The sequence below is a fragment of the Bos grunniens genome, chromosome 2 (assembly GCF_055505025.1).
Source record: "Bos grunniens cultivar Pamir isolate PY7600 chromosome 2, Bosgru_T2T1.0, whole genome shotgun sequence".
Lineage (NCBI taxonomy): Eukaryota > Metazoa > Chordata > Mammalia > Artiodactyla > Bovidae > Bos > Bos grunniens.
This window is the reverse complement of record NC_141166.1, coordinates 18,330,258-18,445,006: the sequence shown is the minus strand read 5'-3', so window position 1 is coordinate 18,445,006 and position 114,749 is coordinate 18,330,258. Positions and strand designations below refer to the sequence as shown.

Sequence of the window (114,749 nt, the reverse complement as noted above, 5' to 3'; positions counted from 1 at the left end):
GCCTGGACAGAATGCAGCTCTCTAGGAAGACAGGGGCTGCAAGGGAATGGGAAGGACAAAGTCTCAGGGCTTCCCTCACCATTTAAGCCAAGACTTCCCTGTCCAGACCATAAATGTGTTTGTGTGCTCATGAACTGTCAAATATCAAACATATCTCAGGACCCAGTCCTTAAGTCAGTTCACCTTTATTTGGAAGGAAATAATGGTGTTTCTACTACTAATTTCAAGGGATTTAGACAGTTACAATTTGAGATGAGATTTTCTGCTTCAGTTTCTCTGCTGGTGTGTTTCAGTCGCTCAGTCGTGTCCAACTCTTTGCGACCCCAATTACTGAAGCATCCCAGTCTTTCCTGTCCTTTACCATCTCCCAGAGTTTGCTCAAACTCATGTCCATTGAGTCGGTGATGCCATCCAACCATCTCATCCTCTGTCGTCCCCTTCTCCTCCTGCCCTCAATCTTTCCTAGCATCAAGGGATTTTCCAGTGAGTCAGTTCTTGGCATCAGGTGACCAAAGGACTGGAGCTTCAGCTTCAGCATCAGTCCTTCTAAGGAATATTCAGAGCTGATTTCCTTTAGGATTGGCTGGTTGATCTCCTTGCAGTCCAAGGGACTCTCAAGAGTCTTCTCCAACACCACAGTTCAAACGCATCAATTCTTCAGCACTCAGCTTTCTTCACAGTCCAACTCTCACATCCACACATGACTACCAGAAAAACCATAGTTTTGACTCTACAGACCTTTGTTGGCAAAGGAATGTCTCTGCTTTTTAATACGCTGTCCAGGTTTGTCATAGTTTTCTTCATAGAGCAAGTGTCTTTTAATTTCAGGGCTGCAGTTTCTCTGAATAGGCAACAAAACTGTTCCAAGGAGATTGTAATACCAGGCAAGACCACTAGGTGGGGAGTGCAGCCAGCTAGAGCCAAGTCAGGAAGGAAAAGGGTACCCAGCCCCAGGGGATGCAGACCCTGCGTGCTGAAATGAGAAAGGTGAAGGCAGTGACAGGCTCCTTCCTTGCTTTGTGTTCACATGGTGTGTCTGGAGCTGGGTGGTCATAGCAGAGAAGTATGAGGTGGGTTCAGTGGGTTGCAGAGAGTGTAGCGCTGCTCACATGTAACCAGGGTACAGGGGAAAGCGGTCTTTGTTGAGCTGTTGATGCCACATCAACTACCTCCCTGGAGCTCAGGCCCAGGACTCCAGCTGAAGGGCTGTGGGTGATGTTGCCAACTGCAACTGTGGACAGGACCGCGCCCTGGGCCAGCCTCTTCCTTGCTAGGAATGCACAAGGACTGTGGGTTTCCTCGGGGGTGTTTCTCACAGATGGCCCCCAGACCTTTTGAAAGAGGCCCAGATGGATTTCCAGTGGTGCCCAGTGGTCCCCTTCTCTTCCTCACTCCCCACCACCCTCAGCCTTAAGTCTTTTCTTCTGCTTAGATGCCTCTGCCCATCCCACTTTCCAAGGATTCGCTGTCTTCCCTGTAGAAAGGATCACATCTCCAGCCCAACAGTTCCTCTGGCTTCTGAAAAACTTTGCAGCCTCACAAGTCCACAGCTCCACCCCTTAGCATAGTCACTGAGAGAAGGGGGCTGCACCTCACCCCAGTTTCTAAAAACTGAAATAACGCCACCAAATGGCCACGGAGCCCTCTCAGGGATAACTGTGTCATGACCACAACTGCAAGGGGGCATCGCTCCTGGCTTCTCCACTCATCGAGGGCACACATGAACAGAAACCCAAGGAGGGAGACATATACCCACGTGCTGGACCCAGTTTAAGATGAGAGTAGAGACCCCAAAAGGGCATCCCTTTTTCTCACCTGAGTTCCAAACCTGCAGACAGGCAAAAAAGTGAGGAATTCAAAATACCGTCTTTCTTTATGATAAAAGCTGGACTGGGCTTAGAGTTGTGGTGTGTGTGTGTGTGTGTGTGTGTGTTCAGTTCAGTTCAGTCGCTCAGTCGTGTGTAAGCTCAGTCGTATCCAATTGACCCCAAAGACCCCATGTACTGTAGCCTGCCAGGCTCCTCTCTCCATGGAATTCTCAGGCAAGAATACTGGAGTGGGTTGCCATTTCCTTCTCCAGGGGATCTTCCTGATCCAGGGATCGAATATGCATCTCCTATGTCTCTTGCATTGGCAGGCAGATTCTTTACCACTGAGATACCTGAGAAGCCCAGTCCTGTGGCTTAGTGTGTGGCAGAAAAAGAGATCCCTGAACTGAACCTCAGAATCGGGCTCATCCATACAACATCACACAGCTCCAAGCACTCACACCCCACCCCCACCTCACTCCTCCAGCCCCTGGCCAAGTGCACTTGAGCTTGGAGGGGCTGACAGAGCCCTGGCCTCTGCAGGCAGGATGAGCCTAGGGAGACCCAGCAAGGAGCAGACTCACCCCTTCCACCCACTCCCAACCAGAGTCTCCCAGGAGTGGGGAGGAGCAGAGAGTCCAGGCGAGCCCTGCTGACTGAGGGGCTGCCCTGGAAGGGGACCCTGGAGCCAGCCTGAGTGTAGCCATGGGTCCCAGGCGCCCACCCCTCTTCACTTCAGCTCTCATGGAGGAGCTGGGGGTCTTGATCCTCTGGCCCCAGGGACCACGGTGGCTGCTGATTCCTCCTGTGCTGCAGGTTCAAATCCCAGATCCCACTGTCTCGTCTCAGGGACAGGCCTCGGGTCCCCACTGGGCTCTCCCAGTGTGGAGACCACCCCCACTACTCAAGTCTGAACGGAAGCTGCTCCTGGTGAAGCTTGCGAAGCTTGTTGCCCTGGCAGATCCTGTGCCCCGTGGTCGCTCCTCAACAACGGCCTCTCCTGCTCTGTGGGCTTCCAGATCTGATAACTGGGCTCCTCCTGTGATAGCAGAAAGGCTCCCGCTTCAGTGCTCCTCACAGCCACAGAACATGCCCCAGGCGTCTCCTTATTTCCTTCAATCACTCCAGTAGAGTCTGTAGGAGTTCAACATCCTTCTTTTTTTTTTTTTTTAAATTGAAGTTATAGGTGATGTTGTGCTAATTTCTACCTTACAGCAAAGTGATACAATTGTACACGTATATCAAAGTGTGTTAGTCACTCAGATGTATCCGACTCTGTGTGACCCCATGGACTGTAGCCGACCAGGCTGCTCTGTCCATGGGATTCTCCAGGCAAGAATAATGGAGTGGGTTGTTATTGCCTTCTCCAAGGGATCCTCCCAACCCAGGGATCGAACCCAGGTCCCTACATTGCAGGCGGATTCTTTACCACCAGAGCCATTAGGGACGCCTGTTTATATATACATTCTCATATGTATATATTCTTTTCCATTATGGTTTGTCATAGAACCAACCAGCATCTTAAGTTGGTCCTTTCCTTTCCCAAACCTGAGTGAGTCTGATGTTATTTCCTGGACCAAAGAAACTGCTTTCTCCACAGAGGACTTGGGGAGGCTTCAGACCCCCACTGCTCTCATGGGTGTGGTGCGGGCCCAGCTTTCTCTGGCCCACAGGAAGGTCTCCTCCAGGGGCCAGGAGCAGCCCCAGCTCGGGAGTGTCTGTCCTGTGGATGGTCCAACCTCAGCTAAGCGGCTTCTGACTCCAGGTTCTCATCTTGGTGGCCCAAAGCGAGCCCACAGAAAAGCTGGCATGTTTATGTCAACATGCAGCACAGCGATGACCCGGCCATCAGCTGCCCAGGGACAGAGAGGAGAGAGAGGGGACCCTAGACAAGGCAGGTGTGGTCTGTGCCAGCCTTGTGTGGACACTGTGCCCCACGGAGTCAGGAGCGGAGGACAGTCCTGCCCAAACGAGGCTCAGCTCAGTGGTCCTGCAACCTGCTAGACTGAGGGGGACGAGAGAGGGGTCCACATGTGTGCAGGACCTGGTACCACTGAGACCCAGCCCACTGGTAAAGAAGTCCTCATTGGAGTCCTGGGGTCTGTGCTGACCACAGTGAAAAGAAAGAAGTGAGCAAAGAGTAGAAACCCTCCTCTTATCTTCACACATGATTTGGTTTCATGCTGACTCACGATCTGGTCACTTCTGATCCTTTGTGGAAGGATGACAGAATCTGCGTGAAAAATCTATGGACAGACACAACTCCAGGGCCAAGGGTCACCCCCTCAGCTGGGGTTACCTGCTCATTCATTTCTACATGATCTGGGTTCTAACCTCCACTTCCTTCTGGAGAGAAGCCTCTTGCCTCTGCATTCCCATGACAGTGTCCCAGGTTTCTGTCACCCCTGGCTACGCCGGTGAAGCAATCCTGTAGTCAGGGCACCTTAGACCCTTGCACTTAAGATGTCAACCCTCATCACCAACTGGGCTCCACTCTCTGGCCCCAGGGCCTTGGAGTTCTTCTCCTACCCCTGGCTGATTTCCAGGAACGCTAAAAATGTTCTCCCCACTTTATAAAGCCGAGCATTTGGGCTCACTCCTGCTGGGTGTCCAAATGCTGGGACCTGACTCGGTTGGTCCAGGCTCTCCCACAGGCTGGAGAGAGGATCTGAAGTCTCTGTCTTTCCCTCTTCCCCTGACAACCATCTCAGCAAAGGGGAAGGGGCACACCTGAGTTTGCCCTTGACCCCATACTAAACTCTGAGCCGCCCTGAGAAGGCAGAAGCCTGCAGACAGTTGGGGTCACACAGATATCATTGCTGTCTTTGCACATTCAGGTGGACCCCTGGGGGCTGACCCTGCCCCTCCCTCTGCCCTCCGGCCCCGCGTGTCACTCCTTGTCTTGCATCCCTGGGACCAAGTGTCTTGATGGCTGGAAACACCAGGGAGCTGCGGGTGGAGGGAGGGAGCCGGTGTCTGCCAAGCACAGCTCACTGGCAAGTACTTTCACTTCTCTTTTCCCCTCCATGGGCGGAGCCGCCAGCCCTGGATGAGACCCAGAGCTGACTTCCTGCTCGGGGCTCAGGGCTCTGGTGGCCTCTCCGGACCCAGGCTGGGGAGACTGGAAGAATCGGAGGCCAAGCTCAGGCCCAGGCCAGGCTGGGCGGGAAAATGGCTGGAGAGGGCAGCGAGCTCAGCACCAGGTCAGTCTTTCTCCCACTTCCTTCCGCCTTTCCCCGTGGCCACGCTGCTGTTCAGTGCTGTCTTTGGACTCTGCACTGAACCTTTGCTTTCCACCTGGTGTAGGGGAACCTTCACCTGCCGTATAAGGGTGGACAGGAATGTGTGACGAGATGGGATTTCAAACTGCAGCAGGGCGCCTGCTGGTTGAGTCCTGCTGCCACAACACACATGACTGCTTGTTTTGCAACTACTGCTCCCCTGGCCCGTCTGCCTGAAGGCACCTTTGTCCTGTATGACGCTTCATTTCCTCGTGACCCCAGATCAGTCTCTTTTCCCTCTTGCCAGTTCTACCTTTGCATAGATCATTTTGAAGAAGGTAGTTTAGAAAACATGAAATTCAGGGTAAACCCCTGACTTATTTTGAAACCCGGTAGTGTGGGCTCACATCTGTCCTGTGGATGACACCTCTGTCAGCTCCGGAACTAATCTCATTTCTCACTGGGGGTCCTGGGCTCCTCTTCCAGCCATCCTGAGCAAAGAAACAAAAGGAAGAGAAATGCCCCGAACTGCCCAGGGCTAGCGCAGGCTGAATAATTTTACGTTTGGTTTCATTTTCTGTTCTGGAACAGGTTACATCTCAACAAGGAAAAAAAGTAGTGTTTCTATCTTTCTCTAGTAATGGGTCAGAAATAACATTACTTAATAGTTTAAATTTTTTATTTTTTTAATACAAAAGAAATACATAAGCAGTCTGGCTCATAAAATCTCAGACAATACGGAAGTAGAGACAGGGAAGAAGTCCTGTTCACCACTCACCCCCTCGGAGCTTCCAATCCCGATCCTGTTAGAGTTGTAGGCGTAACCCTCCAGATTTGTTTCTATGCATTTATGCATATAACTTATTTTCCTAAATACATAATGTGAGCCCTGTTTTTTAAAACATGGAATTATATTGTAAATACCATTTTGCATTTTCACTTAGTTTAATAATGAAAATCATAGAGATCTTCTTAATAATCATAGGCTTGCCTTATTCCTTTTAACAGCCATACATAATACTGTTCTGTGGAATGGACACACCATAGTTTTATGTTGTTGTTGTTTGTTTATTTCTTTAACTGAAGCATAATAGTTTTACAATATTGTGTTAGTTTCAAGTGTACAGCAAAATAATTCAGTTGTACATATATGCGTATATATGGATATACACATATTCTTTTTCGTTCTTTTTCCATATATGTTATTACAGAATACTGAGTAAAGTTCTCTCTGCTACAAGTAGGTCTTTGTTATTTGTCTGTTTTATATAGTAGTGTGTATGTGTTACTCCAAAATTCCTAATTTATGCCCCCCTCCACGTGTCCCTTTTGGAAACTATAAGTTTGTTTTCTATGTCTGTGAGGCAGTTTCTGTTTTGTAAATAAGTTTATTTGTATCAGTTTTTTAGATGCCACATATAAATGATATATGATATTTGTCTTTCTCTGACTTACTTCATTTAATACGATAATCTCTAGGTTCATCCACGCTGCTGCAAATGGCATTGCATTTTTTTCTGACTGAGTAATATTCTGTTGTATGTATATACCACATCTTCTTTATCCGTTCTTCTGTTGATAGATATTTAGGTTGTCTCCATGTTCTGGCTACTGTAAATAATTCTGCAGTGAATATTGGGTTGCATGTATGTCTGTGAAGTATGGTTTTCTCTGTACACATGCTCAAGAGTGGGATTGCTGGATCATATGGTAGTTCTGTTTTTAGTTTTTGCCGTCTATGGGTTCACAGAGTCGGACACGACTGAAGCGACTTAGCAGCAGCAGCAGCATACTGTTCTTCATAGTGGCTGCCCCAATTTACATTCCCATCAGTAGTGTAGGATTCCCTTCTCTCCACACCCTCTTCAGCATTTATTTGTAGACTTTTTGATGATGGCCATTCTGACTTACACCATAGTTTTTAAACCACTCCACCACTCTACTGACAGACCTTCAGGTAATTTTCAATTGCTCGCTTTTGCCAACAAGCTATGATAACAAAGATAATTTATTTCTTTATATTTTTTGCACATATACAAGTGTTTGTGTTGTGTCAATAACCAAAAAAGTTATAGTGCTGAGGCAAAGGGTGCTCATATTTAATTGTTTATAGATTCTGCCAAACTGCTTAAGTAGCTGAACCAATATATCTTCCTACCAAAAGTTAGGCTTCCCTGGTGGCTCAGTGGTAAAGAATCCATCTGCTAATGCAGGATATGCAGGTTCAATCCTTGGGTCAGGAAGATCCCCTGGAGGAAGGAAATGGCAACCCACTCTAGTATTTTTGCCTGGAAAATCCCATGAACAGAGACGCCTTCAGGGTTACAGTCCATGGGGTAGAAAAAGAGTCAGACACGACTTAGCGACTAAAAAAACCCAAAATTAGACAAGCCATCTCCCCACACCCAAACTTTGCAAATGTGGTGGATAAAGAGTGGCATTTTGTTAACTTCATTTCAGTTTAGTCACTCAGTCCTGCCCAACTCTTTGCAACCCCATTACTGCAGCACACCAGGCATCCCTGTCCATCACCAGCTCCTGGAGCTTACTCAAACTCACGTCCATTGAGTCGGTGATGCCATCCAACCATCTTATCCTTTGGTGTCCCCTTCTCCTGCCTTCAATCTTTCCCAGACTCAGGGTCTTTTCAAAGGAGTCTGTTGTTTGCATCAGGTGGCCAAAGTATTGGAGTTTCCACCTCAGCATCAAGTCCTTCCAGTGAATATTCAGGACTGATTTCCTTTAGGATTGACTGGTTGGATATCCTTGCAGTCCAAGCTACTCTCAAGGGTCTTCTCCAACACCACAGTTCAAAAGCATCAATTCTTCGGCACTCAACTTTCTTTATAGTCTAACTCTCAGATCCATACATGACTACTGCAAAAACCATAGCCTTGACTAGACGGACCTTTGTTGGCAAAGTAATGTCTGCTTTTTAATATGCTGTCTAGGCTGGTCATAGCTTTTCTTCCAAGAAGCAAGCATCTTTTATTTATTTATATTTTTTTTATATTAGAGTTGGTTATGACTTTTTAATTTTTAAACTTTACATAGTTGTATTAGTTTTGCCAAATATCAAAATGAATCCACCACAGGTATACATGTGTTCCCCATCCTGAACCCTCCACCCTCCTCCCTCCCCATACCATCCCTCTGGGTCGTCCCAGTGCACTAGCCCCAAGCATCCAGTATCGTGCATCGAACCTGGACTGGCATCTCATTTCATACATGATATTTTACATGTTTCAATGCCATTCTCTCAAATCTTCCCACCCTCTCCCTCTCCCACAGAGTCCATAAGACTGTTCTATACATCACTGTCTCTTTTGCTGTCTCGTACACAGGGTTATTGTTACCATCTTTCTAAATTCCATATATATGCGTTAGTATACTGTATTGGTATTTTTCCTTCTGGCTTACTTCACTCTGTATAATAGGCTCCAGTTTCATCCACCTCATTAGAACTGATTCAAATGTATTCTTTTAATTTCATGTCAGCAGTCACCACCTGCAGTGATTTTGGAGCCCCCCAAAATAAAGTCTCTCACTGTTTCCATTGTTTCCCAATCTATTTGCCATGAAGTCATGGAGCTGGATGCCATGATCTTAGTTTTCTGAATGTTGAGTTTTAAACCAACTTTTTCACTCTCTTCTTAAACTTTCATCAAGAGGCTCTTTAGTTCCTCTTCGCTTTCTGCCATAACGGTGGTGTCATCTGCGTATATGTCATTATTGATATTTCTCCCAGCAATCTTGATTCCAGCTTGTGCTTCATCCAGCCTGGCATTTTGCATAATGATGTACTCTGCATATAAGTTAAATAGGCAGGATGACAATATACAGCCTTGATGTACTCCTTTCCCGACTTGGAACAAGTCTGTTGTTTCATTTCCAGTTCTAACTGTTGCTTCTTGACCTGCATACAGATTTCTTAGGAGGTAGGTATGGTGGTCTAGTATTCCCATCTCTTTAAGAATTTTCCATGGTTTGTTGTGATCCACACAGTCAAAGGCTTTGGCGTAGTCAGTAAAGAAGAAGCAGATATTTTTCTGGAACTCTCTTGCTTTTTTGATGATCCAACGGATGTTGGCAATTTGATCTCTGGTTCCTCTGCCTATTCCAAACCCAGCTTGAACGTCTGGAAGTTCACAATTCATGTATTGTTGAATCCTGTCTTGGAGTAATTTAAGCATTATTTTACTAGCACGTGAGATGAGTGCAATTGTGCATTAGTTTGAGCATTCTTTGGCATTGCCTTTCTTTGATTGGAAAGAAAACTGAACTTTTCCAGTCCTGTGGCCACTGCTGAGTTTTCCAAATTTGCTGTCATATTGAGTGCAGCACTTTCACAGCCTCATCTTTTAGGATTTGAAATAGCTCAACTGGAATGCCATCACCTCCACTAGCTTTGTTTGTAGTGATGCTTTCTAAGGCCCACTTGACTTCGCATTCCAGGATGTCTGGCTCTAGGTGAGTGATCACACCATTGTGGTTATCTGGGTCATAAGATCTTTTTTGTATATTCTTCTGTGTATTTTTGCCACCTCTTCTTAATATCTTCTGCTTCCATTAGGTCCATACCATTTCTGTCCTTTATTGTGCCCGTTTTTGCATGAAATGTTCCCTTGGTATCTCTAATTTTCTTGAAGAGAACTATTGTCTTTCCCATTCTATTGTTTTCCTCTATTTCTTTGCATTGATTGCTGAGGAAGGCTTTCTTATCTCTTCTTGCTGTTCTTTGGAACTCTGTATTCAAATGGGTATATCTCCTTTTCTCCTTTGCCTTTAGCTTCTCTTCTTTTCATAGCTATTTGTGAGGCTTCCTGAGACAATCATTTTGCCTTTCCTTTTCTTGGGAATAGTCTTGTTCACTGCCTCCTGTAGAATGTCATGAACCTCCCTCCATAGTTCTTCAGGCATTCTGTCTATCAGATCTAATCCCTTGAATCTGTTTGTCACTTCCACTGTATAATCATAAGGGAACTGATTTAGGTCATACCTGAATGGTCTAGTGGTTTTCCCTACTTTCTTAAATTTAAGTCTGAATTTGGCAATGAGGAGTTCATGATCTGAGCCACAGTCGGCTCCCAGTCTTGTTTTTGCTGACTGTATGGAGCTTCTCCATCTTTGGCTACAAAGAATATAATCAATCTGATTTTGGTATTGACCATCTGGTGATGTCCATGTGTAAAGTCTTCTCTCGTGTTGTTGGAAGAGGGTGTTTGCTATGACCAGTGTGTTCTCTTGGCAAACTCTGTTAGTCTTTGCCCTGCTTCATTTTGTACTCCAAGACCAAATTTGCCTGTTACTCCAGGTATCTCTATCTCTTATTAACTTGATTCTCCTAATGACACGAAAGATTGAAAATTTTTTGTGTTTTCTATGAATTACTGGTAATTTTTTGCCAATGTGAGTTCAGGTGATCGTTCTTTATTTAACAATAAGAATTCGCTAAATATTCTGAAAGTTATGATTATACATTTCTTGCCTTTTAACTTTGCTCATGGGGACTTTTTTTTAATATAAATTTATTTATTTTAATTGGAGGCTAATTACTTTACAATATTGTATTGGTTTTGCCATACATCAACATGAATCCACCACAGGTGTACACGTGTTCCCCATCCTGAACCCCCCTTCCACGTCCCTCCCCATACCATCTCTAGGGGTCATCCCAGTGCACCAGCCCCGAGCATCCGGTATCGTGCATCGAGCCTGGACTAGCGATTCGTTTCACATTTGATATTATACATGTTTCAATGCCATTCTCCCAAATCATCCCACCTTCGCCCTCTCCCACAGAGTCCAAGAGACTGTTCTATACATCTGTGTCTCTTTTGCTGTCTCGCATACAGGGTTATTGTTACCATCTTTCTAAATTCCATACATATGCGTTAGTACACTATATTGGTGTTTTTCTTTCTGGCTTACTTCACTCTGTATAATAGGCTCCAATTTCATCCACCTCATTAGAACTGATTCAAATGTATTCTTTTTAATGGCTGAGTAATACTCCATTGTGTATATGTACCACTGCTTTCTTATCCATTCATCTGCTGATGGACATCTAGGTTGCTTCCATGTCCTGGCTATTATAAACAGTGCTGCGATGAACATTGGGGTACACGTGTCTCTTTCCCTTCTGGTTTCCTCAGTGTGTATGCCCAGCAGTGGGATTGCTGGGTCATAAGGCAGTTCTATTTCCAGTTTTTTAAGGAATCTCCACACTGTTCTCCATAGTGGCTGTACTAGTTTGCATTCCCACCAACAGTGTAAGAGGGTTCCCTTTTCTCCACACCCTCTCCAGCATTTATTGCTTGTAGACTTTTGGATCGCAGCCATTCTGACTGGCGTGACATGGTACCTCATTGTGGTTTTGATCTGCATTTCTCTGATAATGAGTGGTGTTGAGCATCTTTTCGTGTGTTTGTTAGCCATCTGTGTGTCTTCTTTGGAGAAATGTCTGTTTAGGTCGTTGGCCCATTTTTTGATTGGGTCGTTTATTTTTCTGGAATTGAGCTGTAGGAATTGCTTGTATAGTTTTTAGATTAGTTCTTTGTCAGTTGCTTCATTTGCTATTATTTTCTCCCACTCTGAAGGCTGTCTTTTCACCTTGCTTATAGTTTCCTTTGTTGTGCAGAAGCTTTTAATTTTAATTAGGTCCCATTTGTTTATTTTTGCTTTTATTTCCAATATTCTGGGAGGGTCATAGAGGATCCTGCTGTGATTTATGATGGAGAGTGTTTTGCCTATGTTCTCCTCTAGGAGTTTTATAGTTTCTGGTCTTGTGTTTAGATCTTTAATCCATTTTGAGTTTATTTTTGTGTATGGTGTTAGAAAATGTTCTAGTTTCAATCTTTTACAAGTGGTTGACCAGTTTTCCCAACACCACTTGTTAAAGAGATTGTCTTTTCTCCATTGCATATTCTTGCCTCCTTTGTCAAAGATAAGGTGTCCATAGGTGCATGGATTTATCTCTGGGCTTTCTATTTTGTTCCATGGATCTGTATTTCTGTCTTTGTGCCAGTACCATACTGTCTTGATGACTGTGGCTTTGTAGTAAAGCTTGAAGTCAGGCAGGTTGATTCCTCCAGTTACATTCTTCTTTCTCAAGATTGCTTTGGCTATTTGAGCTTTTTTGTATTTCCATACAAATTGTGAAATTATTTGTTCTAGCTCTGTGAAAAATACTGTTGGTAGCTTGATAGGGATTGCATTGAATCGATAGACTTTTTTCTTATTAAAGCTTAAACTTCAAGTATAGACTTCTTATTCTATTGATTTTATAAAATAGATTCACCCTTGTTATTTGGAATAAATAAAGCCATTCAGAAAGTTCCTGATGAATTCCATATGCACTATCTTTAGCCATAGCCCTTGTGTTCTTAATGTGATAAATTCAATTCTACCTTTATGGTAAGGTTCTCTTCTGGTATATCCAAAATTATTTTCTTTTTCAATTTTTGGATAAAACTATTCTTTCATTGTAGCAGTTTTAGCCTTCGTAGTGTTTATCTGTCTTTCAACTTTTATATCTTTAGCATTTTGCTTTCTGCTCATACTGGTTATCTCAAACTTTTCTTCATGAGAATTATTTAATATTTAGTGGTTTCTGGTTTCTTGTTTTTTTTTTTTTTTTTTTAAGTTGACTGTGTTTATTTGGGGGATCTTAATTTGTTTCTACAGCTCTCCTCACTTGAAACATTTTATTGTTTTATCACCTCATCTCGTGCTCTTGCTTTATTGTTTAGGTCTTTGTGTGATGTTCAGGGCTTTGAGGATGTTTTCTTCATCGTCTGGGTTATCTTTCCAGATTGATTCTGTTTGCAGTTTGGTTTCACGCGTTGTTTAACTTTCTTGTCCATGTGCCTGCCATGGATTTACAGCCCATTTCACTCCGACTTGACGTGGACAGCTCGCTCGTCACCCACAGTCTCAAGTTGAGTAAATGTTTTTTGTTTTTTTACCCATATTTTCTTTAGATATCTGAGAACAAATTACTTTCTGTCTGATAAAGTGTCTACTTTAATTCTTGTCAATTTCAGTCTGAGAATCCTTTGATCGGTTGAACCATCCCTTTCCCCACTAATCTGCTGTGCTCCACTTCTCACTAGCCAGGTGGCCATATATGCAGGGTGTTGCTTATGTGCTCTCTCTTCTCTGCCATTGACCTATGGCAGGCTTTCCTTATATGTCTCCATACTGTCATAGTAACAAAAGCTTCACATGAACTCTTGAAAATGGTAGAGTATATCTTCCCATGTTCATTTCTTTTTCCAAAGTGTTTTGGTTTTAGCATCTCCAAATCAGCTTGTCAAAATCTTGCTGAGGTTTTGTTTAGGATTGTTTTGAATATGTAGGTCAATATTGTCTTCTATGTCATTACATGGCATTTGTATGTTATTAATTTAAAAATATTTTCTAATACAATTTTCTTCCCAGAAGTCTTACACTTCTTCTGCTAGATTTATTCATAGATACGTGACATCTTTCTGCAATAATATCTGTGTAATTTCAAAATCAACTTTCTAACTGCTTGTTACTAAGATATAAAAATAAATGGAAACTTTGCCAAAAATTTCTAATTCTAATAACTTGTATGGAGATACATACTTTTGTATGGATGTAAACTTATAAAACATACACACAATGATGGTTTTGTTACTTCTAATCTAATCCTTATTCTTCCTACTTCTTTTTCTAGCCTTACTGTGTGGGCTAGGACTTTGGATATGGTGAATACAAGTAGTAGCAGTAATCATCTCTGTTTTGATTCTAGTCCCAAAGGGAAGGCCTTTATCATTGTACAATTATGAATGATGTTTGATGTAGGTTTTCTTTTTTAATAAAAACGCTTACACAGGTTAAAGAAGTTTTATACTTGACATCTGACACTTTCCATATATGAAGTGTTTGTGGCCCTGTTTTCTCTTGTTTCTGCCAGTTCTCACTCACAAATTTCAGTTTTTAAGTAAACTTCTTATTTTAGAATAACTCTATATTTACAAAAAAGTTACAAAGGTAGTACAGAAGTTTCTAAACACTGCACACCCAGTTTCATATCCTGTGATGTTCCCCTCTCATATTACTGTGGTACACCTATCAAAACTAAAAACCCCACACTGATAGGTTATTCAGTTCAGTTCAGTTCAGTTGCTCAGTTGTGTCTGACTCTTTGCGACCCCATGAATCACAGCACGCCAGGCCTCCCTGTTCATCACCAACTCCCAGAGTTCACTCAGACTCACGTCCATGGAGTCAGTGATGCCATCCATCCATCTCATCCTCTGTCGTCCCCTTTTCCTCCTGCCCCCAATCCCTCCCAGCATCAGGGTCTTTTCCAATGAGTCAACTCTTCGCATGAGGTGGCCAAAGTGTTGAAGTTTCAGCTTCAACATCAGTCCTTCCAATGAACACCTAGGATTGATCTCCTTTAGGATGTACTGGTTGGATCTCCTTGCAGTCCAAGGGACTCTCAAGAGTCTTCTCCAACACCACAGTTCAAAAGCATCAATTCTTCGGTGCTCAGCTTTCTTCACAATCCATAGCTTTGACTAGACGGACCTTTGTGCAAAGTAGTCTCTGCTTTTCAATATGCTATCTAGTTGGTCATAACTTTCCTTCCAAGGAGTAAGCATCTTTTAATTTCATGGCTGCAGTCACCATCTGCAGTGATTTTGGAGCCCAAAAAAATACAGTCTGCCACTGTTTCCACTGTTTCCCCATGTATTTCCCATGAAGTGATGGGACCAGATGCCATGATCTTCGTTTTCTGAATGTTGAGCTTTAAGCCAACTTTTTCACTCTCCTCTTTCACTTTCACCAAGAGGCTTTTTAGTGCCTCTTCACTTTCTGCCATAAGGGTGGTGTCATCTGCATATCTGAGGTGATTGATATTTCTCCTGGCAATCTTGATTCCAGATTAGGTTATTAGGTTACTATAAACTAAACATGGTGGCTCAGACGAGAAAGAATCTGCATGCAGTACAGGGGACCCAGGTTTGATTACTGGGTCTGGAAGATCCCCTGGAGAAGAAAACGGCAACCCATTCCAGTATTCTTGCCTGGAGAATTCCACTGATAGAGGAGCCTGGAGAGCTACAGCCCATGGGGTCGCAAAGGGTCAGACATGACTGAGTGACCGTCAACACTAAATATACCTAACTAAAGCCCAGACTTTTTTCCAGTTTCACCAGTTTTTCCACCAGTGTTCACATTCTGCTGCAGGACTGAATCCAGGGCACCACAATGCATTGAACTGTCCCATCCCCTGTTCTCTTCTCGTCTATGACAGTTTCTCAGTCTTTTCTTGTCTTTCATGGCCTTGACAGTTTGAAGAGCACTGAGTAGGCATGTTGTAGAATGTCTTTCAAGTTGGGTTGGTCTTGATGTCTTCCTCAGAAGTAGGCTGGGGTTACAGGTTTTATGAAAGAAAACCACAGAGATGAAATGCCCTTTTCATCACATCCCATCAGGGAACATGTCAACTGACTTATCACCAGGGGTGTTGACACTGATCATTCGAATTAGGTGGTGTTTGCCAGGCTTCTCCACCTATCAAGTTACTAATTTTTTTCCTTTTTATGCTCTATTCACAGGATTTTTTGCTTATATAGCTGGTTATCTTGGACTATATACTAGCAGTATATTTGGAAAATTATTTATAGGTAAAATTTGGGGCCGCAGTGAAGGTACTAGGCTTTGGAAAAGATTTCTGTTTGTTAAATCCAGGTGCCTCAAGGCACCCCTCCGGGATCTCTTAGGTACAAGCTCAGAGACTGAGAGAACCTGGAGGAATCCAGGTGATTTCACTGAGAATGCAATTCAGTAAATCCAGAGCTGTTCCTTCTTCACTTTATTCTCTCTATGAAGATATCAAGGTCAGGAACTGGACTCCCATTGGACTCTGCACCCTGTGTGGACTCTAGACTTTATTTCTGTCCATCTCACCCCTTAAGGCTCTCAAACCTGAGGTTCTGATTTTCTGGGATCAGCAAATACCCTCAAATCAAAAGTGTCTCTGTGCTTTGCTTAACTCTCTGCTTTGTCCCTCCCTCTTTGCTTTTGCTTGCAAATCCTTACTGCAGTTTCATCTCTTTAGTGATTGATAACATTTTAAAATGCTCTTTCCAACTCCTAAGTTTTTTCAACAGAACACTGCACTGCTTGTGGGAGCTGCTAACTGCTAAGTCACTTCAAGTGTGTCTGACTCTGTGCAACCCCATGGATGGCAGCACACCAGGCTCCCCTGTCCCTGGGATTCTCCAGGCAAGAACACTGGAGTGGGTTGCCATTTCCTTCTCCAATGCATGAAAGTGAAAAGTGAAAGTGATGTCGCTCAGTCGTATCCGACTCTTAGCGATCCCATGGACTGCAGCCCACCAGGCTCCTCCGTCCATGGGATTTTCCAGGCAAGAGTACTGGAGTGGGGTGCCATTGCCTTCTCCGTGTGGGAGCTGGTGGGAGACAGATGTTTCGAATCCTGCTCCACCACACCAGAAACTTGCTGTCATTGATTGAAGGATTGATTAATTGGTTAACTGCCAGTTTTCAAAGTTTATGGCTTGAGGTTGGATTGTGGCTTATGAAGTTTCCTCTGATTGCTTCTAAGATTTTTCTCTTAGCATTTAAACAGCAGTGAGCCTAAATTTGTTTGCATTTTGTTTTTGTTTTGCATTTATCCTATTGGCGTTTTCACAGTCACTTTAATTTGTGACTTGATGTCTGCTTTAATTTGTGACTGATCGCTTTTGGAAAACCTTAGCCATTATCTCTTCAAATATTTCTTCTGCCCTCCCCCCAGCTTCCTCCCCCCTCTTTCCAGGACTAAAAAGATTATGCTAGACCTTTTGACAGTTTCTCACATATTTCTTTCATGTTTTTCTGCACTTTCCTACTTTTTAAATGTCTGTACCTTGATTGCATATCTTTTATTTAGTTGTCTGACTTGTAGTAAGCCAGTTCACAAATTTTGCCTTTTTAATTCAGTCTTCTGCTAAATCCTGCTATTGAGTTTTTAATTTTTTTAAATTGAAGTTCAGTTGATTTACACTATAATATTAGTTTCATGTGTGTAACAGAGTGATTCAATATTTTTATAGATTATACTCCATTTCAAGTTATTATAAAATAATGGTTATATTTCCCTGTGCTGTATAATATATCCCTGTTGCTTATTTATTTTACACACGGTAGTTTGTGTCTCTTAATCTCATATCCCTATCTTGTCTTTCCCTACTTCCCTCTTCTCCCTGGTAACCATTAGCTTGGTCTTTATATCAATGAGTCTGTTACTGTTTTGTTATATACATCCGTTTGTTTTATTTTTTAGATTCCAGGTATAAGGGATAACACAGAGTTTATGTCTTTTTCTGACTTATTTCACTGAGCGTAATACTCTCTAGGTCCATTCACAGTGTTGCAAATGGCAAAATTTTTAATGACTAATATTCTGATTAGTGTGTGTGTGTATTTCATCCTATTTCATCTGCTAATGGGCACTTAAGTTGACTCCATGTCTTGGCAACTGTAAATAATGCTGCTATGAACCTTAAGGTGTGTGTATCCATGTCCATATACTCATGTCTACCAAAGTTATCCTCCTTGTGTCTTGTTTAAAAATGCCTTTCATATACTGGGCTTCCCTGGTGGCTCAGACAGTAAAGACTCTCCTGCAATGCAGGAGACCCAGATTTGATCCCTGGGTCAGAAATATCCCCTGGAGAAGGGAATGGCAACCCATTCCAGTATTCTTGCCTGGAGAATCCCCATGGACAGAGGGAGCCTGACAGGCTACAGTCCATGGGGTCACAAAAAGTCGGACACAACTGAGCAACTAAAACTTACTTACTTCATATACTCAGAATTCTAGCCACATTCTCCTATATATTACACTAATACTTGATTCATTCATCCACAAATATTTCCTGACACCCTATTCCCAGCACTTAATACAGTTCAGTTCAGTTCAGTCACTCAGTCGTGTCCTACTCTTTGCGACCCCATGAATCGAAGCATGCCAGGCCTCCCTGTCCATCACCAACTCCTGGAGTTCACTCAAACTCACATCCATCGAGTCGGTGATGCCATCCAGCCATCTCATCCTCTGTCGTCCCCTTCTCCTCCTGCCCCCAATTCCTCCCAGCATCAGAGTCTTTTCCAATGAGTCAACTCTTCCCATCAGATGGCCGAAGTACTGGAGCTTTAGCATCCAGCTTTAGCATCATTCCTTCCAAAGAACACCCAGGGCTGATCTCCTTTAGAATGGACTGGTTGGATCTCCTTGCAGTCCAAGGGACTCTCAAGAGTCTTCTCCAACACCACAATTCAAAAGCATCAATTCTTCGGCACTCAGCTTTCTGCACAGTCCAACTCTCACATCTGTACATGACCACTGGAAAAACCATAGCCTTGACTAGACGAACCTTTGTTGGCAAAATAATGTCTCTGCTTTTTAATATGCTGTCTAGGTTGGTCATAATTTACCTTCTAAGGAGTAAGTATCTTTTAATTTCATGGCTGCAATCACCATCTGCAGTGATTTTGGAGCCCCCAAAAATAAAAGTCTGACCCTGTTTCCACTGTTTCCCCATCTATTTGCCCACATGAGGTATATGCTCTTATCATTCCATTTTACAGATGAAGAAACAAGTGTACAGAGATGTTAAGAGATATCTGCAAGGCCACATAACTACTAAAGAACAGAATGAGGCTTTGGACCAGAGTCTAGACCCTTTAATCATTACATAATATTGCCATCTAGGTAAATGACAACTCTATCCTTTAGTTTCTTTGGCTAGAACCTTTGCAGTCTTCTATGACACTTCTCTTCCTCCCATACCTGCTTATTAAACTTATATGCTGAGCACATCATGAGAAACACTGGACTGGAAGAAACACAAGCTGGATTCAAGATTGCCAGGAGAAATATCAATAACCTCAGATATGCAGATGACACCATCCTTATGGCAGAAAGTGAAGAGGAACTAAAAAGCCTCTTGATGAAAGTGAAAGTGGAGAGTGAAAAAGTTGGCTTAAAGTTCAACATTCAGAAAACGAAGATCATGGCATCCTGTCCCATCACTTCATGGGAAATAGATTTTCAGACTATCTTCTTTTACTTAATAATGTGTATTTTCTTTTGGCCTGAATAGTATTCTCTTCTCTAAATGTACCACAGTTTATTTATCCATTCACTTCCTGGGGGACATTTTGGTTGCTTTCAAATTTTGGCAATTATTTATAGATTTTTAAAATTTATATATAATTGGCATATAACATTATATTAATTTCAGGGGTATATCATAGCAATTTGATATTTGTATATATTATGAAATGATCACCACAATAAGTCCACAAATGTTTTTCTTGTGATGAAAACTTGAAAATATACTTTCTTAGTATTTTTAAGTATACAGTACAGTATTATTATCAATAGTCCCCATGCTCTATGTTGCAATAGTTTCAGGTCTTACAGTTAAGTCTTTAATCAATTTTGACTTAATTTTTGTATATGGTAAGAGAAGTCCAATTAGGTTTCTTATCCGTTCACTCCATGAAACTGGCTACCACTTGGGCTTCCCCAGTGACTCAGTGGTAAAAGAATCTGCCTGAAATTCAGGAGATGTTGAGAAGACCAGGGTTCAGTTCCTAGATTGGGAAGATCCCCTGGGGAAGGAAATGACAACCCACTCCAGTATTCTTGCTGAAAAATCTCATGGACAGAGGAGCCTAGCAGGCTACAGTTCATGGGGTTTCAAAGAGTTGGACACGACTGAGTGACTAAACAACAACAATATACATTCACCCCTCATCTTCAGAACTGTCTGCTTAACATGTGTTCAGTGTCCTTCCTTCCTTCTGTTCTCTCGTCCTTGCTTTCTGCCATGTCACTTTCTGACAGATGATTTCATGTCAGAAGGACATAATGCAGGTATGTTCAATCTGCCAGGTTTAACCAAAAGCATAGAAAGATTTTCTAACGTGTTCTGTCCTAGAATTCCTGAGATGATTCTTATGTGGTCATATCACACTATTTTTCCATCTACCCTTGGACTGAACTCACTAATATCTTATGAGGGGATTTAATATTACATGTTTATAAGCAACATTAACCTATAGTTATCACTTATCTTGTGTTTATCTGGATTTGATAGCAGAAATGTAGCAGCCTCATGATGATTTGTGGTGATTTAAAATTTTTAACTTATCTTAATGATTTAAGACAAATATGTTCTGATCTTTGAAGGATGACTGGAAATTTCTCATTAAACTCTTTGAAACCGATTTCTGAGAGGGAAATGGGGAGAGGGCAGGTTTAGGACAGGTCTGGAAGGATATTATACATTTCTCCTATTCGTTTTAGTTCTATTTATTTCTCAAGTTTTCTCAGTTTTGATCATTTCTATTTTTTTAAAAAGTAACAATTTTTCCTAGATTGTCAATTTATTGGTAGGAAATTATATAAGAATTTCTTTTATAAAATTTTAATCTTGTTGGTTATCTTTAACTAAAGACATATCCCTTTGCTTATTCCTAGCATTGTTCATTTATGACTTTTCTTTCATTCTCTTGATCAAATGTTCCATTTTGCTGTTCTTATCCAAGAACCTTTTGATTCTTTTAGTTTCATTACTCTTATTTTTTGTTTGAGATTTAATTAAATACTGTTTTTAAAAATAATATTTATAAAAAATTATATTTATATATTTTTCTCTTCTTTATTCTAGTCTTCAGCTTTCTTGGGGGATTATCTTGATTTCTTATTCTAATACCTTGATTTAAAGTTTAATTTACTTTTCAATAGAGGAGAAATATCGTATGACATCCCTTGTATGTGGAATCTAAAAAAGAAGTTATACAAATGAACTACTTACAAGACAGAAAAAAACTGACAGACTTATGAACTTATGGTTGCCGGGGAAAGGATTGGGGGAAAGGATAGTTAGGGAGTTTGGGATGGACATGTAAACACCGCTGTATTTAAAATGGATAACCAACAAGGACCTACTGCATAGCATAGGGAGCTCTGCTCAATTTTATGCGGCAGCCTGGATGGGAATGGGGTTTGGGGGAGAATGCATATGTGTATATGTATGGCTAAGTCCCTTCGCTGTTCATCTAAAACCATCACAACATTAATTAATTAATATTAATTGGCTATCAGTTCAGTTCAGTTGTTCAGTTCAGTAATTGGCTATACCCCAATACAAAATAAAAATTTCAAAAAAATCAAGTTTAACTTAGTATGCAGTGTTTCCTATTTTTTAATAAATGCATTTTAGGTCATGAATGTTCACCTTTGTGCCACTTTGAGTATGTTTGTGGTTTTGTATATATTGTTTTCATCAGCGTTTATTGCTCAATCATGTGTAACTTATATATTTTTAAAATTTCATTTCATTTTGTTTATTTACTTTTGGCTGCACTAAGTCATCATTGCTGCATGTGGGCTTTCTGTAGTTGCAACGTGCGGACTTCTCATTGCAGTGACTTCTCTCCCTGCAGAACATGGGCTCCGGGCACTCAGTAGTCATGGGGCACCGACTTATTGCCCCTTAGCATTTGGGATATTCCCATGACCCTTGCATTGGTAGGCAGATTCTTTAGCACTGGACGACGGAAATCCCTGTAATTTATATTTTTATTTTCTTTTTAACTTTTTTTAAAAAATTGGAATATGGTTGTTTTACAATGATTTGTTAGTTTCTGCTGTACAGTGAAGTGAATCAGCTATATGTACACATATATCCCCTTCTTGGACCTCCTTCCCACCCTCCCCACATCCTACCCATCTAAATCATCACAGAGCAAAAGCTGAGCTCCCAGCTAAGGACTGTTGAGGAGGAGCTTTGACAATTTCTCAGAGGATGGATTAGGAGAGGTCTTTCTTTGTCTAGTTACTTATTCTGATCTTTTCACGTACGATTAAGATTTTTTCACTTAATAGTCTTTTGTTATTTCTTTTGTAGTCTAATGCTCATCATCTTTGAGGCCTCTCAGTGTTTGAAAGACAGTATTGCATAATGATTAATAGTGTAGTATCTAATGCCAGATAGAAGGAAGGGTAGAAGGTGAAGGGATAGGTACAAGGTGGGGAGGGATGTTTTGAACCCCAGGTCTGCCATTGTGGAGGTAGGGCAGCCTGAGTTTCCTACCTGTAAAATGTTGCAGTTCAAAAAAAGTACCCATTGCATAGAAGAGTTAAAGTGTGTTAAACCACATACCAAGCACTTAGAAGAGTGTTAATAGTGAGCATTCAAAAATATCAAATGGTTATTTACAAAACAGAAACAAAGATACAGAAAACAAACTTTTGGTTACCAAAGGGAAAGAGGGGAAGGGATAAAATAGGGAGACTGGGATTGACATATAAACACTACTATACATAAAATAGACAACTAATGAGAACCTACTGTATAGCACAGGGAACTCTACTCAATACTCAAAGCTCCTTAGCTTTGTAATTGTTTGGTATATCTATTCCAGTCCCTTGGGCTTGAATCGCATTGAGTGGTTTCATTTTCACATGTCCCTTAAAAATAGAATATAACTGGATTTTGTTTTCTCCTCTGCATACATATTTCTATATTTTATGTCAGTTTTTACATTAAAATTTATTTTGACCACCAGTGTGTTTGTATTTATTCTTGCTGTTATTAGTGCTTTATGTGCATAAGGTACTCGAGAAAAATTGAAGGACAAAGCAGACAAAATTCCTATGCTTGTGGCATATGTATTTTGGGAGAAGACAGTCAGAGAATAAGATAATAAGCACTAGTTAAAATAAATAAGTAATTAAGTATGTTAGGGAGTGATAAGGACATGGACAATAAAAATAGAGCCAGATTAAGAGGTTGTGAGTATGTAGTTTGGGTGGGAGGGCTGTGGTTGTGGTTTTGAGTAGGTTGATCAAAATGGTCCTAATTGAAGTGACACAGAATAAGGATTTTAGAAAGATGAGAGAGTCATTCATTATATAGATGTCTGGACAAAGAACATATCACATAGAAGAAAGAGCCAGCATCTCATTCCTAGAACTGTAGTATGCCTGGTATAGTCAAGAAATAATAAAGAGGACAGTGAGGTACCCCAGAGAGAAGTGAGATAGAGGAGAGGAGAGAAGGGCTGGATCATTTTAGGTCCTCTAACACTGTAAGGACTTGGCTTTTACTCTGGGGGAAGTAGGGAGCCATTGAAAGTTGTGGAGCTTTTAATATGCATAATGGTGCTTTTATTTACACAGGATAGGTTCCAACAGTATGAGGGACTTCTGGGTCAGTCTATGTGTCTTAAAATTTACTGCTGCTGCTGCTAAGTCACTTCAGTCGTGTCCGACTCTGTGCGACCTCATAGACGGCAGCCCACCAGGCTCCCCCGTCCCTGGGATTCTCCAGGCAAGAGTACTGGAGCAGAGAGCCATTGCCTTCTCCTAGATATTGCTAAATCTTTTCTGAAAAGGCTATAGCAATTCTTGCTCATTCCAGCAATGCATGTATGTTTCTTTGAATCTTTTCCCACATTGCAATGTCATTTAAGAAGTTATTTTTGCCAATCTAAGGGGTAAAAAATGGTTTCTCATTACCATTTTAGTTTGTATGTATTCATATGTTTATTGGAGGTTTTTACTGTCTCTTCTCTAAGCTGTCCAAGTCCATTTTCTTTGGAATTATTTGTCATTTTATCAATAGGCTGGAGCCTTTGTATATCATATATATTAAGCCTTTGTCATATTGGTTGAAAATATATTTATACATTGTATTTTAATGTCTATATTGTTTTTTACATTTAAATGTATTAAATCTTTTTCTACTTTCTTTTTTTAAATTAATTGTTATTGGGATAGAGTTGATTTACAATGTTGTTAGTTTCTGCTGTATAGCAAAGGGAATCAGTTATACATATTCACATACCCACTCTTTGTTAAATTATTTTCCCATATATTAATAGGTCATTACAGAGAACTGAGTAGAGTTCCCTGTGCTACACAGTAGGTCCTTCTTAGTTATCTAGGCTTCCTACGTGGCCCAGTGATAAAGAATCCGCCTGCCAGTACAGGAGATGCAAGAGAAGTGGGTTTGATCCCTGGGTTGGGAAGGTCCCTTGGAGTAGAAAATGACAACCCACGCCAGTATTCTTGCCTGGAAAATTCCATGAACAGAGGAACCTGCTGGGATACAGTCCAGGGTGTCAGAAAGAGTCAGATACGGACTGAGTGTTCAAGCATACACAAAAACACACATTCGTTTTCTACTGTATATACAGTCATTTGTATATGTTAATCTCAATCTCCCACTTTATTCCTCCCCTCTTTCCCTGCATCATGTTTATTTTCTACGTCTGTGACTCTGTTTCAGTTTTGTAAATAAGTTCATTTGTACCATTTTCTTAGATTTCACATATAATTGATATCATATAGTAGGTATCTTTGTCTGACTTTACTTCACTCAATATAGCAATCTTTGTCCTTTTTAATGGATGGGTAATATTCCATTGTGTATATGCACATATATGTACATATAAATGTGTGTGTGTGTGTGTATATATATATATATATATATATATACTGCATTTTCTTTATCCATTCCTCTGTTGATCAATGTTTAAGTTGCTTCCATGTCCTGGTTATTGTAAATAGTGCTGCAATGTATGTTTTCAAATTATGGTTTTCTCTGAATATATGCCCAGGGGTGGAATCACTAGATTATATGGTAGCTCCATTTTTAGTTTTTTCAAGAAACCTCTGTACTGTTCTCCATAGAGGCTGTACAAATTTATATTTCCACCAAGAGTTGCATTCTCCACACCCTCTCCAGCATTTATTATTTGGAGATTTTTGATGATGGACATTCTGACCAGTGTCAGGTGATACCTCAAGGTAGTTTTGATTTGCATTTCTCTAATAGTGATGATGAGCATCTTTTCCTGTACCTTTTGGCCATCTGTATGTCTTCTTAGGAGAAGTGTCTACTTAAATCACATACAATTTCAATGGGATTACAAGTTGCAAGTGTACCACACTTTTACAATAATTTTGGAAGGATTGACATTTTAAAATTACTATGCTTTCCTGATTGGAAGCAAGTTATATTATCTCTATATATTTAGGTCTTGTTTTAATACCTTCAATAAGATTTTATATAAATCTTATAATATTTTATATAAATCAATAATAAGATTTTATAGTTTTTCTTCATATTTTCAAGTGTTTATACACACATATATATTTGCTATTACATTTGAAATGTTACTTGATTTCTTTTCAATTTATGGTGTTCCAAATAACATCTATAAATTTTATTCATGCACATTGGCAAATTCTTTTTCTAGTTCTTACAGACTTTAGTTAGAACTCTGGGGTTTCTATGTATGTATGTTTTTAATATTTATACCAATCACTTCATCTTCTTATCAAAACTTCTAAACATATGTATATATATAATATACATATAACAATGATGGTAGTGGTAGGCATCCCTGTCTTTTTTTCTATTAAAATTATTTCATCATTTCAATGTCTACTGCAATATTTGTTATTTTTGTAGACTTCATATTGTGTTCAGTATCTGTATATTTCATGTAGTTTTCACAAAATGGCTGTTAGGTCTTAAAAAATTCTCTTTTAAAATTATTATGGATATATTTATATACTTTTTCTCCTTTTGTTTGTTGAGGTAATAAATTGCATAAAGAGATTTCCTGATGCTAAACTATTTTTACTTATTCTCAGTGTACTATTTTCCATTTTCTTCCACTTTTTAAAAAAATAACCTCTAAACCACAAAACATCGCCTTTGACCCAACACAGTAATTTTTGTTTTGTTTCATAAACCTCTGGGTGGTTTATTTTCCTTACTATGCAGTCTATTTAGCTTCTACTGCTTATAACTTTTTGTGACATCATTTATGTTCAAGACTGTGATCTGTATTGATCTGCATTTAAAGGACATTGGAGGGAAATGTTCTGTTTTCAGGTTATAAGATTAAATAATAAAACATTTCTGCTAATTTATCCAGAGCTTATATATTTTGATCATTTTTGAATATGTGAAGAGTCAAAAGCTAGAAGCGAACTGTTTCTCAATATTCATGAAACCTTTGCCCCATTATTTGTCTTTTGAATTTTGCTTTGAATTGGATATTAATACCCTTATTTTTTGTTTTGTTTATATTTGAATACCATAATTTGCCTATCTTTGATTTTAACAAATTTTGTGTCACTTTTTCTGTCTCTTGTTGGATTCTATTTTTGATCCTGTGCCTTTCATTATAATTTTTCATTTACATCTAGTGTTCTTAATGATATATTTTTCATGCTTTTTTCTTAGTTTGTAGAATTCTATTGTTTTTGTTTTGTCTTCTCTAAAAATGCAAACAATATTTCCATTTTATGTTATTTTTTAGTGCTTCACAAGGCTCTGTAAGAGTCTGATTTCACTCAACCAGTGGTTACTTTAAGCTTTTCAAAATAATTTTAATCTATATTTCTATATTTTTTAGTGTTGAATTTGAAATCATATATTCAAATTTTTCACATTTAAAAGAAATAATACAAATTTTCCTTTACCAGTAAGGTCAACACTGTTTGTTTATATAACTCAAAATTTTACATCAAACCAGTTACAGTTATGTTATTATGCCAAGTTTAATTTGTCTCCTTCTAGAATAATTTTGTTTATTTCGATTCTGTATATATTTTGTTAGATTAATACCTAAATATTTTAAATTTCAATTAAATTAATTTTAAAAATACTTAGGTATAAACCTGATAAAATACATAGAGAATTGCTCCTTGGAAGGAAAGCTATGACAAATCTAGACAGCATATTTATAGGCAGAGACATCACTTTGCTGACAAAGGTCCATCTAGTCAAAGCTGTAGTTTTTCCAGTAGTTGTGTGTGGATGTGAGAGTTGGATCATAAAGAAGGCTGAGCATTGAAGAATTAATGCTTTTGAAGTGTGGTGTTGGAGAAGACTCTTGAGAGTCTCTTGGACTGTAAGGAGATCAAACCAGTCAATCTTGAAGGAAATCAACTCTCAACATTGATTGGAAAAACTTCTGTATCAGCTTGGGATGCCGAAGCTGAAGCTCCAATACTTCGGCCACCTGATGTGAAGAGCTGACTCATTGGAAAAGACCCTGATAATGAGAAAGACTGAAGGCAGGAGGAGAAGCGGCGACAGAGGATGAGATGGTTGGATGGCATCACCTACTTAATGGATGTCAGTTTGAGCAAACTTAGGGAGATGGTGAAGGACAGGGAAGCCTAGCATGCTGCCGTCCATGGGATCACAAAGAGCTGGACACGACTTAATGACTGAACAACAGCAAATACCTAAATATTTTATATTTTTGGTGCTATTGTAAATGGTGTTGTCTTCAGTTCAGTTCAGTCGCTCAGTCGTGCCTGACTCTTTGCGACCCCATGAATCGAAGCACGCCAGGCCTCCCTGTCCATCACCAACTCCTGGAGTTCACTCAAACTCAATCCATTGAGTCGGTGATGCCATCCAGCCATCTCATCCTCTGTTGTCCCCTTCTCCTCCTGCCCCCAATCCCTCCCAGCATCACAGTCTTTTCCAATGAGTCAACTCTTCTCATGAGGTGGCCAAAGTACTGGAGTTTCAACTTTAGCATCATTCCTTCCAAAGAACACCCAGGGCTGATCTCCTTTAGAATGGACTGGTTGGATCTCCTTGCAGTCCAAGGGGCTCTCAGGAGTCTTCTCCAACACCACAGGTTCAGAAGCATCAATTCTTTGGTGCTCAGCTTTCTTCACAGTCCAACTCTCACATCCATACGTGACCACTGGAAAAACCATAGCCTTGACTAGACGGACCTTTGTTGGCAAAGTAATATCTGTTTTTCAATATGCTGTCTAGGTGTTGTCTTACTGCATTTCAAATTCCGAATTTTCAATGCTGGTATATACAAAAGCAATTGATCTTTGTCCAGCAACCTTGCTATACTTAACTATTAGTTTCAGATTTTGTGTGCATGTGAATTTTTGGGGATTTTATACATAGACAATCATCTTATCTGGAAACAAAGTTAGTTTTATTCCTTCCCTAACTCTGTACCTTGAATTTCCTTTTTTTTTTTTTATTCTTCTTCTTCTTTTTTTTTTTTTTTGGTGTTAGCTGTGCGTTCCAGCACAGTATTGAATAAGAATAGTGAAAGAGGGGATCTCTCCCTTGTTTCTGATCCTAGGAGGAAAGTGTGCAGGTTTTCAGGAGTAAGTATGATACTAGCAACAGAGTTTTTATTAGATTTGCTTCCTCATTTTGAAGATGTTCCTATCTCTAGTGTTCTAGGGAATTCTACGTGAAAAAGTGATAGAATTTGTCAAATGACTTTACTGCGTCAATTAATAAGATCATCCAGATTTTTTTCTTTTACCTTGATTAATATCAAATATTACATTGATTGATATCAAATATTGAACCAGCCATGCATATCTGGAATAAGTTACACTTGGTCATGCTGTAATTTACTAATACTTTCTTGAAAATTTTTACATCTATGTTCATGAGAGATATTGACCTGTAGCTTGTCTTTATCTGCTTTGGTTATTGCAGTAGTTCTGAGCTCATAGAAGAAATTAAGTGTTCCTTCTGCTTCTGTTTTCTGCACAAGAATATGGAAAATTGGTATCATTTCTTCCTTAAATGTTTGGTAGGATTAACCAGTGAAATTCTCTGGGCCTAGTACTTCGTTTTTTCAAAGTTCTTGATAACTAATTCAATTTTGTAATGAATATAGGCCTATTTAAATTACCCATTTCTCCTTGTGTGAGTTTTGGTAGTTTGTGTCTTTCTAGGGTTTGGTCAGTTTTATTTACCAAATTAGTGGGAATAGATTTGTTCATACTAATCCTTTGTTATCCTCTTAATATTCATAAATCAGTTGTGAAAATCCTACTGTCATTTCTAATATTGGTAACTTGTGATTTCTTTCTCTTCTTTTCCTTAGTTAGCCTGGGTAGAAGTTTATCAATTTTACTGATCTTTTCCAAGAACAAGCTTTAGGTTTTGTGGAATTTTCTCTTTTGTTTCCTATTTCCAATTTATTGATTCTTGCTCCTTTATTTCATTTCTTCTACTGTTTTAGGCTTAAGCTTTCTTCCCCCACATTCCAGTTGGAGAAACATATTACTGATTTCACAACTGTCTTCTTTTCTAATATATACATAATAACATATATTCAATGGAATATGTTTCTTTGTAGTCACTGCTTTTTCAGCATCCCACAAATATTGATAAGTTGTAGGTTTATTTTCATTCAGTTCAAAATATTTTAAAATTTCTCTTAAGACTTTTCCTTTGACTTATGTGTTACCTGGATGTATTTTTAACTCTCCAAGTATTTGGGGGAATCTGTTATTTATTTGTAGTTTAATTTCTTTTTGTCTAAGAATGTACTTTTATGATTTCTATTCTTTTACATTTAAGATGTATTTTACAGCCCAGAGTGGATTCTCTCTTGGTAAGGGTGATTATTCCATGTGATCTTTTTTAAAATTTATTTAGTTTTTTAATTGAAGGATCATTGCTTTACTGATTTTTGCTGTTTTCTGCCAAACCCCAACATGAATCAGCCAGAGGAGTATGTATATTCTGCTATGGTTGCATGGAGTATTCTAAAAGTATCAAATAGATCAAGTTGATTGGTAATGGATGTTCAGGTCAGCTATATTCTGACGGCTTCTCTACCTGCTTGATCTATAAATTACTTAAAAAAAGAAGGGGGGGTGCTGTTTGTGTATCGAACTGAAATAGTGGATTTGTCTGTTTCTGTCACTGTTCTGTCCATTTTTACCGTACACAATTTGATGCTATGTGTTTACCATGTGTAAATAACATATTAAGGGTTGTTACATCTTCTTGTAATGCTCCCTTTCTCTTAATTAGTATTTTTTCTTGTCCTAAAGCCTTTTTTCCCTGGAAATAATATAGCTACTCTTTCTTTTGATTAGTGTTGACTTGGTATCTCCTTCTCCATTCTTTTTTTAAGATTTTTTTTTAATGTGGACTGTTTTTAAAGTCTTTATTGAATTTGCTGCAACACTGTTTCTGTTTTGTGTTTCAATTTTTTGGCCATGAGACATATGGGATTTTAGCTCCCTGATCAGGAATTTAACCCCGACCCTCTACTTGGAAGGTGAAGTCTTAACCACTGGACCACCAGGGAGGTCCCTCCTTCTCCATTCTTAGCATGTGTCTTTATATTTATGGGTTTTTTCTTATTGACAATATAAGATAAAGTCAGTCTCATTTTCTCAGTCATTTTGACAATCTCTTTTTTTATTGAAATATAACTGCTTTACAATGATGTGTTCATTTCTGTGATACAATGAAGTTAATCAGCCATATGTATACATATGTCCCCTCCCTCTGGACCTTCTTCCCACCACCTTCCCCTTCCCACCCATGTAGGTCATCACAGAGCACCGAGCTGAGCTTCCTGTGCTTTACAGACTATCTCGGCTTTTAATTGGAATATTTAGGCCATTCACACTGAAAGTAATTATTGATATACTGGATTACATTACCATGTTTTAACTCTTCTTTATTTATTGTATTTGTTTGTTTTGTGTCTCTTTTTTCCCCACTCTTTTTTCTGCCTTCTCTAATTTTAATTAACATTTTATATGATTCTATCTTAGTATTCTATTAGCATATTAATTATACTTCTTTTAAAATGTTTTTGATGGTTGTCTAGAGATTATAATACACATTTTATAGCACTTCCTCTGTAGCACACGTACCTTATAGCAGAGTATATGCAATTCCCTTCTCCCTTCGCTTATGACATTTTGTCATTCATGGCCCTTATCTGTATTGGCTTCCCCAGGGGCACAGTGGTGTGAATGGAAAGGAAAATAATGATTGCATAAAAATTTTAGAGCATGTGTAAATTGTGTTTTTTAAACCTTAACTCTATATATTGACATAAGCATAAAGGAAATAAAGAAAATTTTAGGAACAACGCTCAAAATGGATGTTTGTAGAGTGAAATTTCTCAGCCCTGCATGTCTGGAGTTGTCCTGATTCACTCTGCATTTTGAAGGCCTAGATTTGTTACTGATGAGATGTCTCAAGTTATTCTTGCCATCATCCTCAATAAGTGACCAATTTCTTAATTCCTTCTGGAATATTTTAAGTTCTTCTCTGTTTTTTTAGGTGTTGGCATTTCATCATTATGTGCCTTGGTTTGGTTCTCTTTCTTAAAATTTTATTTATTTATTTATTTTCGACTGTGTTGGGTCTTCTCTGTGGCGTGTGGGCTTCTTGGTAGCTTCTGGTTTGGTTCTTTTAAAATTCATTTTTCTAACTCCTTTAAAGAAATCCATGTTATTCTACTCTATAGAGATCATATCTCCTTAAATAATTCTGGTATGGTCCTCCTCTGCATTTTCTTGAGTATCTTTCTTGACTCTAATAAGGTTGCTGTTAGGCCTCTAAAGTAATCTTGGACTCCTATGTGCTGTGCTGTGCCTTTTTGTAACTCCATGGACTATAGCTTTCCACCCTCCTCTGTCCATGGGGATATTCCAGGCAAGAACACTGGAATAGGTAGACCATCCCTTCTCCAGTGGATATTCCTGACCCAGGAATCAAACCTAGGGTCTCCTGCATTGTAGGTGGATTCTTTAAAAGCTGAGTTACACTGGGAGCCCTAGACTCCGGTATTGTCTCTCAAATTTGCTCTTTTGTGTTCTTTTAATCTCTTTTTTTTTGGAATTTTTTTTTTTCTTTTAATCGCTTTATTTTGAACTTCCCTGCTGGCTCAGTGGTAAAGAATCTGCCTACAGTGTAGTTTGGTCAGGAAGATCCCCTGGAAAAGGAAATGGCAACCAACTCCAGTATTCTTGCCTGGGAAATCCCTTGGAGAGAGGAGCCTGATGGTCTGCAATACATGGGGTCACAAAAGGGTCAGACATGACTTAGCAACTAAACAAGAACAACAATCTATTTAATTTTCTGGGGAATTCCCCCAACTTTATTTTACAACCATTTTAGTAAATCTTAGTAAATTTCTAAAAATCAATTTTTTTAAAACATCTAATACCACTATCTCTTTCTCTGTTATTTCCTTTTTCTTTGTAAACAAGGGTACAATGTGTGTTCTCAAATCTCTATAAAAATTTTAGAGGTTTTGAAAGTTTCTCCTACAATATCTCTGTTTCTCCTGGGGTAACCTTTTTCTCTTTTTAGTGTTATTCTTTCTTCCTAAAGTTGGAGAATTTCCTCAAAAGTCTGCTGAACTGTGGTTATCTGTTTCTACTTAAGAGGCGGCTCTGGAAATCAATGCATCTGACTCACCAAATTAAAGAATAAAGAAGGAAAACTGTTGGAGGAAGGGGGACCCCTTCCAGGGCCCGAAACTGGGCTCTTTTCTAACACTCAGAAATGCATTGTCTGAAGAGACACATGTGCTGACAACGCAAGAGATTTTATTGGGAAAGGGCACCCCGGGTGGAGAGCAGTAGGGTAAGGGAACCCAGGAGAACTGCTCTGGCTCGCAGTCTCGGATTTTATGGTGATGGGATTAGTTTCCGGGTTGTCTTTAGCCAATCATTCTGACTCAGAGTCCTTCCTGGTGGTGCAGGCCTTGTTGAGCCAAGATGGATGCCAGAGAGGATTCTGGGAGGTGGTCGGACCTGTGGTGTCTCCTTTTGACCTTTCCCAAACTCTTATGGTTGATGGAGGCTTATTAGTTCCGTGTTCCTTACCAGGACCTCCTGTCGTAAAACAGCTTATGTAAATAGTTACTACGGTGCCTGGCCAAGGTGGAAGGTTTCAATCAGTGTGCTTCCCCTAACAAAACCATATGAACACCTCAATAGGTCCATTTCATAATAATCAACATCTGACCATGATAAAACTCTCAGTAAACTAGTAACAAACAGAAACTTCCTCTGTCACGTGTGCGTATCTGTGTGTGTATGACATCATACTTGATGCATACATTAAATGCATTTTCTCTAAGGCTAGAAACAATGTAAGGAAGAAAGAAAAAAGAAACAATTTTTGGAAAGGAAGAAGCAGAAGAGTTTTATTTTCTGATGCCATGGTTATTTTTTCTATAAAATCCAAAAGTAGTCTACAAATACATTACTAGAATACATGAATTTAGAAAGGTCATGAATACATGGTTACTGTTTCTTAAAAATCAATTCTATGTTCATACAATTGTTAGAAATAATTTAAAAAGCAGAATCACTTAAAGTAGCCCCACAAAGAATAAAATAGCTAAGAATAAGTTTAAGGAAAGAAGTGTATGACTCCTGTGCATGTGTGTGTGTTCAGTCATGTTTGACTCTTTGAGACCCTATGGACTGTAGCCCGCCAGGCTCCTCTATCCATGGAATTTCCCAGGCAAGAATACTGGAGTGGATTGACATTTCTTACTCCAGGAGATCTTCCTCACCCAGGGATCAAGCCCACATCTCTTGCATCTCCTGCTTTGGCAAGCAGATCCTTTACCACTGCATCACCTGATACTGAAAGCTAAAAACTCTTCTGGCAAGATTAAGGAAAATTAAATAAATGGGTTGAACTCAGTGTTGTTAAGATGTCACTTTACACCAAATGAATCTAAAAGTTCTATGCAAACCCTATAAAACTCAAAAAGGCTTTTCTTGTAAAAATTGACAAATCAATTTTAAAAGATATGTGGAAAACCAAAAGACGTAGAAAATCCAAGGTAATATTTTCCTGATTGGCTTCAAGTCTTTCTATACGCTGTCGATTCAGATCAGTATACTGTTGGCACAAGGGTAGGCAAACAGACAACTGGCACAGAGTAGAAAATCTAGAAGTTGAACCAGGTTTACACTTTAAATTAATTTTTGAATATTTTAATTAGCTTGGGGGAGACAAAGATTTCTCAGCACCCTAAAGTTGTTAGCCACAGAAGAAAAAAAATAATAGCTTTGGCTTTGTCAAAATTAAAAATTTCTCCTCATCAAAATACATGGTTAAGAAAATAAAGGCAAACCACAAAATGGGTGAAAATGTTCACAACACATTTCTGTTGCTGTTCAGTTGCTCGGTCGTGTCCGACTCTTTGTGACCCCATGGACTGTAGCATGCCAGGATTCCCTCTCCTTCACTGTCTCCTGGAATTTGCTCAAACTCATGTCGGTTGAGTCAATGATGCCATCCAACCATCTCATCCTCTGTCGCCCCCTTCTCCTCCTGCCCTCAATCTTTCCCAGCATCAGGGTCTTTTCCAATCAGTTGGCTCTTCAAATCAGGTGGCCTAATATTCAGAGTTGATTTCCTTTAAGATTGACTGATTTGATCTCCTTGCAGTCCAAGGGACTCTCAAGAGTCTTCTCCAGCACCACAGTTCAAAGCATCAGTTCTTTGATGCTCAGCCTTCTTTATGGTCCAACTCTCACCTCCATACATGACTACTGGAAAAACCGTAGTTTTGACTATACAGACTTTTGTTGGTAAAGTCATATCTCTGCTTTTTTAATACACTGTCTAGGTTTGTCATAGATTTTCTTCCAAGGAGCAAACGTCTTTTAATTTTGTGGCTGCTGTCATTGTCTGCAGTGATTTTGGAGCCCAAGAAAATAAAGTCTGTCACTGTTTCCACTGTTTCCCTCTCTATTTGCCATGAAGTTATAGGACTGGGTGCCATGATCTTAGTTTTTGAATGTTGAGTTTTAAGCCAGCTTTTTCACTCACAGTACGTATATTAAACAAAACATTTATTTTATAATATATACAAACTCCTACACATCAATAAATAATAAAAGACAACCCAGTAGTATAAATGGGCCAAAGGCTTGAAAAGGCACTTCAAAAAAGAAGATTATGAATGGCCAATGAGCATATGGAAGTGTGCTCAATATTATCAGTCATTAAAAAAATACAGGTTAAAACTGTATGAAATACCATATTATATATTATAGACTAAAATGGCTAAAACTAGAAAGCTTATTTCTAACAGATTTTGGAATAGTTTGACAGATTCTAAAACTATTAAACATACTCCTACACAATGACCCAACAATTCCACTCCGAGTTATTTGCCGAAGGGAAATTAAAACATCTTGTCACCAAAAAACGTACAAAAACCACAGCTTTATTCAAACTAGTCCCAAACCAGAATACACCCAAATGTCCATAAACAGGAAAATGAATAAGTAGATTGTGGTAGGTCCACACAATGGAATATCTTGAACAATAACAGAACCAAATTTCTGTTCATCTAACATGGATGATGAGCAAAAGAAGTCAGGCACAAAGCATACGTGATGTAGTTTTTTCATGTATACAGTGTTAAAGTGTTAGTCACCCAGTCATGTCCAACTCTGCAAACCCACGGACTGTGGCCCTCCAGGTTCCTCTGTCATGGAATTTCCTAGCCAAGAATACTGAAGTGGGCAGCCATTCCATTCTCCAGGGGATCTTCCCAACCCAGGTCTCCTGCATTGCAGTCACATTCTTTACCATCTGAGCCACCAGGGAATATGAAGTCCAATCATGCCTGCATACTCAGTTATGTCTGACTCTTTGCAACCCTATGGATGATAGCCCACCAGGCTCCTCTGTCAATGGAATTTTCCAGGCAGGAATATTGGAGTGTGTTGCCATGCCCTTCTCCAGGGGATCTTCCCAACCCAGGGATTGAACACACACCTCTTGCATCTCCTGCACTGGCGGACAGGTTCTTTACCACTACTGCCACCTGGGAAGACCGTGTGAAGTTCAGTAACAAGTAAAATTAACATATGGTTACAAAAAGGATAGCGCTGTTTCCCTCTGAGCGGCTGTCTGGGTGCAAGTGGTCAGGATGCAAACTGAGGGTGGAAGGTATGATGTTCTGTTCTTAATTTTTCAAATAACACATCAGTTTTCCACAACATGTCTCCCCTGTGATCTCCACTGGGTCTCCAGGGTTCTGCAGGACTCACTGGTTGCTTTCCTGACCTCTGGGAGTATTTTCCACCTACAATAGTGGTTAGCGATCCTCTGATCACTCATTGGAAAAGACTCTGATGCTGGGAGGGATTGGGGGCAGGAGGAGAAGGGGACGACAGAGGATGAGATGGCTGGATGGCATCACTGACTCGATGGACATGAGTCTCAGTGAACTCCAGGAGTTGGTGATGGACAGGGAGGCCTGGCGTGCTGCGATTCACAGGGTCGCAAAGAGTCAGACACGACTGAGCGACTGATCTGATCTGATCTGATCTGATCACTTTTTGTCTCATAAATTTTGGTAGAACTCTCTTATCTGCTCATTGCCCCCTGCCATTCTCCTTGTCATTGTGAATCCAATCCCTTTATTAGCACTTTTAGTGGAAAGTGGTGGCAATAATAAAAAGAAGATAAATGATTCTCTTTAATCGGCAGTATTTAACCAGAAACATTTTTTACAGGATGTTGATACAATAAAGTGATTATTCCCCAATGCATTTTGGGTACTGAAAAGTACCCAAATATATCAGACAAAGGCGGATATCTTTATAATGGTTTTGATTGGGACAGACTGGAACGGACTTCTTTAGTCCTGTACTTTAGTCTTTCTTAACTTCCACACTTTTCTTCAACTATATCATTGTTTGTTGTTTCCATTGCTTTTATTTCTGTACTGAAACCACTTATTTTATATATGTTGGTTCTTCACAATCTATTCTTTATACATAAAATGTTACAGCCTTCATAAGCATCTCGGAATCTTGATGACCATTTTCACATGATATTCTTCTTCCTTAGGATGTCCACAGAAAATCAGAACACGGAAGACAGGCTTGTCTTTGAGACTATATTCAGGCACTTCAAAAGACATAAAGTGGAGATTTCAACTGCAATTAAAAAGACATTTCCTTTCTTTGAGGGCCTTCGTGACCGCGAACTCATCACCAATAAAATGTATGAAGTAAGTGAGGTTTCTTATGTCACCATTTGGTAAACCAACCCCAAACTAAGTTATGTTTTTATATCCTGAGCACAGCTAGCTAACTGAGGAGTGTCCTATGAATAGAAGACTTCTTAACTATTGTTGCAAATGTTCAAGTATTGTGAGGTAGAAAGGGAGAAAGAGAGTGGAAACAGGCATCACTGGAGACAGTCCTTCCTCTGATAGAAGGGACGGTGCTCTTGGTGGCCACTGGAGTCAGGCAGGCTGGATCTAAAATAGTTGTGCTCCACAGATGTTTAATACACACAGTACAGCATAAACTAAGAATTAAAAGTAAGTGTAATAAATTCATGAATAATTTAAATGAGATGATTTAGTGAAATAATAATTGACACAGCATTCCTTTTTGAAGAACATCAATTTAAACAGTTGGGCTTCCCTCATAGCTCAGTGGGTAAAGAATCTGCCTGCAATGCAGGAGACCTGGGTTTGATCCCTGGGTTGGGAAGATCCCCTGGAGAAGGAAATGGCTACCCACTCCAGTATTCTTGCCTGGAGAATCCCATGGACAGAGGAGCCTAGTGGGCTACAGTCCATGGGGTCACAGGAGTTGGACATGACTTAGTGACTAAAGCAACCAATTTAGATCTGAGAACATTAAAACCCACATGAAACTGATGTCTTGTTAGGACAAATTTGGGAGTAGATGCTTGCTATTCTTTCTCTGACAGTTTTCTTTCTCCAACAGGGGTTTTTCTTTTTCCATTTATTTATTTCCTTATTTATGTATTTATTTGTGCTCTTTCTGGAGTCTTGGACTTTGAGTTAATTTTAGTAATAGGCATTGTTGGAGATACAGGGGTGCAGGTCTTCAGCTTGTCCTCTGAACATGCTTTCCCTGTGGCCAAGTTCACAAAATGAAGCACTGTCCCCTGGCTTCCTTGAGCTCTTCCAGGCCAAGTCAGGATTGGTGAAGGGGCAGGAGTTGTCCAGTCAACAGAATAGTGGCTCGTCACCTGCCAAGTCTATCCCTCAAAGAGTTGACCAGGCTCTTAGCTACATATTCATTAACTTTGAACTCTCTTTTAACCTTCAGAATTGTGCCTTCTTACATCTAATGTAAGTTAGGGTGAGGAGATCAGATTCACAAATGGATAGTTTTAAGAAGAGGGGATTTATTGTTTCACTTAGTAGTCATACAAATATACAGAAATGCTAAACCTCTACGTGAAAAGACACCTATGTATGGAAATTGGAATACATTAACTTGACATCTCTTTCTAGGGCTCTCTTGTAACCTGGAAGTCTGTATTTATACTTTTCTTCATTCATTGTTTTTAAGGACTGTCAAGATTCTTGTAGAAACCTGGTCCCTGTACCAAAAGTGGTGTACAATGTTCTCAGTGAGCTGGAAAAGACATTTAACCAGTCGCTTCTGGAAGCATTGTTCAGCGACGTCAACATGCAGGAATATCCTGATTTAAATCATGTTCGTAAAAGCTTTGAAAATGGTAATTAGCTTATTTTCTACCTTTTGATGTTCAAGGTCAATTCTGTTCAACAAGTATATATTGAACTCCCATCACGTGCCATAACTGGTGCTGAGCAGTGGGGATATAACAGCTAACAAAGCACACTTAAGTCTTCTCAAATCCAACCTAGGTCTTCTACATTTTCAGCAGATTCTTCACCATCTGAGCCACCAAGTTCTTCTCAAAGCTCATGTTATAAAGGTTATGGTACACCACCAACCTGGAGATCTGCTTAACCAGATACTTAGACTCACAGGAGGACCAGAGCCACAGTGGCATCTGATTTAGATGACAAATAACAGGCCAGCAGTGGTCTACACAGCAGTCCACTGAGTTGATTACTACCCATCTCAAGCTTAGCTGTGGGTATAGGATCCATCTTGGCTTAGAAACAACAGATCAACAGGGTCAGTATCTCAACAACTCCAGAATCATAGGCTTTCAGGGTCCCCTAGAGGGACAAGCCAGATTATAAGAATCACCACAACCCAAGAATGTGGTGATTCAAAGAAGACCCAAGAACAGTCCGTAGGTAGACTCTCCCAGTCCAGGTCATTTTAACCCCTCAAACCCAGGGTTGACCTGGTAACACAGAAGAAAGGCCACGTTCATCAGATTTCTAGAGTAATTAGCACAAAAGTTAACTTATATCAAATTTTCCCTTAACGGAAAAATGGTTTTAATCATATTTTCTCCTCAAATAATCACAAAGGCTATTCTCTTCCAGGGCTTGTTTTTGGTGCCACATATAACTAAATGTTGACTTTTTCCCGAGAAGGTATAATTTATCCTTTTTAAATGCTGGTGACTCACATCTACACTTGCTGCCAACCCCCTGCCCCTGGCAGAGGTCACTGCTGTCCACAAGAGCTTGGGTCAGTGACTAAACTCCAGAGGATGGGGACTGTGGTCCTATTTCTAGGACCTCTCCTGTTTCTAGGCTCCACCCTCATCCCTGTCTCGTGTGCTAAAGTCCTTCCGCCCTTAGGCCTCCTTCACCTTTTCTGGGCTTTGGGCCACTGTCCTCCTCATACCTGCCAGCTGACTTTGCTGGAACTTGACCCATGCTCTGGGGAAGACAAAGTAGTACCCGTGGCTCCCACAGTCCTGTTCATCTCACCCCTTACTGGGCATTTTCCCAGGAGGCGCTCCTGCCATCAGCTCTGAGGCAGCCTCCCACCATGTCTCCTTCCTAGACTCCTGGCAGTGATCTACCCACTAGGCTCCTTGGTTTATTTCCTTCCTCCTACATCTGCTAAGTTACTTACATGCAGGGTCTCTGGGCTGGTGTCCTGGCCTCCTCTTGTTGGCAGCCTCTTGGGTCCATGGTCCAGGAGTCGTGGGGATGCCCTGCAGTACCGCAATAGGCAATCCCTGTGTGCAGCTTCAGAGTTTCCTTTTTTGTGGGATCTGGACCACTCTGGGAGCTCCGACTAGCAACCCCACCACGCTCCCCACACCCTCTGGTTTGTCTCTTTGGAAGATGAGCATCCTCCCCAACACAATTAAGCCCAAACCTCCTCTTATCTAGAGCCTTCTTTAAAGCCTTTGGGCTTTCTCTTTTACACACACACACACACACACACCCCTCTCTAGGATCCTAGTCGTGCTTCAGAAGAAATTTGTTTCTTTCTTACATTTTGAACAATGCAGTTAACACATTTCACTTCCCTTATTTATTTTGACATGTGTTGTCCACATGGTGTGACGTTTATTGTACATGACTGACAGCCTCAGGATGTTCCCAGGACTCCTTTATCCTTATATTTGAGTGGCTCATTTCTATGCAGGGAACATAGCTGCTCCCTTGCTGGGGTTTCTCTTTTCTGTCCAAGGAAGATGGGGGAACTTTACCATGAAGGTTGGGATCCACTGAGCTCTGAGTGACCCGAGAGCTGGAAATACCTAAATGTGTAATTCTGAGATGATGTTCCTGGTCTCTGGTGGAGATCTTTAATTGTGTTTTCTCTTCAGCAATCCAAGAGAGACTTAGTTATGAAGAAACTGATGGAGAAGAGAGGGAGGAGAGGCCTGCCATCCAACTGAGCCTTGAGCAAGGTGATTGAGACCAAGAACAAACCAATTCTCCCTTGCTAAGAGGAAAAAGAGAAGGGGAGGCGGAGGCCCGAGTCCTGAGCAAAGATTGAGAATCAGGGAAGAAACGATGAAGGACCACGGAGAAGTTAGGCAGGGATATTTGTATGAACATCTAAGCAGAGGCTAAGTCCTGGAGGAGTGGCTATGACAAGAGGCTTTTGCCCCAAATACCAAGACAAAGGAAGAGGAACCCAAGGTGTCAGTAACCAGATTTAAAGAGAATGGCTGCCTGAAAGTCATTGTGATTTAGAAAGAATCCTATAGGAGAAGATCAATGTGAAGTTGTGATGGGCTAATCACTATGGGCTCAAGGTCAATGTCAAAGAGGAGGCCGTTGATGATGGCAGAAGAAAGGACTGATTTAAATGTGGGGGAGGTTGTTCAAGAGCAGGAATATTCAAGGAGAAAGGTGGTCATATGGATTCAGTGGTGAGGAATGGTAGAGATGCGGAGGAGAAGATGTGGGTATTTGAGAGAGAGGGGAGAGGAAAAAGAAGAAATGAAAGGAGAAAGAGGTCAGTTCAGTTCAGTTCAGTTCAGTTGCTCAGTTGTGTCCGACTCTTTGCAACCCCATGAATCTAAGCACGCCAGGCCTCCCTGTCCATCACCAACTCCCGGAGTTCACTCAGACTCACGTCCATCGAATCAGTGATGCCATCCAGCCATCTCATCCTCTGTCGTCCCCTTCTCCTCCTGCCCCCAATCCCTCCCAGCATCAGAGTCTTTTCCAATGAGTCAACTCTTCGCATGAGGTGGCCAAAGTACTGGAGTTTCAGCTTTAGCATCATTCCTTCCAAAGAAATCCCAGGGCTGACCTCCTTCAGAATGGACTGGTTGGATCTCCTTGCAGTCTAAGGACACAACAAAAACAAGCAAGTTAATAACAGCTCACTTGATTGAAAGTTTCTTCTGGCAGTTGTGGGTTTATTGCCATTGGACGGTATTATCACTCATGGGCCCATTTTGCAGATAAGGAAGCTGAAATCTAGAAAGACCTTGTATGTAGTTGGCCTGGGATCAAATGAGCAAGGATGGAACCAGGCACTCTGAACCCAGAGCCTGTGTGTTCAACCCTGGATACTCCCTGGTAGCCTAATGGGACAGACAAAACCCAGAAACAAAAGGAGGGAAATATACAAAGAGGGAAGTGAAGTGAAAGTCACTCTGTCATGTCCGACTCTTTTCGACTCCATGGTCTGTAGCCCACCAGGCTCCTCTATCCATGGGATTTCCCAAGCAAGAATACTGGAGAGGGTTGCCATTCTGGAGAAAGTGGAGGAGAATCAGACGTTGAATCCTCAGGGAGAGGCTAACAAGACAGATTAAACAGACCTGTACAGGGAGGGAGTAGATGAAGAGGGGGTGGGGACTTTGTAGGAAGTAAGGTAAGGTCACCAGTCAGGGCAACTCTAGGGACCAAGGCCGGTTCACCATGGCTGTGGAAGTCAAGATAAGCCATTGCTAGGTACTGAATGGCTGGTGGAGATCATGCAGTGAGATGGCCTGGCCAAAGCCCTCTCAGCCAGGAGTGCCCCTGACCTACCTTCCACTTGAGAATTTGGGGTCAGGCTGTAAGAGTTGGATGAGATCCATCAGGCTCAGATGGTCTTTGTATTGTTGTCTACTGGGGGTCTCAAGCTTCTTATTTATTAAAAAAAAAAAAAGAAAGAAAGAAAAGAAAGAAAAGGGGAATTAGGGGAGGGTGGCACAGTCCCTACTTCAATTTCTGAAATAAATTTTTAATTTTCCCTCCTAGGAACTTCTAGAGGCCTGACTTGGTCTGGTGGAGAATCCTCATCTTATGATGGTCTGTTGTTGACTCTGTTCTGTGATGCTTTGCTAAGCTTGTGTCCCCTTCTAGGCTGTGCGGGGCGCAGAGCGGCTGCTTCTTTGTGTCAGAAATTTGTCAGTCTTTGCATCTGCAGTTTCTCCAAGGGTCAGTGCTCTGAGTTGCTGGGAAGGTCGCTGCTTCTGGGCTCCTTAAATGCACTTGCTGCCAGTCCCCAAAGACTCTGGGCCTGATTGTTTTGCCCCAGCATCTGGCTTCACTGTTTTCTGTTCTGTTTTTTTGGTCAGGCAGTGATCTTGGTGCTTCGATGTCATGTCTGGCAGAGACCAGTGCTACAACCAGAGTGTTGGAAGAAGCAGGTGATGGGCATTCCTCAGGGTAGGGGGTGGGGGTCGGGGGGAGGGGAGTCCTCCCAGAACTTCAATTAACCCATAACATCCTTAATGATATTCTTAATTCTTAACATTCTTATTATTTAAATTTTATTGCTCAGCGTTCTCATTTGTAATATAGGGATATTACAGGCAGATTGTCATGAGGCTATGAAATGGAACAAGGATGGGAGTGCATTTAACAGTCACTAGGTATTCACTGGGCTTCCCTGGTGGCTCAGTAGCACTGCTGACAATAGCTAGGACATGGAAACAACCTAGATGTCCACCGGCAGATGAATGGATAAGGAAGTTGTGGTACAAATACACAATGAAATATTGCTCAGCTATAAAAAAAGAACACATCTGAGTCAGTTTTAATGAGTTGGATGAAACTGGAGCCTATTATACAGAGTGAAGAAAGCCAGAAAGAGAAACACCAATACAGTATATTAATGCATATATATGGAATTTAGAAAGAGGGTAACGATGACCTATATGCAAGACAGCAAAAGAGACACAGATGTAGAGAACAGACTTTTGGACCATGGAGGAGAAGGCAAGGGTGGGACAGTATGAGAGAATAGCATTGAAACATGTGTATTACCATATGTAAAACAGATGACCAGTGCAAGTTCAATGATGAAGCAGGGCACTCAAAGCTGGTGCTCTAAGACAACCCAGAGGGATGGGGTGGGGAGGAAGGTGGGAGGGGGGTTCAGGATCGTGGACACATGTACACCCATGGTTGATTCATGTCAATGTATGGCAAAAAAATCACAATATTGTAAAGTAATTAGCCTCCAATTAAAGTTAATAAATTAATTAAAAAAAAAAAAAAAAAAGAATCTGCCTGCAATTCCGGAGACCCAGGTTCAGTCCCTGGGTCAGGAAGATCCTCTGGAGAAGGGAATGACTACCCACTCCAGTGTTCTTGCCTGGTAAATCCCATGGACAGAGAAGCCTGGCAGGCTACAGTCAATGGGGTTGCAAATGAGTAGGACACACCTTAGCAACTAAACAACAACAAGGTACTCAGTACATGTTTGTTCCCTGAATAAAAAGTACTGGTACCAAAAATACACTGTTCATTGAAAACATTAGTCATAACGATTTGATTTTTTTGATCATGGTATCCTGGTGGCTCAGAGGGTAAAGCGTCTGCCTGCAATGAGGGAGACCCGTGTTCGATCCCTGGGTTGGGAAGATCCCCTGGAGAAGGAAATGGCAACCCACTCCAGTATTCTTCCCTGGAGAATCCCATGGACAGAGGAACCTGGTAGGCTACAGTTCATGGGGTCACCAAGAGTCAGACACGACTGAGCAACTTCACTTTCACTTTCACTTTCATCCCACATATTGATGCAGCCAGTAGTTTATTTAATCTTCCCCCAAACCTGAAAATGTGTGTATATTATCCCTGTTTTTCAGACAAAAAAGAATCAGCTTAGAGAATTCGGTTATTTGTACAAGTTCACCCAGCTGAAAATCAGGACTGAGCGCTGCTCTACGCAGTGTCACAGCAGGAATTCAGGGGCCCACAGCCTGGCCTCAGCTTCTACCTCAAGATCTTGGGGTAGTGACTAGCCCTCTTTGTTCCTCAGTTTCATCATCTGTAAAATGGACATGATAATAGCACCAATTTCAGAGGGTGATGGATTTTAAACAAGTTACATCATGTAAAGCGTTCACAGCCTTGTCTGGGGCTGTATCGGTGTTCCACGCATTTGTTGTTATTACTACCTTTAATCATCATCTTTATTTGCGTCTACTGCCAGAGTCCATGCTTCTAACTGTTACATTCGTAGTACAGTTTGAGATTTTTTTCTCTCATAGGTGTTCATTGGATTTACTGATTCCCCAGCTGGAAAAGCAGTGAGAATAGCAATGCCACCTTCTGGCCCAGGAAGATAAATTGAAGGTCATAGTTTTCCCTGCTTACAGCACACTACTCTATAACACATTTTAAGTCTTTATTCCATGACTCACCTTAGTAAGGAAGGAACATAGAGGAGTCTCGGGGAACTACCTACAACATGAAAGGCTCTTATATGTAGCTTCCCTTAGGGATGTATTATTTTAAAAAGAATGTTCTAAATTAGTAATATGCTTTTATCAAAGAAGAACTTTCAAAGTGATTTTTGAAAGCACAGTAATACTTTTTTGCTACTTTAGCTTTTTTTAATTGAAGGATATTTGCTTTACAGAATTTTGTGGTTTTCTGTCAAATACCAACAAGAATCAGCCATAGGTACACCCGTGTCCCCTCCCTCCCAAATCTCCCTCCCATCTCCCTCCCCATCCCACTCTTCTAGATTGTCACAGAACCCATTTGAGTTCCCTGAGTTATACAGCAAATTCCCATTGGCTATCTATTTTATATATGGTATTGTAAGTTTCCATTTTACTCTCTCTTTTATCTCATCCTTTCCCTCCTCCTCACTCCATGTCCATATGTCTGTTTCTCCCTTGCTGCCCTGAAAATTAATTGATCAGTACAATCTTTCTAGATTCCATATGTATGTGTCAGTATACAATATTTATATTTCTCTTTCTGACTTACTTCACTCTGTATAACAGGCCCTGGGTTCATCCACCTCATTAGAACTGACTCAAACGCATTTCCTTTTATGGCCAAGTAATATTCCACTGTATATATGTACCGCAGCTTCTTTCCATTCATCTGTAGATGGACATCTAGGTTGCTTCCATGTTCTAGCTATTGTGAAAAATGACACAATGAACATTGGGATACATGTGTCTTTTTCAATTTTGGTTTTCTCAGGGTATATGCCTAGGAATGGGATTGCTGGGTCTTATGATCGTTTCATTCCTAGCTTTTTCAGGAATCTCCATACCGTCTTCCATAGTGGCTGTATCAATTTACATTCCCACCAGCAATGGGAGAGGGTTCCCTTTTCTCCACACCCACTCCAGCATTTATTGTTTGTAGACTTTCTGATGTTGGCCATTCTGACTGGTGTAAGGTGGTATCTCATTGTAGTTTCAATGTGCATTTCTCTAATAATGAGCAATGTTGAGCATATTTTCATATGTTTGTTAGCCATTTGCATGTCTTCTTTGGAGAAGTGTCCGTTTCTGTCTTATTCCCATTTTTTGATTGGGTTTTTTTTTCTGGTATTGAGTTGTATACAAGTCCGCTTGTACATTTTGGAAATTAATTCTTTGTCAGTTGTTTCCTTTGAGATTATTTTCTCCCATTCTTGTTTATAGTTTCCTTTGCTGAAAAACACAGTAATACTTTTAACAAATCACATTTATTCAAAACGTTAAGAGTTAAAAATACATATGGATGAATATATATTAGCCATTCATCTGCTAGTACAGCTGATGGAAACAGGAAAGGATAAGCGGATGGAATTGTGACAAGCAATGAGCAGAAGAGAAAGGATTCAGTGTGTGGGGGGGGGGGGGCGGGGGGGTTATGGAGGGAGGAGGCAATGAAGTTCTCTGAAATTCACAGCGTGGTCTGGGAGCACCCTTACCAGAAAATGAAATCCCAGAGCATCTTGATGGTGGGGAGCAAGGAATATAAAGAGAGAAACTTCAACCTAGGACTCAAATGATACACAGCAAGTCACCAGTAAATGTGTTTGAGTGTCTGACCTGACAAGGTGGGCTGACGTGCCCAGGTGAGAGGAGCGCTGTGTCTCACACCCGGCCCCCACCCCAAGGGGAGGCTCCCAGTCCTGAGGAAGAGGCACAAAACAAGCCCAGGACCCACATTCCATACTAAAACTTTGGGAAATAATTTTAAATCATGCTTCATGTTAATTACTTTGTTCAGAAAAATAACACTAAGAGAGAAAAATCCAAACTGCAGTGAAAAATATGTCTATGTGTTCATACATTATTGAGGCTGGTGGGAACAGAGTGGGAGGGGTTGATGGAATCAGTGAGGACCAGAGATGGTTGCCATGGAGGAAGGGCGTGTGTGCTGGTCCTGGGTGGTTTGCCGGGGGATTCAGTCCTTCCCCTCCCCTGCTCTGCTCGGCCCTCTGTCTCTGGCCACTGGCCCCTGCAGACTTGTTTGTCAGCTCCCCTTGCTGCTGACTCCCTGCTGGGTTCCTAGCATGGAGACCCTGGCAGGAGAGTGGGAGTAAGGGAGGAGCCGGGTGTTTCTCCATCACTGCCTCCAGCCGCAATTCTGGCAGCAGCCACAGCTCAGCCTCGACTGCACCTTCCACAAAGCAGGCAAATCATGGCTTAGCCTCTGCCTGCCCAGCGACCTCAGCCCGTGATCTCATCCTCTATCCCTCCCGTAGCTTCCTGTTGACCCTTCTTTATGTTGTCACATTTTTCCACTTGATCTTCTGTGCTCTTCCATCAGCTGTGTAGCCAATCCCTGGATTAAATATCCTCTGCTCTAAAAACTTAGAGTGCTTTGTATTTTCCTGTTGGATTCTGCTGGATGTTGGAGGAAAATAAAATATTTATAAAATATTTATAAATCAAAATGTGGTTTAGGTACAGCCTCCCCTGAAAACAGACTCTCAGATCACCTCAGTGAAACAGAAGAGATAAATGCAAAGAGGAATGATACACCCAGCAACCAGAACGATGCACTGGAAAGCCAACAAGCAAATGAACAATGTGACCAAGAATCTGAACCAACAGGTAAGGCTGGCTGGCTGGCTTTGCCTGGGGAGTAGAGATGCTTACCACGGGGGAAGGGTACGTCCAGGACATGCTGGTCCTGAGTGGTTTGCCCAGGGATTCAGTCCTTACCCTCTTAAAGGGGTCAAGAGGGCCTGACTGGTGACAGAGAATGAATTCATGCACCACTCAAGGAAACATCTATTAACAAAGAAAGGGGAAATTACACAGACACTGAGGGCAGGAACTGAGCCTAATGTACTGATGGGAAAGACCTGGAGGAAGAAAGTGAAAAAAGAAAAACTAAGAGGGTGAAGTGTCCCAGACCCAGCGAGGAAGAGAAACAGAAACAAGAGTCAGGGAGAGATTGGCTCCAGAATCAGTGCAGCGCGGCACTTTCATGGGGTGAAGGCGGCAATAAGTGCAGACAGGCTGAAAGTAGACACATAAGAAGGGAAGAGAAGTCGGGGAAGAGGCGAGAAAATGGAAATAGGGCAAAGCAAAGCTCTGCTGTGTGTCAGCTGTGGTCTTTTTTATCTTCAGAGTTCTGTGAACCAGCACCTATTCAATCAAATAATTCAGATGACGGGGAGGAGACACCCGACCTGTTGCCTTCTAACAAAGACAGTAATTATTACTTACCTTACCTATTTTCTTTCTTTTTTTTAACTTTTATTTCATCCTTTTTTTTTTTAATGGCCATGTTACATGCATGTGAGATCTTAGTTTCCTGGACAAGGATTGAGCCCATGTCCCCTGCATTGGAAACGCAGTCTTAACCATTGAATTGCCAGGGAAGTGTCGTATCTTACCAATTTTCTAATTACATCTTTGTTTTCCTTTGCTAACCCATACTACCTCACCCCTTCAAGATCCTAACACCATCCAAGACAATGCAGCCTTACCCACAAACTCTAGCTGACTTAGCAGGTGTAAATTGCAATGGAGAAGGAAAGCTGAACTCTTTGGTGGACAGGGTGTCCCTGGGAAGAAGGTGCAAAAAGGAAGAATAGGAAAAGGTGGGCTGGGGAGCATCAAATAACAAAGTACAAGAATGAGATAGATTTTAGATACATTGACATGGAATCCAAATAATGCCATGTTGTGGAGTTGATGAAAAGAATTAAGTTGCAACTTCCTTTTCAGAGGTTATAGCAAAAACACGGAAATCACACAAGATGCTGCAGGTCAGATTTGCATGAAAGGAAGCTCAGATGAAGGGCTAGAAAGAAAGTGACAGGTAGAGGGATGTGGTGCGCTGAACACTGGCGAAACAGGGAGAACTTTGGTGATGATCTGAGAGCTTAAATGAGGAAAATATATAGAACGACAAAATTGACACAGAGGAGACATACAGAGGTCATATTAATATGACCTCTGAGAATAGGAGAATAGGAGAAAGTAGGGAACATAATAGAGAATGGATACATTGAAAAAGCAAGTAGAGGACAGCAGGGTCAGGCCAAGGGTGAGACCCTGGGGCACACCTAAGGACTGTCTTACTGTTGGCACCTTCGTGAGTCCTGGGCACCTCCTTTGCCTCATCCTAGACACTGCTAGGTCTTGGGGACAGTGATTTTTAAAATGCAGAGGAAAAGAGATGAATAGAGGAAGATATCAATGAAAAAGAATACCAAAAAACCAGAAAACTGGAGGTGGGAGAGGCACAAAGAGGATAACTTGATAACAAATGAAAAATTGGTAGAGAGTGGACCATACAGAGAGAGGAGACAAATCAAGACGCTATCCCATTAGAGGAGACTGTCATCAAAAAGGAGGCACAAAGAGTCTATAATGATCAAAATATCCCTGGAACCCCCCAGATAAAAACAGACGTCTCCCCAGTCATCTTCACCCTCCCCACGGTCTCCATAACACCCATGAGCTCTTGTTTCCTGGGCGTACATCTTCAGCCTACACTTGATCTCTAGACTCATTCCACCAAGTGCCTGGAGATCTTTATTCAAAGATCTGTTGGAAGGATTTCCCTATAGTCCAGTGGTTAGGGCTCTGTGCTTCCATTGCAGGGGGCGAAGGTTAGATCCCTGGTTGGGGAATTGAGATCCCACCTGCCACACAGCATGGCCAAAAAAAAAAAAAAGGTCTGTTGGACATCTCAATTCGGAGGCCATATCTGTAACTATCTATTGCTGTGTAACTAACAGTCACAAAACTGAGCGGATTAAACCAATCATGGTTTTCCTTCTCACTTCCATCAATTCTAACTTTAAAATCTTTCCAGCTTGTCCAATTGTTCTCCAGTCTTTGCTGTGCCCATGCTAAGTTGCTTCAGTCATGTCCGACTCTGTGCTACCCCATGGACTGTAGCCTGCCAGACTTCTCTGTCCCTGGGATTTCCCAGGCAAGAACACTGGAGTAGGTGGCCATGCCCTCCTCCAGGGGACCTTCCCAACGCAGGGATTGAATCAGTGTCTTTTATAAGTCTCCTGCATTGGCAGGCGAGTTCTTTACCACAAGGCTTGCTATAATCCACGTCCTGCCACTTCTCACTTCAAATAGAACAGTCTCCTGCTCATTTCTTCCCTCCTGTCTCACTTCCTTCAGATTCACTCTCTGCATTTTAGCTCAGTAGACCTTTCCAAAATGCAGACCAGTTCATAAGGTTTTCCTGTTTAAAGCCCAATACCATCCCTGGGTTGGGAAGATCTCCTGGGGGAAGGCATGGCAACCCACCCCAGTATTCTTGCCTGGGAAATCCCATGGACAGAGGATCCTGGGATTGCAAAGAGTCAGACATGACTTAGCATGCACGCACGCACCTTCTTGTGGCCCTCGGCATGAAGTCAAAGCTGCAGGTGTGGAGTACTGACACATACCTACCAGTTGTGTATTTCCCCATCATACTACATTCCCATCACACCAAACTCCTTTTAGTTACTTAAATTTGACAAGCTCTCTCAACCATCCCTGCCTTTTCATATGCCTTTGGAAAACAGTTTTGTATAATCTTCCAAAGTAGAAAATACAGGTAGCTTATAACTTAGCAATTACACTCTTCAACAAATCAATAGAAATGTATATTATCACCACACACACAAAAGATTGTTCACCATAGCATTATTTGTCATAGTCTAAAACTTGAGCCAGCACAAATGGAGATTTTTTAGTTTTATTTTTTAATGGATAATTTCTGTAATGAATGTTATACAGCAGTGAGAAAATATATATAACTGGATACAGATGACTATTGCACACATAATGTTGATAAAAGAAGCTAAATCCATATCCACCCTGCCCCCAAAAGAACAGACAGAACGAGAGTGAATGATTCCACTTAAGAGTGTTAGTCACTCAGTCATGTCGGACTCTGCAACCACCTGGACTGTAGCCCACCAGGTTCCTCTCTCCAAGGGACTTCCTAGGCAAGAATACTAGAGTGGGCTGTCATTCCCCTCTCCAGGGGACCTTCCTGACCCAAGGATCGAACCCAGACTCCTGCATTGCAGGCACATTCTTTATCATCTGAGCCACTAGGGAAGCTCTGATTCCACTTAGAGTTGAGAGGGGCATGAAGGAAGGGACAGAGTTGAGCAGCAAACGGGAAAAGGGTGGGGTGGAGCCTCCCTCTGCAGTAAGATGACAGGAAGAAGACTTCTTAATGCTAGTGAGCTCCTTTTTGGGGAGACAAATTAAAATTTTTCATTCATTAAAATTTGATCCAGGAGCAAAGCCATCCAACCATGGACTACAAATCAATTCCTGTTCTGTCCATCTAGTGGATATAAAGAAGGAAAAGCCATTTTTTAACTCAGAAGTTCAACTGCAAGCCCGAGCAAGGACTGGCTATAACCGCGTGTCTGACATAATAGGTAAGGTTGACAGAGATAAAGTGGAGCGGGGGTCACGGGAACCAGGCAAGAGGCTGGGGCATCAGGGTCCAGCCAGCCAGTTCAGGTGGCTTTGGGCAGAGGAAAGAAGGGCAGGGAACCAGCACCCTGTGTTTAGCAGAAGAGATTCCCCAGGGACCCGAAAAATATCAGAAGACAGATGATGGGTAATAAATATTGATGTCCAGGAGACTATTTCCAAAGTAAGAGAGGAAAGTATAAGAAAGAAAGAAAATGGGGGTAAAAATAGAGAGCCAAGATATTCAAGAGAGTAGATGGAAAAGAAACACATGAAGACAAAGTGAGGTATCAAGAGATACCGTCCCTGGAATGAGAGGCATAAGTAAGGAAAAGGGGCCAAGAGGAAAGTGAAGAAGTAAAATGAGAAAGAAAGAAAGAGGTGGAATGGAATAGAGGGTCAGAGGTAGATCTAGGGTGGGGGTGAGGGGTAGCAGGAGGGTGGGGGAGGGGAGTGCGGGCAGGATGGGCGGAGCCGCCCTCTGCGTGTGAGCGTCATCACCTTTCATGCAGGACCGGGAGCAACCTGCAGCTCACCCACATTCAAGCACAGACCACGTGCCTTGAATTAACTTAGCTTCTGGGTCTCCCCGGTGCTCTCATTCTGGGGTTTCCTGCTGCGTGGGCTCCACCCTGAGATCCTAAGGGGGAGTTGTTCCTCTGTGCAGTGATCAGCAGTGAGGACTCTGCAGAATCCAGTGATGGAGACGAGTTCCCAGAACCCTCCACGTCAACACCAGGAAGGATAACTGGTAAGGAAGTGGGAGAGCAAGGCCAGGGCTGCAGGAATCTGCACGAGAGCTACTGTTTCTGGAGCATCTTACTCGGAGCCCCTTATGAACCATGGACCCAATTTTTCTTGGAATCGTATCCTCTAAATTTTACTGTTATGGGAAATGCAGGATGATATGAAATCTCTATCTGAGGATGAGGTCTATTAACTGATGGTTGTTGCCATTTAGTTGCTCAGTCGTGTCCAACACTTTTGTGATTCCAAGGACTTTAGTCCATCAGGCTCTTCTGTCCATGGGATTTCCCAGCCAAGAATACTGGAATGGGTTGCTATTTCTTTCTCCACTATTAATTGATGGGTTCCATTAATTAATACATGTTTTCTATTTTATTATATAAAGAAATAAACTTTAAAAGTAATGAGTGTGTTTAAAACTACTAGTTGCTGTATCTATAAAATGTTAGATTTTTTTCAATGATTTTGTTTATTTACTTATTTATTCCTGGCTGTGCTGGGTCTTCATTGCTGCCTGATTTTTTTCGATAATTTTATTTATTTACTTATTTATTCCTGGCTGTGCCGGGTCTTCATTGCTGCCTTGGCTTTTCTCTAGTCGTAGCGAGCAGGGGCTACTCTCTAGTGATGGTCCTTAGGCTTCTCTCATTGCAGTGGCTTCTCTTGTTGGGGAGCACAGGCTCTAGGACACGTGGGCTTCAGTAATTGTGGCACAGGGGCTCAGTAGTTAAGGCTCCTCTAGAGCACGGGCTCAGCAACTGTAGCACGTGGACTCAGTTGCTCTGCTGCATTTGGGATCTTTCTGGATCAGGGACTGAACCCAAGTCTCCTGCTTGGCAGATGGATTCTTTACCACTGAGCCACCAGGGAAGCCCCAAAATGTTGGATTTATATGGTGATTTCTACCAAGAACAGAAAGTTTAATATGGTTGGCAGTGCACGGGTTAAGTGCACCAACTCTCAGTGCAGTTGAAAATCTCCTCACTTACACTCAGCCTCCACATACGCAGGTCCTCATCCACGTTGTTGTTGTTCAGTTACTCAGTCGTGTCCGACTCTTTGTGACCCCTTGGACTGCAGCACACCAGGCTTCCCTGTCCATCACCAACTCCCAGAGCTTGCTCAAACTCATGTCCATTGAATCAGTGGTGATGCCCTCCAACCATCTCATCCCCTGTCGTCCCCTTCTCCTCCTGCCTTCAATCTTTCCCAGCATCAGGGCCTTTTCTAATCAGTCAGCGCTTCACATCAGGTGGCCGAAGTACTCGAGTTTCAGTTTCTCAATCCATGAATTCCACCAACTGTGGATTGTCAAGTGATGTAGTAAACTAGTGTTTACTATGAAAAAAAAAATCTGAGTCTCATCTGGACCTGTGTTGCTCAAATCCATATCGTTCAAGTATGAACTGTATTCCTTTATTGGAAATTCATATTATTATCTGGAGAAGGAAATGGCAACCCACTCCAGTATTCTTGCCTAGAAAATCCCATGGACAGAGGAACCTGGTAGTCCATGGGGTCGCAAAGAGTCGGACATGACTGAGCGACTTCACTTTCACTTTCATGTTATTATCTGATCACAAACTTGATGAGTTACCGTGTCACAGATAACTCATCTAGCTATCTATTATTACCAGAAATAAAGACTTCAGATAAGGTATTCTGAAACCCAAAGTGTTTTTGACAATTCTTCAGCAAGTCATGGCATATACAGTGATTTTTCAAAGGACCTTTGCAAACAATCTTACAACTTTAAAGGGTGAGCAGGACAGACATTGCTATCGTTGTTTCTAGATGAGAAAACACAATCATATAAATGTTTCAAGGTCTCTAATAAGTCTCATGAGAGATGAAAGGGAATAACAAAGCTGGCATTCTGGATTCTACATTATTTCCTTTGTAAAACTGGAGCTCCAAATGATTATCTAAATGTTGTTTCCTCAGTCCTGGAGGCAGCCAGTGTTGCCATAAGATCTGTATCTCTGTAGTGTACAAATCGGTGATTTTTTTCCTCCCTTTCTACTTTCTAGACCCAGACAATATTAGAAACGTACCTATTTATAGAAACACACTAAGAAAAGTCCTAAAAAGAAGCAAAAATATTCCTTGATCTTGATGCTACAAAAGAGTAATATTTTAAATAAAACATTCAATCTATTTACTCACTAGATTTATCAAGTATATGTTCAGTTGCTCAGTTGTGTCCAACTCTGTGCAACTCCATGGACTGTAGCCTGCCAGGCTCCTCTGTCCATGGAATTCTCTAGGCAAGAATACTGGAGTGGGTTGCCATTCCCTTCTCCAGGGAATCTTCCCAACCCAGGGATCTCCCGCATTGCAGTTAGAGTCTTTACCATCTGAGCCACCAGGGAAGCCCAAGTGAAATATAAATTGACTTCAGTTTTTGGGGAGTCCACCTTCTACTTTCATCTTAGTTGAGTAGGTAAATGGCTCTAAAAGATAGTCCCAAAACATATCTGTGGTTCAAACACATGAGAAGATTATTTTCCAGGCTTGCAAATAGTTCAAGGACACCAGGTTGGCAGGGGGTGGGAGGAGGTGAGAAGAGGAGACTCAGTCTTGACCAGGGAAACAGCAGATGAGTGACGTGTGAAAAAGACAATAGAAGGGGTCAGAAGCAGAAGACAGAGAAGGGTAGGATGGTGAAGTTTCAAGCAGAGGGGAGTCTCCCCTTGCGTTTGAATCGTCTCTGCTGCGGGGATAGGGGATGGAGCAGCACTAACCTAAATGGCAGGTGACCTACATGAACACACCACACTTGCCTTGGCTTTTCAAGACTTTGTGAGTTTTCTTGTTAGGGAATTTCCTGCTCCGTGGGTTCCTTGGTCACACACCCAGACTCCTCAAGAAGTTCCTTTGTGCAGAGGCCAATAACCTTTAGTCTTTAGGATCCAGTGAGGGAGGAGAAGCCCAATAAGCCACTGTCTCTCCATCCCAGATGGCTCAAGTAGGAAGATCAGGATTGCAGCCCTGGACCACAAATATCCAGAGTCTAAATCAGAGTTCTGTTTTCCTGATGAATCTTATTCTGACCGTTCTCCATATGCCTTGATTTAATTACTTCTAGGATATCATTTTCCACATTTAACTTCTCTGGCTATGTTGGGAAGTGGAAAGAGGCAAGAAGGTATTATATATAAATTGTTGTTTAACTGGGTGAGCCCAATCAGTTGCTATATTGAAACTGTAGTAAAAATATGCTAGTAAAATGATATTTTTAGTACACACTATAACAGCTATTAATGCTAAACAGTGGAAATAGTATACTTGTTCTCCAGCATGCTTTTATTCTATAGAGCATACCAAGCACAGTATTCCTCTATTCGTTGTTACTATTATCTTTAGTCCCCAACTTAGAAAGTCTTCACAGAGTAATTTGTGCTTCTGTTAAATTATTGATGGAAAATGGTTTCAGACCAAATACTCTCAAACCCTAATTATAGTTAAACCATTGGCTAACAGTGATTTTTCATAGGGTTTTTGTAAATAAAGCTTCATTTTGTTTTTACAAAAACCTTAACAGAGAGTGAGGGTAACCAGGTTCTCCCAGGTTTATAGATGAGGCAACTGGAATTGGTAATGTTTGAGGGTCTTTTGATCTTTCCAGGTTTGAGGGTCTTTTGGTCTTCCCAGTTGGCCCTAGTGGTAAAGAACCCACGTGCTAATGGGGGAGATGTGAGAGACTCAGGTTCAGTCGCTGGGTCAGGAAAGATCTCCTGGAGGAGGGCATGGCAACCCACTCCAGCATTCTTGCCTGGAGAATGTCATGGACAGAGGAGCCTGGTGGGCTATGGTCCACAGGGTCACATAGAGTCAGACAAGACTGAAGTGACTTAGCACGCATGCAAGCATTCACGAGTTATTTTTTATGAATTCACATGGAGAGTACAAGGCCGGACTGGGCAGGACTCCGACATGACATACCTGCAACGTGACACTGACCTATAGTCATATTCAAAATATCTTCAGAAATGAAGTATCGTTTTATGTTCATAACAGCCTAAAATATCAGTCAGAAGACTGCTGTTCCCTCATTTCACAGATGAGAAAACTCCAGCACATAAACATTTAAGGGTCTTTTACACATATGGATAAAAGTGAAAGTGTTAGTTGCTCAGTCATGTCCAACTCTGTATGAACCCAACGACTGTAGCCCACCAGGCTCCTCACTCCATGGAATTCTCCAGGCAAGACTATTGGAGTGGGTGGCCATTCCCTTCTCCAGGGGATCTTCCCGACCTAGGGATCAGAGCCAGGTCTACCACATTGCAGGCAGATTCTTTATCATCCTGAGCCGCCGGGGAAGCCCCAAGAATACTGAAGTGGGTAGCCATTCGCTTCCCCAGGGGATCTTCTCAACCCAGGGATTGAATCCACATCTCCTCCTTGGCAGGTGGATTCTTTACCATCTGAGCCACCAGGGAAGCCCATTACACATCATACATGGAAACTTACAGAAACTTACCAGAAGGACAGAACTAACAATCTGGACTCTTAGGAAACATTTGTAACCCTTTATTCAAAATCTTTAACACAACGTTATAAAGCAACTATACCCCAATAAAAACTGATAAAAATTTTAAAGCCAGATGTAAAATAATAATGCTTCATTATTTTAGAAAGGCAGTGTGGTGTATATCCTATAGCTTACAAGACAACCCAATAAGTTTGGGACAGAATCTCATTCTCAAATAGACTGTGTTAGTGTTCCTGCAGCAAACTGTGTGAATTCACATCAACTGTGATAAATATTTTACTGAACTCGTGGCTGCCAAAGTCCAGGTTCGTTGCCAAATTAGTTAGCTGCAAGCCTATGAAAAAATACTGGTTTTCAAAACTTCTTTGACTTTGCAACTAAGATTGAAGGATTGGGGGTCTTCACTCCATTTGGTAGTGATCTTTTTCCCTTAGATGAGAAGAGACAGTAATGTTCATCATTGCATCTTTATAGCCTACATCCTGTCTGTAATGTGAGTATTCATAAGTTCATAACTCTTTTCGATATAGATTACTGGTTGTATTTTCCTTTGCTTACTAGATCCGTCAGCCATTGGAAGCACATCTATTTTCAGAACGAGCAGTAGGAAGAGACGTAAGAACAATTAAAACTCTTGCAGTAACAAATATCTTTCTTTTCTACAAAACCCCCCTTCAACTTTTTGGTTATATCATTGAAAATGAAGCGATAAATTTATAAGTATTTTAGACGATTCACATTTGTTTTGAATTAGGTGAGCTGGGCTAATTGATGTAACACAAAGACCTCAAGAAGTTGAGGGTTGCAGTGCAATACAAGTTTATTCTTCACTCATATAAAAGGATAAAGCAGTTCCCAGGTTGGAGGGGTGCTCACTGAGGGCCCAGCTGATGGAGGCTCTGATGTTGAAATTGTTGCTTCCACGGTCCCTCTGGATAAGAAACAGAGAGAAAGAAGGAATGTTAATATGTGCAGACAAGAGGAAAGGGTAAAAGCTAGTGACCAAAGGGAGTGCCTTCCTTAGCAAAGTCCTGGCCACTCCCAGCCTTGGGGGTGGTTCCTGGAGCAACCTTGACCACCAGATCAGATGGAGCCACGGGAGGTGCCTGGTGGGAGAATTATCCTTAACCCTCTTACACAAGCTTCCCTTTTCCAAATTTCCTTTTAAAGAATTCCATGCTGTATTGGTTGGTCCTAGGACACAGACTGAGATTGTAAAGGACTTTTATTTCTTTCTGCAGGGATGAGCGGTGGTGACTCTTCAGACTTGAGTAACGAAGGAGAGCCTCAGGCAACATCTAGTTCAGCCCTAATAAATGGGTCAGGTAAAGAAGATTAGGATGTCCAGCCTTGGCCTGCAGCATGTCAGGAGTCTGAATTTAAAGCTACTGCTTCCAGATGCATTTCATTCTGAGCTCCCTGACTACCTTGTATCCAGTTAATCCTGGAAACTACTTCTGGGATTTTTAGAAAATGGAAGGAGGCAGGGAATTATTATAAATTCACGCTTAACAAAATGAGTATAATAATATAATATAATAATGTGTGTGTGCTCAGTCATGTCCAACTCTGTGACCCCATGAACTGTAGCCTGCCACGTTCCTCTGTCCATGGGATTTCTCAGGCAAGAATACTGGACTGGTTTGCCATTTCCTACTCCAAGGGAACTTCCCGATTCAGGGATTGAACCCACATTTCCTGCACTGGCAGGTGGATTCTTTCCCACTGCACCACCTGGGAACCCCTAGTAACTAAATGTGTACTTTTATATTCCTAGTTTAGCAGAAACAATTACCACAATGATGGTATCTTTTTAAGCACTTACTGTCATGTCTACTAACACCAAGATCCTAGATTTCTATAGTGGTATACTGGTTGACACTAATGCCATTTGTAATTATAAACACATCAAAAGACAACTGGTCCTGCTGTGTAATTATAGACAGAAATAAAAGCTTAAGATCAACCATTCTAAAACTTTAGTATAGATTTTGTCAGATATTCAACATATTGTGTTTAGATTGTCTGATGGTATTTTAAATTCCCTTGGCAAATAAGATCTTACTCTGCCATCACAAAGTCTTTAAGACTTAGGCAGGCTAGCTATTGCTTCCCCATTTTGGGATGAGGAAATATTAATGGATGTACAAATGTTTAAGGATAAAAAGGAGTGACTATTTTATGTAACAGAAAGATAAGAGCTGTGTTGCATGATCAGAGTCCAAAGAGGAGATACAGGGATCTGGCATAGTCACAAGGGAATGTATCAGTGTCTGATGCAAGAAAGTATATTTAACAATAATAAATGCATATCTTCTAGTCCCATTACTTCATGGCAAATAGATGGAGAAACAATGGAGACAGTGAGAGACTTTATTTTCTTGGGCTCCAAAATCACTGCAGATGGTGACTGTGGCCATGAAATTAAATGACACTTGCTCCTTGGAAAAAAAGCTATGACAAACCTAGATAGCATATTAAAAAGCAGAGACATTACTTTGCCAGCAAAGGTCCATATAGTCAAAGCTGGATGGCATCACTGACTCGATGGACGTGAATCTGGGTGAACTCCGGGAGTTGGTGATGGACAGGGAGGCCTGGCGTGCTGCGATTCATGGGGTCGCAAAGAGTCGGACACGACTGAGCGACTGAACTGAACTGAACTGAACTGATGGTTTTTCCAGTAGTTATGTATGTATGTGAGAGTTGGACCATAAAGAAGGCTGAGCATGGAAGGACTGATGCTTTTGAACTGTGGTGTTGGAGAAGACTCTTTGGACTCTTCCTTTGGACTGCAAGGAGATCAAACCAGTCAATCCAAAAGGAATCAACCCTGAATGTTCATTGGAAGGACTGATGCTGGAGCTGAAGCTCTGATACTTAGGCCACCTGATGTGAAGATCTGGCTCATTAGAAAAGACTCCAATGCCAGGAAAGATTGAAGGCAGGAGGAGAAGGGGACGAAAGAGGATGAGATGGTTGGATGGCATCACTGACTCGATGGACAGGAGTTTGAGCAAACTCCGGGAGTTGCTGATGGACAGGGAAGCCTGGTGTGCTGCAGTCCATGGGGTTGCAGAGTCAGACATGACCGAGCAACTGAACAACAAATAAATGCATATGTATATATGTATGTGTGTATATGTCACATATACACACATATATGAATATATATGTATATATTGATGAATATATTTAACCACCACTATTAGTGTGAATATTGAAATATGTATATCCAGATTGAGAGGCAAAAAGCAAAAACCATAAACAAAGAGGGTGGGAATGGAACCAGCTATATGGCATACAAAACACCTAAAAAGATAAGACAAAAAAGGATGAACAGAGAAATTTTTTAAAAAAACAGATGTTAACAATATAACTGGACTTCCCTGGTGGTCCAGTGGTTAAGAGTCTGCCTTGCAATGCAGGAGACACAGGCTCGATCCCTGATCCGGGAAGATCCCACATGACGTGGAACAACCAAGTCTGCGTGCTGTAACTACTGAGCCCAGGCACTCTGGAGCCCATGTGCCACAGTTAACACCCAATGCAGCCAAATAAATAAACATTAAAAATACAGGACCTGCAATCAAATTTGAATTTCAAATAAACAATGAATAATTCTTTAAAAAAAGAGTATAACTGATGAAATGAGAGAAATCAACACAGAAGACAAGAGAAATCAGGGGCAGAGAAGCTCACAGAGTCAAAGTGATGGAGATAAATTTTCTAAGGAGACCATAAAGAGGAAGAGAAAGAGGAGGTGTGGCTAGGTAGAAAGAGAGCAAATCTCTGTTGGATATGAAGAGTGGTCATTGGAGCAGGTGTATTTCTCCTCAGCCCATCTGAGTTGTGGATGTTTGAGTATGTTTCAAGTTTCACAAGATCCAAATGTCACCAGATCGGGAAGTTTTATAGAGGAAGATGGGTAATTTTCAAGGTATCTCTAGGAACTTTACCATAAACATGATAATAAAGTCTGTGATTGATAGGCCTTTGATGTAGGAAACTCGTAGAGAACTGGCAGAAGTAATAATAATCAATAGAGTGGCCATTGTCAAAAAAGCAAGCAAATGGTGACAATGAAAGTGGTAAACTGCGAGATGAAGCTAAATGTCATTGAATAAAAAATAGATAAATGCAAAGACTGTAATATTTTAAAGCCAAAGATCAAGGTAAAATTGAAAGAAAAGAAAAATTAGAAAGGGATGTGCCAGATTAGAGGGGATCACTTCAATAATAACACTAGCTCCAGAGACAGAAGCATAGAAAACCAGATGGAATGAGATACATACAGGAAGTAACCAGTGGAGGGGATAAAGATGAGGCACAGAGAGATGGTTGGATGGCATCACTGACTCAATGGGCATGCGTTTGAGTAAGCTCCAGGAGTTGGTGATGGACAGGCAAGCCTGGCGTGCTGCAGTCCATGGGGTCGCAAAGAGTCAGACATGACTGAGCGACTGAACTGAACTGAACAGAGAGATAAACGGTTAAAAGATAAGGAAAAAAAAATGGTAGAGAGAGAAGCGGGACAGTGCAAAAGAGAGGAGAGAAATGGAGAAGTTGTGGATCTGAGAGGCTCATGAGACCAAAGCAACATTGTTCACAATGGCAGTGAGTTTTTAGGGTAAGTTATCCCCAGGTATCAAAATGGCTCCTGTAACTCACGCAGTTCGTAAGAGACTTCGCCAATGGAGTTTCACGTACTCTTAGAGCTTCAATTACCATCTACAATCAAATTGTTCCTCAACCCACATTTCCAGCCCAGCCTGACTCTGTCTTCTGTGCTTTCAAACTCAATTATCCAAGTATCAGAAAGACCTGGCCAAAGTCCTAAGGTTTTAGACTTCTCCACTTATCTCTCAAAGACCTTCAGACTCAACACTCAAAACTGAGCACATCATCTTTCCCCTGAAAACCAGTATCTGCTCCTCCAATGTTCTGTACCTCTAAAACACTTACTGACTCATTCTTTCAACTTGAACTTCTCAGTCATCCATGACAGAGACATCTCAATTGACATAACCCATCTAGTCACCTGAGCTTCCCTGGTGGCTCAGGGATAAAGAATTCGCCTGCCAAGACAGGAGATGCAGGTTTGATCTCTGGGTCGAGAAGATCCCCTGGAGAAAGAAATGGCAACCCACTCCAGTATTCTTGCCTGGGAAATCCCATGGACAGACGAGGCTGGTGGGCTACAGTTCATGGGGGTCACAAAACAATCAGACATGACTTAGCAACTAAACAACAACAGTCTGTCACCTAACTCTATCAGTTATTCCTTTTAAATGTCTCCAGCCTGTCCACTTGTTTCCATCTCCATGTCAGTACCCTTATCCATGTCTGTATCACTTCTCACTTGATCTAGTTCTACAGGCTCCTGTTTGTTCTCGTTCTTCCAACATTGTTCCCACCAAACACAGTCTAAGTGATTTAGCTAAGCTGATCTTTCAAAAAAGCGAATGTGTTCATGCTGCTGTCCTATGTAATAGCCGAATGTCCTTTAATTTTCCTTTGGAATAAATTAATTCTTCTTTGAGTGACTTCCAAACTCCCTGCCTGAGGCCCCTGCATCTTTCTCCATCCTCATCGTTGCCTCTCATTGTCTCACTCAGTGTTCAGACCCACTGAACTCTTCTTGGTGTCCTGCATTTGCTGAATCCAGACTTTTGTATGTGCGCTTCCATCCATTTGGGGCTTTTATCTTAGTCACCTTTCTCCCTAATCTGTTTACCTACTGCTTCCATGATTCTTCCACTAGAAAAGGTCCCTCATTTCAAACCAGGCTAGTTCTTCTTGCCTTCTGCATCCCCAAAGTAGACTGTATAATGTGTCTTAACAGTCTCTGTGTACCAGTGTGCATCCCTCTTTATGCATCAGTTCCCTGGTTGCTCATAAGATTGATAAGCACTGATGCTTCAGTAGTCTTCTGCCCTGCATCATCACCATCATTCACCTCAGCATCTGACATGTGAGAGATGCTCAGCAACCTTGTTGAGGGAATAGAAAAAAAAGTCTACCTTCTGGGTTTCAACATTTGGACATTTGTCTGGCAAAAATTCATTTATTACAGTATTTATATGAGAATACTAAAGTTACTTTAACAATTGAATATGTGTATAGAGGAACTAAAAAGCCTCTTGATGAAAGTGAAAGAGGAGAGTGAAAAAGTTGGCTTAAAGCTCAAGATTCAGAAAACGAAGATCATGGCATCTGGTCCCATTACTTCATGGGAAATAGATGGGGAAACAGTGGAAACAGTGGTAGACTTTATTTTGGGGGGCTCCAAAATCACTGCAGATGGTGATTGCAGTCATGAAATTAAAAGACACTTACTCCTTGGAAGGAAAGTTATGACCAACCTAGATAGCATATTAAAAAGCAGAGACATTTCTTTGCCAACAAAGGTCCATCTAGTCAAGGCTATGGTTTTTCCAGTGGTCATGTATGTATGTGAGAGTTGGACTGTGGAGAAAGCTGAGTGCCAAAGAATTGATGCTTTTGAACTGTGGTGTTGGAGAAGACTCTTGAGAGTCCCTTGGACTGCAAGGAGATCCAACCAGTCCATTCTGAAGGAGATCGGTCCTGGGTGTTCTTTGGAAGGACTGATGCTAAAGCTGAAACTCCAATACTTTGGCCACCTCAATGTGAAGAGTTGACTCATTGGAAAAGACTCTGATTGAGGGATTGCGGGCAGGAGAAGAAGGGGATGACAGAGGATGAGATGGCTGGATGGCATCACCGACTCGATGGATGTGAGTCTGAGTGAACTCCAGGAGTTGGTGATGGACAGGGAGGCCTGGTGTGCTGAGATTCATGGGGTCGCAAAGAGTCGGACACGACTGAGCAACTGAACTGAACTGAACTGAATACATATTAATGTAACAAACAGTATTTTTGGAAAAGAATAATGTCACATAAAAGTAAGTACAAATGTATGTAAAAATGTCATCAATGAGTGGATTGGAGAAGTATATAAAGAAAAAAATAGAAAAATAAAAATGCGTATTTTGGGTGAAGAGTAAAAACAGACTAAAAGGAAGGGACAAGGACAGTGAGGAGCAGCAACAAGAGAAAGAGATGTCAGAGGCAGAGTCACCCTGTGATGTAGGAGTCAGGGAAAGAGGAGGGGAGGAGGTGTAAGTGAAAATTTCTTTACAAGCCATAACTTACGAGCAGAGCTCCAAGGACTTAGAAGTGCTCCTGTGTCATGTATTCTTCAAAAAGTGTTCAAGAGGCCAAGAAGCAATGACTGAAAGTCACCAAGCATTGATAGGATGGGTAAGGCCACCCAAGGTCGGGATAGAGGTGGTTGAATAGATACCCCAGACCCAGGAGTAGCTGTGGAAGGTGATCAGTGTTCAAGGAGAACCTCAAGCAGCTCCCAACAAGGGGTGGACCAGTTACAGAAGGTGTAGGTCACAGGACCTTGGGCTGCAGGGTGTCAGGAGTCTGAAATCAGAGCTCCCACTCCTGATGCGCTCAAGTGTAAACACACTTTGACAGGGAGTGCACTCAGTCCACGTCACAACCCTATTCTTTGCACTTACCTGACCTGACCCTTCGGGGAACTGCAGGGAGGAAAGAATTCTATTTAACAGAATGGCCAACTGATTATACCTGGATGATGTAGTTGAAATCACTGGTGAAATTGACAATATCATGGGGCAAAGAAATGTGTTCTTCTGCTGGAAGATAATAGCGTCATTTTGTCACAACCTTGGAAAGACCTCAAAAGACAAACAATCCTTTACCCTACCAGAAAAAAAAGACCTCAGACAACTATTTGTAAACTCATTAGATAGTTTTGGAGGAGGCCTTCTAACATGTTGCTGATTTATATAGTGATTTCTCATTAGCTTTTGCAAATAAGATCTTATTTAATCTTCACAAAAAATGTAAAACCTGAGTGGCATACGTGTTGCTATCCCTGTTTCATAAATGAGGAAACCAATGCACATAAGTAGTGAAGAGATTTTTCAGGTTTACAGTTTTTTTAAGTTTCTGACCACCACCTGTTACTTTCTAGATTCCACGGATATTGGAAGCAATTCTACTTTGGGAAAACACAGTGGGAAAAGAAGTAAGACTGCATAAGAATTTACTCGATTTTCATGTTACAAATGAACAATTTTTTAATGCTAAAATTTATTATATTTTCCGTACCTTTAATAAGAAAAAGATTAATGCCTTTTAAACTAATTGTTTTTCAAAATGCTCATATCTTCATGTGAATATCTTGCTTTTTATTCTTGCTTTAAAATGTTTCTTATAAATATTAACATATACATTTCCAGAATTTTTCTGTGCATGCGTTAACACCTTTTGTAATACAGTTTTATCTAAATAGAGTAATTCTATGCATATCTCTCTCTTAAAAATTATATCAGACCTAGAAAATTAAAATACATAACATTTTAAATTGAACTACAAAAAACCTTTTTTAAAGGATGCCTTAACATGCACTCTTTTCATTTTTAGTGTGGTTGAGTATTTTCCGTTTGTTATTGGTCATTTGTTTTCCTTCCTCACAGAATGCTTTGTCATGGGATGCTCGGTCAGTGTCTGCTGTTGTGGTGTTTTTCTTTTTCTTACTATACTGCATAACTATAGAAATCTTTGTATCAGATACATGCACACTAAATCTTGGTCCTATATGTTCCTAATATTTTGTCCCATTTGTTGTTTTTCTTTTAGGTTTGTTAACGGAATACTTTGTGTTAAAGAAGTTATAAATTTTTAGGAGATCAAATTTGTTAGCCTTTTTCTCTCTAGTTCTTTGGTTTCCTATCATATTTATAATAGCCATTTCTAGATTTTTCAAAATATTGCTCTATATTTGATTCTAGAATATTTGAAGTACCTGATAATTTTTAATATTTCCGTCAAAATCCCATGAGTTTTGCCTATTTGTATATAGGCACTTTGATCACACAGCACCTTTTACTTGTCTGAATATTAGTTTTTATTTTATGAAAACATTGCAGGAGAAAAGGGAGAGCTCAGAAGTAGCAACAGACTGATGCTAGGGGTGAATTTTTGAATTAGCTCAAGAAGATTCCCTCCCCATCTCCTTCCCAAGTTCTTTGGAAACTCTAATTAGAAATACATTGATTTTGCAGAATAGTTTAGGGAGAACAGAGACATACCCATTTGTTTATGTCTTATTTGATGTTCTTCCACTATGAATTTTCTTACACGTTAAAAAAAATTATATAGTGTACACATTTGTTTCCATCTATGAATATCTTTTTCCCATTACAAAAGAGCTGGAATAAATTTAAATGAGATAAGACTCTCAAAATCTTTTTAAGTAGGAAATCTATGGTCATTTTATTGCATATGAGGAAATCAGAATGCCAGGGATCTTTTTCTGATTTAATATAAAATCTTAGGAGCATCTATATAATAGTTTAAGGATCCACCTGTCACTTAAAATATTAGGGCCAGGCCTCCAAATTATCAAGACAACCAACCAGAATTAAGTTTCTTAAGAAATTTGTAATAAGTGGCAATAGTTTCTAATGAGGGGAGTATTACAAGACCCTTCCAAATAACTCTTTCAAGGCAAATTTGTATTACAGAGAACAGAACAAATTGGTAATGGTTACAAACAGACATGTCTTACCTTCTTATGAAAATTCTCAATTTAATACTGTCAAGGCAATTCTTGTTTTGAATTTATTTATTTATTTTAATTGAAGGATAATTACTTTACAATATTATGATGTCTTTGCCATACATCAGTATGAATCAGCCATAGATATACATATGTCCCCTCCATTCATATGCTTTATGTGGGATATCTCTCCCATGTAAGGCAATTCTTTGCGTTAGTTTTATGGTAGAGAATTCTGTCTCTCCTTCTAAAGCTATGGGTTGAGAGGACTTCCCCTCGTTCTCTTTGTCTAATTCTTTGTTAGGTATGAAGACTTACATTTAAAAAGTCTGGTCTCGGGAATCTGATTAGTTAGCCTTATACAAAACACAGACCCATAGAGTTGGATTTTGTTGGCAGAAATAGAGAAAGTATTTGGAAAGAATCTTACCTAAAAACAGTAAAATATGATGAATATAGATTTTTCTACTACAGTCTCCAATCTTGTTGCTAAATCTGAACTAGTTTGAGATCCTTTATCTTTTTTCTGTTCAGATTTCCTTTCTTGTCTTCACCTAAATATATAATGTAAATGATTTGTTCAGTGATTTAAGTGAGGATATATGCAACATCCTTTTTAAGACTCTCTCTCTCATATAGTATTTAATAAGTATTTACTACTTACAGGTTAATTATTATTCTCAGCACTGTCAAAATATTTTCTGTAATGTTCTTTGATCTCCAAATACTGAGGACCCTTCTTTATACACCTTCTATTTATCAGACCTCATCCTTATGGGCCTTGTCCCATTTCCACACCTCTCAACTTATCAATTTCACACTCTCAACCCTTCTACAACTTCTCCTTCCTGAAAAATCAGACCACATGTCTACTAATGGCTGCTGAAACTCATTCTTTCCTCATGGTACTCATTTTGGGTAAAGATATATAAACAGACTTCAAAAGTGAGCATTATTACTGGTGTTGTGTGGGAATTTAGCAAAAGTGAAGGAAAAGCCAGATTTGAGGTGTCCCCAAAAACAAAGGTATAGAAGGCTTCCAAGATTTTCAAAGACTTTGGCCAAGCTTGCACTCATGCTAACGACTGAGTTGCTGTTGGCTGTAGATATAATTCCTATAGCTCATCCTATAGAACATGGCAGGATAATTTACAATGATTCCCTACTTCCACAGAATAAAGAAGTGAACTCAGAGCTTCCCTTTTAAAAAAAAGTCTGAGTTTCACCCAGAGGCAAAGAGTCAGGAGTCTCATTTGCAACATAGCCCATGGTCTGGTCACAATAGAGGTTCCCAGTGACAAATATACATATTGACACAGCCTCACAATCCAGCAACCTTAGGTGCTAAATGTAAGGTGGGAACCTCCATATTTTTCCACCATGATGAAACCAAGAAGGACTAATTCCACAAGATTAAGCCAATGCCATACCCCAAATACTTGGAGTGATTTATGCCTCCAACCATCCTTGGCCCAGGTTAAAAGTACTAGCGCCATGTGGCTGGTGAGAAGAAACTCTGCATTAGAACTAGTTAAGCTTCTGTATACTGATGCATCCAAGAATGTGTTGGAAGAGTAATTTAAATGACTAATTCTATCAGTCTGTGAAAAGTTTAATCCAAGTATATGATTGTATACTTAAATCTGGGGGGAAAAATATTGAAATAAAGGGAGGGATAAGGACATGTTAGGAAACCACAAATTAGAAGGTTGGTCAGTTTTCATTGTTGGTTCTTTGTCATGTACAGTGATGTAATCAGTGTTGTTGGCTAAGGAAGATTCTCTGTAGATCTCATTGCGATAGTAAGGATGCCTCTACACCACATGCTCCCAAGAAGACTATACAGATTGACCACAGATAAGCAGCTCTGCTGACCTCATGGGTGAGGCGGGAGTAGGCAGCAGGCGTGGGGAGCATTGAGGATGGGGAGGCAGACCTCCTCCCAAGAGCCTGGGCTTTAGACCTGAAGGAATCTTTTTCTAACAAGCTGGTTTCTCCAGTCAAGAGGATGAAGCCGGTTGGCCTATCAGAGGGAGATCTGATCATAGTCTTTCTGACTGGGAGGTTGTTGGCTGCTTCTTGCTTCCTAACACCTGGTGGGTCTTGGCATCACTGTGATCAGGTGAGTAAGCTGGGAGAATTTGATGCACTCTCTTGTCTGCTAAAGTATCATGATCTCCTACTTGCTTATAGCTCCTTCCTGGTCATTTGTTGGTAATGTTGATCAGAGAGTTGATAGCTGTGGTACTGTTGGTGGTGATGGTCCCTTCATGGCTTCCTGTATCTACATGTTGAAGTGTAGCTGAGATCGCATCCCTAGATATTTCATCCAGTCTGGTAGCCATAAATTCTATCCATATGTTAATGACCACCAATTTTATTTCACCTCCTTTGGTCCTTCTATTGAACTGCCAAGTCATAAGTTCAACTTCTGACTCCAAACTTCCACTTGGAGTCTCAGATTTGACACATGAAACCCATTTCTTTATTTCACTCCCAAACCTGTCATCCACCACCTTTCTCTCACTAAATGACATTATTTCTACTCGGTTGCTTGAGTCAAAAATATAGAAAAATGTGCTTGATTCCTCTTTTTTTTCCTAGTCCCTCCACATCCATTCACAAAATGTTTCAAAACTACATATATTTAAGAAAAAAAAAAAAGAACCAAATAGAAATAAGTATAATATCTGAAATCAAAAACAATGGAAAAATTGGGTGGACTCTGAAAATACATTGTGTGTGTGTGCATGTGTATACAAATACAGCCAGTTCTCATTATTCATGGTATAGAGGTTGTATGAAGTCACCCCAAACACAAAGTAGCTAATAGCAAAACTTTGCTTCCAAAAGAAATAGAGGGTTTGGTTCTTGTGAGCCTCTGGTCCTATTTTTGTAAACCAATAAACATAGATCTTTGTTTCATGAATGTTTCTGTTTAAAGACACCTAATTTATTATATATGTTGACTCATTAATGCTGAACTCACATCCAATGGCGTTATAACTCATGCCTGATTGGAGCTCATCTAACACATGTGTTTTCTCCATAAGACACGTCACAGTCTTAAGAACACTAGAGAGCACTTCAGCACTAGGCTTGAGGCCATTTTAAGCAGCATAATTACCAACAAAAAGCACAAAATGAGAACAACATGGAATTAAGTAGATGGCAAAAGGATGCTTGTTTACAAAATAAGCTGAAACAAGGAGGCAGAGCTTTGTCTTGTTCAACCTCTGCTGGGAACACGTGTGTCTGGCAACACAAATTTTTCACTGCTGTGCGCACCATCATGAATGACCATGGAAGCGCCATGAGAACTGACTCGGGAGTTTCAAATAAATTTTAGAGAGTGGGTGACTTCACAAATGTGGAATATGTGAGTAATGAAGATTGGCTGTATATATACACATTTTCATTCTTTCTAGAATTAGTTTTTTAAATTAAATAATACATAGGTTCTCATAGGCAATATTTTATTATTGTTGCTTGCCAGACAGCCTGCAATTTGGATTTATATTTACTCTCTGACCCAAGAGTTGCTTAAGAGAGCATGGGAGAAAATGTACATTCTCTATTTCCATTTTCTAGATATGAAGTTGAATGTGTATCAATAATATCAACCTTGTTAAAACGTATTATTTGGGTCTTTCAGAGCCTTTTCATTTTGTCCACTTGATAATCTGTGGACTGAGGGTAATAAAAAATAAGAGTGTCTACTAGTAGACTGTTTTTACCTCTTATGATATTTCCTGTAATTTCTATTTGCTTAAAACATTTTGTCCTGGATTATACTTTGTTTGATAATCAGATCAGGATTCCCTGGTTTCTTTTTGTTGATGTATGCCAAAATTACCTTTGCCTGTACATTGATTTTCAGCATTTAAAAATGTGTTTTTACTTGAGTCTTTTGTATATGGTTAAAAGTTGGGATTTACTTTGTAATTTAATTACAAAATATATTATTTAAATAAGTGAGTTAAGTCATGTCCTGTTATTGTTAGGACCAAAATGTTTGAACTTGTTTCTGTCATGTTAATTTGTACTGATGATTCATCTTGTTCTAGTGTCTTGGATATTAAAAATGTCAACACTCTGCATTCTGTCTTCAATGCATTTATGTGCATCTGTGTACTTGTGATACTTAGGAAGGTTTGCATTTTGGCTGTAGTGGTTAAAGCTGAGCATAGGATTGCTTAGCTGAGACTAACCCTCCCAACTGGTCTTGCAGTTAGCCCTGCCACATTTCTCCTGAGTAGGAGAAACATGAGCCACTTCTGGGTTTTTCCTTTAAAAGAAATTGAATTGACTTCTTGTTCATTTCCCGTATTTCCTTTGGTTGGGAGTATATACTTATGATATTTACAAAGGTTTATTCTTTTGTTGTAGTAATTACTCTTAGAATTACCTTTATATGGCACCTTTGATCCTCTCTGTAGACAGATCCCATTAATTTCCCCCTCACCCTGGTAGATTTGCAAAATTAGTATGTGTCCTATATTTCTCTGTCCAGTCTCTTTCCTCTCCCACCCAATTTAGGCCGCACATTCCCTTTATTTTTTACCTCTCATATATAAAAAGTGCTTTATATTTATCCTTTATTTATCCAAATAATACCCCTTGACTCCCAACAGTAAAACAATGACCTTGCTCTACCACTCGTATTTCTGCCTTCCTCTGCAATTTTTTTGGTATTACATTATATCTATATTTTCAGGACATATACACTTAAAACTCTGGTCTTTCACCTCATTTACATTTTTATTTTAATCTTCTTGCCAAAATGTCTCAGTCCTGTCTTGGTTTGCTAAAGTGGACCCTCTAGCAGTTTTCTCAATAAGTACTCATAGGACCAATATTTCCAAAATGTCCCTATTCAAAAGTACTTGCTTTTATTATTTATACCTGAAAATAATTTGCTTGTTCTTTACTTCTAGAACTGTCTTGTAGGATTTTCCTGAAACCTTCTGTGGCATTCAATGTTGCTATAGAAAATTCTACAGCCAGAGATTCCTCTCCCTTGAAAATGACTTGGTCTTTCGGCCCAGGCTGCCCATTCAATTCTTTATCTTTAAAGTCCAGTAAGTTTGCTGGAATATATTTCAGGGTTGACTGGAATCTATTTTCTCTGCTATAGAGTGAAAATACATGTACTTACACAAAATATATTTCATTTTTTTTAATAATTTCGGAAATTTTTTTCTTGAACTTACCTTCAATTATGTCTTCTGTTACTTCGGTTCTCTTTTTCAAGAATGCTAAGGATTTGTTCACTGTTTTCTGTTGATAGGGATATCACCCACATTTTTCTTTTAATGGAAAGACCCAGACTATTCTTCTCACATCCCATTAGCCCACACTTACTCACATGGCCAGAGCTAAGTGCTAGGGGAGGCTACAGGCAGCCAAGCGTCCTATGAAAGAAAAGAGAGAATACTTATGGGTGACAAACAGCAATCTGCTTACTTGTTCTCCACGTTTTCCTCCCAAGTCCCTGATTTCCTCAAAGAGGCAAAGTCAAACTCTGTTGGTTCAAGGCTGGCCTTGTTGTTACCTGAGGCACTTTGGCAATAAAAGGAGCTGGAATGTGGATGCAACCCAGAGCTTTGGTGGCCAGAGACAAGTTAGCGTTGAGTGGAAAATAAGGAAGAAAGTGTTAGAAAATTCTGTTGTAACTGATGAACACAGCTCTCAACGGAATGAGGAGAAACAGACAAGAGAGAATTTAATCAATTAAGCAGAAGCCACACTGGTATCACATCAGATCTATGCCCAATATACACACAATTACTTAAACCAAACTCAGAGCACACACCACACTGTTGGTGCCGTAGAGACAAGCGACACCCCATTGTCTGAACTGAGTTCTGTGATTTTCGTTTCTACCTCATTCCTTATATTCTCTTCTTTATCTCCCTTCTTTTTCCTGCTCCTTTCCCATTCTACTAATGTTTTTCTTCTCTACTTTATTTCTTTTGGTCATTCTTTAAAATCATATCATATAAAACACTGCTGTTGGGTTTACATGGCACTGTAGAGATGACAAGATTTTTCTTCTGGAGCTGAAAATATATTTGGGTATACATTTCTTTCATTTGGAAGAAATCCTTTCAATTTCTTCTGATTATTTCTAATACTGTATATATATTTGAATATAGTATTATTATATATTAAATATATTTTACAATGTAGTAGTAGTATTCATCACTCAGTCATGTCTCTTTGTGATCCCATGGACTGTAGCCTGCCACACTCCTCTGTCCATGGAATTCTCCAGGCAAGAAAACTGGATTGGGTTGTGCACGCTTCAGCAGTTACAGCGTGTGGGCTCAGAAGTTTCAGTTCCCAGGCTCTAGAGCACAGGCTCAGTAGTTTTGACGCATGGCTTAGTGACTCCACAGGATGTGGGATCTTCTTCCCCAACCAGGGATCAAACCCGTGTCTCCTGCATTGGCAGGCCAATTCTCAACCACTGCACTACCAGGGAAGCCCCCTATACTTATCTTTAGCATCTTGTTTATTTCCCAGGTTATACTTACCTGGTCTAAGAATTTTGTCCTCTGAGTTTTTGTGAAATCTCACTGCCATATTTAACTTAATAGTTGGAATGAGAAGTCTAAGCACAGATCATATTTGTTCCTTCTCCTACTTCCTTCCTTATCAAACCTGTTCTCTTAAATAGTTCTTTCTATGCCACAGGATGAAGTCTTAAATAAGCCCCAGAGTTGTGTTAATCCTTTTCAGCAGCAGTGATATTCTCACTCAACATTAAAAAGACTGAGCTGATATAATATTAAAACTGTAAAATAGGTAGGGGGGAAATTGGGTAAGACCAGCCTCTTCGACCATCTACACATCCTCTCTAATGCCATTCACTATCTTCTGCTTTTGGCTAATTCAAGTTGGGGAGGAAGGAGAGAAGGAAGTAGTCGAGACCAGGAATGGCCCTCCAGCAATAAACCCTTCACTTCTCCCAGAAATGGCAGATGTATGAGTCACATTTGTGGGTTCTTCAGAGATCCTCCCCTTTCAGGGAGAATTTCTCAACTGAAGTTCCCCTGATGCAGGAAATCCAACCGATGGCTTGCCACTTCCTTCCTAGTCTCTCAGCTTCCAGGAGGTCCACACCCCTCCTAGGGTCACCTCTTTCATCCAAAACGGCCTCCTGGACACAGTATCTCTCAAGAATTAACTGAACCTCTCCCTTTCCAGGGAAGGCTCATGCCTCTTCATGGTCTTCAGACTTTCTAGACCCCTCTCTAGACTTTCCAGGTTTGAGTCTTTAAACACCTCTGCCTCCCTTAAGCCCTTGGAGACACAGATTAATTATCTTGGAAGCTTCCTCACTTGCCTTGAGGGCAGGGGAGCACTGAACTTCTATAGCAAGTCTCTGGTGCCAATAGATAGTCTATTTGAATAGGAAACCCAAGAACAACCACTCTACTTCCTGTGGTATATTGAGAGAGAAACTTCACAAAGAACAATTATTACCTGGACTTAAACCCCAACTCTCCCAGTAAGGAGAACTCTTAAGCTAAACCAGACTACTTTTGTATCTTTAATTTTTTTGGCCTAACAGGTTTGAAGGAAGGTTAATCAAGCAGTGCCAGAGAAAAACACAGAGGAACAGAAAATATTTTTCATTTGCCTAAGAGCCTATGGTTAAACAGGCCCAAACTGTAGTCCAGTGCAAGAAAGAGAAAGGAACAAAGGAAGGAAGAGAGAAAAGGGGAAAGAATGAAGGGAAGAAATGGAAACAAAGAATAAAAGAAGAAAGGAAGGACAGGTGCACATTCCATGGCCCTGCCTTGGGAATCAACATGTTTGAACACGGCATTCAAGAAATTCACCGACACAAGCCCCCTCATCTGTCCTCTCACAACCCATCACCTCTTATATCTGAGAGCCTATTCGCCTGAGATAGGGTTTCAATCAACCTTTTTTGATATCTCTCACCCTAAGGTTTTCTATGACTTGAAATTATATTTCTACAAATTCCACTTGGGCAATTTCTCTTGGTTAATTCTTTAGATCATTTTTTGCCCAAACCCATGTGAACAAGCTCTTCTGCTTCTTTCATATTTTCAGCCCAAAACCTTTCACTCAGGGTTAAGATGATGGCCAATGTATTATTTGTGTAGGTCACCATCACATATCCCTAGATAATCCAAATTCTTGCATTGCTGCATTGATTCTGCCTCTCAAGCAAAGGAAATCTGGATTGCTAAACTTAATTTTTTTAATTTCAGGATGCTTCAGTTTCTTTGTAGGTAACGGGGATAGTAAAACTCCCTAAGATAAATTAGTAAATGTAAGGATCTTAATCCGTGTCTAGCATATAATAAGCATGTAACAACTGTTAAGTTCAGTGGCTCAGTCGTGTCCAACTCTTTGCGACCCCGTGGACTGCAGCACAGCAGGATTCCCTGTCCATCACCAACTCTCGGAGTTTGATCAAACTCATGTCCATTGAGTCAGTGATGCCACCCAACCATCTCATCCTCTGTTGTCTCTTTCTCCTCCTGCCTTCAGTCTTTCCCAGCATCAGGGTCTTTTCCAATTAGTCAGCTCTTTGCATCAGGTGGCCAAAGTATGGGAGTTTCAGCTTCAGCATCAGTCCTTCCAATGAATATTCAGGACTGATTTCCTTTAGGATTGAGTGGTTTGAATTCCTTGCAGTCCAAGGGACTCTAAAGAGTCTTCTCCAACACCATAGTTCAAAAGCATCAATTCTTTGGGGCTCAGCTTTTTTTATAGTCCAACTCTCACATCCATACATGACCACTGGAAAAACCATAGCCTTGACTAGATGGACCTTTGCTGGCAAAATAATGTCTCTACTTTTTAATAAGCCATCTGGGTTGGTCATAGCTTTTCTTCCAAGGAGCAAGCATCTTTTAATTTCATGGTGGCAATCACCATCTGCAGTGATTTTGGAGCCCCCAAAAATAAAGTCTCTCACTGTTTCCATTGTTTCCACATCTATTTGCCATGAAGTAATGGGACTGGGTGCCATAATTTTAGTTTTTTGAATGTGGAGTTTTAAGCCAGTTTTTTTTACTCTCCTTCATTTTCAGCTTTCATTATTATCATTCTCAAAGTGTTCCTTTAGATACAAGAAATAAAACTTGCCTTAAGTTCTTTTAAATGTAGATGTAAATGTATCTGGATTAGTGTGAGAGTAAACAACATAAAATCTAGGAACCCAGGTTAACCATCAAAGGCTTGGTAAGTGCAAGGCTATGGAGTATTTATTTTTCTTTATGCAGCAGGATCTTGACAATTTACAGTAAAATGGAATTTTTTAAAGTATTATTACATGCAATGCAACTTTTCAGCAGCATCTGTTTTATATTTTTCTATTTTCTCAGAAAGAGGGGGAAGACATAGAATTGAGATTCTGAGTAACAGAGCCTCAAAGAGGCAAACCAAGAGGAAATAAATATATAAATAAATGTTTAATAACTAAATGTCTAAATTCTTATGTTTTATTCTACACTTTTATTGATAGACTTATTTCTCTAATTACTTTCTGTAGCTACTAACCATTGAGAAATATACCAGATTTAGTCAACTTCTAAAACATGACAGGGAGACAAAGATGATATCTCAAACAAGTAGCATGGTGGTGGAATCTGCAACCAGAACCCAAGGCCCAAGGGCTTCTGCGGTGCTGAACTGATAACTTTTGAGGCTGGAAATAGTTGTAGCTATAAAACATTGTGTAACTCACAAGTGATGAAACTGTCCTGCCCCACATCCCACCCCCTTGAGGTAATCCTGTGGACTTGGGTCTGTCACATTGCCTCTTCTGCCTGAGTTTGTTCCTCTGTAAAGTGAAATAATAATAGAGACTAACTGGCCAGCAAGGCCCACCTCAGCTTCATCTATGAGCTGTTTTCTCCTGGAACCAGCATTATCAGATTAGTACTCTAGGATTCTAGCCATGGGAACTGAATGATGGGCACAGACCTTTAGCTAGAAAGCATCCCTGACTTCAACATTCAGACACTGCTGAATGATGCAGACTTACACGTGCACGTGGACATGCCTCAGCTCTTTGGATGCAGTCAGCAACTGAATCAGATACTACATTGTTCTGAAATATCCAAGTCAACATTCTGTGCTATCTTTAACCCTACCTACAACTTCAGGAACTTAGGCATCAATTTTACATTGACGGCAAAAGGAGAAGGAGGCAGCAGAGGATGAGATGGTTAGACAGCATCAATGATTCAATGGACATGATTCTGAGCAAACTCTGGGAGATAGTGGAGGACAGAGGAGCCTGGCATGCTACAGTCCATGAGGTCACGAAGTCAGACATGACCTAGTGATGGAAAAACAGCAACAAAAACAACAATCAGTGTTATAAGCTTCCCTTCTTTGGGCCATTGAACTAGTTTTTTTTCAGTCCTTGCTCATTTTTGCCACCATTTTTGGTCAAAACCTTTTCAAGTTTAGTTTTGTGGCAGTTATCTGACCTACACAATTGAGCGTAAAGTTTTCCTTGAGACCTAATATTACTGCCTTTCATTGCTGCCTCTTTGTAAAAGTAAATCTTCAGTGCTTTTAATTTGTATTTTTAGTTGTGCACATCAATTTTCTCATCTGTAAGATGAGGATAGTATTAGTTCTTATTTGATAATTTTGCTCTAAGGATAAAGTAAATCAATAGAGACAGGTTCTAAGGATCGTTCCTGGCGCACAATAAAGATTGACAGATGTCCAGCTTCATTATTCTACTCATGTTGCTGCTCTGTTACTTGGGAAATGTGTAAGACGTGGTTTCAATTTTATTTGGAATGACTAGGAAATGTTAGTAAAAGAAACACAGGATATATCTCAGATAGGCCTCATCTTTGTAACTAAGTCTAGACCACAGTTCCCCCAAACGAAGATCCACAGGGCAAATTCAATCCATGAACTGTTTCATAAATACATTTTTAGTGGAACACAGCCAGAGCTACATCTTACCATTTATGAATCGTCTATGGATGCCTTCACAATAAAATAGTAGAGCTGAGTAATCACAAAAGGAATTGTGGTCTGTAGCACCTTAAATATTTTCCTCCCTGGCCCTTTACAGAAAAAACTCCTAACTCCTTATCAAGGCATTTAACATTTTTCTTGATGTACTAGACAGATTCCTGAAAAGTGACATTTGAATGGTATTTTTGCAAAACACTATTTGCAATATAATGTTGTAAAAAGACACATTTATGTTATTTTTCTACTTTCTCCCAGGGATAGAAACAGTCTGCACTGAGCCTTTGAAAAGAGGCAGAAAAAGAGGTAAAAAAATAAATGATTAATGTATTTTTAACTAAAATAATGCAAATTTCTATTTTATAATTCATGTTTTTAGTGATCAATCAATTTTCTTAATGGACTTATAGAGCCAGTAACAAACATTAGGATAGTCCTTGGTCCTGGTCAGTTTCAATAACATGACAGGCACCCACTTCATTGATTAGTCAATTGATCTGTGAGAGACCCCAGGCTTCCTGAGCACGTCTCCCCTCACCACAGTGATAACTTTTGAGGAGGGAAATATGAAGAAATGTATCCAAAGAGTATGACTCATGTAATATTTAGCTCATTCTTCTCTTGCCTACATAGAGAACCATAGGCTAGCCACCAAAGGGGACTCTGAGTGGTAATGAGACCTGTTACCAAAGAAATTCCTAAAATTTCTTTGATTGTATAACTTTGGCTTGTCACTCATTTTTTTGGCCTCAATTTCCTCCTCTGTAAATTGGTGGGTGGCAGGTGAATTTGACTGGCCTCCTATGCCCACCCAACTCTAATAGAACTGACTCTGGAAGGACTGTCAACAGCCTACCCTCCCCATCCAGAGAGAGGCCCCAACATCAGTCTTTAATGGATCCCCTTCAATGCTAGCCAGAGGGCAAGAGAAAGTGTTCCTACTACTGACATTCTTTCTAAGATTTTCAGCACCTGCTTCAGAGGAACCAGACTTCAGCACCCTCACCCAAGGGCGTAAAGAGGCCCTCTCCCTGAGCAATTTGTGGTTTCTTCTAGAGCAAGTTACAGTCTAGCCACAGAGAAAGGTCGCATGAAGGAGAAGTGAAGCAAAGCAGAAACCAAAGCAGGAAGATGGAACTGACCCTCTGGGGGCCCATTGCAATCCTGCTTTATTGCCTCAGTTGAGCCCTCAAACAGGGAGAAAAAATGAAAAATTGAGGCTTTTTCTCCATCTGTATAACTTCAAAGCAATGATATGACTATAAATCTTCCTTCAAAACAGCAGGAAGAAAATGATCGTGCAATAGGTAGCTAGGGCTGGCAAGCTTGGGAATTCATATCCTTCCTCAAGAGGTGTGTATATAGGATTTCAGAGGATTGGGATATAAAGTGATATTAGCTTTATGGACCTAACCTGCCATAAAAGAAAGACCTAGATATGTATCTAAATTCATGGGAGAAATCCTCCCATTACATTTCAAGTTATAAAGAAGGATCTCAAGATGGGGGAGGAGAGACCATGTTAGAGCAAGATGGAATGAAAAAACCACATGCTTCCTTGCAGGTCCAAGAGTTCCCAGAGATACAAATATGGATTTTCGACGTGATCAGCTTCCCGTGACTTGTGGTGAGGCGATGGGGATTTTATATAAGGAGAAAATGATAAAAGGTGGGCTTCACAATATTCTACACTTTTCAGTTAGAAAACTCCCATGTGAATAATATATTGTACAGGTCGTGGACCCTTGTTGAGGGGAGGAACATGTTTCTAAGACTGTCCCCAGGTCTGGTGGTTCACTAGGAAGACTGAAAGGACTCAGCATATTGTTGAACTTACGGCTGTTATTTATTCTATTGAAAAAGCACACCAAAAAAATCAGCAAGGGGAAAAAGCACGCAGTACAGATGTCAGTTTCCAAAGTCCACTCCCAGAGGGGTCACCGTGACGCACTTAATTCTCCAACAACGATATGCAGTGTTGTCTGCCAGGGAAGCTGCCCTGAGCCTAAGCGTCCAGGGTTTTTATCAAGGGTTAGTTACATAAGTGCCCTCTGACTAGCACATGCCAAAATTCCAAACTCTTGGAAGGAAAGCAGGCATTCCACACACACAATATCGTTTATACCAACAGTTCAGGCACAGTGAGCCACTTAAGTTCTGGGAATAGTGAGACCCCTTCCCAAGACCACATTCCCAGATGCCAGCAAGGGCCATCTGGCAAACAGACTTTCTGAAGAGAGCAGGCTCAATTATTCTCTGTTGGCTCTTTTCCACACAGCATCCCAGAGAGGCTGGAGGAAAGATGGCATTTCCACACTTTTTAAGTTAATGAACATTAGGTAACCAGGCCGTCTCCTCTCCTGCCATAGAAAGTGCCGACAGGTTCCCATCTGCACCCAATACAAGGGCACATGCTTCAATAACAGGATGGAAGATGTACACGTTTGAGAAACCCAACAACAACCTTCACAGACAATTCCCTGTAATGTTTGTCTGGCCTTTTGCTCACTGAAAGAAAGCACAGCCTTTAGGCTCAGAAGACCTGGATTCGAGTTTCAGCTGTACCAAGAGTGTCTATTTTGTGTGGATCAACATAGTATCTCTCATACTGAACTTAGTCTTCACCCAAATGGGAATAATAATAAAACTTGCCTCACCATATTATGAGAAAAAAGCGAGATAATAGATGTAATAGCTTGTAATACAATTGTTATAGTACAAATGCTCATCTTGCTCATCTATCATAACTGAATCCCTCCTCCCAAAATATAGTTCATTCGGTACCAACAAGTATTGGGTTGGGCAAAAAGTTTGTTCAAGTTTTCCATGAAAAGAAAGTGAAAGTGAAGTCGCTCAGTCGTGTCCGACTCTTTGCGACCCCATGGACGGTAACCTACCAGGCTGTGCAGTCCATGGGATTTTCCAGGCAAGAATACTGGAGTGGGCTGCCATTTCCTTCTCCAGGGGATCTTCCCAGCCCAGGGATCAAACCTGGGTCTCCTGCATTGCAGACAGACGTTTTACCATCTGAGCCACTAGGCAAGTTTTCCATATTTTACAGAAAACTCCAAATGAACTTTTTGGCCAATCCAATATAAATGGATTTTTTGCTTTTATGTTCATGTTAGCTGCTCAGTCATGTCCAACTCTTTGCCACCCTATGGACTGTAGCCTGCCAGGTTCCTCTGTCTGTGGGATTCATCAGGCAAGAATATTGGAGTGGGTAAACCATTCCTTTCTCCACAGAATCTTCCTGGCCCCGGGATCAGACCCGGGTCTCCCTCATTGCAGGCAGATTCTTTACAGTCTGAGCCACCAGGGAAGTCCATATATAAATGTTTGCCTAATGACCATATCAGTTCAGTTCAGTCGCTCAGTTGCATCCGACTCTGTGACCCCATGGGCTACAGCACGCCAGACCTCCCTGTCCATCACCAACTCCTGGAGTTTAGTCAAACTCATGTCCATTGAGTCAGTGATGCCATCCAACCATCTCATCCTCTGTCATCCCCTTCTCCTCCCGCCTTCAATCTTTCCCAGCATCAGAGTCTTTTCCAATGAGTCAGTTCTTCGCATCAGGTGGCCATAGCACATATATAATTTAACTTTTCCCACTTTATAGCATTTCCTAATTTCTTTTAACATAAAATAGCTTGAGTTCAAAATATGAGAAATAGTTGCTTGCCGTTAGCTGAAATGATCAACTTTTGTACAAGACAAGGCAGATGTAGCTGTGGTGACCCCAGTGTGACCTCACTTGCCCCCTCAGAAACTCAGCCTGGTTCTATCTCAGGTCTCAGAGAAGGGAAGAGAAAGAATCTCCCCCACTCATCTTTAGCTTCATTCTTTTTTTTTTCTCTTTTGAACATAATGAAATATTTTTTTCAGTAAATGTGAGTAGTAACTGGGGGCTTCCCAGGTGGCACTGGTGGTAAAGAAGCTGCCTGCCAATGCAGGAGACATAAGAGATGAGGGTTCAGTCCCTGGGTCAGAAAGATCCCCTGAAGGAGGGAACGGCAACCCACTCCAGTATTCTTGCCTGGAGAATCCCATGGACAGAGGAGCCTGACAGGCTACAGTCCATAGGGTCCCAAAGAGTCGGACACGCCTGAAGTGAGTTAGAACGCGCTCCCGGGTAGTAATTACTGTCCTTCTCATTGCATGAAGGTCAAAGTATGCACACTGGACAGGAAGTTGGCTCCTACCCTTGCCTTTCAAACTGCTCTGGGTCCCCAAGAGGGGACTCTGCTCTCCTCTTGCCGATTCTGAACCCAAAATGGGTGGCCCAGATTCATGCGGTGGGAGGTCAAGTCTTGGGGTTTTCACAGTCTGGTGCATGCCCTGGCAAGAAAAGGAGCTCACCTTGTCTTGGTCTCACAGGCTCCTCAGAAAAGTGTATAAAGGATAAGAATGGAAAGTGGTTCACCCTCAAGGAGTTTGAAGATGAAGGAGACCACAAAGCCTCCAAGAACTGGAAGCAGAGTGTGCGCTGTGGGGGATGGCCCCTGAAAATCTTGATTCAGGTATTTTAGCGTCAAAGCGCTGCGTCAAGAGTTTTGTGCCATGGGTCACTGGTTTCAAGCTTTAGCAGGACACTTCCAGAAAATCACAATGCCTAGGTCACAATGCATATATTATCCCTAATAGTTCATGTGGGTGCTATCTTCTCTGGCTTTCATTACAACTCAATCCTCTAAGTGTGTAAACTTTTACACTTAAATTTTTAAATTATTTTTTCTTTTTTTATTTTATTTTTTAACTTTACAATATTGTCTTGGTTTTGCCATATATCAACATGAATCCGCCACAGGTATACACGTGTTCCCCATCCTGAATCCTCCTCCCTCCTCCCTCCCTGTACCATCCCTCTGGGTCGTCCCAGCGCACCAGCCCCAAGCATCCAGTATCATGCATCGAACCTGGACTGGCGACTCGTTTCATATATGATATTATACATGTTTCAATGCCATTCTCCCAAATCATCCCACCCTCTCCCTCTCCCACAGAGTCCAAAAGACTGTTCTATACATCAGTGTCTCTTTTGCTGTCTCATATACAGGGTTATTGTTACCATCTTTCTAAATTCCATATATATGCATTAGTATACTGTATTGGTGTTTTTCTTTCTGGCTTACTTCACAAGTTACTTTCCACTTACAATTATTACAAAATATTGGCTATATTCCCCATATTGTGCAATGCATCCTTGAGCCTGTCTTATACCCACTAGTTGTATCTCCCACTTCGCTACCTCTATGTCGTTCCCCTCCCCACTTCACTGTTAACCACTGTTTTGTTCTCTATATCTCTGAGTCTGCTTTTTTTATGTTATATTCACTAGTTTGTTATATATATATATTTTAGATTCCACATGTAAGTGATACCATGCTTACATTTGTCTTTCTCTGTCTGACATTGGCTTACTTAGCATAATGCCCTTCAAGTTCATCTATGTTGCTGCAAATGGCAAAATTTTGTTCTTTTCTATGTAGTATTCAAACTCTTACAATTTTGGAGGTAAAACAGTAAAAATTGTGACCTTGGCGCTGCCACTAATAATTGCCATTGTGTAATTTGGTCACAAGAAAGTAAATTAAATTTAATGAATTTAATTTGGTAAGGGAAGATCTTAGACTTTGTAGGGGGAATGTTTAAAATAACAAATAGAACTGCGTATCTGAAAATAATGCATCAGAGTGAGTGTTTTCTAGATAGATTTATTAAGTTCATTCTTGAAAAAGGATATTTTAAAATAAAATATCTCTTTGATCCTCATATCAGCCCCTGATGTGAACAAAACAGGCCAGATCTCTGTCACAGATGAACTCGTGCCTCCTGGCTCTGTACCACATGCCCCAGATGGTCCTTCCTTGTGCCACTCTAATGATGAGAAGATAGTTATTGAATACGTCTAGAGCCACTGCAAAGTGTGGCCCCCAGCCCCTAACCAGGAAGACAACTACTCATTTATAAGCACAGGTCGGCACAGCTCAAGGGTAGGAGAATGAGATTCGCTGGCAGGAAGAGACACAGTAGCTCAGGGGAGGGAAGGTTGTTTCTGTCTTTGAAGTTGAGGCCAGTTTCACGGAACAGTTTGCACTGAGCTAGGTCTTAAAAGAAGACTAGTTCCAACAAGCATAAAGGTAGGACTGAGAAACTCTGCATAGAAAGGATGGTATGACTCGTCGAGAAGTTGTGGGTGATAAGTCTTCCTACATGAACAGGGCTGATTGTAGAGGCCTTGAGGCCCAAGACAAAAGAGTGAGCCCTTCATTTAATCATGGGGCAATCGTGGGAGGTTTGGGTTTGGGACTGACTGACTAAGTTGAAAGAGTGTTGTAGAGGTAAGAATCTGATCAGGGAATGCAAGATAGATTACAGAGTGGGGAACTTTAACCCATGGAGACGTCAAATGACCTCCATTACCTTCCCACCTGATCAACCCCACTCACCCTACAAGGCCCAGCTCAAACAGCACACTCCGCTGGAATCCTTGGAAATTCCCTGAGCTTGCTTCCTATTGCAGCTGTAACAATTCCCCACAAACTTAGTGCCTTAAGACAACGTATATCTATTATCACACAGTTATGCTGATCAGAAGCATGAAATCCGTTTCACAGGACTCAAGTCAAGGTTCAGCAGGGCTGATTCTTCCTGGAGCCTTCCAGGGAGAATCTGTCCCTTGCTTTTTTCAGCTTTTGGGAGCAGCCTTCATTCCTTGGCTTGTGGCCCCTTCCTCACATCACTCCAGCTATTGTTCTGTCATCACATCTCCTACTACTGACTCTGGTCCTCCTGTCCCCTCTAATAGGGACCAAAGTCCCTTTTACTGTATAAGTTAGCACATTCATGGGTCTGGGGACTGGGATGTGAACATCTTGGTGGGGGTGGGGGAGTGTGGGGAACAACGGACATTATTTAGCCTACTACACTTACCCGTCTCTGGATCCTGAAATATTCTGAGAGCACGGTTTAAACTTTATCATTCTTACTGATTCTGTGCCAGCTTTTCCCACTTGTCTCCCCAAAGAGAGTGTGTGTTCAAGGCCACTGATAAGGCCTGTCACTTGTCAATCACTCACTAGATATGTACCAATGGAGTAGCTATAGTACTCGAGGTATAAATACACAAGTTAGAGGGATACTGGGGGATGGAAAGGAAGTGACAGATGCAGAAGTGGTTGTAAAGGAAATTCTGGCAGGACTTTATAAGGAGAGCAAGACTGAGGATGCAGTTTTTAAAGCCGACTTTAAATCTGAGGCTGGGTAAAAGAGAGCAGCGCGTTACAGACTTGGAGAGGGAGATTATTTCCCATGAAGATCCCTCGAACTTGTGTTGAGAGTGGAACATGAATGAAAGGCAGTTGGAATTACTGAGCTCACAAAGCAGAAACAAGGACCCATCACAGCATGAATCTCATTTTTCTTTCAGAAAGGATTCCTACCAAACCCATCAAGAAAAAGGAAAAAGGTAACTATTATCTTCTGTCTCACCTACCATATTGTTGATTTTCCATCTCTCTGGCTTTATTTCATAGTTTCTAAATTAACCATTTATAATGAAGCTTGACATTATAGTATGGTGTTTTTGCTACTTCCAAACCTTTATGTATGTGAAGCTGGAACATCTTTGAGTTTTAAAATATTTGAGATAGAGGGTGGAGATAATCCTTAAAAATAGATAACGAGGCAGAACTGACCTTGTACATTTGTTTTAGAAAAATAAATGAGTAAGTCCCCTATATATGAATGTTAAAGTTGCAGGCTTTCAAAGATGCGAATATGCATTCGCATGGTCAGTCACATAAGTTAGTTCACGTGTCTGGCATGTGTTGTCATGTATGTGAATCCTCCACAGCTGATTCACAGTTGCTGCCAGACATCCTGGATTTGAAATAAAGATACTGTACTTTACTGTACAGTGCAGTATAGAGGAGAGTAGTACAGTATCTTTATTTCAAATCCAGGGTGTCTGGAAGCAACTGTAAAAGCGGCAGTGATGTAGCTGGTATGGCTAAGAAACTCCAGGAATTGGAGGCCCAGAGGAAGGATGAAGAGGGACAAGAGGAAGTAACTGCAGAACTGAAGAGATTCACGAGGCGGGAAATGGCAAGGGGATTTTATTTATCTGAAGAGGCAGCCTTGGTGTCTGAGGCACAGGACTCGGACATGGAACGGTACATAAAGGTTGTAGCAGCTGTTCAGAATGCAATCCGGTGCTACTGTGTCATCCATGATGAGAAAAAAGAGCCACTAGCCAGACATCACGGGATCATTTTTTAAAGAGAGTAGGCAGAGTTGAATCCAACAAAGAACCAGAACCTGTGTCATCAGTGTTGGCGTGAGTGAAATTGCAGCTTGCCCTCCGTCTCCTATTGCTGACAATCCTTCAGCTCTACCGTCGTCCACCTCCTGTCCCTCCACCAGCCAGTAACCCTTCTTGCCTGTTCACTCGATGCCAGCTGTTGTACTGTACTCCTGCACTTCTCAAGGTACTCTTAACTGTACATTAAAAATGTTTACTTTACTCTTTGTGTTTGTTTGCTTCTTCTGTATTATTTGTGTGAAGTGTTACAAGTTTATTACAGTACAGTACCATAGAGTTGATTGTGTTAGCTGGGTACCTAGCCTAACTTTGTTGGACTAACCAACAAATTGGACTTTCAACATGCTCTCAGAGTGGAGCTTATTAGGAGATAGGCGAGTCTCTGTACTGTCTTTCTTAAAAAAGTTTTTATTGGAGTACAGTCAACTTAAATGTTGTATTAGTTTCAGGTATACAGCAAAGTGAGTCAGTTATATATATACATATATACACTGTTTTATTTTTTTAGATTCTTTTCCCATATAGGCCACTGCAGTGGGCATACTGTCTTAAAATTAGACATAAAAGATGGAGCTAGAGGTGGAAAAGCATGATTTGGGAAGGCACAGAAAAAGTGTGTTTAATGATGGTTGCTTTTGCAACACTGACTGTATTTTCATTGGCTTTTCTGGGTTCTGGCTTTAATGAAATAAGGATTGAGCAAAATAGAAACATCTCATGGTCACTCTAGCTGACCTAGTATAGACCTAATGTAGAAATCCCCTCTGGAATGAATATATAGCCATATGTCACCTGGTAAAGCAAAAACAAAACAAAACCTCTTCTTCACATGCACACAGCCACTCACACTGAGTCCTGCCTCAGGTGGTTTGTTTTCAAGGTAAATGTTATTTCCTTCATGGAGATGGCACTTTAAAGAATAGAGTGATTGGGAAGCAGGGGTGCCCTTTAGAAGAGGTTGCTAACTTGGAAAGTCTTTTCCTTTGTGGAGAGGCCCTTCAACCCCATCAGAGGGGCTTTACAGACCTTAGTGCCGCCTATGAAGGCAAATTCTGTTCTTCAAAGTAACATGTGACATTCATCATATAAGAAACGAATTGCCAGTCCAGGTTCAACGCACGATACAGGATGCTTGGGGCTGGTGCACTGGGATGACCCAGAGGGATGGTACGGGGAGGGAGGTGGGAGGGGGGTTCAGGATGGGGAGCACGTGTACACCCGTGGTGGATTCATGTTGATGTATGGCAAAACCAATATAATATTGTAAAGTAATTAGCCTCCAATTAAAATAAATAAATTTAAATTTAAAAAACAAAGTAACGTGACATTCACGGACCAGCACTGTCTGTGTTGTGTGGATTCTGGGGAAGGCGTCAGATAGTTGATGTCTTCCTCTCCAAGACAGTGTGTGAGAGAGAAGCTATGAGGTGAAAAAAATGAAATAGAAAAGCTTCCATTTTCCTAACTTCCAGCAGAGGTAACCTTGGCCATCTCTGCAAAACCAGGAAGTCATGATCTTCACAAAGCTGGTTTCTGGGGATACCTGCTCCACTGACTATACGCTAAAGATTCAGTAACTAGGATCTGCATCCACTGGGTTTTCTGGAGAAAGAGATGCTATTTGCACTGTTCATTAAGACCAAGTGTTTCCACCTAGTCCTAGGGAGTGAATGCTAGGCTATGCACGCATGCTCAGTTGTGTCCGACTTTTTGCAACCCCATGGATGACAGCCCACCTGGCTCCCCTGCCCATGGGATTATCCCAGGCAAGAGTACTGGGGTGGGTTGCTATTTCCTCCTCCAGGGGATCTTCGTGATCACAGGATCGAACCCATGTCTCCTTGGCTCCTGCATTGGCCAGCAGATTCTTTACCACTAAGCCACTGGGGAAGCCGTAGTCATAAGGGGTCAAGGATAATTCAGTCTGGGTTAATCAATTAGTTGATCTTCTCCCACCCTTCATCACGGATGCCCTCTCTTGGTTTCCTCTGGGCTTACAGCTCAGAAGGTGTCACCGCCTCAGTTCTTGAAGGGTCTCTCTAGAGCATCTCTTCCTTCTCTAGCCCCTTGGCTTCTGCTGCTTGTGTCTTCTTAGCACCAAACGGCATAAGAAAGCCTGACCCAGTAGCCTAAAAATAATGGTCAGCATCCATGAGGCTGAGAAGAAGGAAATGTGGTTACATGGCCCCAAGCCAGGACCTCTCAAACGCAGGTAGGGATGTCCCCAAGGATGTCCTTAACAGGCCATTCCTCAAGCTCTCCTGTTGACAGGGAGCACGTGGGCAAGACATGCCTTGCAGCCTTTCCTATGTGTGAATTTTGTGTCTCTTTTTCTTATATTGAAGTTATACATGCAAAGAATCTACCAGTCAACATGTGCTCCAATTCACCTCAGCTCATTGGGCTCAAGGATAATATTCTGACTGTTATGCTTTGGAAATATCAGGCCATTTTGCTTTGGCTCATAATACTATATTATAAGTACAGGCTCTGCATTCTTGTAGCAACAGACCTCAAAGAAGCACTGAGAATGAGATGAAGTATTTAAAAATTCAGATCGGCAGGACTGGTAATGGGTTGAATGTCTGGGATGGGGTAAGGGAAGGAATCCATGTCCACTTCCAGTCTCCTGGGTTCTTAATGAGATGAGGGGGCACCAGAAGAGGAGCACATTCAAGACAGAAAGACAAGGACTGTGGTCTGGGGCACAGTGGGTTTTAGACATGATGAAAGACATGTAATTTTATGATTTAAAAAAAAGTAGCATTTGGATAATTGGGTACTCAAAAAAAGACCAGGAGACCAGAGACATAGGTCTTAAAGCCCAGGGATGAATGTGGTAGGTCATAGGAGTAGTTGTGATCATCTAGGAGAGGAATATGCAGATGACACCACCCTTATGGCAGAAAGTGAAGAGGAACTAAAAAGCCTCTTAATGAAAGTTAAAGAGGAGAGTGAAAAAGTCGACTTAAAGCTCAACATTCAGAAAACTAAGATCATGGCATCTGGTCCCATCACTTCATGGGAAATAGATGGGAAAACAGTGGAAACAGTGTCAGACTTTATTTTGGGGGGCTCAAAAATCACTGCAGATGGTGACTGCAGCCATGAAATTAAAAGATGCTTATTCCTTGGAAGGAAAGTTATGACCAACCTAGATAGCATATTCAAAAGCAGAGACATTTCTTTGCCAACAAAGGTCCGTCTAGTCAAGGCTATGGTTTTTCCAGTAGTCATGCATGGATGTGAGAGTTGGACTGTGAAGAAAGCTGAGTGCCGAAGAATTGATGCTTTTGAACTGTGGTGTTGGAGAAGACTCTTCAGAGTCCCTTAGACTGCAAGGAGATCCAACCAGTCCATCCTAAAGGAGATCAGTCCTGGGTGTTCTTTGGAAGGAATGATGCTAAAGCTGAAACTCCAATACTTTGGCCACCTCATGCGAAGAGTTGACTCATTGGAAAAGACTCTGATGCTGGGAGGGATTGGGGGCAGGAGGAGAAGGGGATGACAGAGGATGAGATGGCTGATTGGCATCACCGACTCGATGGACGTGAGTTTGAGTGAACTCCGGGAGATGGTGATGGACAGGGAGGCCTGGTGTGCTGTGATTCATGGGGTCGCAAAGAGTCGGACACGACTGAGTGGCTGAACTGAACTGAATTGAGGAGAGGAAAATGGGCAGGGGACAATAGGACAGAGCCCTGCAGAATTCCAACATTCCAGGTTTGGAAGCTGAAAAGAAAGAAGAAACATGTTAGAAAAATCAAAGAGAGTGGAGTGTCATGGAACAAATCATAAAGAGTGTTTCTAGAAGGAAGAGGTGAATGGCCCTCCCCACCACCTCCCCACTTCCTCAACACCCACCAGAGTCCCAGCTACCCATCACCAGGTGGGCCGGTCCCCAAATCTGTGATTGTTTTGTACCTAGACTGTCATGCAAGCACTGTCGTGTGAATTTCTTCTTCTAGCCCGTGGTGTAGAAAGGGTAGCTTCATCTAGATGAAGAGGTGCTATCCATTAGATGAATTGCTTCCCACCACTGGGTGGCCCAGGAGAGGGACCAGGTGCCCATTCTCTGGGCATTTCTGCAGAACAGACACATGACCCTCATACATAGAAATCATAGTATATAGAGATTCACATGTTATTGCCACATAGATTATCACTGAAAATTAAAAGGAAGAAATTTAATTCTTCTTGCCCACCAATGGGCTCCTTCCTTGATCATTCTTATTTTGGTCTATAAATTCTATAGGTTTTTTTTTTTTTAAGATTTTTTTTTATGTGGACCACTTTTAAAGTCTTTATTGAGTTTGTTACAATATTGCTTCTGTTTTATGTTTTGGTTTTTTGACCGTGAGGCATATGGGATCTTAGTTCCTCAACCAGGGGTTGAACCTGCACCCCCTGCATTGGAAGGGGAAGTCTTAACCACTAGGATGCCAAGGAAGTCCTCATAAATTCTGTAGTTTTAACATGTGCTACTTGTTACTCCACAATACTTAGATGCAAACACTGTCAATTTTTTTCTTTAAAAAATAAATTTTATTTATTTTTAATTGAAGGGTAATTGCTTTACAATATTGTGTTAGTTTCTGCCATACATCAGCATGAGTCAGTCATAGGTCTATATATGTCAGCCATAGGTATACACATGTCCCCTCCCTCTTGACTCTCCCTCTCACCTCCCACTCCATCCCACCCCTTTAGTATGTCACTGAATGAAATAAAATCTGGCTAAAGGCCCCACATACTGAGCCTGGTGAAAAATCCCACACCAGTTGACTGTGGGCCCTTCCATCTTCCTTACACAGGCAAAGCATCAGGTCTTCCATGGGCTCAAAAAATTAGGGTAAGACCTTGGCCTTCAACTCCAGTGGTTGCCATTACCACAGTTCCCAGCCATTGAGAGATGGCACCTCCACACCTAGATGCCAAGCTAAGGATGGCTTTCCCTAGGCTTCAGAACCAGAGAGGTCTGTCTGCCCTGGCATACACCTGATTACCTGTGCCCATTGTCTTTCCAACCAGAGGCACTGTTGCAGGCTCAGGTGCTCTCCAGAACAAAATCCATAGCCCAGGAACGCCTCTCCAGGTCCTTCAATTCACAGAGAACTTACAGCAAGGAAAATGCGATGCAGTGATCTCTCAGATGTTTATCCTACCATGTAAAGTCTCAGCAGAGACTTTCCCAGCTTACGACACTGCTACCAGAGCGGGCAGTGCTGGTGCAGCCCCTGGTCAGAGAACTAAGATTCAAACACGACCAAAAGACAAAAAAAAAAATCTCAGTAAATCACTCTTCAATGAGTCAATGTAAATGATGCAGTGTAGACAACTAGATGAGACACTGTATTCCTGAGACAGATTTTGCCTTCAGAATAATAAATTTCTCAGATTATCTTTAATTTATCCTTTTATGTGGTTGTTGAAAGACTTTTCAGAATATCTGTCTCTATAAAGAAAACTTTGAAAGTTTAACACAGAGCCACTTCCTCCTGAACTTCACTGCAGACCAGACTGTCTTCTCCCTGAACTCTTGTAAACCATTTTGAGAATGGTTTCCAAGTAGCGCCTGGGTACGAGTAAAGGCTGTGTGTCTACAGTGCCAACCACAGGGTTGACTTTCCAGAGTCTTGCTGATCCCAATGATGTCTACATCATTTCCTCTTCTAGCCAGAAGACTCAAATAAATGCGAGGTGTGCAGCAGAGAGAAAGCGCTGTTATCCTGTGATACGTGTCCAAGGTTCTTTCATGGGAACTGCCACATTCCACCTAAACTTGCTACCAAGTGAGTGAGACCTGGCTCCCTCCTGCCCTTCTTTCTTATGTTTCTCCCATCATGCACACTCAGACTGCAAAGTTGTCTCTTGTTGTATGTGTCTTGATTCAGAAGCAGAGTCCTTATGTATCCAGATTCAGAAATAAGATACATGGCTGTTTAACAGTGCTAGTAGCAGTAGATTAATGAGAAGAAAACTCTTCAAGTGGTGATTAGGTATAATAGAGAAAGGAATTACCCTCGCTTCCCTCACTTGATTCCTGGACCCATGCATTTTGATGGGGTGATGACACCCTATATTAGCTGCTGGTTTAAAACATGTACCACCTGCTGTGGAAACATCAATCTGAGGCTGAATTTTGCAATAAAGAACTGATGATCTGAGCCACAGTCAGCTCCAGCTCTTGCTTTTGCTGATGATATAATAGGAGCTTCTCCATCTTTGGCTGCAAAGAACATAATCTGATTTCAGTATTGACCATCTGGTGATGTCTGGGTGCAGTCATCTCCTGGGTTGTTGGAAAAGGGTGTTTGCTTTGACCAGCATGTTCTCTTGACAAAACTGTTAGGCTGTGCTGTGCTTCATTTTGTACTCCAAGACCAAACTTGCCTGTTATTCTGGGTATCTCTTGACTTCCTAATTTTGCATTCCAATCCAATATAATGAAAAGGATCCCCCTTTTTGGTGTTCACTCTAGATGTTGTAAGTCTTCATAGAACTAATCAGCTTCAGATTCTTTGGCATCGGTGGTTAGGGCATAGACTTGGATTACTATGATATTGAATGGCTTGCTTTGGAAACAAACCAAGAACATTCTGTTGTTTTTGAGACTGAGCCAAATATTGTATTCTGTACCCTTTGATTGACTATGAGTCCTACTCCATTCCTTCTAAGGGAATTTTGCTCACAGTGGTAGATATAATGGTCATCTGAATAAATTTGGGCTTAAATTGAAGAAAGAAGGGAAAACCACTAGACCATTCAGGTATGACCTAAATCAAACCCCTTACAAATACACAGTGGAGGTGACAAATTGATTCAAGGGATTAGATCCAGTATGCAGAGTGCCTACTATGGACAAAGAACTATGGACAAAGGTTTGTAACACTGTACAGGAAGCAGTGACCAAAATCATCCCAAAGAAAAAGAAATGCAAAAAGGCAAAATGGTTGTCTGAGGAGGCCTTACAAACAGCTGGGGAAAGAAAAGAAGTGAAAGGCAAAGGAGAAAGGGAAATATATACCCAACTGAAAGCAGAGTTTCGGAGAATAGCAATGAGGGCTAAGAAGGTCTTCTTCAATGAACAATGCAAAGAAATAGGGGAAAACAATAGAATCAGAAAGACTAGAGATTTCTTCAAATAAATTGGAGATATTAAGGGAACATTTCATGCAAGGATGGGCACAATAAAGGACAGAAATGGTAAGAACCTAACAGAAGAGGAGAAATTAAAAAGAGGTGGCAGGAATACACAGAAGAACTATACAAAAAAGATCTTATGGACCAAATAACCGCCATGGTCTGGTCACTCACCTAGAGCCAAACATCCTAGAGTGTGAAGTCAAGTGAGCCTTAGGAAGCATTTATATGAACAAAGCTAGTGGAGGTGATGGAATTCCAGTTGAGCTATTTCAAATTCTAAAAGACAATGCTGTGAAACTGCTGCACTCAACATGGCCACAAATTTGGAAAATCCAGCAGTGGCCACAGGACTGGAAAATGTCAGTTTTCATTCCAGTACCAAAGAACATTCAAACTACTGTACAATTGTGCTCATTTCACATGCTAGCAAGGTAATGCTCAAAATACTTCAAGCTAGGCTTCAGCAGTACATGAATCAAGAACTTCCACATGTACAAGCTGGATTTAGAAAAGGCAGAGGAAAAAGAAATCAAGTTGCCAACATTCATTGGATCATGGGAAAAGCAAGAGAGTTCCAGGAAAAAGCATTTACTTCTGCTTTATTGATGACACGAAAGCCTTTGACTATGTGGATCACAAAAAAAAACTGGAAAGTTCTCAAAGAGATGGGAATACCGGACCACCTTACCTGTTTCCTAAGAAACCTGTATGCGGGTCAAGAAGCAACAGTTGTAACTGGACATGGAAAATTTGACTGGTCTAAAATTGGGAAAGGATTCCTACCAGGTTGTATATTGTCACTCTTTGTATTTAACTTGTATGCAGAGTACATACGGAAAATGCTGGACTGGCTAAACCACAAGCTGGAATCAAGATTGCTAGGAGAAGTGTCAACAACCTCAGATATGCACATGACACCACTTTAACGGCAGAAATCGAAGAGAAACTAAAGAGCCTCCTGATGAGGGGGAAAGAAGAGAGTGGAAAAGGTGACTTAAAACCCAACATTCCTAAAACTAAGATCATGGCATCTGGTCCCAGTGGAAACAGTAACAGATTTTATTTTCTTGGGCTCCAAAATCACTGCAGATGGTGACTGCAGCCACAAAATTAAAAGATGCTTGCTCCTTGGAAGAAAAGCTATGACAAACCTATACATCATATTAAAAAGCAGAGACATCACTTTGCTGACAAAGGTCCATATAGTCAAAATTATGATTTTGCCTGTAATCATGCACGGATGTGAGAGTTGAACCATAAAGAAAACTGAGCATCAAAGAATTGATCCTTTTGAATTGTGGTGCTGGAGAAGATTCCTGAGAATTCCTTGGACTGAAAGGACATCAAACCAGTCAATCCTAAAGGAAATCCATCCTGAATATTCATTGCAAGGACTGATGCTGAAGCTGAGGCTCCAATACTTTGGCCACCTGATGCAAAGAGCCAATTCACTGGAAAAGACCCTGATGCTGGGAAAGATTGAAGGCAGGAGGAGAAAGGGATGACAGAGGCTGAGATGGTTGGATGGCATCACCAACTCAATGGACATGAGTTTGAGAAGACTCCGGGAGATAGTGATGGACATAGGAGCCTAGCATGCAACAGTCCATGGGGTCGCAAAGAGTTGGACATGACTGAGTGACTGAACAACAACAACAAAATTGGAATATCACAAAGCTGACAAAGCTGGGACTGTTCTGAGCCTTCAGAAGATGATCATCGCAGTTTTATCAAGTCAGCTGATCTGGAATCTCAGGGTTCAGGATAAGATGCCTGACTTCTGTGGGTGTGAATCCACTGCTGCATTTCCTTTGTGATAAAGTGTATCTGTGGTCAGAGGTGATGACATGTGAGATAACACATAGAAGGAGAAGGCATTCTAGAAGTAGTAGAATTCCTGTGGCCAAGGAGGAGAATCTCTACCAGGATTATGTCCGTCCCTATGAGGATAGAGCACTTTCCCTCCAAAATGGGAGGAGTCTAATGTACCTCATCTGCTCCCATGAAGCTTCCAGAGATTGTGCCACCTCAGGAATTCAGCAAAGAGAGGCAATGCCAAAGAATACTCAAACTACTGCACATTTGCACTCATCTCACACGCTAGTAAAGTAATGCTCCAAATTCTCCAAGCCAGGCTTCAACAATACATGAACTGTGAACTTCCAGATGTACAAGTTGGTTTTAGAAAAGGCAGAGGAAGCAGAGATCAAATTTCCAACATCTGTTGAAAAAGCAAGAGACTTCCAGAAAGATGTCTATTTCTGTTGTATTGATTATGCCAAAGCCTTGACTGTATGGATCACAACAAACTGTGGAAAATTCTTCAAGAGATGGGAATACCAGACCACCTGACCTGCCTCTTGAGAAACCTGTATGCAGGTCAGGAAGCTACAGTTAAAACTCGACATGGAACAACAGACTGGTTCCAAATAGGAAAAGGAATACGTCAAGGCTGTACATTGTCACCCTGCTTATTTAATTTATATGCAGAGTACATCATGTGAAATGCCAGGCTGGATGAAGCATAAGCTGGAATCCAGATTGCCAGGAGAAATATCAATAGCCTCAGATATGCAGATGACACCACACTTATGGCAGAAAGTGAAGGACTAAAGAGCCTCTTAATGAAAGTGAAAGAGAAGAGTGAAAACGTTGGCTTAAAGCTCAACATTCAGAAAACTAAGATCATGGCATCCAGTCCCATCACTTCATGGCAAATAGATGGGAAAACAGTGGCAGACTTTATTTTCTTGGGCTCCAAAATCACTGCAGACGGTGATTGCAGCCATGAAATTAAAAGATGCTTACTCCTTGGAAGGAAAGTTATGACCAACCTAAACAGCATATTCAAAAGCAGAGACATTACTTTGCCAACAAAGGTCCGTCTAGTCAAGGCTATGGTTTTTCCAGTGGTCATGTATGGATGTGAGAGTTGGACTATAAAGAAAGCTGAGCACTGAAGAATTGATGCTTTTGAACTGTGGTGTTGGAGAAGACTCTTGAGAGTCCCTTGGACTGCAAGAAGACCCAACCAGTCAATCCTAAAGGAAATCAGTCCTGGATTTTCATTGGAAGGACTGATGCTGAAGCTGAAACTCCAATACTTCGGCCACCTGATGTGAGGAACTGACTCATTGGAAAAGACCCTGATGCTGGGAAAGATTGAGGCGGAAGGAGAAGCTCACGACAAAGGATGAGATGGTTGGATGGCATCACCGACTCGATGGACATGAGTTTGAGTAAACTCTGGGAGTTGGTGATGGACACAGAGGCCTGGTGTGCTGCAGTCAGTCCATGGGGTCGCAAAGAGTCAGACACAATGAGCGACTGAAGTGAACTGAACTGACAGGAATTCAGCATAAATGTCTGCAGCTGGGCATTCTGCAGAGGTAGAAGAATTCACTTTTCTGTGGAGCTCTGTATCGTCAGGCCACCCTTGCACCATGGGCACTGTAACGGCCCCCCTTGAGCAACCTCCAGGGTGGCCCAGGAGAGATGCTAAATGACATCTCTAGGTTGGATCACTCTCTCTTCCTCTCAGATTATCAAGAGTGCCCCGGGACAGAGAACCTTGTAGAGGAAAGTAGAGAACATGAAAAACATGTGGCCTTCTCTTGGTAGAGTTCCCTTCTAAGAAGTTTCTGCAGTGTAGATTCTAGACACAAAGATAGCAATGACTGAAAAAAAAATGCCTATGGTTTATGCTCTGTGCTTATTCAGCAAAGCTGAGAAGAAGGGCTGATTTAATGATTTTTACTGTGAGTTGATGGATCATCAAGGCCCAAGACTCCAGTGCTTAACATACCAATTTCCAGTTCTTTACTTCTAAAAGGCAGAGTTCATGACCAAACTCACAGTAGCTCAGACAGGAACCCTAAGTTTTGAGGAGAATGAGAGTCCTGACCCACTGTGGTACTGCACTTAGACCATCAGTCTTCTACCACTGCTGATGGGAGAGCTGTTTTTGGCAGTTAAGCCCAAATGGGGCTTCAGCGCAGAAGGGTGTCAGAGAGAAGTTGTGTCCAAGTGGAAACTACCAATTACTCCTGAACAGAGGACTTTAGCAGCTATGGAGACAATGGTTGAGTCATAGAGAACCTGGCTTTGTTGACCTTATATTTGACCTCTCAGGAACCCATGGAGTTGCATCTTCTGCCAGATAAAGGATCTTAAAAAATGTTGCCCAGAAAGCCAGCCAATTTATCAGGAATCTGAGATCCTGCAGAAGCGGATGCTGCCTAGAGAGCAGTTGGTGAGTTGAAATGTAAACCTAAGCCCCCTCCTTTCTGTTTACACAAGAGAAGGAGCACCATCTTGCAGGGAGCAGGAGGAGGAGTGCCCAAGGCAAACTGCTGTGTCTTGATGTGTTCTGATCACATTACCTGACACCAAAATCCATAAGCCACAGAAAATTCCCATTCTGTGTTTGTTTGGGAGGTCTGCAGGTTTGGGGGTTGTGTATTGATCTGATCATTCTTTCCAAACTGCTCATCACTTAAAAATCTTGTCTATCTTTGGCAGAAATGTGAATTTCTCCTCTTGAAGGTCTATTGCTCTCCAAAAAGCTCCTTTTTTGTCTCAGAACCACATTATGTAAGTAACAGCAACAAAAACTGCAAACTGGTATTTGTCAAATTTGTGGTATGAATCAATGGGCACACATCGCCAATCTCTTTGCCTTGTTGATGGATGTCTTAGTCAGCTCAGTCAGCCCTTAGAAGCTTAGGCTGTTATAACAAACTACCATAGATTGGGTGGCTGGAGGCTGAAAGGTCAAGATCAGGGTGTCAGCATGGTCAGGCCATAGTGAGGGCTTGCTTTCAGGTTGCAGCCAGCCACTTCTCATCTTGTCCTCCTCATATGGTGGAAAGGGAGAGAGAAGTCCCTGGGATCCCTTGTGTAAAGGCACTAATCCTATTTGGAGGGCCCCATCCTCACAATTACCTAATTATCTCCCAGTGGTCCCACCTCCTAAGACCATCCTAAGTAGAGGGTGAGGATTTCAGCATATGAATTTGGGGGATACAAGCACTCGGTCCTTAACAGTGGGAATTGATAGAAGGGAAACTTGGAACCATGCCTACCATTTGGCACTTTTGTCAACAGACTAGAGACGCCTCTCAGGACCTTGAGGAGCCCATGTGGTTAAACAAAATCAAGGACAAGCTGATGATGACCTTGTACTACCAAGTGTGGGAGTTTGTGCGGGACATGCGTCTCATTTTCCAGAACCACAAGATAGTTTACAGGGTAAGCGGCTCTTCCTGCTTCTATTCTTCTTCAGTTAAGTCATTTTGCCTTTCAACTTCTTGTATCAAGTAAATGTTACAATTTCCCTGGAGCTCACCCAAGTAAAAAGTCTGGCAGTATTCTACAAGCCCCGTGGGCAATGGTAGGGAACATAATAACAGATCAGAAGGGATCACTGGAAGCATGACCCTTGGACCTCAGAGTTGACTTTCTCCATAGCTCCTTCTTCAGTTTGCCCATAAAGAACACTGGTGCTCTGCTCAATCATGTCTGACTCTTTGTGACCCCATGGACTGCAGTCTGCCAGGCTCCTCCGTCCATGGGATTTTCCAGGCAAGAATACTGGAGTGGGTTGCCATTTCCTACTCCAGGGCATCTTCCCGACCCAGGAATCACACCCAAGACTCCTGTGTCTCCTGCATCAGCAGACGGATTCTTTACCAAGGTGCCACCTGGGAAGCCCAAGCAAAAGTTGACTGCAGACCCAGTATCTTCCACAGGAAATGGAAGTACTTTTTTTTTTTTTTTTTAATTGGACCTGGCAGTACTGTGTGTGCCTCAGAAGTCCCTGTCATCCTCATAGTCCCTTCTATCCTCACTCATCCCAGACTTGGAGACCATCCTGGGGAGTCTCGATGCTGAGGCATCCTAGGACCATGAGCAGTTTGCTGCTGTGCACTTGCCCTCTGGCATCTGGGCCCTCAGAAATGTGTGTACAGGGGCCTCCCCCCAACACCTGGGCATTTCCCTATTTCCAGCATTTCTGGATGGAAAACAGAACTCTCATGGCCTTGGTGCTCATACAGAAGTGGGGTCAGGTCTCTCATCAGCAAGAAGCAAATGTTTTTTGATGTTTTTTTACACGGACCATTTTTAAAGTTTTTATTGAATTTCTTACAATATTGTTTCTGTTTTGTGTATTGATTTTTTTGGCCTCAAGGCATCTAGGATCTTAGTTCCCCTACCAGGGATCAAACCCACACACCCTGCATTGGAAAGCAAAGTCTTAACCACTGGACCATCAGGAATGTCCCTAGAAGCACGTTTTAAAGGCAACTTGTGCCTCTCTCCTCTAAAGGAAGATAGCAGATCACTTTTCTCAAATTTAAAAATCTTGGATCTTTTTATATTCACATTTCCTACTGCTGTATCTAAAAGTTAATAGGAATTATCTCAAGGGGTGGGAATGAATAATAAAGGAAGACACCATAAACTGACCTTAGACCTTTCTGTACTTTCATACTGTCACGTGGAATATGGGCTATGTTCTAAATCAAATAGCTAGAATTTTTTTTAATTAATCAACAAATTTCTGATGAAGAATTAGATTGCAATACAGTGCCGTTTTTGTTCCTACATCTTCCAGATAAAGAGAAACAATCCAGCTATCAGGGAACATAAACTACCCTCAGCTGGATCAATTCTTACTTGACATTTGGGAGTCTAAAATAAAGCTCTGGATTAACCGAAACATCAGGTGTCTAAGCTCATTAGCAGTCTATGACTATTATTATTTCTGTCTTTGCTTTTTCAGGACAGTAAGTTCATCTGTCTGGGACTTCAACTAGAGACCCAATTTGAGAATGATTTCAAAGACATTTTTGGCATCCAGGAAATAAGTACAAACAGCACTTAGTTTGAGCCATTCTTTTATAATGGAGCCCAATTCTAGTCGTCCCTCCAGAGCCTCCAGCAGCTACACAAGACTGTACCTGTGGCCTCACTGACCATCTGCCTGTTTCCGTGCAAATAACACATTTCTTTTTCAAACTTGTTGTTGTTGACATTCCTGCTCATTTATTTTTCTAAATAAAATTTAAAATTTTCAGATTCTCTTACTGGGTAATAAGGGGTGAAATTCACAAAGGGAAATGTCAAGTCTTTCTATAAAGGATCATATTTTGTGCTTCCATTCACTTAAATCTTTATTAGGTTCTTAAGTAAACTTTTCTCTTCTTTTCTCCTCCCCACACAGGACTTGTTGGTATTGTTTAGTCATTGTGTCTGACTCTTTTGCAGCCCCATAGACTATAGCCCACCAGGCTCCTTCTGTCCATGGAATTTCCCAGCAAGAATACTGGAATGGGTTGCCATTTCCTCCTCCAAGGTTCTTCCTGACCCAGAGATCTGATCTGCATCTTGGGCATTGGCAGGCAGATTCTTTACCAGTGAGCCACCAGGAAAGACCACACAGGACCTAGTCATTTCTTATTTTCAGTTCAGTTCAGTTCAGTTGCTCAGTCGTGTCCAACTGTTCACGACCCCGTGGACTGCAGCACACCAGGCCTCCCTGTCCATCGCCAACTCCCAGAGTTTACTCAAACTCGTGTCCATTGAGTCGGTGGTGATGCCATCCAACCATCTCATCCTCTGCCATCCCCTTCTCCTGCCTTCAATCTTTCCCATAATAAGGGTCTTTTCCAATGAGTCAGTTCTTCACAGCAGGTGGCCAAAGTATTGGAGTTTCAGCTTCAACATCAGTCCTTCCAATGAATATTCAGGACTGATTTCCTTTAGGATGGACTGGTTGGATCTCCTTGCAATCCAAGGGACTCTCAAGAGTCTTCTCCAACACTACAGCTCAAAAGCATCAATTCTTCAGCATTCAGCTTTCTTTATAGTCCAACTCTCACATCCATACATGACTACTGGAAAAACCATAGCCTTGACTAGACGGACCTTTATTGGCAAAGTAATGTCTCCGCTTTTTAATATGCTGTCTAGGTTGGTCATAACTTTTCTTCCAAGGAGCAAGTGTCTTTTAATTTCATGGCTGCAGTCACCATCTGCAGTGATTTTGGAACCCCCAAAAATAAAATCTGTCACTGTTTCCACTATTTCCCCATCTATTTGCCATGAAGTTATGGGACTGGATGCCATGATCTTAGTTTTCTGAATGTTGAGTTTTAGGCAACTTTTCCCTCTTCTCTTTCACTTTCATCAAGAGGCTCTTTAGTTCTTCTTCACTTTCTGCCATAAGGGTAGTGTCATCTGCATATCTGAGGTTGTTGATATTTCTCCTGGCAATCTTGATTCCAGTTTGTGCTTCATTGATCATTTAGGAAGGCTTTCTCATCTCTCCTTGTTATTCTTTGGAACTCTGCATTCAGATGGAAGTATCTTTCCTTGTCTCCTTTGCCTTTCACTTCTCTTCTTTTCTCAGCTATTTGTAAGGCCTTCTCAGACAACCATTTTGCCTTTTTGCATTTTTTTTTTTTGAGGGATGGTTTTGATCACAACCTCCTGTACAATGTTGCAAACCTCCATCCATAGTCCTTCAGGCTATGAAGAACTTTTAATTGTCTATCAGATCTAATCCCTTGAATCTATGTGTCACTTTCACTGTATAATCATAAGGGATTTGATTTAGACCATACCTGAATGGCCTAGTGGATTTCTCTACTTTCTTCTATTTAAGTCTGAATTTTGCAATAAGGAGTTCATAATCTGAACCACAATCAGCTCCTGATCTTGTTTTTGCTGACTGTATAGAGCTTCTCCACCTTTGGCTGCAGAGAATGCAATCAGTCTGATTTCGGTGTTGACCATCTGGTGATGTCCGTGGGTAGAGTCATCTCTTGTGTTGTTGGAAGAGAGTGTTTGCTATGAACAGTGAGTTCTCTTGGCAAAACTCTGTAGCCTTTGCCCTGCTTCATTTTGTACTCCAAGGCCAAACGTGCCTTTTACTCCAGGTATCTCTTGACTTCCTTCTTTTGCATTCCAGTCCCCTATAATGAAAAGGACATCTTTTTTTTTTTATGTTAGTTCTAGGTCTTGTAGGTCACCACAGAACGTTCAGCTTTAGCTTTTTCTTCATTATTGGTTGGGGCATGGACTTGGATTACTGTGATATTGAATGATTTGCCTTGGAAATGAACAGAAATCATTCTGTCATTTTTGAGATTGCACCTAAGTACTGCATTTCAAACTCTTTTGTTGACTATGAAGGCTACTCCATTTCTTTCAAGGGATTCTTGCTCACAGTAGTAGCTATAATGGTCACCTGAATTAAATTTGCCCATTCCAGTCCATTTTAGTTCACTGATTCCTAAAATGTTGATGTTAACTCTTGCCATCTCCTGCTTGACCACTTCCAATTTACCTTGATTCATGGACCTAACATTCCAGGTTCCTATGCAATACTGTTCTTTACAGCATCGGACTTTACCTCCATCACCAGTCACATCCACAACTGGGTGTTGTTTTCGCTTTGACTCTGTCTCTTCATTCTTTCTGGAGCTATTTCTCCACTCTTCTCCAGTAGCATATTGGGCACCTACTGACCTGGGGAGTTCATCTTTCAGTGTCATATCTTTTTGCCTTTTCATACTGTTCATGGGGTTCTCAAGGCAAGAATACTGAAGTGGTTTGTCATTCCCTTCTCCCATGGACCACATTTTGTCAGAACTCTCCACCATGACCTGTCTGTCTTGGGTGGCCCTACATGGCATGGATCATAGTTTCATTGAGTTAGACAAGGCTGTGGTCCATGTGATCAGTTTCATTAGTTTTCTGTGATTGTGGTTTTCCTTCTGTCTGCCCTCTGATGGATAAGAATAAGAGGCTTGTGGAAGCTTCCTGATGGGAGAGACTGATAATAGGGGAATCTGGATCTTGTTCTGATGGGCAGAGCCATGCTCAGTAAGTCTTTAATTCAATTTAACCCAAGCAAAAACTAGAAGAGTTCATCAATACTAAACCTACCCTAAAAGAAATTTTTAAAGGTCTTTTCTAAGTATAAAAAAAAAAACTACAAACTTAAGTAAAAATCTAGATGAAAGAAAAAAAATCCTACTAGCAAAAGCTGTGGATCAACCACTTAAATGAGCTAAATAAAGATGAAAAATCCAAAAATTGTCAAATGAACTATAACTATAATAAACAGTTAAGGGATAAACATGAAAGTGCAATATATAACATGTAAAACATAGATGGGGATAGTAAAAAATATAGACCTTTTAGAATGTACTGCTGTTGTTCGGTTGCTAAATTATGCCTGACTCTTTGCAACCCCATGGACTGCAGCAACCAGGCTTCACTGTCCTTCACTATCTCCTAGAGTTTGCTCAGTTTCATGTCCATTGAGTCAGTGATGCCATCCAACCATCTCATTCTCTGCTACCATCTTCTCCTCCTGCCCTCAATCTCTCCCAGCATGAGAGGCTTTTCCATTGAGTCAGCTCTTTGCATCAGGTGTCAAAGTATTGGAGCTTCAGTTTCAGCATCAGTCCTTCTGATGAATATTCAGGGTTGATTTCCTTTAGGATTAACTGGTTTGATCTCCTTGCTGTTCAAAGGACTCTCAAGAGTCTTCTCCAGCACCACAATTTGAAAGCATCAGCCCTCTTTACAGTCCAACTCTCACACCTGTACATGACTACTGGAAAAACCATAGCTTTGACTAGACCGACCTCTGTCAGCAAAGGGATGTCTCTGCTTTCTGATATGCTGTCTAGGTTTGTCATAGCTTTTCTTCCAAGGAGCAAATGTCTTCTAATTTCATGGCCACTGTAACAGTCTGCAGTGATTTTTGGAGCCTAAGAAAATAAAATCTGTCACTGTTTCCATTGTTTCCCCATCTATTTGCCATGAAGTGATGGGACCGGATATGCCATGATCTTAGTTTTCTGAATGTTGAGTTTTAAGCCAGCTTTTTCACTTCCCTCTTTCACCCTCATCTCAAGGCTCTTTAGTTCCTCTTCACTTTCTGCCTTTAGAGTGGTATCATCAGCATATCTGAGGCTATTGATATTTCTCCTGGCAATCTTGATTCCAGCTTGTGGTTCATCCAGCCCTGCATTTCTCATGATGTAGCCTGCATATAAGTTAAAGAAGCAGGGTGATGATATACAGCCTTGATGTACTCCTTTCCAAATTTGGAACCAGTCCTTTGTTCCATGTTGGGTTCTAACTGTTGATTCTTGTCCTGCATACAGGTTTCTAAGGAGACAGCTAAGGTGGTCTGGTATTTCTGTCTCTTCAAGAATTTTCCACAATGTGTTATGATCCACACAGTCAAAGGATTTAGCATAGTCAATGAAGCAGAAGTAGATTTTTTTGGAATTCCCTTGCTTTTTCTATGATCCAACAGATGTTATGGATTTGACCTCTATTTCATCTTCCTTTTCTAAATCCAGCTTCTACATCTGGAAGTTCTCAGTTCATGTACTGTTGAAGCCTAGTTTGAAAGACTTTGAGCATTATCTTGCTTTTAGAATGTGTTTGAACTTAAATTACTACCAATTTAAAGCAAATAGATGTAGTTACAGGTCAACATAGATGAACATCACAGTAACCACACAAAAAGCCAACAACAGATACACAAAAAAGAGAGAAATACAAATACACCACTAAACAAGATTATAAAACCCTGAAAGCAGAAACTAAAAGAGAAAAGAACAGAGGGAAACTACAAAAACAACCAGAAAACAACTAAGAAAATGGTAATAAGTACATATCTATTAATTAATTTATGTCAATGGATGTGCCAAATGCTCCAATCAAAAGACAAAGGATATAGATATTTCACCTCTTTGGTTAAGTTTATTCTTAGGCATTTTATTCTTTTTGATTAATTTTAATTAGATTCTTCAAAAAACTGAAAATAGAACTACCATGTGACCCAGAAACTTCACTCCTGGGTATATATCCAAAGAAAATGAAAACACTAATTCAAAAAGATACATGCACCCCCATGTTCAAAGCAGCATTGTTTAAAATAGCCACAATACTGAAGCAATCTAAGTGTCCACCAACAGACGGGTGAATAAAGAAGATGTGGTGTGTATATAATGGAATACTACTCAGCCATAGAAAAGAATTTAATTCTGCCATTTGCAACAACATGGATAGATCTGAAGGCTATTATGGTTAGTGAAATAAGTCAGACAGAGAAAGACGTTTGAGTGTATGTTATCACTTGCATGTTTCAATATAAAAAATAAAACAAATGAATGAGTATAACAAAACAGAAAGAGACTCACAGATAAAGAGAACAAACTAGTGTTCACCAGCGGGGAGAGGAAAGGGGGGAAGCACAAGATAGGAGTAGGGGATTAAGGGATACAAACTACTATGTATAAAATAAATAAGCTACAAGTATATATTATACAGCACAGGGAATACAGCCAATATTTTACAATAACTTAAAGTTGAATATAATCCATAAAAATATTAAATCATTATGCTACTGCTAAGTCACTTCAGTCGTGTCCAACTCTGTGTGACCCCATAGACGGCAGCCCACCACGCTCCCCCGTCCCTGGGATTCTTCAGGCAAGAACACTGGAATGGGTTGCCATTTCCTTCTCCAGTGCATGAGAGTGAAAAATGAAAGTGAAGTCGCTCAGTCGTGTCCGACTCCTAGCGACGCCATGGACTGTGTAGCCCACCTGGCTCCTCCATCCACGGGATTTTCCAGGCAAAAGTACTGGAGTGGGGTGCCATTGCCTTCTCCGTTAAATCACTATATTGTAGTTAAAACTAATATAGTACTGTAAGTCAACTATACCTCAATAAAATATTTTATATATCAGATATGTGTGTTAGTCACTCAGTCATGTCCGACTCTTTGCGACCGCATGGACTGTAGCCTGCCAGGCTTCTCTGTCCATGGAATTCTCCAGGCAAGAGTACTGGAGTGGATTGCCATTCCCTCCTCCAGAGAAATTTCCCAACCCAGGAATCGAACCCTGGTCTCCTTCTTCACAGGCATATTCTTAACCACTTGAGCTACAGGGAAGTCTATTTTATATATATATATGTGTGTACATATATATATATATATTCTCATTTTTAGGCCAGTTTAAGTCAAAATTGTTGTTATTTAGTCAATGAATTGTGTCCAACTCTTTTGTGACCCCAGGAGCCTGCCGGGCTCCTCTGTCCGTGGGGTCACCCAGGTTAAAGTACTGGAAGAGGTTGCCCTTTTCTTCTCCAGGGTATCTTCCTGACTCAGGGATTGAACCACCTCTCCTGACGGCAGGCAGATTCTCTCCCACTGAGTCCCCTGGGAAGCCCATCTGGCTACAGCAGTTCCTTGATCATGGCTCCCATTATGAGGAACACTACTGTTCTTATATCTAAGCCGTGTCCCCCAATCCAGTTTCTTGAGGGTTGGTTTTTTGGGTTTTTTTTTTTTTGGCCTCAACACATGGAATGTGGGATCTTAGTTCCTGGACCAGGGATGGAACCCCATGACCCCTGCCTTGGAAGCTCAGTCTTAACCACTGAACCATCTTGGAATTCTGCCAATCCAGTTTTGATTAGTACTAAAACTGAGGTTGTAATCTCCAAATGCTTGACTCTATATCTCTCCCTTAAGTGGATCTGAACTCAAGCAAGTAAAATGTGTGTTATTGTGAAGCCTCCTCAAATCCCCACTGAAACCAAGAGAGACACATAGCTATAGCCTTTGCTTGGAGAGGTGCCTGTTATAGATGAAGCTACCTTCCTAGACAGGTCCAACACTGATTTATCAGTGGTGTGGCCAGAGCACAGGGCTCAAAAGGCCAGTGAAAATCAAGAGGTTTTAAATATCCGAGGTGGACACCATGGAGGAGAAGGGAACCACTGGAAGCCTTGGAACTGATGATGCTCTCCCTGAAAATTTACAAAGTTTACAAGACAGATGCCATTCGCTAGGGCACTCAGATAAGTAGATTTTCCCCAGCACATAGTGCCACATTTGACCTTCAGATGGAAACTAACCCAGGTTAAAATTAAGTTCCACAATGGACTCTAGACAGTGACCAACAATTTTTCTTTCCTCTGTGGTTTGATCTGTTTGTTGCTCACACCCCAGATAAGAGGAAGTTTTTACTAGTGTATAGCCATTGGTGTCCTGGGATCAGATTATACATTTCTAGGTTGGCTTCAAATTTTCTTGGTTTTTTTTTTGTTTGTTTGTTTGTTTTGATTTCTTTGTTTAATTCTGTGGGGTGGAACCAGACTTGTGATATTCTTGTTAGTTCTGGTTACCCTCTTGCTCCAGGGACTCAAGAAACACAGGACACATAAGAGACCAAGGCATAGATGACACTGGGTTGGCAGAGCGAAAAGAACCACATCTTCCAAGAGGCATAGCTGCTGCAGCCCGGACACTGAGAATCCAGACTCTACCTGGTCCTCTGCAGCTAGGTCTGAGCGAGCAAGGACATCAGCCCGGGGCACTTTGGGCTACAACCCCTTTGGGAGCTTAACTTACAAAACAGTTCAGTTCAGTTCAGTCGCTCAGTTGTGTCCGACTCTTTGCGACCCCATGAACCACAGCACGCCGGGCCTCCCTGTCCATCACCAACTCCCAGAGTCCACCCAAACCCATGTCCATTGAGTCGGTGATGCCATCCAACCATCTCATCCTCTGTCATCCCCTTCTCCTCCTGCCCTCAATCTTTCCCAGCATCAGGGTCTTTTCAAATGAGTCAACTCTTCACATCAGGTGGCCAAAGTATTGGAGTTTCAGCTTCAACATCAGTCCTTCCAATGAACACCCAGGACTGATCTCCTTTAGGATGGACTGGTTGGATCTCCTCACAGTCCAAAGGACTCTCAAGAGTCTTCACCAACACCACAGTTCAAAAGCATCAATTTTTCAGCACTCAGCTTTCTTTATAGTCCAACTCTCACATCCATACATGACCACTGGAAAAACCATAGCCTTGACTAGATGGACCTTTATTGGCAAAGTAATGTCTCTGCTTTTTATTTTTTTTTTATTTTTATTTTTTTTCACTTGGATAATCACTGTTAATATTTATTTTATATCTACCATATTCTTTTCCTCTAGAAATCATAGCTATATTGTATCACATAATATCTGTATTTTATAATTATAAAAATACAATTTTGGAGTCTATTGATTTTTAATTTGCTGTTTCACTAACAAAATATTTTGATTCTTTTTCCATTGTTAAATATTCTCCTACAAGAGCAAGTAGAACAGAATGTTGAACAGTATTAATTATTTGAATTTGCCATAATTTATTATAATCTTAGCCTTTTTGAGATCTTTCCCCAAAGAAGGTAAAACAATGAGGGCAGGGGCTTAAGTTAAAGCTGCCTGGACTTCAGACAGACATAAAGAAGAGGTTACACGCTAGGACTGCACTAGGGGATAGTCCTGGATGGTTGCAGTGTTCAATATTCTGACAGTAAGAGGCCTAATGAAATGATCTCTTGAGATTCATTTCTCTCCCTCATTTGTTATTTCTGTGATAATTTAATATATATAAAGGAAACTGACACTTGATTAATCATTAATCAATTAATTATTAATTAATTATCATTGCTGCTGATGCTGCTAAGTCGCTTCAGTTGTGTCCGACTCTGTGCGACCCCAGAGACGGCAGCCCACCAGGCTCCCCAGTCCCTGGGATTCTCCAGGCAAGAACACTGGAGTGGGTTGCCATTTCCTTTTCCAATGCGTGAAAGTGAAGTCGCTCAGTCGTGTCTGACTTAGTGACCCGGTGGACTGCAGCCTACCAGGCTCTTCTGTCCATGGGATTTTCCAGGCAAGTGTACTGGAGTGGAGTGCCATTGCCTTCTCCAATGTCTCTGCTTTTTAATATGCTGTCTAGGTTGGTCATAACTTTCCTTCCAAGGAGTAAGCGTCTTTTAATTTCATGGCTGCAATCACCATCTGCAGTGATTTTGGAGCCCAGAAAAATAAAGTCTGACACTGTTTCCACTGTTTCCCCATCTATTTGCCATGAAGTGATGGGACTGGATGCCATGATCTTAGTTTCATGAATGTTGAGCCTTATGCCAACCTTTTCATTCTCCTCTTTCACTTTCCACAAGAGGCTCTTTAGTTCTTCACTTTCTGCCATAAGGGTGGTGTTATCTTACAAAACAGGGGAGATTTTCTTTGGGTCCTTGGTGACTGCAGGCATGAAATTAAAAGATGCTTGCTCCTTGGAAGAAAAGCTTTGACAAATCTGGACAGTGTATTAAAAAGCAGAGACATCACTTTGCGGACAAAGGTCCATATAGTCAGAGCTATGATTTTTCCAGTAGTGTACGGAGGTGAGAATTGGACCATAAAGAAGGCTGAGCACCAAAGAATTGATGCTTTCGAACTGTGATGCTGGAGAAGACTCTTGAGAGTCCCTTAGACTCCAAGGAGATCAAACCAGTCAATCCTAAAGGAAATCAACCCTGAATATTCATTGGGAGGACTAAGCTAAAGCTTCAATACTTTGACCACCTGATGTGAAAAGCTGACTCACTGGAAAACACCCTGATGCTGAGAAAGACTGAGGGCAGGAAGAGAAGGGGACGACTGAGGATGAGATGGTTGGATGGCATCATTGACTCAATGGACATGAGTTTGAGCAAACTCCAGGGGATAGTGAAGGACAGGGAAGCCTGGCATGCCACAGTCCATGCAGAGTTGGGCACGACTGAGCGACTGAACAACAGCAACAATTTTACTATGGGGCTTAATTATGCGAGGGGGAGTCAGGAAAGATGGCAAAATGTCAAGCTCCAAAGTCTGTCTCTCCACTTAGACAACAGCTGTACTAGCAGAAACTGGCTACAGGGTGGGAGGCACTCAGCAAGGTCTCAGAGAGAGTGAAGAGTGAGATCCTAACAGATCACTCAGGTCTTGACAAATATCAGCAACTTCTCAGAGCTACACCTGAGCTTCCTATTCTGCTGGTTTCAACAAACTCGAAACAAGCTCCGGCAGAAAGCACTGGTCTCCGCTTGAAGGGAGCCTTCCAGGGGGCCCTCCTCCTCTTTTCCCTAAATTTCATCCTGGGGTGAACTAGGTGTGGCCAAGATGGACTTAATGGCAAAGGTGAAGAAGAACTCCTGTCCGCAAAGGAAGGAATCATGATCGGATCCAGACAAGGGACGAGCAACTGAAGCCGCGCTTGGGTAACAGAAGATCAGACAGAAGATCAGGCAGGAGCGGTTTTCGACCAGCAAACACCGGATGTTGGGGACGGGTAGGGACTTCCCCGCCGGCACAAGGTCGCTTACTGGAAGTCAGCTGCTAACGCAAGCTCAACCCCCTGGTAGCCAGCCACGCACTTTCCCAAACCACCCTCCCCCTTGTAGGGCAAAAGTCAGCCAAGACGTTCCTCTAAAGCGATGCACTTATCAAACGTGGTTTTGACCCAGTGTGTAAGTAGCCGCTGCCCTGAGCCCCTTTAAAGGGCCTCCCTCCACTCCCTGCTGCTCTTGCCACTCATCTTAAACCTAAACACCCCCCCCCCCACCCCACCCCAAGACCTCTCCAATTAGCAACCAATCAGTCCGGGATCCTCCAGGAACCTGCTGCAAACTGCGGCCAGCGTCAGTTTTCATCCGGAGCACACAGAGCAAGATGAAAGGAGAAGCATGCTACCGGGGTCACTTTTTTAAAATTCTAATTTTAGCAGATGAAACTTCGCTTTAAATCTGCATTTTTCAGGGTGGGATGCGGGGACGTAGGAGGGATGTTCAAGTGGCAGGGGACATGGGTAGACCTATGGCTGATTCATGTTGATGTGTGGCAGAAACCAACACAATACTGCAAAGCAATTATCCTTCAATTAAAAATAAACACATTTAAATTTTTTTTTTCATTTTTTAAGGTTCTTTACCCCGTTCCCGGCTCCAGAACCTTCAGAACGTCTACACTGCCCCCTGGTGGCTGAATGTTGTTATTGGTCAGTTCCCTTTAGAAATGTCTTAAAACTTTTCCTCTCCTAATTCATCCTGTTGTCAGTCCTGAAAAAGTAGAACTCATTTTTTAATCCTCTAAACAAAGATCTCAAAATCAAGGTTAGAAGTGATAGTGTTTGTTTAGTTGCAAAGCCTGACTCTTTTGCCACCCCATGGGCTCCTCTGTCCATGGGGTTTCCCAGGCAAGAGTACTGGAGTGGGTTGCCATTTCTTTCTCCAGGGGATCTTCCCCACCCAGGGATGAAACCCAGGTCTCCCATGTCTCCTACTTGGCAGGTGGATTCTTTACCAGTGAGCTACCTGGGAAGCCCTAGAAGTGACATTATGAAAGTCGCTCAGTTGTGTCAGACTCTTTGCGACCCCATGGACTACAGTCCATGGGATTCTCCAGGTCAGAATACTGGAGTGGGTAGCCTTTCCCTTCTCCAGGGGATCTTTCCAATCCAGGGATTGAACCCAGGTCTCCCGCACTGCAGGTGGATTCTTTACCAGCTGAGCTACAAGGGAAGCCCAAGAATACTGGAGTGGGTAGCCTATCCCTTCTTCAGCAGATCTTCCTGACCCAGGGGTCTCTCTTCCCCATTCAGGGGTCTCCTGAATTGCAGGTGGATTCTTTACCAACTGAGCTATCAGGGAAGCCCAGAAGTGACATTATTTCCTTCTAAATAAAAGGGAGTGAAATAATATAAGAAATTGGTGCCTGAGATGGTTTTCCTGTTTGGCAGTTCATATGCCCATAATTGGATTCATGACCTAGACAGAGAGGTCTTAGTTCAAATTGTGAGGATCCTATGTCTTTGACTCTTTTCCACTCCCACTTCTGAGCTGTCCCTGAGAATGTCCTTGGGCCTAGAAGTCCTCGAGGACCAGACATTCCTGCCCTCCGGACTTCCCCCTTAGGCTGGGAATGCTATGAGGTGAGCTTCCCTCAGAGGACTCCCGCAGTGAACCAAGGGCTATCTGAAGCTACAGAGCAGCGACATGGTGTCTGCACATTCATCTGGACAGCCTCCACCTCAGCATGGAGCCTGTTGACTTCCACTGGCTTGCCTTAGAGATTTTGAATCTGAGAATGCTTCTTAGGAGTCTCAATGGTGGCTTGCACAGAGAAGAAAGATCTGGGTATTAAGGTGAGCATAACTGCAGCTGACAGTTGTCTCTTAAGGGGAGATGAGAAGTGGGTTGCTGTGGGTGGACATTGTCCTGGGGAGGGCTCATCCGTGCACTGTCGTAACTGTTGTCCAGCGCGAGTTCATGTGCAGGATGTGACCTCTGGAGGTGATGTGTGTAGAGAAGTGGCTTCACACCAGAGGTCATGTTCCAGTGGGAACTCCCTCTGTGACGTGTGTGGTTGGCAGACGGAACCAAACTCTTCGTGCATTCATGAGGAGTCCCACACAGAGAACGGGGTGGGTTTTCTCAAACTGACAGTCATAACTAAGATGGCATCATGGCTCCAGCCCCAGGAAATTGTATCCACAAAAAGCATCAGGCAGATTCAAGCAAACACTGAAGCAGGAGCAACGTGCCCGGAGATGCGTGTTTCCCAGTCTCGTGACGAGGAAATCATAAGCAAAAGAACTTCACATCACAAGTCCTGAAAGTTGAAACCAAATAAAAATAAAGTCTGTTCAACAGGATGTGAACTGAGAACTTCCAGATGCACAAGCTGGATTTAGAAAAGGCAGAGGAACCAGAGATCAAATTGCCGACATTCGATGGATCATAGAAAAAGCAAGGGAATTCCAGAAAAACATCTACTTCTGCTTCATTGACTATGCTAAAGCATTTGACTGTGTGGATCACAACACACTGTGGAAAATTCTTCAAGAGATGGGAATACCAGACCCACTATACCTGCCTCTGAGAAACCTGTATGCAGGGCAAGAAGCAACAATTAGAACCTTACTTGGAACAAAGTATGGGTTAAATTCAGAAAGGAGTGAGTCAATGCTGTATAGTCACCCTGCTTATTTAACTTATATGCAGAGTACATCATGAGAAATGCCAGGCGGGATGAATCATAAGCTGGAATCAAGATTGCCGGGAGCAATATCAATAACCTCAGATATGCAGATGACACCACCCTAGTAGTAGAAAGTGAAGAGAAACTAAAGAGCCTCATGATGAAGGTGAAAGAGGAGAGTGAAAAGGCTGGCTTAAAACTCAACTTTCAAAAAACTAAAATCATGGCATCCAGTCCCATCACTTCATGACAAATACATGGGGGAAAAATGGAAGCAGTGACAAACTTTATTTTCTTGGGCTCCAAAATCACTGCAGACAGTGGCTGTAGCCATGCAATTAGAAGACATTTGCTTCTTGGTAGAAAAGCTATGACAAACCTAGACAGCATATTATAAAGCAGAGACATTACTTTGCTGACAAAGGTCTGTATATTCAAAGCTATGGCTTTTCCAGTAGTCATGTGTGGATGTGAGAGTTGGACCATAAAGAAGGCTGAACACCGAAGAAGTGATGCTTTTGAATTGTGGTGCTAGAGAAGACTCTTGAGAGTCCCTTGAGCAGTAAGGAGATCAAACCAGTCAATCCTAAAGGAAATCAGTCCTGAATATTCATTGGAAGGACTGATGCTAAAGCTCCAATACTTTGAACACCTGATCCAAAGAGCCGACTTATTGGAAAACACCCTGATGCTGGGAAAGATGGAAGGCAGGAGGAGAAAGGGCAACAGAGAATGTGAAGGTTGGATGGCATCATTGATCCAATGGACATGAGTTTGAGCAAACTCTAGGAGATAGCGAAGGACAGGAAATCCTGGAGTGCTGCAGTCCACGGGGTTGCAAAGAATCAGACATTATTGAGTGACTGAACAACAATGTGTGTATGTCTGTATGTTTGTGTGTGTGTGTGTGTGTGTGCACCCGAGCTTAGTCATATCTGATACTTCGAAACCCCATAGACTGTATCCAACCAGGCTCCTCTGTCCAGGGAATTTTCCAAGCAAGAATACTGGATCTGGTTGCCATTTCCTTCTCCAGGGGATCTTCTGGATCCAGGGATTAAACCCAATCTCTTACATCTCCTGTACTGGCAAGCGGACTTTTTACCACTGCACCATCTGGGAAGCCAGTATGTATGTACATAACAGTTATATGTGTATATAACTGGATCATTTAGCTGTACATCTAATGCACAATATTGTAAATTATTATATTTGTAATTTTATCAGTTATAAAAATGATTATAAATACCTTCCATGATGCTGGCTAACTCTTATAAATAATTCTCCATGTAAATAATTTTTAAAGAAGCAGTCTCAGTGGTTGCTAATCAATGAAATAAGAGTTGTTACAGAGAACAAGGAATAAGACTATGAGGAAAATAGAACAGAATGATTTTATAGACTGGGAGCATAGGTGGCGCAGTGGAAAAGAATCTGCCTGCCAGTGCAGGAGACTCAGGAGACACGGGTTCCATCCCTGGGTCAGGAAGATCCCCTGGCGTAAGAAATGGCAACCCACTCCAGTATTCTTGCCTGGAAAAATCCCATGGACGAAAGATCCTGGCAGGCTAAAGTCCATGGGATCACAAAAGAGTCGGATACAACTAAATACACACAGCCCAGCACTGTAAGGAGGGAACACTTATCCTGTGACCCAAATTTCCATGTACAAAACCATCCAGACACAGTGGAGTCATCCGTGGAGGGAACGGTTCTGATAACCCCTTCAGTCCCTTATTGGCACTCTGTTATAATGTCTACCATGGGGCTGTCATATGTAATACTTTTTTATCTTGCCTACAAAGTTACCATGGATGATTCACTTGTGCCTCAACTAAGGCTACATCCCTCACTGGCACACTGGACCCTGTTTACCTCCTCAAGGACATCTCTTCTGCAATCCTACCCTCCACCTACTGCATCATCAGGTTTTCCACTAGTTCTGGCTCTTTCCCAGCAGCATAGGAACACACTATTATCAGTTCAGTACAGTTCAGTTCAGTCACTCAGTCACAGGACAGTCACTCACTCTTCGAGACCCTGTGGACTGCAACACACCAGGCTTCCCTGTCTGTCACCAACTCCCGGAGCTTGCTCAAACTCATGTCCATCCAGTCGGTGATGCCGTCCAACCATCTCATCCTCTGTCGTCCCCTTCTCCTCCTGCCTTCAATCTTTCCCAGCATCAGGGTCTTTTCCAAGGAGTCAGTTCTTCCCATCAGGTGGCCAAAGTATTGGACCTTTAGCTTCAGCAATGAATATTCAGGACTGATTTCCTTTAGGATGGACTGGTTGGATCTCCTTGCAGTCCAAGGGACTCTCACTATTATCTCTTCCTAAC

At 41.4% G+C, this 114,749-nt stretch overlaps 1 protein-coding gene across 44 annotated transcripts; it reads left to right on the top strand.

The window, feature by feature from the left end:
- The first annotated feature begins 4,884 nt into the window (after nt 1-4,884).
- LOC147377707 (nuclear autoantigen Sp-100-like) lies at nt 4,885-99,595 on the top strand. 44 transcript variants are annotated; one of them, XM_086335938.1, is made up of 22 exons: nt 4,885-5,011; nt 36,772-36,934; nt 38,259-38,427; nt 40,423-40,506; nt 42,302-42,352; nt 42,622-42,693; nt 47,200-47,343; nt 47,866-47,949; nt 51,006-51,152; nt 51,857-51,940; nt 56,996-57,049; nt 57,676-57,759; nt 64,467-64,520; nt 77,304-77,351; nt 78,610-78,714; nt 81,426-81,568; nt 84,478-84,516; nt 91,048-91,163; nt 96,649-96,769; nt 97,039-97,110; nt 97,624-97,767; nt 99,302-99,595. In XM_086335938.1, the coding sequence occupies exons 1-22, from the start codon at nt 4,980-4,982 to the stop codon at nt 99,401-99,403; spliced, it is 2,112 nt and encodes a 703-aa protein (XP_086192064.1). In that variant the 5' UTR covers nt 4,885-4,979; the 3' UTR covers nt 99,404-99,595. The 44 variants fall into 44 exon arrangements, 40 of the variants coding, with proteins under 40 accessions (XP_086192064.1, XP_086192058.1, XP_086192031.1 ...); XM_086335932.1 differs by having other exon boundaries at nt 47,194-47,343; XM_086335905.1 differs by having other exon boundaries at nt 42,302-42,481.
- The last annotated feature ends 15,154 nt before the right edge of the window (nt 99,596-114,749 follow it).

Coding starts and splice junctions, on each gene's coding strand:
- LOC147377707 (XM_086335896.1), top strand. CDS start 4,980: ATGGCTGGAGAGGGCAGCGAGCTCAGCACCAG. Junction 36,935..38,258: donor TCACCAATAAAATGTATGAA/GTAAGTGAGGTT, acceptor ATTGTTTTTAAG/GACTGTCAAGATTCTTGTAG. Junction 84,517..91,047: donor CATCAAGAAAAAGGAAAAAG/GTAACTATTATC, acceptor TTCCTCTTCTAG/CCAGAAGACTCAAATAAATG.